The 144,179-nt window shown below is 33.9% G+C and overlaps 3 protein-coding genes across 10 annotated transcripts; 1 reads left to right on the top strand and 2 right to left on the bottom strand.

The window, feature by feature from the left end:
- Window positions 1-26,815: 26,815 nt before the first annotated feature.
- On the bottom strand, window positions 26,816-64,992 carry LOC124357846 (TBC domain-containing protein kinase-like protein). 2 transcript variants are annotated; one of them, XM_046809922.1, is made up of 16 exons: window positions 64,938-64,992; window positions 57,439-57,676; window positions 54,549-54,798; window positions 53,380-53,614; window positions 52,529-52,680; window positions 52,265-52,411; window positions 50,988-51,137; window positions 49,843-49,960; window positions 41,761-41,922; window positions 40,755-40,932; window positions 38,782-38,988; window positions 33,480-33,641; window positions 32,102-32,223; window positions 31,331-31,467; window positions 29,050-29,233; window positions 26,816-27,250 (listed from the first exon to the last, which is right to left on the bottom strand). In XM_046809922.1, the coding sequence occupies exons 2-16, from the start codon at window positions 57,632-57,634 to the stop codon at window positions 27,146-27,148; spliced, it is 2,505 nt and encodes an 834-aa protein (XP_046665878.1). In that variant the 5' UTR covers window positions 57,635-57,676; window positions 64,938-64,992; the 3' UTR covers window positions 26,816-27,145. The 2 variants fall into 2 exon arrangements, with proteins under 2 accessions (XP_046665878.1, XP_046665877.1); XM_046809921.1 differs by having other exon boundaries at window positions 64,926-64,988.
- Window positions 64,993-70,433: 5,441 nt separating this feature from the next.
- Window positions 70,434-122,078, bottom strand: LOC124357843 (protein mesh). Of its 2 annotated transcripts, XM_046809917.1 has the most exons (22): window positions 121,708-122,077; window positions 114,856-115,124; window positions 113,172-113,359; window positions 110,553-110,730; window positions 108,673-108,810; window positions 105,956-106,124; window positions 104,611-104,722; window positions 103,198-103,352; window positions 100,977-101,170; window positions 99,160-99,314; window positions 95,458-95,739; window positions 92,802-92,934; window positions 91,229-91,376; window positions 89,909-90,097; window positions 86,990-87,127; window positions 85,970-86,106; window positions 83,679-83,835; window positions 81,674-81,839; window positions 79,941-80,092; window positions 78,554-78,736; window positions 72,808-72,955; window positions 70,434-70,954 (listed from the first exon to the last, which is right to left on the bottom strand). In XM_046809917.1, exons 1-22 carry the CDS (start codon window positions 122,021-122,023, stop codon window positions 70,870-70,872), a joined length of 3,792 nt encoding a protein of 1,263 aa, XP_046665873.1. In that variant the 5' UTR covers window positions 122,024-122,077; the 3' UTR covers window positions 70,434-70,869. The 2 variants fall into 2 exon arrangements, with proteins under 2 accessions (XP_046665873.1, XP_046665872.1); XM_046809916.1 differs by lacking the exons at window positions 70,434-70,954; window positions 72,808-72,955 and adding an exon at window positions 75,998-77,588 and having other exon boundaries at window positions 121,708-122,078.
- On the top strand, window positions 122,008-142,026 carry LOC124357845 (metallothionein 20-III-like). Of its 6 annotated transcripts, none has more exons than XR_006921992.1 (3): window positions 122,008-122,066; window positions 138,191-138,246; window positions 141,281-141,757. XR_006921992.1 is itself a non-coding variant. In XM_046809919.1 (3 exons), exons 1-3 carry the CDS (start codon window positions 130,402-130,404, stop codon window positions 141,388-141,390), a joined length of 180 nt encoding a protein of 59 aa, XP_046665875.1. In that variant the 5' UTR covers window positions 129,247-130,401; the 3' UTR covers window positions 141,391-141,757. The 6 variants fall into 6 exon arrangements, 2 of the variants coding, with proteins under 2 accessions (XP_046665875.1, XP_046665874.1); XR_006921991.1 differs by lacking the exon at window positions 122,008-122,066 and adding an exon at window positions 128,567-128,621; XR_006921990.1 differs by lacking the exon at window positions 122,008-122,066 and adding an exon at window positions 128,773-129,134.
- The last annotated feature ends 2,153 nt before the right edge of the window (window positions 142,027-144,179 follow it).

Raw genomic sequence — 144,179 nt, 5'->3', positions numbered from 1 at the left:
TGTTTCCAGTAGCCTCCTAGAGTTACAAAATTTGGTAAATAACTCAATGGAAGAATCGCGAAACTGGTTTAGAGTTAACGGTTATCTATTAAACAAAAATAAAACTGAAAATATATTTTTTCTTTAAGGCCGTATGATGAAGAACTAGTGGAAATGGAAACAGTTACTAGTACTAAGTTTTTAGGTGTAAGTGTTGATCATCAGCTTACATGTAGTACTCATATAGACTATATCAAAACTAGGCTATCTAGAGTTGTATACTTGTTAGGACGATTGAAAAATTGTGTAACATCTGAATATATTAGAATGGCTTACTTTGCTTTCTTCCAATCAATAATTAAGTATTGCTTACTTGTGTCGGGCAACTCTTCAAGAATTATAGAAATTTTAAAATTGCAAAAAAAGTCGTTAGAATAATTGACGGTTCAACTCCATCTGATCACTGTAAGCCTATTTTTAAAAGATTAGAAATAAATACAGTAATTAACCTTTACAGATTTGAACTGGCTGTCTATTCCTTAAAAAAAAAAACTACCTGGCATGGTCCTAAATGAAAATATACACTCATACAATACCCGCAATAAAGATAAAAATTAGTTTTCAGCACTGTCGTTTAAGTAAGTTTTAAAAAGTCATGTTGTAGTGTGTAAGAAAATCTATACTAAATAAGTTTCCGCAACAGGTAATCCTAAAAAAATTTTAATTACTGGCTTTAAAAAAATCCCTTCTATAGTTTTAATGAATTCCTAGAGCTTTCTGGCACAACTTTTTAATGTAATTTTTGTCCTGTTATTGTTACCCTTCGATTTTAACCATATGTTTATATTTTGTTATTATATATGTTATTGTAAATAGTTTGTTGATTATTTAATAGTTTATTAACAAATGATCCAACTGGAATTCATCATTTGTAATTTGTAACTGGTTCAGTATATTTTAAGTTAGCTCAAACTATAATTTGTTTCTAAAAATTGTAAAAAAGAGTAGTATTTCGGCTTATTAATGTCTATGCATGTACAATGTCTACGACAATAAAAGAATTTGATTTGATTTGAATGAAACATCCCAAAATGATCGTTCCCACTTAAATCCGACTGCACTGATATAGGATTGAACAAAAGTGGCATTGCAAAAGGCAAGTCAAATAAATTTGAATTCCGAAATAGTGTAGATAATGTAGTATGAGTACCATAATTTTATTTGAACAAAGTTGTTGTTACTTATGATGTTAGAAATCTGTCTTCCTCTGTGGACGTTCAAGTTATTATCGCCCTTAAAAATATTACCCCAGACGAGGATTGATAATGCTAACTCCACAATAATAATTATGAATGTCCTTTATAGTTGTTCCAATTAGTTTCTTTCTAGACCCTCAATAGGGTATGTATAACAAATGCTAAACCACCATATCCATCATCATTGTCTTGATAACCATAATCTTAGTTTGATCACTCATATTGCTCGTTGTATCATGTACATCTGGTGTATGACTGCTTGTACCCACTGATTATACTGGATTTTGAACACAGCATCACTTCGCAAATCTGTAGTGTATTGGGTTCTCTAATTTGTTTTTGCAATTCACCATCATTTTCAGGGTCGCAGTGAGGATATTGTGCGAGGGCAATGAAATACAGTTGTCTGCTATTAGTGATTATAGTTTTGACATCGTGAGTCTTAGTCTTAACGTACATAATGATTTCTGTTTCGACGCTTCTTTGTGTTTTAGTGTTTTTAATGGCGGATCGCATGTAACAACTTCCTCTTCATGGTCAACAGCATACAAAGTATTAAATATGTTTTCTGAATAAAAGTTGCCTGTCTCTAGGTTTGTCATGTAAATGTTCCTATTTCTTCGTCCAATTTAGCGTCGTATGCGATTTAGTGAACGTGTTGTGCAAGAAGTGTTGGTGAAGTACACGTAAGTTAGGTCATAGCAAAAACTCGTTATACCTCTCTTAATCGCATTACACTATAAAGACTGAAAATGTGCGCTGCTCATCTCTTAGTCCAGCTGGTCGAATTAATTACAACAATTATGTTGTATTTTCTTAGAATAATAGATTCTTTCTTGGTTCACACCTGGGGTTTCGCAGAGAAAGGAAGTGTGTTTATTTTGAGTGGTTTCTATAACCTTACGTGCACTATTTACATATTTAGTTATTGTTTTGTTTTAAATAATATTTCCTTTATTGTTTCCGATATTTTTCAACTGAATTGGGGTCGTAATACCTATGATACTAACGAGTAATGAATTGTAAGGAGATGAATGAGAAATTCTTTCCTAATTTGACGACATCTTTGACATGAAAATACTAAATGGACGTGATATGGTGTTTAAGGCAGCGCTTACTCAATCCAAATATGACACAATTTGATTTTTCTACCGAAAACGTCCGTTACATTTGTGAACGCTTCATCACAACTTCAGACAGCAAGTAGTAATGTCAGTTTAGGTACAGGAAACCATCCAGACAATGCCATTGACGCTGTGATAAAACATAAAGATTGTAACAAAGAAAGAATTTACAAACATAGATTGTATGATGCGAACAATCGTGGGCCGTACCGTAGTTAACATAGTTAGAAAGGATCAAGGTAGATATAAATTAGGTTGAAATTGCATTTCAAGGAATTTCATTACCTAAAGAGATTAAATTAAACTATGTGGTTTTACCAGTAAAACAGTATATCTATCTTGTTTTGATCTGTTTGACAGGAGTGAGGTGCTAAAAACCCAGAATTGTAAAGAAGGGGCGAGCTGTCTACGTTGTAAGGTCAAACATGATGATAGATCATGTCCTGAATATATGAGACAGAAGAACACCATGGAAAGAATATCAGATACGAATGACAGCTACATAACTGTGAGTAAGTGCTAATCCAAATCATACAATGGCATTACTCTAAACGGAAACCCCAGCTAGTCGGCAGACGCTAAATTGGACGAAGAAATAGTAACAGTTACATGACAAACCTAGAGACAGGCAACTTTTATTCAGATATCATATTTATTACTGTGCATGCTGTTGACCATGAAGAGGAAGTTGTTACAAGCGATCCGCCTTTAAAAACACTAAAACACAAAGAAGCGTCGAAAGAGAAAACATTATGTACGTTAAGACAAAGACTCACGATGTCAAAAGTATAATCACAGATAGCAGACCATTGTATTTCGTTGCCCTCGCAAAATATCTTCACTGCGGCCCTGAAAATGATGGTGATGAATTGCAAAAACAAATTAGAGATCGGAATACACTACAGATTTGCTAATTGATGCTGTGTTCAAAATCCAGTATAATCAGTGGGTACAAGCAGTCGTACACCAGATGTACATGATACAACGAGCAATATGAGTGATCAAACTAAGATTATGGTTATCAAGACAATGATGATGGATATTGTAGTTTAAGCATTTGTTATACATACCCTATTGAGGGTTTGAAAGAAACAAATTGGAACAATTATAAAAGACTTATTCATAATTATTATTGTGGAGTTAGCATTATCAATCCTCGTCTGGGGTAATATTTTTAAGGGCGATAATAACTTGAACGTCAACAGAGTGAAGACAGATTTCTAACATCATAAGTAACAACATCTTTGTTCAAATAAATCATGGTGCTCACACTACAGTATTTACACTATTTCGAAATTCAAATTTACTTGATCTGGCTTTCGCAATGCCACTTTTTTTTAATACTATATCATCTTGGAAAGTGCAGTCGGATTTAAGTGGGAACAATCATTTTGGGAAGTTCCATTGACGATATCCATACAATATATGGGCATAGTTATGCAATAGGGATCCAACCCACAACCTATTGAATATTTATATTTTATTCCCATGTGATAAATTAAATTCATACTTTTGTTTTGCAAAAATGATCCAACCCATACAAGTCCTAAAAACATTATAAATCTCATAATGAACCAACCCACACAACGGATTCTCTACATTTTAGTTATACTACAAACATCCAATCAACTGGATCCATATTGCTCAACAAAATTAAACTATGCTCTAGTGGATCTAATCATATTGGAAGCGGGATGGATCCATTTTGCAAAGCAAAGCTTCCGGAATAACAGTGCATTGTATTGTTACCTGCCAGGTGGTTTTATTATTGTGGAGTGCAAGTACTATTCCTGTGATACAATTTAACAGTTTCTTAAACCATAATGTATGGTAATTATTCATCCAGAGGTTACGTGTAACCTAGAAAATATACGTGTAATTTATGCGACTCATTGAAAGCCAGAATTGATAGTTAGAAAAAACTAGATGTGAGATCCCAATTGATGGAAAAGAGAGATGAACACGTGTGCACAAGAAATGAGCCGGGAGGCCTTGAAGTTATACAACAAGCAAACACAAGAGATTATATAGAATCTTTCACTTTTGATTTGCTGAAAATTTATCTCTGCCCAAAATTCTGAGTATTGTTGTATATTATAGGAGACAGCTTCTGCCTACAACCTTGGAATTTATTCTGCTAAAGCTAACCAAGGATACGGTTTTGTGTGGCAATCTGACAAAGTCTTTTTTGTTAAAGCTATATTCTCTTTTGATTATTCCTGAAGTTCCTCTCTGTATTCTAGAATGGTAGAAGTTTTACAATCAAGAACAGCGTTACAGTACTCTTCTTTACGCTGATGATACGTCATTTGTAGATGTTTCCAGTAGCCTCCTAGAGTTACAAAATTTGGTAAATAACTCAATGGAAGAATCGCGAAACTGGTTTAGAGTTAACGGTTATCTATTAAACAAAAATAAAACTGAAAATATATTTTTTCTTTAAGGCCGTATGATGAAGAACTAGTGGAAATGGAAACAGTTACTAGTACTAAGTTTTTAGGTGTAAGTGTTGATCATCAGCTTACATGTAGTACTCATATAGACTATATCAAAACTAGGCTATCTAGAGTTGTATACTTGTTAGGACGATTGAAAAATTGTGTAACATCTGAATATATTAGAATGGCTTACTTTGCTTTCTTCCAATCAATAATTAAGTATTGCTTACTTGTGTCGGGCAACTCTTCAAGAATTATAGAAATTTTAAAATTGCAAAAAAGTCGTTAGAATAATTGACGGTTCAACTCCATCTGATCACTGTAAGCCTATTTTTAAAAGATTAGAAATAAATACAGTAATTAACCTTTACAGATTTGAACTGGCTGTCTATTCCTTAAAAAAAAAAACTACCTGGCATGGTCCTAAATGAAAATATACACTCATACAATACCCGCAATAAAGATAAAATTAGTTTTCAGCACTGTCGTTTAAGTAAGTTTTAAAAAGTCATGTTGTAGTGTGTAAGAAAATCTATACTAAATAAGTTTCCGCAACAGGTAATCCTAAAAAAATTTTAATTACTGGCTTTAAAAAAATCCCTTCTATAGTTTTAATGAATTCCTAGAGCTTTCTGGCACAACTTTTTAATGTAATTTTTGTCCTGTTATTGTTACCCTTCGATTTTAACCATATGTTTATATTTTGTTATTATATATGTTATTGTAAATAGTTTGTTGATTATTTAATAGTTTATTAACAAATGATCCAACTGGAATTCATCATTTGTAATTTGTAACTGGTTCAGTATATTTTAAGTTAGCTCAAACTATAATTTGTTTCTAAAAATTGTAACAAAGAGTAGTATTTCGGCTTATTAATGTCTATGCATGTACAATGTCTACGACAATAAAAGAATTTGATTTGATTTGAATGAAACATCCCAAAATGATCGTTCCCACTTAAATCCGACTGCACTGATATAGGATTGAACAAAAGTGGCATTGCAAAAGGCAAGTCAAATAAATTTGAATTCCGAAATAGTGTAGATAATGTAGTATGAGTACCATAATTTATTTGAACAAAGTTGTTGTTACTTATGATGTTAGAAATCTGTCTTCCTCTGTGGACGTTCAAGTTATTATCGCCCTTAAAAATATTACCCCAGACGAGGATTGATAATGCTAACTCCACAATAATAATTATGAATGTCCTTTATAGTTGTTCCAATTAGTTTCTTTCTAGACCCTCAATAGGGTATGTATAACAAATGCTAAACCACCATATCCATCATCATTGTCTTGATAACCATAATCTTAGTTTGATCACTCATATTGCTCGTTGTATCATGTACATCTGGTGTATGACTGCTTGTACCCACTGATTATACTGGATTTTGAACACAGCATCACTTCGCAAATCTGTAGTGTATTGGGTTCTCTAATTTGTTTTTGCAATTCACCATCATTTTCAGGGTCGCAGTGAGGATATTGTGCGAGGGCAATGAAATACAGTTGTCTGCTATTAGTGATTATAGTTTTGACATCGTGAGTCTTAGTCTTAACGTACATAATGATTTCTGTTTCGACGCTTCTTTGTGTTTTAGTGTTTTTAATGGCGGATCGCATGTAACAACTTCCTCTTCATGGTCAACAGCATGCAAAGTATTAAATATGTTTTCTGAATAAAAGTTGCCTGTCTCTAGGTTTTCATGTAAATGTTCCTATTTCTTCGTCCAATTTAGCGTCGTATGCGATTTAGTGAACGTGTTGTGCAAGAAGTGTTGGTGAAGTACACGTAAGTTAGGTCATAGCAAAAAACTCGTTATACCTCTCTTAATCGCATTACACTATAAAGACTGAAAATGTGCGCTGCTCATCTCTTAGTCCAGCTGGTCGAATTAATTACAACAATTATGTTGTATTTTCTTAGAATAATAGATTCTTTCTTGGTTCACACCTGGGGTTTCGCAGAGAAAGGAAGTGTGTTTATTTTGAGTGGTTTCTATAACCTTACGTGCACTATTTACATATTTAGTTATTGTTTTGTTTTAAATAATATTTCCTTTATTGTTTCCGATATTTTTCAACTGAATTGGGGTCGTAATACCTATGATACTAACGAGTAATGAATTGTAAGGAGATGAATGAGAAATTCTTTCCTAATTTGACGACATCTTTGACATGAAAATACTAAATGGACGTGATATGGTGTTTAAGGCAGCGCTTACTCAATCCAAATATGACACAATTTGATTTTTCTACCGAAAACGTCCGTTACATTTGTGAACGCTTCATCACAACTTCAGACAGCAAGTAGTAATGTCAGTTTAGGTACAGGAAACCATCCAGACAATGCCATTGACGCTGTGATAAAACATAAAGATTGTAACAAAGAAAGAATTTACAAACATAGATTGTATGATGCGAACAATCGTGGGCCGTACCGTAGTTAACATAGTTAGAAAGGATCAAGGTAGATATAAATTAGGTTGAAATTGCATTTCAAGGAATTTCATTACCTAAAGAGATTAAATTAAACTATGTGGTTTTACCAGTAAAACAGTATATCTATCTTGTTTTGATCTGTTTGACAGGAGTGAGGTGCTAAAAACCCAGAATTGTAAAGAAGGGGCGAGCTGTCTACGTTGTAAGGTCAAACATGATGATAGATCATGTCCTGAATATATGAGACAGAAGAACACCATGGAAAGAATATCAGATACGAATGACAGCTACATAACTGTGAGTAAGTGCTAATCCAAATCATACAATGGCATTACTCTAAACGGAAACTCCAGCTAGTCGGCAGACGCTAAATTGGACGAAGAAATAGTAACAGTTACATGACAAACCTAGAGACAGGCAACTTTTATTCAGATATCATATTTATTACTGTGCATGCTGTTGACCATGAAGAGGAAGTTGTTACAAGCGATCCGCCTTTAAAAACACTAAAACACAAAGAAGCGTCGAAAGAGAAAACATTATGTACGTTAAGACAAAGACTCACGATGTCAAAAGTATAATCACAGATAGCAGACCATTGTATTTCGTTGCCCTCGCAAAATATCTTCACTGCGACCCTGAAAATGATGGTGATGAATTGCAAAAACAAATTAGAGATCAGAATACACTACAGATTTGCTAAGTGATGCTGTGTTCAAAATCCAGTATAATCAGTGGGTACAAGCAGTCGTACACCAGATGTACATGATACAACGAGCAATATGAGTGATCAAACTAAGATTATGGTTATCAAGACAATGATGATGGATATTGTAGTTTAAGCATTTGTTATACATACCCTATTGAGGGTTTGAAAGAAACAAATTGGAACAATTATAAAAGACTTATTCATAATTATTATTGTGGAGTTAGCATTATCAATCCTCGTCTGGGGTAATATTTTTAAGGGCGATAATAACTTGAACGTCAACAGAGTGAAGACAGATTTCTAACATCATAAGTAACAACATCTTTGTTCAAATAAATCATGGTGCTCACACTACAGTATTTACACTATTTCGAAATTCAAATTTACTTGATCTGGCTTTCGCAATGCCACTTTTTTTTAATACTATATCATCTTGGAAAGTGCAGTCGGATTTAAGTGGGAACAATCATTTTGGGAAGTTCCATTGACGATATCCATACAATATATGGGCATAGTTATGCAATAGGGATCCAACCCACAACCTATTGAATATTTATATTTTATTCCCATGTGATAAATTAAATTCATACTTTTGTTTTGCAAAAATGATCCAACCCATACAAGTCCTAAAAACATTATAAATCTCATAATGAACCAACCCACACAACGGATTCTCTACATTTTAGTTATACTACAAACATCCAATCAACTGGATCCATATTGCTCAACAAAATTAAACTATGCTCTAGTGGATCTAATCATATTGGAAGCGGGATGGATCCATTTTGCAAAGCAAAGCTTCCGGAATAACAGTGCATTGTGTTGTTACCTGCCAGGTGGTTTTATTATTGTGGAGTGCAAGTACTATTCCTGTGATACAATTTAACAGTTTCTTAAACCATAATGTATGGTAATTATTCATCCAGAGGTTACGTGTAACCTAGAAAATATACGTGTAATTTATGCGACTTATTGAAAGCCAGAATTGATAGTTAGAAAAAACTAGATGTGAGATCCCAATTGATAGAAAAGAGATGAACACATGTGTGCACAAGAAATGAGCCGGGAGGCCTTGAAGTTATACAACAAGCAAACACAAGAGATTATATAGAATCTTTCACTTTTGATTTGCTGAAGATTTTATCTCTGCCCAAATATTCTGAGTATTGTTGTATATTATAGGAGACAGCTTCTGCCTACAACCTTGGAATTTATTCTGCTAAAGCTAACCAAGGATACGGTTTTGTGTGGCAATCTGACAAAGTCTTTTTTGTTAAAGCTATATTCTCTTTTGATTATTCCTGAAGTTCCTCTCTGTATTCTAGAATGGTAGAAGTTTTACAATCAAGAACAACGTAAGAACATAATAAACTCAAGAATCTTAGAAACAGGAAACTTTACTAATTTGCCTTTCAAATTACTGTGACACCCTTTATGAGAATCGCCAAAATATGTAGTCCCGAATGTCAATATCGAAACTAAAATCGTGGAGCGGTTTCTTGGCAATCCTGATCTCAGTAAGTTTAAAGCTGATCATCGCCGTTTAAGACAAGACGGATGCGAGTTGCAATAAGGTGACGTGTATATAATTTATGACTTACATACCGTAAAATACCCCCACAAGAATACCAAATATGAGGTTTTTAATATGTACTTAAAGTAACACTTGTTGTTTGTGTGAGGATGGCAGCATTTTAAAATTACACAACTTAATATCTCAAATATAATTTTCATCCTATGTAAAAATTACAACAATAACTATTTGTTGCAAATATTATCATGAAAATAATAACACTAAATTTGTTTTGAATCAGTTAAGATATAAAACAATTACATCAATTTTAGTTTTTGGTTTTTGCATGATTAACAGCTGTTTTCTAGTAAAAAATCTAAAATTATTAATTATTTCCTTAATAATAGTATTTCTTTTTATTACTATAAAAGATTGTTTAATTATACGGATACTACGGGTTCTAATAATTTTTTTTTTTTTTATTTAGCGTTGATTGGCGTTCAGTGGCACTATTTGTTCCATTACAATAGTAATTATTTAAAAGGTCGCTAGTACACCAATGGGGAGTATGCTGATATGCGTTTAGCAAACTGGGCTGCTTAGAAAAACCAATGCTGAAGAATCGAGTATTAACATGGAGCGGTTTCTTGGCAGTGAAGTGGTTTCTGTGCATTCCTGATCGCAAAGTCTTTTTTGTTAAAGCTATATTCTTTGTTAAGTGGTTGCTTGGCAGTGAAGTGGTCTCTTGGCATTCCTGATCGCAAAACGTCTGAAGCTGTTCATCTCCGTTTAAGACAGACAGTTAACGAATGTAGCCATTATTAAAGAAAGGCCCGTTGAGCTAAAGAAAAAAAATAGAAGAAGATATTATGCAAATTGTGGAGGGAAGTTCGGGGACAAACGTATTGAAATTTCGAATGGACTAAATGTAATCAGTTCATTTCAAACAGAGGTGTACGAAACTAGATCCTGATGTACTATAATTGCTCCGACAGGTGTAAGGACGATGTAACAGCATCAAGGGATGAATAAACCTATGAATATGAAGACCGTAAAATTCTTTACACCTCCAAACTGAAGGAGACGTGAATTTCTTAGCTTATTTCTTCCTCATGGAAACCATTAGCTGTGCACTTCCAAATTTTTTACAGTATCGTTCAAATGAGGACTACGGATTTGCATTTTTATTTTACACAAAAGCAATAAGTGTTGCATTAAGTACTTAATAAAAACCTCATATTTGGTATTCGCGTGGGGGTATTTCACTTTATGTAAGCCATACATTACATACACGTCTCCTTAGTAAATACTCTATGAAACCGCTCCATGTTAATACTCGTTTCTTCAGCAATGGTTTTTCTAAGCAGCCCAGTTTGCTAAACGCATATCAGCATAGCCCTCATTGGTGTACTAGCGACCTTTTAAATAATTACTACTGTAATGGAATAAATGGTTCGAGTAAACGCCAATTAACGCCAAATTAAAAAAGGAATTCGCTTTGTTAGTGTCTGTTTGTCCATAGGTGGTTCGTGAAACGCTGATGGGCGCAACCCATAAGCGCAAAATGTGGGGTGACCTCGGTCCTCCATAGGCCACATTCTCAGCTTCCCGATGGGGATGCTGCTCCGGGCTGTTGCTAGAACCCTGTCCAGTACCACTTTGGTAGATGGATACGAGTAAATTGAAGTCTCTGAATGGCCCCATATACTATCAACTACTCGGGTTCTCTTACGCGGCCGAAAGTGGTTACACTCAGTGCACGTGCTGTGCAAGAAGTGTTGGTGCGGTACACGTTAAGTTAGGTCATAGCAAAAACTCGTTATATCGCTCTCAATCGTGTTACACTATCAAAACTGGAACTGTACACTGCTCATCTCTTAGCCCAGCTGGTCGAATTAGTTACAACAATAATGTTTGTATTTTCTTATTATTCCAAATAGATCCTTTCTTGATTCACACCTGGATTTTCGCAGAGAAAGGAAGTGTGTTTATTTTGAGTGGTTTCTATAACCTTATATGCACTGTTTAGATATTTAGTTGTTTTGTTTTAAATAATATTTCATTTATTGTTTCCAATATTTCTCAAATGAATTGGAGTCGCAAAACCTATGGTATTTAAGAGTAATGAATTGTAAGGAGATGAATTAGAAATTCTTTCCTAATTTGACGACATCTTTGACATTAAAATACTAAATGGGCGTGTTATGGTGTTCAGGCAGCGATTAATCAACCCAAATATGACACAATTTGTTTGTTCTACCGCAAACGTCCGTTACATTTGTAAACGCTTCATCAAAACTTCAGACACCAAGTGGTAAAGTCAGTTTAGGTACAGGAAATCATCCATACGCAGTATAGGTACATTTACGATGTTGTACAAAATAAAGATAGGAACAAAGAAAGAATTTATAAAAAGAGTATGATGCAAATGTTGGTAAAATTATAGATATTCATCATGATAAAATTAATTTCAATACAAAAATGAAAACATGCTGATAGTAGAGTGCAAAATGGTTACGGCAGCATAATACAGCTAAATACAGTATATTTATTCCTGCGACCGTGTAGAGGTAATATAAGTAGTAAATAATGAACTCTATGTTGAAAATGACTAAATTTTACAGTGTGCCGAAAGTTCTATTCCAAGCAATGAGGTTTTTACACTTACAAAGGAGACATCTCATGACATAAAAAATGCATATTAGGTTGAAATTACATTTCAAGGAATTTCATTACCTTAAGAGATTATAGTCCAAGAGTCAAAATGTGAATTGGATGATGTCTGTTGGAAATGAGAAATAAAGTCTGCAGACTATGGTGTACGACAATAAAGATTTTCTGGAGCATATACTTTTCAGTGATGAATCAACATTACACCTCATTTGGCATGCAAACTCTCACAATGTGCGAATCTGAGGCTCAGAAACGTCTCACAAGATGGTAAAACTGCAGTGAAAAACCTCTAAATTTAATATTTTGTGTCCCATATCTAGTCGGAAAGTTTGTGAGCCTGTATTTGTTAGAACTGTAAGTAGTATTTCTTATCTTGATGCTCTAGAACTATGGATATTTCCTCAATTGGAAGAAGATGAACCACAGAATTTCATTTGGTGGCATGATGGCGCACCGACTCACTGGCTCAACCATAACTCAGTATGCGATGGGTTCAAGGTCACTGTACCAGACCACTGAACTGGCCGCAAGGGGCCTACTGACAATTTGTTTCGCATGGCCTCCACGTTCACCCTACCCAACACCATGTGATTCTACCTTTGTGGATTCGTAAAGGATTGTGTGTAAGTGGCTCCAGTACCAGTAGACATACCAGACTTAAGGATCAGGATTGAAACAGCCGTTGCAACAATGATTCCAGGCATATATATATATTAACGACGGGTTCAAGGTCACTGTACCAGACCACTGAACTGGCCGCAAGGGGCCTACTGACAATTTGTTTCGCATGGCCTCCACATTCACCCTACCCAACACCATGTGATTCTACGTTTGTGGATTCATAAAGGATTGTGTGTAAGTGGCTCCAGTACCAGTAGACATACCAGACTTAAGGACCAGGATTGAAACAGCCGTTGCAACAATGATTCCAGGCATATATATATATTAACTTTGGGGTTAACTGGACTACTGACTTGATGTATGCGATGTGTCAAATAGAGCTCACGTTGAACACTTGTCAGCTTGTATGTATAACTATATGAGTTGCTCTTCAATTTTATTTATTGATCATACCTTTAGGTATTATAAAATAAATATTACAAAACGTTAAAACTCCGATATTTATTTATAAACATCCGGTACTAACATAGAAATTTAATTGTTGATTCAAAACATCAAGGAGAGCAATTAGAATCTGTGGCTTGAATTGGCAAATAATGACAATACAGACTTCATGTTGATATCGGAAGTATAAACATAACTTCTTTGCAGACAAAGTAGTAAGAACGTGTTTTGTATACTTCGATGGATCAAGAAGTGATATAGAAACGCAAAGATCGGAATACTGAGAAAGGAAGCACACAGACTCTGTTTACAGGTGGACAATATTGGGGTACAAATATGTGAAAGACGTACAAATGTGATTGATATATTCCATAAATTAAGGCCATCTGGAAAGTCTTGGATAAAAAGGTCGATCATCTTAAAAACAAGTATATGGGGAATGTGTTTGTATCAGACAGTTTTATCTGACGGAACAACCTTAATTGAACCGACGCGAATTTTTTAACAGTGAATTGGACAATATCCGATGTAAGTTTTAACTGTAACCTAACCAAGAAACTAACAAGGCTAGACATTAAATTTTATTTTGTTGTTGTTGTTACACATATTTTATTGTTCCGGTTATTTGTTGAAGTTATTTTTTTTAATGTCCTTCACCATTGCAAAAACAAAGACTTGAAAGCCTTGTATTCTCTTGGACAATGTCAATTATAGGCAGCACAGAATTTAAAAAAAAATGAGAATTTCCTTAGCGTTGTCTCGGGGAAAGCTGCGGTGCATCAATAAAACCAGATTCAAACACGACAAGAGTGACTGTCTGCAACAGAAAACACAGCGGCCTACATCCAGTCACTATGCGGTCGCTGTTATCTCCGCAAATCAACCCTCGTACTGCGACCACCAACGCTGCTTTACCATTGTATGTTCCCTTCACATCCCCCACACTCGCTCCACCGCCTGCCTGCTCCACTCCCGCCCCCACTACTCCATCTGGCCCTTCATCAACACTTGAAGATCCTGAAGACATTCACACACCCAGGAAAAAGCCTGAAAGCCTGGAAGAAGAATATCAGAAGCACCTGAATCACACTATTGAATCTGACACTAGGCTGCTACAATTCACTAACCAAATTTTTCCATACGCAAAGTGTGGACGAATCAGGCCATTTTTAGAACTTTAGGGGAACATAGCTTTGCTAGGTAGCGCAAGGCTTATATGCCTGCAGAAATACTAGCACACATATTGTCGACGTGATCATCCCAGGTCAATCCTATGTCAAGAAACAATCCTAGAAACTTTGTGGAGTATGTTTCCTCTAAAAGGACATCGTCTACAAATACAGCTGGCCTTTCTTTCTAAGGCAGAAATATATAACATTCAATTTGGACTGGTTTGTTTCCAAGTTCATTTGAGCAAAGTATTGAATGCATGAATTGAGTTCTATGAACGTTGTGACTTCCAGTTCTTGCAACGTTTTGCTTTGCAATTGATAAATTTTTCACTTGAATCTGGAACTTCTCCATCGCTTCTAAAGACACCCAGCCATTCCAATTTTCAAAAAGGACGATCCTTGTATTGCAAGCAACTATCGTCCTATTTCAATTCTGCCCGTGTTCAGCAAAATGTTTAAAAGGATTTTCTATTAAAGGAGTTTGGAAAACAAGTTAGTTCTGAACCAATAGCAATTTGGATTCAGAAAAAAAATAAAATAAAATAAAAAAACAGATCCACAATCATTGTCCAATAACCTTGTGGACAATGTTTTAGATGGATTGGAGAGACGAAAATATGTGCTTAGCATATTTCATGACCTATCCAAAGAATTTGATTGTGTGCATTATAAGACACTGTTACACCAGTTAGTGAGATGTGGCGTTCGGGGACTTCCACAGTTATGGCGTGCCTCTTACCTAAATGGGTAGATCAGACAGTGGAGATTTCGAAAGTCGTTTCAAACAAAGTTAAAGTGCCTCATGGTGTCCCTCAGGGATCTATCCCTGGGCCTATTTTATTCCTGATCCATGTCAGTAGATTGAATTCTGTGATCCAGCATTGAAAACTTGTTCAATGTGCTGACGACACGACTCTCTGTTTTAAAAGCAAAACATTGCAAGAACTGGAAGTCACAACGTTCATAGAACTCAATTCATGCATTCAATACTTTGCTCAAGTGAACTTGGAAACAAACCAGTCCAAATTGAATGTTATATATTTCTGCCTTAGACAGAAAGGCCAGCTGTATTTGTAGACGATGTCCTTTTAGAGGAAACATACTCCACAAAGTTTCTAGGATTGTTTCTTGACATAGGATTGACCTGGGATGATCACGTTTACAATATGTGTGCTAGAATTTCTGCAGGCATATAAGCCTTGCGCTACCTAGCAAAGCTATGTTCCCCTAAAGTTCTAAAAATGGCCTGATTCGTCCACACTTTGCGTATGGAGTGAGACTTTGGGGAGGCTGTGTCAAAAAAAATTTGAGCGAGTCTTAAGACTCCAAAAAAAAGGCTGTCAGAATAATTGGAAAGTTAAATTAGAGAGAGTCCTGCTGGGAATCCTTTAGGGAGCTTGAATTTCTGACATTGCCCTGCCTGTACATATTTGACGTAATCATTTATTGCAGATCAAAATGCACTTTGGTCCGTGGTGAGGACATTCACCAATATAAGACAAGAGGCAGGGACAACTATCGAGCCCAACATCACAGACTGATGCTTACGCAGCATCTGCCACAACAAGTTTATGTCAGATCGATCAATAAGCTCCCGGAAGGTATAAAGAACTACAACAATAAAAACCAATTCAAAACTCGTATAAAACGCCTATTGGTGTCTAGTGCGTTCTACTCTGTCGATGAGTTCATGATGAGCCGCTGGGATTTATGAGACGCTTAGGATGTGTGGAAGTGTAAGTTTAGATGCGTCTGTGAATTAATTACTATTTAAAAAATTATTTACTGACATATGCAATGCAATGCAAAATTGTAAAAATGCAATAAAATATTATTTGTTGGATGCCCGAAGAGGCATTTGGAAAGTAAAGGTACTGGGAATCATCTCAGGACGAAGAAGAACATGAATACTGAAGATCAGACGAAGTACACTTGGAAGATTGTGTGTCAACCAGGCAGGGTTTTGGAAACAACTGAGAAGAATCTATTGTGCAGATGCAAATTCAAGGTAATAAAGGTACTTAAGGAGCTTTCTAGATATAGTATTAGACATAGCTTTCATAGTTGAAGATGCTAAATTTGAACTATTTACAAAACAAAATCATTTATGAATAATAATTCTTCGGCGTGTTAAAACCGGTGTACTTTTGAAGAAAACAGGAGTACAAATCAGCAGTCAGTAAAATTTGTTACAAATACATCCTAATGGAGGTGACTTAGCATGTAAAGAACCAATTAGGTTGGCTATTGCTGATAAGACAGGATCTGAAAAGATACGCGAAATCAATATTGCTATATTTATAATGAATGACAGTGAAACTACTGAAGCATTATTACTTCAATGATGTCTGCTAACGGGAACGTCACAATGCAACAGTAAAAATATCTTTGAGTTTGGTACTCTAAACTGAAAAGGAAACTGAATTTGCGACGTTTGTTTTTTTGTCACTTTATCATAAAAAAAGGATGCAAGATCCTTGTTAAATTTGAAATCTGGGCATATTGCTATACGTGTAAGGCAAATTTATACCTTAGCAAATCGTGCTTCAAATGTATGGCAGAAAAACTTATGGTAAAAAAAACAAAATAATACAGTTAGAAAAATTCATTGGAAAACACAAACTGTTCGGAATGATGAAGGACCTACAACAACATACAGGCTGTGACAGTAACTAAAATACCGTACTAATGAAGTTAATAATATACGAGGGGTACCCAAAAAGTAACATACGTTTTTTAAATAAAAAATTAACCAACTGAAATAGAACCATTTTATTATATACATTTAAAAGCTAAACTCCTAGGCTATTTTTCAACGTAATCCCTGTTCAAATTGAGACATTTATCATAACGTGACACAAGTTTCGATTCGTTTTGTAAAAAAATGCCGCCTGAGATCTTAACCACTGATTAACGCCAGCGTGAATTTCTGCGTTACTATCGAAGCACTTTGTTGCGAGCCAGAGCTCGCTGGAAAGAGGTTGTAGTCGCTTGGTGTCAGATCTGGTCATCTTATACAATCGGTTATCGATGGCCTGGACAGGCGGGAACATGTGGTAAGCATATTTCTTGACCTGTCAAAAACTTTTGACTTCGTGCATCACGAGACACTGCTGATCCAGTTAGAATAACATGGCATTCGTGGTCTGTCGTTTGTATGGCTCTCGTCTTATCTCAAAGTCAGAGATCAGAGCGTTCAGATTGGGAATGTCATATCAGAAAAGTTTGATATGCCTTACGGTGTCCGTCAGAGATCAATCCTTGGGCCAATTTTGTTTTTGATATATGTAAACAATTTAAATTCGTCGATCCAAAATGGACGAATGGTTACGTACTGCGATGATACGACTCTCTGTATTTAATTAAAAACTTTTCACGATTTGGAAATTGATTGTTTTATAGAGCTGAATTCTTGCATTCAAAATCTTTCCGAAACTAATCTGTAGACAAACGAATCAAAATCAAAAGTTATGAAGTTCACTATAAACCGTCAGGAAAATTCAACAGAACCTTGTGTATTTATGGAAGATGTTGTGCTCAAAGTTACATACAATGTATAGTCGAATAGATATAACTTCCTTATCGGCGTGGTGGGGCGTTCTGACGTTGGAGTGAGAGGGAGAACTGCCTGGTTGGCTACCTGACCAATAGGAACGAGGAGCGTCTGACGCGGTTGCCATAGCAACAGGCACTGTTGCCACATCGGCAAAGGCATATTGGCAAAAGCGGTAGGCTTATTTTACTGCACGCTGGTACATCTGGAGGGGTTTGTTCCTAATTATTGCTTGTTATTTGCTTCAAAGCAAACCACAGACTACCATGAAGAAATGAACCATGACACTTTTTCAAAATGGTTCAGAGAATCACTTCTACCTAACCTTTCTGCTCCATCGGTTATTGTTATGGACAACGCCCCATACCACTCCAAGATTTTAGATAAGGCCCCAACGCAACGTAACAAAAAAGCGGAAATTCGGGCGTGGCTTCGCAAGCATAACATACAATTTGCAGAAGATTTTACAAAAGCCGAGTTGTTAGAAATATGTGAAATGAATAAACCACCGGTCCCCAAGTATATTATAGATGAGATGGCTAGAGCCCAAGGACATAACATTGTCAGACTGCCACCTTACCATTGCCATTTCAATGCAATAGAGATGGTTTGGACACAAGTTAAGGGACACGTTGCTCGGAACAATAAAACATTTAACATGACTGAAGTTAGCAGGTTAACCGAAGAAGGACTTCAAGAAGTTACAACCGTAGAATGGACGGATATCGTAAAGCACACAAAAAATCTATTTTAGAAGCGTGGGCACAAGAAGGTCTCATTGAAACAGCAGTAGAGGAAATGATAATTCATGTGAATGGAGATGACAGTGACAGTGAAACTAGTGACCTTGAAGATTTTGCTGACGAATATAGAGTGCAAACTGACCAAGGAACACAGGAAATATACGTCAACAGAATGTATGCTGACGGTGTTTGAAGTATTTTTACAGCCCCCGCAATATATTCGTGCTGTGAATGCAATATTAGGTTTTCAGAGTACCCAAATTATTTGTCCTTCACGTTATCCGAATTATTTAGTAGTTGTAGATTATTATATAGTATAATGGTAAGATATTAATATCGCACATATTTGTGTTAAGTTAGAGAAATTTCGTTTCTGATTACTAGTGTAAACAATCAAAAGACAACACACACTGACGCGTTGTTTGTTGGTAAGTACGATGGCGCGCACCGTCTGATGTTCTCTTCTTAGTGTTCGGTAAGAAAGTGACCGCTCACGGCAATGCCCGCACCAACGCGGCAACACCGCGGCATCAGTCTCCCCACTACTCGCTGCCCCTCCACACGCTTCCAATACGGAAGTTACATCTATTCAACTATAAATATCGTCAAACCGCAATAAAGATTATTATGATTCTCAAGGCTATAAGATGGATGATCATACACTTCCCAATCAAAACCATCCCAGACTTGTTATGCACTTGGCTTTATGGGGACGTACATTGTCGCGGATAAACGAAATGTTTGAGCTCAATTTTCCCCTATGCTTGTTTCTTATCGCTCGCCGTAGCTTCTGTAATGTAGCTCCTGCGTTGATAGTTGATCCTCGTTCAAGGAAATCAACCAGAATCACACCTTAGCATCCCAAAAACAGTTGCCATGATCTGTCTCACTGACAGAGTTTGGAAACATTTTCTTGGAGAATGTGTGCCCCCATTCCATAGACTGCATTTTTGTTTCACAATTCACATCCTTCACTCATGTTTCATCACCAGTAACGATACGATCGAGAAGTTCGTTACCATGTTTGTCGCATTCGTCAAGGAGAGTTAACGATGCAGGAAGACTTTGTTTTTTGTGATCTTGGGAAAGGATTTTGGGAACCCACTTAGCACAAAATGTGTAGTATACAAGCTTCCCTACAACAATTTCATGAAGTAAATTTCGTAAAACTTGTGGGAAAATGTTCCGAGAGTTCAGTCATTGTAAAACGGCGATTTCACGAACATTGTCATTGATTTTCAACATCAAATCTTCAGTCACTAGGCTCTGCCGACCACTATCGTCATGAACATTGGTGCGGCAATTCTTAAAGTCGATACACCACTGCCTTACTCTTCTTTCACTCACTATTCCATTTCCATAAACTTCTTACAGTTAGCGATAGATTTCAATTGGTTTATGGTTTTTTGCCAACAAAAACCTATTACTATCACTGAACGCACTTCAAAGTGGCAGGATTTTATTTTGCAGCACACATTTTAATTAGTCACAGTGGGAAAAGTAAAAGAGATACAAATCTCATGCGACTACAGCTAAAAAAATATGGAGAATGAAACAGCACTTATGGCAAATCAAAGGTATAGTTAAACAAGTAGCATAAACTATATGAAATCTAACACTTGAAAGAGCGTCCGTTTCCCTTATCGCTGATCCGCAGGTGCTCTTCCTAAAGGATTAAACTTCTACAAGATGAGGATAGGAATGGAAATCATCAGATCCAAACCAAATAAAACAGGCTGTAGATTCTTATCAACATGTGATATATTTATGAAATTTTACTGGACCATAGCAAAGGAATATGGCAGGATCTGTACAGGAAGGAAGCATGTGGTATGTGGTAGTAGATTTATATTGTACTCAATTTTTAACTTGATACTCCTAAAGGGAACACGTACTTTAGACAACACGTGTTCAATATACTAAGAAAAGTTCATTCGATGGCAATTCAGATATTTATTCACATGATCCTGAAGAGAAATATAGAAGATGAAGGCTTGGGTAGAGATATGAGTGCCTCCAATAAATTTTAACATAGGGGTTAGCCACTTCTATGTTACAGTTATATGAAAAGTAGTTCCAGTTCAGAAGAGGAAAATCTAGGGTAGATTTTAGCGTCTAGGCTTTTTGGTGTTGTGAAGACTTTCAAATTTCCAAAAGTAAAGCAAATACCATTCTTTTTCAGAATTTACATTTCTGGCGAGAGGGTGGGATGTTGAACATGTTTGAAAATCCGAATGTTGGTAAATTTCAATTCATTGGTTGTAAACTGAATTGATTTTCTGAATAAAAAACTATCTTTACAAAACATAAAGTACATGTTCAAACGGAGTAATAAGTCCACAAGCACAACTGAACGAATCTGTTTTATATATTTTTTCAATATTTTCCAAGATTGAAGCGAGGAGTTATTCATTAAAAAGGTAGGAGTTGAAGCATTATCACGGGCACTCTATAAAAGGGATCATTGAGGACGTATTGATTTTGGATGCCTTGGATGATTTTGGATGCACCAGCATGGAGGGGGACAAAGTTGTTGGGTTTGAGACACCCAGTCAAACAAGTTTTGAACCTAAATTTAGGAAATTGAATCTTATCAGTACAAGAATGGAACTTCTCTAAAAATATGCAATAGAGAAATTTAATTATTGATTCAAAATCATCAATGGGAATGAATAGAATTTTTACCATAATGTTGTGAGTAATGACGAAAGTCTTCATGTTGAGATTGGAAGTACAAACTTAACATCCTTGTAGACTAACTGGTAGTAGCAGTATAGGAAAGTGTTTTGAATACTTCAACAGAACAAGAAGATATAAAGAAATTCTTAGGGCAGGATACTGTGAAATTAAGCACACAAGAACTATATACCCTGATGATGCTTACAGGTGAACAGAATGGGGTACAAATATGTGCATGACATAAAAGTAATATTTAATAAAGAGTATCCATTATTTAAGAACATCTAATAATTCTTGGATACAAAGCTTGATTGTATTCAAAATGGGGATATAGAGAGTCTGTTCTATAAGAGAACCCGAAAAGAAATTTGGAAAGTAAAGGTTAAGACTGCGGATCCTCTTAGGGCAAAGGACATGAATAATGGAGGTTACAAAAAATATGGAAAAAGAAACAGCACTTATTGAAACGGCATATCAAAGGTTCCATGACTAAAAGAAACAATCAAAGAAGTAGCATAACCTTGACGATCCAACATATGGAAAACTACGTGACATCCAAGAAAAGGACCATTTTAATCGTTAGACCAGGTAGACATGAGAAAGATATTAGAAATAGCTTCCATAGTGGAAAACACAGAATGAGAACTATATTTTGGTTAAGGACCATCTTAAATTGAAGGAGAAGGAATTCTTTGGGTTGTTGTAGATTTGAAGAATAAGGGAGCAAAATTAAAACTAATACGTATATTTAAGTTAAATAAGCTATAAATATGTCTTTAAAGAGGTGCTTGGTAAGACTTGGTAGACTTAAATAGAAAAATGTAATTATTGACAATAATGTAGGAATTTGGGGTGTTCTAAATGATCTTGAGGCATGTAGAACTTGGAGATCTATTTCAGCAGTTCGACACCATTGTTTGGGTCTAATGAGCTGTTTTTGAAAATTTAAGGTATCTTCCATCATCTTGTCTTCTTTGTTGGAGCTTCCAATTATGACATCAATGTAAATATTGTTCTTTAGTACATCTATTGCTCATCTTCAGCAAGTCGGTGCAGAATTTTTATGATTAGGTACTAACAATATGTGCCCCAAATATTACCCTGGTTAGCTAATAAGTGAACATTTTTGCAGATTCATTACCGCATCAAAAGAGTTGCTGGTCATTGGAAACACGATTTTCAATGAGTGCCGATGCCGAGTGGTCTAAGATGTTGGACTTTGAATCTGAGTTCAAGACAGTGCAGATCCTGTCTGTTACCGTTGCACTTTCTATCAATACCATCGACCTTGTACAATATCGACTCTTTCCTCCTTATTCAGTTTGATAAGCTCCTTGCGCAAGTATGTGGTCCATTAGGTTGGGCAGAATGAAGCTTAAAAGGGGATCGACCCCTTCTTTAAAAGAAAAAAAAACTCATATGTATTATTTGTTTTACAACAGGCATGGAAAATATTTTTAAGACTCTAAACTGAAGCAAAATTAAAAGCAGATTCTATTAGCAAAATAAAAAAAAATAAAATTAAAAGCAAATTCTATTCTTTCTAGTTTTCGAGAATAGAATTTTACGTAAAATTTATGGGCCATCATATGAACAAGGGGTATGGAGAAGAAAACATAATAGAGAAATCAGGGACCTCTACAATAGTACGGATGTAATAGGAGAAATAAAGTGCAGAAGACTCCGTTGGGCAGGCCATGTTTTGAGAAGAGAAGAGAAATGCAAACTGAACAGGGTAATGTACGGTAACCCAGAAGGAAGACAACCCCGTGGGAGACCGAAAGTGAGATGGTGGAACCAGGTGAAGGCTGATATGGAGAAGGTGGGTGCTTCAGAGGAAGATGCGGAGGACCGTTCAAGATGGAGGAGCTTTGTTGGTGCGGCTAAATATCACCTCCGATATAAATGGCCCTGGGAGTAAGAGAGTAAGTAAGTAAACTGAAGCAAAATATTAAAGATATTTTGAAGTTGCTAAGGTCCAGAGATGGGTGTGTCATCCTAAGCTAGTTTTACAGCTAGCATCGAAGTTTGGTTACAGAGCTCTTCTCATTTAGTCCATCATTATGCATCAAGTATGAGAATGAGAATCATCTTTACTCATAATCTTAAGATTACAAATGGTGTCAGATTTAGAATTAGTACAATTTGAAGTAGTTTAAGGAGAAAGAGATACAGTATTTAAATGGCCCTCTGCAGGTATTCTTTAAGCGAGTAGAAAGGATGATTCCAAAGCCACTTTAGCAGTCCTCAGATGTTTTCCAGGCTTGAGTCGCAGCTCTAGTGGGAGGAGGTTGTGGATTTTCTTTCCCATGCTTTTTTTCATACATTTGAAGGTGATTTGGGAGATTGTAAAGTCCAGCATGTATTGTGTGGCATTGTTTGATATCTCCATTTTTGGGGGAGTTCTGCGCTGTCCACATATAGCACCACTTCTTGGATGTAAAGAGCAACAACTGTGAGAATTTCCAAGCTCTTGAATGCTTCTTTAGAAGGTTTATTACGGACATTCCACTCCACACAGCAAGTTTGTAACTCAGGTGACCTTCAAACAGAGAGAAGTATATGGTTTTGGATGTATCAGTGCTGCTCAGTAATTTGATTTGCTTGATGATGTACAAGCCTGTATTGTTTTTTTCAAATCTTCTCTGCCTTCAAATGCCTTACTTAGGTCGAGTAAGATGGTTGTAGTCAGATTCCTTTCTTCCAAGCTGTTTTCAGATGTCATAGTTTCGACCAATGCAATCATCGCTGTAGTGGTTAATTTATCCTTTGTGAAGCAATGCTGGTTGTCTGTAAGCAGGTTGTTTTTGGTATAATTATTTATAGCACTATTTATTCACAGTCTTGAAATGGTTGAGAAAAGCGAAATAGGTATGTAATTGCCAACTGTAGTGGTGTCTCCTTTCTTTTAGATAGACTTTGGACACCTTCATGTCTGACGGTAATGTAGAATTCTTGATGGTAAGTTTACTTCTCTAAATAATTTATTAAATATGGCTGTAAGAGGTGTGCCCAATACATCTGCACAGAACCTTGACATTTTGGATGTTTTTTCATCTGTGTCGGCTGAGGTTTTGGGTTTTAAACTGGAAATTATTGCCTTCACTTCATTTATGTCAGTGTCAGGGATAGTGATTAGGTTAGTTTGTGGGTGCAAATTTGTTATGCTGAGTTCCTTTCACTGTTAGGAATTTGCTGTAGTATATCTTCGGCTACGTTCACAAAGTATATGTTAAGGTGATTGGCTTCTTCTTGCGGGTTGCTTGTTATAATGTCATTTATGTTTAGTATGAGTTCTTTGGGTTTAGCTGTCATATTTCTTGCATTATTCATTACCTCCAATACAGCTTTGGACTTGTTTTCAACTCCACTTATGTAATCGTGAGATGCTCGCTGCCTTTTGGGCTGCTTCCACTCTGTTATTGTGGTTGCCTTTCAGTTCATACTGTTCTTCTGCTGTTATAAAAGTTGTTCTAAGTCTGTAGGCTTTCTCATCTGTAAAATACCTTGGCTATGTTTTAACTTGGGGTCGTCTGTTTTTCCGCGAACAAGCTGAATTCAAAGCTAGTTGGAAAGATATACTGCTGCGTTGGAAGCTTATGTGTATCTAGCAGCTATGAAGTGGCAGCGATGCAGCAGATTTGTAGAAACTTTTAATTTTTATTCATATGAAGTTATTTGGTATTGTTTGGGTTTATTGTCTTGAGTATTGATTGCAAAGTGAATTTTCTTAAGTGATTTCTGCCTTGATTTGCTTGAAATGAAATTTACTCTGAGAGTTGAGTGTCCACCATCTTGGTTGTGTGGTAGAGAAAATCAATACCACAGAATAGTAATATATTTAAACATATAATTTGTATTTAAATATTTTACAAGTTTTTATATGTACATTACCTTTTATACTTGGAATTATAGATCAATTATTAATTATACATGCAAATCCTTCATTGTATTCATAAATAACAAAATATACTCTAAAACTATAGCCTATTTGTTACATTTGTTTTAATTTTAAACAATTATATTACCAACAAAATAACATGCTGTTTTATTTCTAGTTAACTTATAACCTAAAATTGAATACTGTATGCTTGTTAACTTAACTGGTTATCCAATCAGTGTATTGTTCAGCAACTGAACTAACAAGTAAGATTTTTCTTTAAAATAAATCAAAATTGTATAATCCACATACAAAATAAATAAAATATCAGAGGAGGTAATTATAGTCAAAATTACCAGAAAGACAATTTTCTAGTGAAATTGAAATATAGAAAATATCAAGTGTAATTAATATTGTTGAATTTTACATGGTCATTACATAAATATTTAAATTGCTCATGTAAAATTCATGCAGTACACTGCAGCCTGCAGAGGCCATAAATAGTTCTGTTATTACCAGACATCCCACATCAAAGAACATTTGGCTGCCACTTATTAAGTACCAAAACTATATTCAGTAACAAATCAAGTCTCCACTTAATGGAAAAAATTATGACTGATGTTTTGCATACTTTGAAATGGCTCAATTTGATAATGAAATCCAAATAAATTAAGAACCTAAACCAAATGTTGGCAGGTTTACAAATATTGAAAGAACGTACACATGATATTACGTCTATGATCTATATTATCTTCAGTCTTCCAATGATGAAACTAAAGTAATATTAATTCTTGTGAATAATTTGAAATATAAATGCCCCACTGGCAATATACAACAGTATTCATTGTTAATAACAATTCATTCAAATTGGAATGCTTCCAATCATAATCACATGAATAATCCAGATACATCTCCTGCATGATGGGAGTACACAGATCATTTGTTCTAAATTCAGCCTTGCCACCGAATAAACAACACGATTGCATTATTTTATACCAATGTGCCAACACGATGAAAGTTGGTTGATCACGAGTAAGTAGTTCAGTTGATCTCATAGTAAAAATGCTGAAGACAGATAACAAAATTTGAGGAACCTACATTGAACTATAGCAGCTTGCATGATTTTATACCAATGTGCCAACACGATGAGAGTTTGTTGATCACGAGTAAGTAGTTCAGTTGATCTCATAGTAACCATGATGCAGACAGATAACAAAATTTTGAGGAACCCACATTGAACTATAGCAACTTGCATGATTTTATACCCATGTGCCAACACGATAGCAGCTTTGTTGATCACGAGTAAGTAGTTCAGTTGATCTCATAGTAACCATGATGCAGACAGATAACAAATTTTGAGGAACCCACATTGAAATATATAGCATCTTGTATGATTTTATACCAATGTGCTTAAACGATGAGAGCTCATTGACCAAAGAATAACCAGTTCTTTTGATCACAAGTAACCATGATGCATACAGATTACAAAATTTGAGGAATCCACATTGATCTATAGCAACTTGCATGATTTTATACCAATGTGACAACACGATGAGAGCTTCATTGATCAAGAATAACCAGTTCTTTTGATCTCATAGTAATCATGATGCAGACAGATGACATAATTTGAGTAATCCACACTGATCTATAGCAGCTTGCATGATTTTATACCAATGTGCCAATATGATGAGAGTTTGGTTGATCACGAGTAAGTAGTTCAGTTTATCTCATAGTAACCATGATGGAGACAGATGACAAACTTTGAGGAATCCACACTGAATTATAGCACCTCCATGATTTTATAAGCATCTGTGTTGGAAGTAAGCAGTTTAGTTGATCTGAGGGTGGCCAATATGCTCTGCAGACAAAACAATCGGGGAGAACCTCTTTGTACTACACCATCTTGCACAATGTGACTACTGCATGATGGGAGTAAGCAGTTCCGTTGACCTAAGGGCAGCCATGCCACCGTGCAGACAGCACACTCTGGGGAATCCGCACTGAACTAGCAGTTTGCAGAACTGAAACATAAGAGCAGACAGCGTTTGTTAAAGTTGCACACAGATGTTGGACCTAACCACTACAATTATAATACTAACTTTACAGTTTGATATGAACTTCAATTTCATAAAATCAATTTCTTTTTATTTTGTCTATTCTTTTGTATGGCCAGTAGAATTCAGTTCTTTGTCACTAAGCCGTTGCTTTGAATAAGACTCAATGTATATGCATCAATTAGTTCCCTCAGCAGGATTCTGTAATTGTTTACAACTGTTTGGATGAGGAATGCTGTGAACATACGAGTATACCTCTCTGCACTAGGCTCTGGTTTCCCCTGGATTCACAATTGTTACGGTATCTTACGATTACATTTTTTCACTATTTTTCTAATATACAGGGTGCGGCAAAAAGATCTGATGTATTTAAAATTAAAAAAACACAAAAATTAAAAGTGATAAAAAGTATTTTATTGGTTATTACATAAGGGCGTTGATAAACATTTATGGAAATAACATCAGTACAACTTATTTCACACATTTAAGACCTGAAGATAACGTCCTTCAAATTATGTCCTTCTTTGGCCAAGCATTCTTCAAGTCTTGCACAGAAGCTGTCGAACACCTTCTCTAACATTGCAGGAGGCAGGTTTGCAATTTCTTGGCTTATGGCTTCTTTTAGTTCGACCAGTGTGCGGGGTTTGTTTTTGTATACTCTTGCGAAAGTTCTGTTTATTGACATAACCATTCAGATGAAATTGTGCCTCGTCGCTCATCATGACAATTTTGTCATCAGTCGCCAAATCAATCATTGTTTCTGCAAAAGCTTGCCGATGTGCATAGTCAGTAGGCTTCAACTGCTGGGCGATAGCCATCTTGTATGGGTGGAAATGCAGATCAAAACGCAATATTCGTCGTACCGCGCGGTCAGACATGCCTAAAGCAGCAGCTTGTTTACGGGCCGGCCGCCGAGGACTGGCTTCCACCGCTTCTCTCACTCGATCGATATTCTCTGGTGTCCGGGCTGACTTTGGACGTCCAGTCGACTTACGTTTTAAGGCTGAACCGGTAGCTCTGAAGTTACTTACCCATAACATAATCGTGTTACGAGTTGGGACTCTTCCTCTGGGACCAACATTAAAACATTTACGGAACTACCGCTGAACAGCAACGCAGGAATCGCCACTTTTAAAAAACGCCTCGAGAAACGAACAAACGATGCTCAGCCGATCACTGCTCCATGGCTACTGAAAATTTCCACATGTAGGCTCCCGAACGCGCTTATCCCCCCCACCCCCCACCACTTACTCGATCTACAGTACGGTGGCGAAAACCGTCAGATCATTTTGCCGCACCCTGTATATTAGAAAATAATTTAGAGTCACTTCAGGGTGTCATGTAGTTTATATTTTTACTGCTGCGCTATTCAGTGTATGATTGAAGTTCTCAACCAGTAAAGTTAGAACTATAAAGTGGAATAATGATGCGAACACTGAAGACAGTTTATGTAAACAAATTCCTGTGTTTACTGAATATTTTCATACATCCTTCGAGCTATCCTTAAACTAGATTATCAGCAAAACTGACTTAAACTACGAAACCTACTGAGAAAATAAGATAAAACGTGTCTTACCGAACACAAACATATCAAATAGGGCATTTTATAACCGAAATCAAAAATTAAAATTCAATAATCTGACAAACTCAGTGTCTCGCAAAAATGTGTACATGTAAATAAACAGGACCAACATCACAAACAAACTGTAATTTACATGGGCAGGGTTACAAGACATAATACTGTAACTCCTTGGTGTGACACGAACCTTGGCAGAGTCTACCATGCTGTCACCTCCCCCCACCACGATGATCCTGCCCTTGTTGCCAAACAGAATGCTCAACTCAGGACTCTCTGGGATGGCTGTTCCCACCGCCTCCGTGCTGTCTGCCTCCAGATCCACCCCTGACACCGGGATGTTCACACTTCCAGGGATAGCCTCCTCACAGTAGCTACTCGGTGTTCAGGAAATATAGCTACTAAGTTCTTCGATAGGAAATAAAAAAATAAGATCAAAATGGGAGGGTACCAAAAGGGTTAAGAATATGAAAAGATATTTTTTTTCTAAGGTTATATATATATTTTTTAGCTTGACACAGTTAAAACCAACCATCAGACATGTAAATAATGTTAAATCAGCGTAAGCTGACTAAGATACAGACCCTTAAAATGGCTACTTTCAGGTTCTTTATTGAGGTGTCTGAAGAAGATATAAAAATTATTTACATATCTGATGGTCAGTTTTAAGTGTACCAAGTTAGAAAATAATATAATCTAAGAAACATTATAATTTGATATTTGTAACCATTTGATACCCTTCCATTACCACTTCACCAAAACTAGTGTGGCTGAGAAAACCAGTTTATGTATGTGCTTATAAAATGCAAATTAGTTTTTGGTCTCTAATTTGTTAATTGAATTTTGAAAAAAATGGTTATTTAGATAGTTAGAGGCAAACAGATTTCAATTCAATTCATTAACGAAATTGAGTAAAACAGAAGGGTTGAGAAGATAACCTGTTTTTCATAGACTCTAGACATTGTGTGAATCAATTCTTTAATAAAGCTTAACATTTTGTTTCAATTCTCATCTCCATGTTTTCAGCACTAAAAACAATCACTCAACACTGTTGTTGATACCGTGTTTTCTAAAATAATTTCTGGAAGATAAATATATTAATTCTTATTATCAATTACAACGAGCTTATTTTAATCTATTTTTTTCCACAACCCATTTAATTTTAAAAGAATTCTCATTGGTCTCTATTGATATCCGATTAAATTAACAGAAGATCCGTAAAAATACTCCAAAAGATAACAACTTGTTTGGTGCCTAAGAGGTAGGGTTGAAAATAATTAAAAAATATATTTTTACCTTGGGTGCAAATGAACCCAAAATATAGTTCTATAAACAAATTGAAGTTCCTATTAATAGTCAAAGTGTATATCATCTCTTATTAATCCACAAGATACAAATTGTTGTTTGTCTCACTTATTTGATATATTTCCATCTATTTTTTCCATTTACATATAAGTATTTGTTAATATTAACATGGAATTGTTTCAAAAACATGCACAAAACTTCTCTTCATACAAAAATATATTACTCGCCTCCACAGTATTATGATTTTCATAGGGAACTAAAAAAGACAGATTTTAATTTTGGTACTTGAAGTATTCAAGCAGACAGGATGTGCTTATTGTTTGCTGACCTGATCACTCATCATTTAAAAAATTTCATTTCTGTCTATCCATCTGTCTGCCTATCTTAAAAACAAACTGACCTATAGACTGAAATATGGAGCTTCATTTGAATATGAGGGCCACGGGGTTCAATGACAGTACAAGTTACTCCTTAGGATTTATTTGGCTGAGCGTTAGCGAATATTTTTATATTGGTCTTATGGATAACCATGATGGCAATGAAAAAATAGCAGAGTAATGATTTTTAAACAAACTCTTTTTTTGTTTTTTTTATCTCATTTAAGCCTCAGCATCAGCTATGCCGGCCTCAAAGTGCACTGGTTTTTATTTTCAAAGTACAAACTACATGATTGGACCTCCCCGAGATTTAAACCCGTGATCTCTTGGTTTAGAGAGCTGAGACTATAACCATTAGTCAACGGAGGAGGACGTAAACAAACGTATTACACCTGTGACCTGTGATTCAAACCTGTGACATATTAACAAAAACAAACAAATACACCATCATTTTATAGTGACTTGGTTTGTAGACTTTCATTATTTACATAATGATATGAAACCCAATATAATTAAAAACTCTGAATTTATCATATTATCAGGTATGTCACACAAAATTTCATATGTACTTTTGCATGAAACTTCACTTCTCTAAAAATGAGTTCTATTATGTGTAATCTTTGTGTTACTTCGTTTTTGTGTGATTGTATACCTGTCTGCAGAACGTCTCGAGGATGAAATGAGCTATAGATTTTTAATTTTTCATACAATCTTAACAAAGTCTGTTATGATCAGTGGTGTACTTCTTCCTTATTTATACATGAAGTCCACAATATAAAAAAAGGATACTCTTCACGTTCGCGGATGTCAACAATGAAGACTTTGGGCCGAGAGAACTTGGTGTTGAGGAGTTCCACAAGGTCGGCTCCGCTGATGCGGGGCGAGAGTTCAGTCTGTAGCTCAGCCAGAGATATACCACTCAGCTCCTAGAAAAGCGCAAAAGTAAGTGTAGCTAGTCATCAAACCAGTTGTTTACAAATAAAAGTATCACTACTACACTAAACAAAGCTTGCATTAACTGTACAAGTTTTTTTAGTAACTTTGTGGTGCCATGTGATTATTTCAGTGTTCTGATTTTGTTAGTCATTGAAGACGAGTCAAAGGCATGCCCGACTAATGTGCATGCACAAAGGCTTGCTGATGGTACATGAGATAAATAGGTTAAAGTTCTTACTGTCTGGTTATGGAGGAATGGGAACCACTCTAGCAGTCACAAAGGATTATTACAAATCTAAATTATGTTAAATTAACTGATTGCTGTATGAGGGGAGTGGATGTATAAGGGAAATGTTACACAGTAATGTGATTTAGAAGGTAATAAAAAAGACTGGGCATATTTCAAAACACCATAGTTCTTAACTCAGCCTATTGTAAGATAAACTGACTTTTTAATTCCTTAATTACTTCTTAATTTGTGAAGTGCCTGATGATGGAATCTTTTATTCAGAAAGGCCTTGCACAAAATAAAAAATTATATTGGAAAATGTGGAATTCGTTTATACTAGTGATAGTACAATAAACCTTTTTTTCCAATGCTCCAAGATTCTACATCCTTCTTACCAGTTCAGGATTGAGAACAGGTTTGGCAACACTGGGTAACTCGTGTTCCCGGAAGGTAACACTGCGCGGTGTGCTGCAGTAAAGTTCTATACAGTCAGCGACACATCGTTCTATGTCCACTTCTGCAACACACAAAACCATAGTAAACCAACACCTGTTGTAAGTAAAATTGAGTAAGTATTAAACAGTTTTTAACTGTTTAAATTTTACTATGGGAAGTACAATATTTTGATTTTGAACTTTGCTATAACACTAGCTTTGCTTGTGATAAAGACTCAAAATTCAAAAAAGTCTGCTGGAGAATTGGGTTAAGAGATTTGGTGGTTAAAACAAGGGAGAAGAAAGGGCGAGAATTTGGAAGTTAGGACTTCTTTATAAATATTAAGAAGCTCTCTTGATTTTGTGACACATTGATAGGACAGAACCCATATTTTTATAACTGGGAGTTATTTAAATTCCTAAAGAAGTCACACTGATCAACGTTGTAATTCACTAGAATGGTCAACTTTGTTGGTTCCAAAATGACATATAGCAACTTTTATTTTTAATTTTGGGCCTCCATATTGCTGATGGTTAATCACTCAATTTTAGACTATTTGATGAGGTGCAGTATTTGATCTCTAGTTGGTTAGTAATACTTTCTGAAGCACAGATGTGGTTTCCTTCAATTTTATAAGATTTTTGAGCATTTGAACTGAATACCCAATAAAGTTCTTTCTCAGTGTTTCAGTACATAACATCCATAAACAAATGAGAAGCATGAAACAGATAAGTTAAATATATTTAACCCATTTCACACCACTCATGAAATATCTTATCATGCAATAACTGGGCCTAGGGGCTCAGTGTCAAACTCAGGTCGAATAAGCTCCTAATTGTACCTCCTATTAGTTCTAATAATGTCTTGTAGACTGCGTATGTGTCATTATTTGTCTACTGAATGTTTTTAATAATCAACCTTATTTAGTTTTCTCAAATGCATTTGTATTCTAGAGATCGCATTATAGATGTAGAAGCTGAAGAATCAGCTGAATTTACTTTCCGTTATGAAGTACTGCAGATCTATTTTTTTTTCAGCTGTTTTCAAAACAGCAACTAGTTTTGCATTTTACAGCATCAATTGCCTATATTATTATAAAAATGGAAAATTTACGATCGTCCCAATTGAATCAATACTTATTAGATTGCTTGTGAGTGTGATATGAAATAATATTAATTATATATCTTTTTTAAGTATATAAATTAAATTAAATATGTCCACCTTATTTTTATACGAAAATCCAGTTCAACTTAAAAGTAAGCATTACTGTTCCGCTGCCAATGCGTAACTTAATTTGAGCCTTCTGGGACACCCATTAATAAATTTTTAATATTTAACCTGGGAGATCTGAGAATAGGAGGATGCACTCATTGAAGCCAGAAGAGAGCAGAGTATCCCGCAGCTGCTGCAGGATTGCCAACCCCACGTAGAGGGGAAACGAGGCGTCCCCCAGTAATAGTTTGTCCCACAGATGGAAAATCTTGTGTAGAGGGAATACGTCTGAGAACAGGAGAAAAATAAATACTGTAATAAAACTAGTAACAAATAATCCACTACGTAGGTTTATAATAATTAAAAACAATACTTTATTCATACTTCGTTTGATAAAGTTCATCAAATATAATAGCTGAAAACTCCTTATTACTCAGCTTAAATAAGCAGTTCAGTTACTTCCAATAATAATGCTTGATTTAATTGAGTTATTGGCATAGAAACTTCTTTATGTAGAGGAAGATGCTCCTTCACCAAAGAAAACCAGTCAGATACCAGAGCTTGAGGAGGTGAAATCAAAATTAAAAGAACACGAAACGCAAGAACGTGACCTGGAAACGTCATTGACTTTAGCTGCAGAGGCTGGAAATGCTCTGTTGCTGGAAAATTACCAACTTAAGCAAGACTACCAGAACATACAATCCCATAACTCTATCCTAAAAGCAAACCTGGCTAGTATGGAAGCTAAATTGGAAGATCTGCTAGCTAATGAGGAAAAATATATCAATAAAATCGAGGCTCTCCAGGTAAAACTGCAGGACACTCTTCTACAACTGGAAAAAAGTAAACTGCAACAAGTAGAACTACAAAACATCTTTGAAGAACACGATCAAACTCAAGGCCACCTTATTTTACAGTACTCAGAAAAGATAAGCATTTTGGAGAAATCCCTTTTAAAACTGAACGATGAAAAACATCATCTACAAGAAATAGCTAATGAGACCCCAACACCAAAATGCTATGACACTTCGGAAACTCAAACATTCGATGGAATATCTTACTACTACTTTGACCACACCACTCCTCTTGGAAGTAGCACAGCTAAGAAAGAGGCAAGAAGAAATGGAGCACACAGTAAGGGAACTAGCTGATAAGCTCAAAAACAATCCCAACCCGGAAAAGCATAAGATTAAAATGGTCCTTGCCCTGTCTGCAGTAAAAACAAATAAAGACAAGCAAAAACCAAAGAGCCAATCTTATACTAGCATTAAAAAACCTAAACATTTTGGTAAAAAAAGAAAATTTGTTTAATGTTTCCCACAGGTAGCAAAAAGTAAACCAAGACCATTGACAGAGGATCTCTAACACTTGACAACTGGATTGACTGGGGGAATTAGTGAAACCCCGAAAGAAAAACTGTCTACAACAACGCTGACAGAGGAATCCAGCCATCCGACACTGACAGAGGAATCCAGCCATCCGACACTGACAGAGGATTTCCAGCCATCCGACACTGACAGAGGATTCCAGCCATCCGACAACTTCTCAGGCAATTGGATTAACTGGGGGAATCAGCCAAACCCCCGACAGAAAAACTGATTGAAACACCGCCAGAGAAAACTAGCCCCATTACTGGTTCTTATTTAAAAGTGAAGAGGTGCCCACCAGTGACATCCCAAAAGCTAGGAGAAAATGAAACTTATGAACAGTTTTTCGTTAGAAATATCTACAGCCATCAAACCAAACATCCCTCTCTTTTTTTTAGACAACACTCACACCAAGAAGAAAATAAACCAGACCAGGCACAATCCCCGAATTTTTCTGAACTCCAACCTACTAAAAAAAATAGTACAAAACGACTTTCATAATTTACCATCAAAATGTAAGAGGACTATCTAAGAAAGTAGATAGGCTTAACCACATTTTAAAATACTGATAACCCAACCATTTTAATAATAACTGAACATGGATTAAATACTAACAACCTGTTACTAACAAAATTTGATGGTTATTCATTGGTTACAAAGTTTTGTCGGGAAGATCACAAATTAGGTGGAGTGGCCATTTACATCAAAGATACAGCAAACATTGAGGCAGAAGAGATTAACATATCAGAACACTGTCTAGAAACTTGTATGTGAAGCTGCATTAGCAAAATTTATTATTATTAAATCACACACAATATATTGTGCTTGGAATCTACACCGACCACCAGGAGGGCAAGCAAGATTGGCAATGAACACCATCTCTTCTGTTCTCTCATCCATTCAAGCTGAAAATAAATCCCTAGTCTTAATGGGTGATGTTAACTTTGACAGACTTACTGAAAATACTGACAACACACTGTTTGAAGAGGATTTACTGACTTACGGAATCCGACGTCTTCCACTGCCGGCAACTCGAATAACTCACAACTCAAGATCATCCATTGACTGTATATGTACAAACCTATCAGAGGATAAAGTAAGCTTTTCAATTACTGAAACAGGAATATCTGACCATTTTAGGACAATCATGTAGCTTCCATCTAGGATTAAAACGTACTCATGAAAATAGAAGCTCATTCAAAAGAATCTACAGTAGGAGAACCTTGAAAAACTTGAAAGCTACACTTGCATTAGAAAACTGGGATTCCGTTCACAATGCCCTTGATGCAGAAGAAGCCTTCAAATCATTTTCAAACCATAATGGCTAGAACACTGGATCATGCTTGCCCAAAGAAAAGAACTAGAACAAAAACGTAAATTCTAAGCTTTAAGATCTACTATGATGAAGAAGTTATGATGATGAAAGATGACTTCCTTAGAGCACACTATAAGTATGAAATGACGGGGAATGAAAGCGACAGGATAACAATGATTTCAAAAAAAAGAAAGCGTAATGACATTTAAACTTAGAACCCTTAAACGCAACAGTGCTGCTGAACATATAGCTCAATCAAACAACAAGTCCAAAGCTCTTTGGGAGATTATCAATTCAGAAAAACAAAACAAACTATCATGCAGTTCTTTATCGAGTTTAGAAATAGATGGCAAGATAGAAAACAATCCATATCTTATAGCCGAACATCTAAACCTCTACTTCTCACAGATTGCAGACACAACACTTGAAAAATCCTGTAACGAGATTCAAAACAATAACATACTCCCCCTAACTGGAAATGCCTTCACCTTATATCAAAGGTGAACCACTAAATCTAACTCCTACTGAATCCAGTGAAGTACTAAGAGTTATTCAGTCACTGAAATTCAAACTCTCTTGTGGTGTTGATGAAATTCCATCGAAAGTAGTAAAACACTGTGCAGCCCCACTTGTAAGCATAATAAATAAATCATTTAATCTTGGCCAATTTCCATCTGGTTTGAAACTCTCCAAAATTTTACCCTAAACACAAAAAAGGCTCCACAACCAAAGCAGAAAACTATCGCCCAATTTCACTGATCTCCACCTTTTCAAAGATCATAGAGAAGATTGCACTTTCAAGAATGCTGGTCCACCTTGAACACTATGACCTAATAACAAAAAGTCAGCACGGCTTCCTCAGAGGAAAATCTACAATCAGTGCCATCACAAGCCTTACTGAATACGTCATCGACCAACTTGAAGACAATAATTATGTATCAGCAGTCCTATTAGACTACAGTAAGGCTTTTGACTGCTTGGGGCATGAGCTGATTCTTAAGAAACTGTCCCGCACTAGGAATTCAAGGCAGAGCAAATGACTGGGTGGCTAGCTATCTCGAGGGACGCAAGCATATTGTTGAAGTAAAGAAAACTGCAAATGGACAAAGCTGTACTTACAGATCCAAAACAGCTCCAGTGAATAGAGGAGTCCCACAGGGCTCAGTATTGGGTCCATTTTTGTTTGTACTTTTTACTAATGATTTTTCACATTATATCAACACTGACAATGTAAAAAACTATTATGTATGCAGATGATACAACCCTTCTTATAAAAAATGACTCCAAACTGGCCTGCATGCAGACATTGTCCACATCAACAAACAAAACTCTGCAGTACTGCCTGAAAAATGACCTGGCAATTAACCCAACAAAGACCACCCAAATTAATTTTTAGCAGAAGACAAGATCAAGTGCCTAACGTCCAAAACATCACAATAGAAAAACAATCAAAACTATTAGGCATAGTGATTGATGGTGATCTTACCTGGACTGATCATATTAACAGTTTGACCAAAAAGCTTGGGATCTGGAATCTACGCAGTAAGAAGAATTAAGTGAATAGGAGGACTGCAAGCGGCAAAGACAACTTACCATGCTGTTTTTGAATCCCATATAAGGTATGGTATATCAGTATGGGGAGGAACATCTGCCCATAATCTTAGCAAGATCTTATTCCTCCAAAAAAAGGCAATAAGGACACTGGCAGATCTGGGACCACTTGAAAGCTGCAGAGAAGCTTTTAAGACTTTAAAACTCATGACTGTCATAGCACTGTACATCTACTCTGTAGTTGTCCAGACAGTTGAAATGGAGTTACCAAGAGCTAAGGATACTCACTCCCACAACACCCGGAGAGCAACTGACTACCTCCTTCCTGGACACCATACTACACGGTACAGCAGGAAACCATCCTACATGGGAAGAAAAATCTTCAACACCCTACCTCTCAACCTGAAAAATCTTGGAGGGAATGAGATGAAGAAAAAGCCTTCAAGACTGGCTCATGGAAAGACCCTTTTACACCATGACAGAATTTTTTGACTCTGTAAACAGTACATTGTAAAGCAAGAGACCTGGATTTTAATTGATTGTAAATTTTGACGCCATTACACTTCTTTATGCTAAATAAAGAATTTTTGACTATTGACTATTGACTATTGACTATTGACTATTTATGAATATAAATTATAAATCATCAGTACAGATAATCGTGTTGTTGACAATTTTTTAGCATTGAAACCTTAAAGGTTTATAAAGTGAAACATTTAGGTATTTGAGACAAGTTCCTATTTATAATAAAATTTTCAACTTTATACCTGTAATAAAAGAACCTGACATGCGCGGTACGCAGCGTGCCCTCTTAAAGTGTACGAGAAGAGGTTTTGAGCCAACAAGATGGCTTGCTTTCTTTTATTTCATTGGCGTCTGTAACCTTAAGAAGATTATAGGTTTCTTCACACACAAAAATTTAAACATTTTTAATTTTAAGAAACTACAACAAAATTTTAATGTGTCTTGGCTATTTAAATTTGGCATGTTGAGGTACTGACTGGCACTCAGACAATCACATAAGCATGTTGAGGTATTGAGTGGCAATCAGACAATCACATAAGCATGTTGAGATACTGACTGGCACTCAGACAATCAGATAAGCATGTTAAGATTATTGCAGTATGCCCGGTTTGCCAGTATCTCAAAAACTTTCAAAGTGACCCCTGTATCTGTCAAACTAATAAATACTCACGGGAGAACATGGTGAGGAACCATGGTATGGCGAACAGCTCTGGTATAAAGTTGATTTCCTGGAGATGGCTGGAGAGCACTGGATCATGGAATGTAATTAGCTGAGAAAACTTGAGCAGGTACTCCCGTATAACTGCAGAGTTGTCCTTCAGGAAGAAGTTGTTAAGATATTTGGGAATGAATGCCGACAGACAGGCATAAGCTCTTGCTGCAATGAAGAATATCAGATTTAAGTAAGGCCATAATTATGACTTAATAAAGTGTGTTCCACTTATTGGATTACCAATTAATCACCAGTGTACCATTTTAATATAAAAGTTGATGCATACAAACTGTATAACATTATACATTATACATTACAGTTATAAAAATGTATAACAGAAGGTGATAACTGGACATATCAAAGGAAACTTAAATAATTTGGGCTACCTTTCGAATGGATATCTTGTGAGTCAAATATTAAATTAACAAGTTGACTGTAATAGACACACTAATGCAATAGCCTTTGTAGAACTAGGTCATTCAGTATAGACACGCAGTGAAGTGTCCATTCTTTATTGAATACTACAAAACAATCTTAAACAGTTTCTTAATTAAATGCTTTAATTAGACATATTTCAGCCACATATAATGCAGAAGTCGTTCTTTTTTATAGAACAATTTACAGGTAAATGAAGGTGTACAGAAGTCTATAAAGTTGTCTTACTACTGGTAGCTCGAATCCTACCTAACTTATCACAATCTCCTGTATCTTTAAATATCATCACACCATAGTTAATGTTAGTATAATCAGAAAAGTTACTAACAAAAGACAAATTGTTTTTCTCATTGCCATTTTATAAATCTCATTTATATGATAACAGAAAAATTCCAACTACTTTGGTCTACTTGTTGAAACTGAAAATACATCAAGAACTATAACAGTATGAGTACGATTAATCAATGCTCATTTTATATAAAAAATAAACTTGATAAACCACATCATAAACGAATACAGTTGGAGTTGGAGATACATTACAAAAGTAAACCCTTGTAACATTTACCACAAAAAATCTTATAAAAAATATCAGCTGTTAATAACAGAAAATCGGTCACCAACACACAGATCAAAATCAAGATTGTAGATATTGATATTTTAGTTTACAGTTCTCTTCATTATTATGTTACATTACGGGAAAAAAAGATAATGTTGTATTATTAGTGACACATTTTAGTACAAAATGGATGACAAGTTAATTCGACATGAGCTGAAGATACAAATTTTACGTTTAGCTCCATTTCACCTTCCACCCAGTGCAATGTCTGAAGTCTTAACTGTGGCAGACTCAACTCCTGAAATCTAGAACCAACATCCGTCTGAAGAGATCCAAAACAGTCGGCAACAAAGAAGCTCAAAACAAACTCTTAACATCGTTTTGACATCATTAGTACCTAGACTACAAATATATGTAATCCAGATATTGTGGTGTTCTCATTGTTTAATCAGGTGCACAATTTGAGTCTGTTTTGAATCCCTTCATATGGATGTTGTTTTCAGATTCCAGGAGTCAAGTCTGTTACAGCAGATTAGACGTTGCTCTGAGTGGAAGGTGATTGAATGGAGCTGAAAGTAACATTCATATTGAATCAACCCTTCCCTCCATTGCTCTATGTTATGTGAGCAGCTAAAGAGTAAAGAGATAAATTGCAAAAAAGATTGTTTATGCCATCAAGCTACGACTATTTGTTCAACATCACACTATGGCATCACATCATTTGTTAAGATGTGACATGTCATTTTTAAACCTTTCAATAAAGATTGAGACATTAAAAGATGTCTGAACATTCAAAATTTATTAGATGGTGGTGACAACAATGGTAAGTACATTATTTCAAATATCCTACTACAATTTTTATACCTAAACAAAAGTCTCAAACCACATAGAATTACATCATATATGACCTACAAAAATTAAATTTATTTAAAAACTATACCTTCATTATTAAAGTTGAGGTAGAGAAAAGGTGCACATAGTGAGTCAAGACCTTGCCAGTATACGTACTGGGGATGGGAGACCACCCACGCCTTCAAAACGCGTTTGAGCTTGCGGTGTCCCTCACGGGACGAGAGCAGCTCATTGTACTGGTGGCAGCGAGGAATGTCTACTTCTATCTGGAATAATACCAGGTCAATATTCAATTATAAATTATACAATACAATTTTCATAAACTACAATATACGTTTGACTAACCTAAACTAAGGCAGTTCAGGCTTTATGTAACTAATCTGGTACGTATAAAAACCAAGCAAGAATCAAGAAGTTTATTTCAACATGATACTCACAATTATACACCAATAAATAATATAGTGAACAGGTTGCCCGTCAATGTATATACAATATTAATCCAATGTATTAATCCTTAATGAGCCAAATACATGAAACACTTAATTTAGAAAATAGCACCAAGAGGAGCCTACAATGTGCAAAGAAGCAAATTTACAAAACAAATTTTACAGAACCAAAAATAAAAATAACCAAAATAATGTAAAAGCTTAAGCCTGGTGTATCCTTCATGTCTTTTACAGGGATGGCCACTAATTCATTGTCTGCTACAGTCATCATTATCTACCAATGTACGCTTGTCTTGTGTAAGACTAGTTTTCATCACATTGGTAATTTTACTTCATCAATGAGTATTTAGAATATAATTGGCATTAATCAGTAATTTATTTAGTTTTAATCTGAATACTTTAAAATATGGTCTTTTATATTCTTCAAAATTGGCTATTCTTAGTTGGTCTCCACTCCTCTTCACTTTTTCATTGCATTCTGAAGCTGCTTCGCTTTTTGAGGTCTAATCATAGCTCTGGATCAGTAATTTTTCTTTGGACCAGTTCATTCTAGCAATAATTTGTCTTTTAGCTTAACAAAAACAATACTCTTACCATTATCCATCCAACAATACATTACATTTTGAAAGTAACACAGGGACAACACACCTGTCTATCAGTGGCAGTGACAGTTTCTTTGTCGATGGCAGTGTACTGTGAGTCTATGTCTCCAACCACTCCCAGCAGCACGGCCCACAACTCTCCCCTGTACAATGGTGGGACGTCCTTATGGGCCTCCTTCAATATGGCTGCCTTCTTGTACGGGTATCCCTGTAGCATTATTAAACATTTTGTATACTTTAAAATCAATTACTGAAAATAGTTTTAATCTTGAATCAAGTAGTTTTATCAAAATTTTAGAAATTAATTTTGATAATAATCTTTCATGGGGACCTCAAATTGATTTTCTGTCCTCTAAATCATCTATAATTAGTTTTTTAAGACGTCTTATCTTGCTGCATAAGTGAAAATTATGTTCTGATTGCATATTTTAGCTACTTTCAGTCAATTGTGAGATATGGATTAATACTGTAAGGAAATAGTGCTAGAGTTCAGGAAATACTGTTGCTTCAAAAGAAAGCTGTTAGAATTTTTGGTAAAGCTGAATATCTCTATCATTGTAAACCTGTTTTCATTAACCAAGAAATTCTTACAATATTTAATTTATATTTGTTTAATTTGTCTGTTTACATTACATTTTAAATAATAAGGACTTAATAAACCATACACAAACACATAATTACAACACAAGAAACAGTAATAACATTTTAATTGACTATTGTCGACTGAGTAAATCTTCGAATAGTCATGTTGTAGTTGGCTTAAAAGTGCATAACAAATTAAAACATCTGATTGAAAAATACCTTCTTAATTAAAATGTATAAAAGTAAACTTTATAAATGGCTGTTACAAAACCCTTTCTATAATATTGATGATTTTTTCTATTAACAAAATAAAAGTAAAATAATGACTTTTAATTATTGTTTCAAGATAAATTCATGATATAATCAGTGTTATCCTCAACTGGACAATTAATGTATTATAATATAATACACATAATATTTTTGTATTATACTTATTCAATATTATATAGAGACATTGCTATTTAGTCTGTAGCTGAATTAGACTTTGTCAATGCATGTAACATGTTTTACGAGAAATAAACAAATTTATTATTATTAAATAGATGATAATAATATTATATTTAATTGATGATAACAAGGAATAAGGAGTGAGTGACAGTATCATAGTGAATGTGACAGTTAATTTCTATTATTTCAGTTTAATCAAAGTTATAGTATAGTTAAAAGTGGACTAAAAGTTTGGTATAAACTCTTCGCAGGGTGAAAGATTTATTTAAATATAAACTATGTAAAATTTACAATAAGATATAATATGCTACTCACTCTTCTAGGAGATAAAACCACATGGTTGTAAGCAAATTGTTAATAGTGAACTAAAGAGTTTTGGGACAGTCCACAGTTTAACCATTTACAGTAACACTCACTATTTTAATTGGAATTGCTATTGAATGATTGAAAAGTACTTTGTGAAGAACAAATAATAATAATATTTAATAATCAAATGGTTACTGGCAGGAAGTGGCCTACTGACAAGACTCCAGTAGTAACAGGCAATTTGTGAGCGGAGTATAATAGATTGCATTATCAGTCAGCTGTACCTGTTTACCTAATCTGTCTGCAGGTAGATCTAGCAGACAATAACAGCTCAAGGTCAACTACTATTATCACTATCTTTAACTGACTGCTGTACCCACCAATATCTCTGATTCATTGATTTATTTGGTGTAATATGTAGAGGCAGAATATGGCTAAACAGTTTATCATGCTTTACTGGTGTTTCTCTAAATAACTGTGTTTTTTGTGACACCTGCCTGTAAATCTGAAATCTGAAATTTATCTATTCACTAAAATGGTGGTAAAAATACAAATGACTTAAAAGAAGGGGATTTTGTGTTTGCTGCTGTCCGTGGTTATCCTCCTTGGCCAGCTCAAATAGATAAAATTGAACACAAAAACAATAAATATAGATATTTTCGTGTAATTTTTTTTTTTGGAATGAACGAAACTTCATAATGCAATCAAACTAACATTTATCTGTATAAGGAATTTAATACACCTGGATTAAATATTTGATTAAAAATAAATATGGAGTCCAGAGAGAAAATAATGCCAAATTCAACCTGGCTTTGGATCAAATTCGCAAAGCCCAAAACTGTAATAGACAAACTACCCCGAAAAAAACACAAACCAAAACAAGTGGAAGCAAAAAAAAGTCTTTGTCTACACCTAAGACTCCACAAACACCTCAAATTTTTAACAACGCCACAATGGAAACCAGAAAACCTTTTGAAAGCCATTAAAAAAATGAAATATTCTGACAGCCTTGATTTTTACGATATGTCAAATAACTTATTAAAAAAAATAGCTTTAACCCTTTGCATGCCAGCCCATTTTCCAAAAGTACTACCCAGAAACGCCAAGGGCATTTTCAGCAGTTTTGCAAGCTTTCACTAAATGTATCATAACTTATTTATTTTTTAACAGATATTGATGATTTTTTTACCATTATTTTGCTTATGAAATGCCCTTGTTCTGTTGGTAAATTTTAGTTGCATAAATGTAATTTAAACTTATAAAAAAGTTAAAAATTAAGAAAAAAAATTTAAAATTTCCAAAAAACATTTTTTTTAGCACAAATAAGTGGTTAAAAAAAAATATATATATTCTGATTTCCTGTTATATCCTAGTAAACTATATCTAACCCTTAACCTAATTCCAAAATTTCAAAAGCCTACCTTATATAGAAGTCCAGTTATGATTTTTTTCACTAAACGTGACACGGGCACAGTTTTTGTAATTTGCATGGACGTTGTATGTAATGTTACACTATATTCACAAATCAATATTTGAGACTATACAAATCGGTACTTTGGGATTATACCAACCACACCAGTATGAAGAACACAAAAATATAAATTTATAGATATATTATAAACAAACATTGTAGAACGAAAAAACAACTTTTTAATTACAAAATTACAAACTTACAAAGGTTATCAATTGTTAATGAGGTCAGATTCGCTTAATCTTTTTTCAATGAACTTAGAACGTTATAAAACGATGTATTTGAGTAACAGAACTAACATTCCATCAATCAACAAGCATTTCCAGGTATTGTGATCGGTATTGTGGTCGCTGTTATCTTATCTTTCTCGAGAATCCCGATTACGGCAGGCCGCGCGGCATCACATGATTATTTAAGTTTTTTGCACGGTACATAATTGCCTTTCCATTACAATTCAATTTATATTTCTGATCAGCCCCTCTAGAATTATATTTACTGATAGATACTATATCGAGGGATGTTTTTCTTTCGTTGACATCAGCGCGAGCTTCGGAAGCACCTTCGGCCGGAGGCACTCGCATTTTGGGTGGCGGAGTTTGATCAAGAATAATAACAAGTTTTGCGTGTTTTTTTTTCAATAAAGAGTTTAGTTTTTGTTTGGTAATGTTTGTTTTTGTTGAATTTTTGTGTTTGGAGAAATGTAGGTTTAAAATACGAAAGTACAACAACGCGAACGGGCGGCGAGACTCTGCAATCACGTTATATACTACACCGCTCGACTTTGACCTCTGATGGGGAGGGGTTTGCGATAAGACAATTCCTGTTTTATACTGACGAAATATTGTTCTACGCTAATCTAGTAATCAGTAGAAGCTAAATGTCAACTGTCTGAGGATGGGGAGGGGTTTGCGATAAGACAATTCCTGTTTTATATCGACGAATTATTGTTCTACGCTAATCTATTAATCAGTTGAAGCTAAATGTCAAATAACGATTCATGTCTGGGTGTGGTCTGTATAATCCCAAAGTACAAATGAATCTAATAAAAGGGGCATAGTAAAAATGCCCTAACATCAAAAGTAATGAGAGAATTACAAACGTAAACAACGCATAGCAACACGAACGTAACCTCAATCTCGACAAAACAATTCAACAGCTGCGAAGCTCAAATACGACCAAACAAACAGTCCATAAAGGATTAACTACTTTGTGGTTGCAAAGCAACTAATCGACTATCGATTAGTCAAAATTTCACGGCAATAAGATGAACTATAAGAAAATTACAGGCGAAAAACGTGACGTACCTATATTACGGCCGTTGGCGATTTTCAGTTGAGTAGCCGACGGCCGTAATACCGGTACGTTGGCATCCAAAGGGTTAAGTTTGGTAAATCCTCTTGCAACCTGTATCAACCAATTACTAAAAGTGGGGGTGTTTCCTAGACAACTTAAAGATTCCAGAATTTACCCAATATATAAAAAGGGTCCGAAGGATGAGCCTGGGAGCTATTTTCCCATTTCTGTTGTTCCAGTCCTATCAAAACTGATTGAAATGCTGGTCTACGAACAGATTGTTGATTTTTTGAAGAGCAATTATCTTTTAAATGCATCTCAGTTCGGTTTTAGAAAAACAAAATCTACTGTTGATGCAATAGATGGTTTGATTAGACAAATTAATCAGGTATTTGAAAATGAGGCTTTTGCTCAGGTCACCTTCTGTGACCTGAGCAAAGCCTTTGATTGTGTTAACCACTGTGATCTTATCACAAAATTAAATTATTACGGGTTTTCAGATCCTACATTAAAATTTTTCAAGTCTTATTTACATGATTGACAACAGATAGTTACCATCAATGGGGTAAGGTCCAAGGACATTACAGTAAAATATGGTGTCCCACAGGGCTCTGTCCATGGACCACTTCTATTTTCAATCAGTATAAATGAGATCTACCTTTCTCAGTGATAGCTAAAACAATACTTTACGCTGATGGTACAACTTTTATTAACATTGCAAATAACATTGGAGAACTCTCAAAATTTTCAGATGAAACCTTAATAGGTGCTTCCCAGTGGTTTCGATCTAATGGATTTCTTTTAAATGAAGAAAAGACACAAAATATCATTTTTAGCTTGAAACCGTATTTGGCCCCTCTTGATAACAGTTTTAGCTCCAATGTAAAACTTTTAGGAATGTATATAGATAACCAACTAAACTGGAACCAACATACAGAATATATAAGCAAGAGGCTTTCTAGAGTTATTTACCTGTTAGGTCGCCTTAAGAGTGCTGTTCCTAAAAACTATGTGAGGACTGCCTAATTTGCGTATTTCCAAGCAGTTTTTCAAAATGGTTTAATATTTTGGGGCAACTGCTCAGGAACTGAAGACATCTTAATTCTTCAAAAAAAGCTATTAGAGTAATGACTAATTCTCAACCGCTGGAACATTGTAAACCACTTTTTATTCTGTTAGAGATTCAAACGGTTATCAGTCTATATATATATATATATATATATATATATATGATTTAATTAACTATATTCTAAAAAATCCAAAATTTTAAAAATTTAACAACGAAATTCATTCATACAATACAAGAACTAAAAACAATGCTGTAATGGGTTATCACCGCCTCAGTAAAACCTTAAATAGTCACATGGTGGCATCGCTGAAAATCTATAATTTTTTAGAACCTCTGGTAAATAAGTATCCACATAAAACCTTCACTAAGCTTTTTTATAGTTGGCTTTTGAAACACCCTTTCTATAGTTTAGACGAGTTTTTAGAATTAAAAAAACATTACATTTTAGATATATAATAATTTTTATATGTAAATTTTGACAGTTGTTTATTTACTGTTTAATTTATATATCTAGGCCTAGTTTATTTTAAATTAACCTTCACTGACTGATTTATGTTACTAAAGCACTGTTTTTTTCCTTTTTTTAATGTTAGTTTAAGTTTAAATTATTTTGATAAAATTGTTTTATTTTGACCATGCCCTAGGCTGCAATATGACATTGACAATGATTGTAAGAATTTGAACGACAAATAAAGATTTATTTATTTATTTAAGAATACACTAATTAATTTCTCCTCTTCACAATTCAATTTTTAGGTTACTAGTATCAGGGCAGTGATCATTAAGTAACTTTATAAGATCTTGACTCTGTGAGTCTTAGTAGAGATGGAAAAATAGAAAAAAATCTATTTAAATTCAAATTTTATATATTTATATATCAGTGCAACTAAGAGTGGTGATGGGTAGAAGCCGAATCCTGAAGCCACAAAATCTTCAATAAAGATTCAAATACGAGACTCGATCAACGGAATTCAACATTCAAATCTGCGGAGATCATGAATTATCGGCTGATTGACAGTACACAAATTACTGATCGCTGAAACGTGTTATTGCCATACTTCGAATTTTTTTAATCATAAATATTATATAACTCAATTAAATAGTTATCGTACTTTTATAAATGATATTTTGCTTGCAGTTATTATTTTCTATATTTATGTTTTTTCAGTACCGTGAGCTTCTATGTATGTTCGCGGACAACTGATCAACATTAAGCAAATTACCGATTGGAAGAGTGTAATTTTGTTGCACTTTGTGTCTAAAAATCTATAAAATAGGTAACTCAAAAAAAAAATTATTGTACTTTTGTAAATATTATTTTGCTTGCAGTTAGGTACACAACCTTCCAATTTGGTAACGGTAGGCCTGTTCTGCTTACCCAAAAATAAACATGGATATTTGACCTCTATACTAAAAACAACCCAAATTTTAAAAGAATATGAAGAACATAAAGACTAATAACAAACATTTATAAGTAGTGCTTTCACACCTGAAAAAAAGACTACTGTAGACATTACATACAACAGTAACTCAAAACAAGAGATGAATGATTTGTAATACTCTAAATTCAATAAAATCAGATCCTACTGTAGGCAATAGAAACACAGTGTAAGAAAACTTATGTAGTCACATAAAAAGTAAACTTATTGAGGGAGCTGGTGTGGCAGTTGTGTGAATGGGAAACATTAACAACAAGATACTACTATTCATGGAAGTATTTGTACTAAAAAACAACAGCCTTCATATGGTGTGAAAAAATATTGCCCCTGTTAATATTAGAACATGCCCCTATAACACTGTTATCTACCTTACCAAGATTGTAGGTGTACAAAATCTTAATGTCAATTCCAAAAAGGTTTTTGAATTTGAATATTAGTAAGTAATTAGCAATTTTTGTACCTTGGTAGTTACAAATTGAAAATAGCTCTAGGTATAATAGTATTTTATCTCATGGTACTGGAAGTGATATATTTGCACCATGATAATATGCACCATTTATGAGTAACAAACATATTTCCTTTAAAATGGTTATTTTGATAACCAACAAAGTAGGAAAGATGGGTCCAAAATGGCAAGCCTCTCCCCCACCCCCTACCATGTTATGTGTAGATTTACTGACTTGCCAGTACATTCCAACAACACAGTCAATTGTGAATTGATCACGTGTTTATGCACTCCTACTTCTCTCTCAATCTCTCTTTGTCTCCACCTTTGTATCATTTTATACGTGTTTTGCCTCCTAGATTGATATTCGACTATGAAAATAAATAAGTTTACACACCTTCATAACAATGTAAACTTACGTTGCAGCTATTCAGATAGTGTTATCAAAAGCTACAGATATTCACTCCAATAAAACCCTAGAGAGCAGTTGACTACTTACGTCTTGTATACCATATAACTCGATATAGTATAAAAGTGTCTAATATTAGAAACAAATATTTATAACACCCTATTAGATGTTTTTTTTTTATCTTTGAAAGAGAGAACTCAAGAGGCACATTTACGTCTGATTTGTGGAGAGATCCATCCACAATTTCAGGTGTACCATGAAAGAGTACTTCAACTTGGTCATCACTCTGTGAAGCAAGAAACTGAAAATTGTATTTAAACCTAACTTTGAAACCATTATTCTTCTTTATATTGTAAATCACGAACTTTTGACATCAACTTTATTCCTACTTTTGCGTCATTGAGGACCATAAGAAACACATTGAATCTTCTCTTCAACCTGTAGCTTCTTTCTATCCACTCACTGTTAGTTCACTGGCTCTTTATTCATCAAAGATAAAAACTAAACCAATTTTATTACCCATTTCTTCAATTTTTAGTTCAGATTAAAAAGATTAAAACCAAACCACAGAGCTGGCACCCGATATACACTACATTTAATATTTTGCAATATAAACAGAATGCGGATTTGACATAATGCTATCTAAATATAGAGGAAAATTACACACCTTCAAGAGGCGATCGCACAGGACCACTCTTCGGAACTGATACTCTGTGTCTCGCTCTCGGATGACTAAAGGAAGTGAGGCTGCATCACTCTGCTCTTCCACACCCAAGATAGCAGATCTACAAATAACGTGGACACTTAGAGGCAGACAATCAATTATCTGTGTGCCACTGACAGTCTGACTGTAAGTAGTAGTGTGTCAGCGTTATGTGACTTGCATACCACAGATGTGACCAAATTGAGGTCTACTTAATCTTTGATTTTCACAGGAAATTGTGTACGATCCCTTGGTTACAAAAACCAAATTACGTTTCCTTCAATCCCTTCTTCATTAATGACCCAAAATCTTTATTCTACATACACCATTGCCTCTTCTCCACATTCAAGAATTCTATGGTCAAATATCTCCAATGTTAAAAGTATGCTTCATATAGCTCTTTACCTACGATAATTTGAAGCTTAACTGTAGACAAAATCTAACTTATACTCTATCTACTTCTGCATATATTTCTTTTTCTGCCTCATCTTCCAACGTGGCTCGTCCTTCCATAGTTATCCAACATGGCTCTATTCCACATTCTAACTTTGTCCTCCTTATTCAACTCTGACAAAAGATAAAACCTCTAAAGGGTCACAAAACAACCAGTTTTCATACTCTAGTGCTAAAAATACTTACAAATCATTATTTGTAGTAGACAGACTATGTACCATACTAATAATGCATACTATCTATCTAGACTACTACTAAAATTGCTCAAGTTAATCTACATCAATGTAGAAAAATTCAAGTTTTCTTAGTACTGCTTTAGAATGGCTGAGTCTACAAAGATTAGTAATTTTTATATCTAAAGAAATTTACCCATATTGCTCTTTACAGAACAAGTAACTTTGACAGATTATTCTCTTTTAACATGCAAATAAAATTCGTTTAGTAACAAGAGGAGGGAATGACTACTATGTGAATTTTGTTTAAAGTGGTCACAGTGCTTATAAAGATAACAAATTCATCAACACGTTCTCATACAATTTTTACTGAAACTTCCCAACTAATAACACTGAAAAAATACAGCGGATGTTGAAAGAGGTACAAACACAGGTCAAGATAAAGTACAGCTGTTCAACATGCTACCACAAGACAGGACTCACTTGGTCTCTGTGAGTGGATAGAACACAGTGAGAGGCAGATGGGAGAGTCTCTGAACCAGAGTGTCCAGGGGCAACGGTACCACCCTCAGGTCCAGTAGGGTTGCCTGGTCTCGGCTCTGTCCAAACGCAGTACCTTCCAGTAGTACAAGACTGAAACAGAAAAGTTTATCTTTTAACACGGTCTGTCATTTTGGTGCTTTGGTATTATCCACAGACCACTATTTTTGCAAGTGTTTTCTTACAGGGGACCTAAAGCATAATTATTAGACTAGAATATCATTTAAGAATAATAAATACATTATAAAGATCGGTTCTTGTGTTCTGCCTTAAATGAAGCAATGTCGGTGAGAAGCAATGTCTCTGTCCCTATCTACTACTTGTTATTTTGCAGTATAAGTAGGTTACAATTAGGTTATCATAAATATGTTACTAGTAGTACCAAAGTTAAAGATAACCTTTATGAGTGCTCATGTAATCTGAGCTTAAATTTAGGTACTATCTCGAAGGATTTTTTTTTCACCACAAGTACAAACTTTTCCAATGTCAGATCACGTTGGACAATCTGGCAAATTAGATCTGAGGTTCGGAAAGTACCAATTGGATAAGCCTCTGACTATCAGTGTGGGCTTCTGTGGCGCCTTTTATAATACGTACGTATGAACCTACTTATATAGCGTAATAAAAAATAGTAGACAGGGACAGAGTGTAATTTTCATAGTAAGTCTACATTAAGTCTGTTCTTTCTAATAATGTACATTTTTTAAGTACCCTAATTTTTTGTAAAATAGCATAAATTTAGTATTTTTCAACTATTTATCGAAGGCAAAAAAAATTAAGTTTAGATTATTAATCAAACTTATTGAATAAGAAGTTATAACAGCTGACAGTTACAAAGGCAAACACAATTTTCACACTTTTTATGAACAATTTATAAAAAACTATAAGACTCTCTATCATTTTCAATTTAAAATCTTTCAGCTGACTTCCACAAGACAAACGTGTTTAACTTAGTTGTGAAACCATTCAATTTTAAATTGATGTTATTTGATAACCATGACATTTCTCTATATGAAAATCTTTTTATGTTCGTATTTATCATCACAGATAGATTAAATAGTTCTCAAATCAAATCAAATTATTTCTTACAAATGACATTTGTACTCAATATTTTATTTCCATTCATATGCCACAAGAACACAACAGGATTTCCAATATAAATTGTCTGCATTGACATTTCTTTTCAAGATATTTCCTTGGAGTAAGCAAACTAAGCTTACTTTGGTAATGAAAGTATAGGAGGTTTAGAGCGCACCAGACCCTGTTTCTTCAGTTCCGCTTGCAGGTCGCCCCCTGCCAGCCGCCACAGGTAGTACAGCTCCTGCAGAGGCCTCTCACTTAGCAGATTGTTCCTCCAATTCTTCACTCTGCAACATTCCGCTGAAGATGAACAATGATACAAAATTAGTCTTCTATTGTTCATTTTTATGAAAAAACCCATAGTAAATTGAGTTTTTGCAGAAACAACGCAAAGAGAGATCAACCTTTGATCGATGATAGTGGAGGGCGACAGAACTTCAGGCTCAAACTCCTGAGAGAAAACTTCGTGTTTGAGGAGCTGAGCTGGGGTGGGCCTTAAGCTTGGACTAGTCTGAAGGCAGGAGTTGATAAAATCTTTTACACTCTCTGGCAGAGACTGAAATAAAAGAAAAGTCAATTAGACTTATAATATTGATCAGAACAAATGTAACCATTTGAGAACACCAATAAAATACAGCAAACCAATTCATTAAAGGAGCTTTACTTCATTACAACTAACTATTTTGGTAGACAACCAACAAAAAATGTCAAATAATTTTAAATTCGTGTTGTTTGTCTACCAGAACAGCAAAACAATGTATTGAGAACAGTATAGAAATCAGTCAATAATATATTAATCCAATATTTTTTTTTTATTGTATCAAAAATATTAGTGGTACTATACTTGGTACATTTACGAGAAAATAAAATGAAAACAAGTTTTAAGCTTAAAGCTAGTGAACATTCTAGGTATTCAAGAATTAAATTTAATCCAAATCATTTAAAGTTTGTGGAAACTGTAACTTTGTTATTGTTGCGGTTCCGTACTCATTCCAGTTATGGAGCACAACGACAAGACAGTTCCAGCTGCATTGATTTAAATAGGAGATGAAGTTATGTACATGTTTACACAATCACCGAGTGAATACTCTGAACACAACCGGCCACTAGCTATGGCTTGGGAAGCTCAGAGGACTGAGCTGGGATTTCATTTGAGCTACGATAGATTAGTAAGGGCCACATTTAGTGACCTTGAAGTGCAAAGGGTTGAAAAAGTTAATCTTAACTATATTTTACAGTAAAATGGGAAAGTTACCTCAAAAACAGCCAGTTTATCTGCCTCCCTAGCCAATCTCTCCAGAGTAGTAGTGTCACAGTGGAGAAGGGACAATATTTTGCGTAGAATCTGGCCCAGCTTGAGGTTGGCCCACAGTTTCTGGCCCAGCAGAAGTTCAGTCAAGATCATGCCAAGGGACCAGACGTCCACTTTTATACTGGACTGTCCTCTCCCTTGCAACAGGAACACTTCTGGAGCCATGTACTTGGGTGACCTGTTGGGAACATCATCTATGTCAGTGGACAGTCACAACTATGACCAAGTGGCCACACAATCATCATGATCTCATGCCCAGAGAACAGATATCCATTTGGAAATTGGACATCTCTCACACCTCCGCAGCAAAAACATTCCTACAATAAGTACTTTTGGATGACCTGTTATGGACATCATCCTTGTCAGTGTACTAAGATTCACACTTGTTTGTCAACTTAGACATGATCATGCTCAGAGCTCACCTTAACACTGAAATTTTATTGTCCATATTACTAGAATCACTTGTATGGCCAAGGAAATATCTAACTCTCTTATCTTTTACATGTGTTGAAAATGTTGTCAATTTAAGTGGACTTAATTAACGTTCTTACATACCTTAAATAGTTAAAGGTAGTACACTGATAACATTTGTCCTGTCTTTGAATATGTATAAATAAACATTATTTTGTTAGATATTCAAAACCATCTTATAAATTCACTCAGAAGAAAACATAAGTACTTGAAAGTATTTTTGGTCCATTATCACATCAAAAAATAGTAAATTTCCAATTTAATTATCAAGTGAAATACCTTAATATTGCTTGAATATGAAATAAGCCATATACCAGCAATAAATAATAAAAGATCAATTATATTAATGAATATGTATTCTACTAATCCATGTTTTCTCTCATTCAGTTAAAGAAGTCCAAAATTCAAATTTCTCTGCATGTCAATGTTGGACTAGTCTTCTGTTACTTTCCTTTACACATTATTTTATTAATCTTCTATAAAACTGTTTTAGAATTAGAACAATTGTGCATGAATATTTTTTAAAGTTAATCACTCATACCAGTTTTTTTTAATCCAATATTTTTAGAGGAGAAACCACTGTAAAGTAATGATAAGAAAGGGTAGATTAAATGATTTTCTAGCCTGACAAAGTATCGTACCCGATTGGAAACAAGACATCAGCACCGCCACCAGTCATGTAATACAGGCCGTAGTTGAAGAGCTGAGCCTTTCCATCATCTGCGATCAGGATATTGTCCGGGGATAGACTGCGGTGGACCAGACCTCGGCTGTTGAGGTAGCTGAGACCCTCCAGAACCTCACGGGCCAACCTCATCACCTGACCCAGTGATTTGACTGAAGCCTGAGGTAGCATTCTCCCATGGTACTCAGACACCACTATGGATCTCTCTGCAGAAGAACATTCAACCCTTAAACCATCTGATTTACACTTTATTATAAAAGACTACTCCTAACACAGTCAGAACAAAAGGCATATTTCATGAGCACCTGGTACCTTCAACAATCAGATTAAAGGTATGTTAATATTTTGCATTCCACTATTGACTTGTACACAATTTTAGTGCTCATTAGCATAACTAAGATAATGAAGTCATAAGAGTTACAACGTTTACTATGTTGTTAAATTTGGTAATCTTTCTCATACTGCGACGAGTCGCCAGTGAATCATAAAAATGCATTATTTCAGAGTTATATATATATAGTTCACTGGTGGTTCATAAAAATGCATTATTTCAGCGTGATATAATTCATTGGTGGCTCATAAAAATGCATTATTTCAGAGTGATAGCTCACTGGTAACTCATGAAGATGCTGGACTTTGCCGTCTGTATTTTAGTGTAGGTCAGCGCTAGAGTACTCTCATCGAAATTGGCACAACTATCTGATTAAGTTCTGTTTGGGAGTACGGTGTTTATGTTGTCATATGTTGTCCGTGACTCATGCTACCAACTGTTTATATTTAATTACACCAATTTTGGGTACTTTGGTATTATTTAAAGGCCACTATTTTTGGAAGATTTTCTTACCAGACTTTACCAATGGGCTGGACCAATTCAGCTTATTCTTTTGGTAAAGTATTCATTGAAATCCGAGAAAGAATAGAAAAGTTACCTGGAATGTTTTGGAATTCACAAAAAAATTGCAGTATTTATGTTTCATAATGCAAATTTAACTGACACTAAACCGCTGTTAGCAGCTAAAGTTCGACAAATAGGCTAAAACATCTGTTGTTAACATTTAAATTTTATAAAATATTAAGTATGCAGTTCTTGATCAATAGTGTGATGCAGATAGAAAATAAAAAATTAATACCTAAATTTTACTCCAGATTGTGTCAGTGACAAATAAACACATATAATCCATTGTAAATACTATTTAACAGAGTAATTAAACAAAGCTGTGAATGTTTTCAAATCAGGTAGTCCAAACTGATGGGTTTCCTTGACACTGTTATAGCATTAAAATGTGGGTTATATAAAAACAAAGAAATTTAACATGTTTCAAAGATTCATTCTTTCCCAGAACTACAGTCCAAAAACAACAAAACTGTTTAATCACAAAACCTTATAAACGATAATTTTTGAATGTTGCATAAATTTAATAAGGATTTCTTCTTATAACAGAAGTAGATAGGAGGTATATATGTAAGATTTCCACCTGGGCTGTAATAGGCTTCACAGTTGTATGTATATATGTATATTTTCTTCATTAGAACAACAAGGCTCAACTATATCACTGGAAATATTTTAGACTGAAGTAGATTACAAGAACAAGAAAAAGAAGTTTTTGACTGGAGTAAATTTCCGAGAGCTATAAAGGTATACAGTTCTTTTTATTGTGTAATAAAGCAAACTAAACTGTGGCACTGTAAGTGAATCTAAACGGCCAGAAGTAGGCACCTTGTAACCGAAGTAGGCTTCCCAGTCCTACCAGTGTGTATATTTTTTCTTCATTCCTTCAACAACAAAGCAAACTGTACTATGGTACTGGAAATATCCCAGACTGGAAGTCAGTATATGACAAGGGCTAGAAGTAAACACTTCTTGACCAAAGTAAGATTCCGAAATCCGTGTATTTGCATTTTCTTGATCAGGGTAACAAAGCAGATTCAGTTTTGGCATTGGAAATATAATTATTTTGAACCCGATATACTCCTACACGTAAAAGACAAAATATAAGAGTCAGGTTAAACTCTGATTCACTTAACTATGAACATTTAAATAACAAAATCTAACAGACGATGTTACAAACAAGGACTACAATTTGAAAATTGAGTGGATAACAGATAGTGATTAATAAAAATCTTGAATTTACCTCACAGAAACTTTAATACAGAAGGTTGGATTTCATGAAATCTAGATTTTTATTAATAAGCTTATCAATTATCAATAAATACTAGTCTGCTACTTTCAATAATATGGACAATAATGTTGTACTTGTGAGGTGGCCATTTACAAGTACTATTACACATGTTTCTAGTTATTAAATAAAATGAGATAAGATCTTAAGTTAAATCTAATGTTTAAGTTAATATTCTTAACACTTAACCCTTCGTACGCTGTAAGCGGAATATTCCGCCGAGTAAATCTAACTTAAAATGTTCTAAGCGGAATAGATTGTGGAATCCCCTGACAACGCAATATATTTACGTTAGTTCTACAAATTGCCGCCAGAATGTTTGAGAGTGAATATTTGGTGTTCTAATATGACGCAGTATGAAGCGTGACTCATCAAAACAACTGAGACCAATCACAACGGAAGCTTTTGTTTGCTTTATATACTGCCGTGTATATTTACATGTATGTGTACTCATATGTAAATAAAATAAAAGCAATACAAAACCTATCATGTGTTTTCATCAGTTGCAAGACCAATAAACCTAAAAAAATATAACTTTGAAAAAATTAAAAATTATTATTTTTTTTATTGAGCATTAGAGCAACTTTATACAACTTGCTTTCAGCGTACGAAGGGTTAAAACAACTTTTTACTTATCTAAACATTTTCTCATCAAAGAAATAACCGTACCATGTTTTCCTCGGATGACATCCAAATACGAGCACAAATTCGGATGTGTCAGGGTCTTGAGGTACTGGGATCGGCCAAGGATGGTTATGGAGTTCGGTGTCAAGGGGAGACCGTTGCTGCCGCACAACTCTCCCGAGTGTCGCATGGCAAAGAACGTCGACCCCACAAACTGGGGTGCGACCTGAGTTTCACTCATTGTCTGATTATAGAAACTTCATACTTGGGCAGTCTTTAAAACCTGAAAAACAATGGCAAACTTATGTTTCATTGGTGTCATGTGGGTTTGAAAACACCATTTACTATAACCAAGGTCAATAACATTACTATAACATTAAAAATAATATATTTTTCTTTAGTTCACTCACATCTTGCTTATGGGATAAGCATATATGGAGCAACAAAAAAGGGAAATTTAGATAGAATTTTAATACAACAAAAGAAATCATTAAGAATTATGTGCAAATTAAAAAGAGAAGACTCAGTCAAACATCTTTTTTGCTAATCTAAAAATATTAACTGTATATGGGCTCTATATTTTAGAAACTATGACTTACGTAAAACAGAACTTTGACCCGATTTTATCTGTAAATAATCATATTCACAACACTCGATTAAATAGACAGGTTGAAACACATCATTTAGATTTTTTTAAGAAAAAAACTAAATATATGGGAACAAAGTTTTTGTATATGCTACCAAGGCATATTTTACTGGAAAATAATTTATGCAAATTCAAATCTAAACCAAAAGATTATTTAATAAATTTATCTCTTTATTCGCTAGATGAATATTTTCTCAGCTAGAATTAAGCAATTCTGACCTAACTGTTGTAAGGAATCTAGGAGGGGGCCATTCTATGTTTGGTATAACATAATATATTTTAATATAAATAAAATCTATATTAAAGTCCTATCTAGTATTAAGTCTTGACCATTTGTAATTTGATGCTATTTATTGTACCTTTGTACATAATATGAATAAAGAATGTTTGAATCTTGAATCTTGAAGAATATTGGGCCTAGATATTATTGCTCGAATGATAAGAATGTAGCCATGATTCACATAGCCATCCTCATCATCAAGCTGATACAAGGAAGTGAGTATAACAAAACAAAGGTACGACCACCTTGAGGTTAAGACTTTCCCAAATACACTGTTAATACAATGCAATGTTACACAGACTAGCCTTTAAGTGTCATGTTTCATATTGAGTTAATCTCACTATTACGAGAAGTCGTGTCTCACAATGACGGCCACTGGGGCCTGTCAAGAGCCGTTAGCAATACGAGATTCTAACGGGTTTTTATCAGTGTCTTTGTACTCAATTAATGAATATTTACAATTAGTATACTTTTAGTGTTATTATTTTAATATTGTTATTGTTCCATAGGATATTGTTTTATATTCTTATATGACGCTATTAGATGTATCAATTGTATAATATGATATAAAGTGGAACAGCTACAATAATATGTCACAATAAACAATGATATCTGATCATTAGTCAATTATTTATAGTAACAATCACCACAGAAATTATATAAAACAACAATAATAAAATATAACATAAGAGCTAAAAGTAAAGTAACAAATATTAAATAAGCAGCAACAAATAAACTTTTAATTATATGATAAAAAATACAACCCTTTAGGTGACATTTTCAAACTTGTCATCTAACCATACAAAACAAACCTCTCTACAAAATGGTATTCAATTCACAATAAATATTTCTGCATGTACTGATGCCGTCAAACTACATTCATTTGTGAGGTAATAGTTCATTTTGTTCCAACTAAAACAGTAGCTTACATGATTATTAATATATTCACTAAACTAAATTTAGATTGTTCTAAAAGTCTTCTCAATGAGTGTGTTTTTTGTAACGCTGTGTTTGTTTTGACTGCAACGAATCACTATTGATTTCCACCTTTAATTCTAGTTTTCATCTCCTCACTACTTTTACTTACAAACTGGACACTTCGGATTTAAAAGAGCAAGATCATTATCTTGTAGCTATTTGAAACTTTGTTAAATCTTTCAAATAAAAATACATTTCGACAAAAAAAAGGGGGCCTTTTCAACGTCATTGTTCTTGTCGATGTCATTACTCACTACGCAAATGATATTATTATTTTGTAAATAAAACCGATAGCAATTATTAATTATGAATATCTATAGGTCAAATGTTTTTTTATATCGATAGTTTAGATATGTCTAAACAATAGTTGTTGAATGGCATTGTGGCCACTTATAATACTGCAGCTGACCTTGACTGACTGACAATGCGTGTCATTGGCCATAACTGAACCTCGATCTTGATAATTATCTTAAAGTGAAGAAAAACACATTCTACAATATTTACAGTAAATTCATCTAACTATTACAGATGCAGCATGCTCTAAATAGGTAGTGACCATTTAATCTGAAAGTACCGAAATCTTTCCAGCAATAGGCTTTGCTAACACTAGATCAATTAATGAAAGTTATGGTTATGTTTTATCATGGCTGTAGAAAATTACAGTTGAATTTGTTTGCATTATTTTCAAATTTGTTTTATTCCACACTGGTAGGATTTATGTTGCCAAATAGTAGGTGGCTACAATATAATAAGTGGCCACCAAACACAATTGGATGTTGATTATCAATTTTAAATATCCATATTATTGAATACGACATTGGACCTAAAGATGTTTATATTTTATCATTCCGAGCTTTATTTAGACAGATGACGTTATTACCAGCTGTTGCTAGTGACGTCATTATCAGCTGATACTATTGACATCATTGCCAGCAGTTATTATTTTGTTTATATTGAAGAAAGCTAGTGACAACAACAAGATGGCTATGAATGAATATGCAAGTATTGGCTCAAAATGTTTTCATTAGTACTGAACAGTGTTTTAAATGTTGAAGATGGAGCTTGTATTGGCAACTATCTTGCAACCATTTAAAACACTTAATTACATTTAAAACACACAAACCAATACTTAAAACATTTATTTTATGTGTCTGATGAACTTTGCTATCAAAAGGCCTCACAGAAATAAGTTTTTAAGTATTGGTTTGTGTTTTAAATGGTTGCAAGAAAAGCTCCTTTAAATCCGTGGTGTGTCCAGTTTGTAATGACGAGATAAAAACCAGGATTATAGGTGAGAATCAGATAGCGTTTTTACTGCAAGAAAAGCCAGAACAAACATGATGTGGTTAAAAAACGCACTAGAGAAGATTTGTTTTAACCATTCAAATTTTGGTAATATTATTATAATAAAAATCATGTACTATTTTAGTTGGAAACAAACAACTCATGACTTTTTGGTAAATTCTAGTTTATAATTACATGCAAAAATAAAATTTCAGACTGGCTCTCTTATTGTAGAGAGATATGTTTTGTTTGGTTGGATGACAAATTTGAAAAAGAGGAATTATTGGGTGGCAAAGGAATGGTAGTTGAAATTGGCAAAGCAAAGGTTAGAAAAAGAAAATATAATCACGGAAGACTGGGTAAAAGGTACATGGATAATAAGGCATGATGGAAATAAACGTTGACGTAGACATTTCTAAAAGGGAGAGAAGAGGTAGTAGATTCCACTTAGAGATATGCCCAGAAAATAAACATAATGCCGAATCACTAATCCGATTAATTGTGAAACATGTTAAACGTAGTACAACAATTGTTACTGACTTATGGAAAGCTCATTTTGGACTAAAAACCCAAGGTTATGATCATTTTACTGTTAACCACAGTACAAACTTCATAGATCCGTTGACTTCTGCAAACACACAAACAATTGAATCAAATTGGAGACCCACTAAGAAATCTTTAAAAACTGGTCCCAGAAGTGAGTGCATTGCTGATCATCGTGCAGAATTTATGTATAGACGTGGAATGATGATTATTGGAGGTGATCCATTCGAGCATTTTGTAAATGCTATAAAACACGTATATCCTGTTAAGTAATAGTTAGTACTACGTGGTTCAAGAGTTCTTTGAATACAGTTCAGTTTTTTTCATACTATTTGAAAACCAAATTAATTTATTTTACATATAAAAATATGGTTTCTTCATATTAAGATTTTTAAGCCTAAAACTTCATTCAATTTGACATCATCGTTCCAAAATTTTATTCAAAGTAAAAACGTGTTTTTTAGTAAATTCCAAATTACAATCATGAGTTTCGATTGAACCACTGACATTATTTATCCTTAAATACAATATTTAAGGTAAGTAAATGTTAGGGTAGGGTCCAATAAGCGGACCCGGTTTTTTATATCGAAATTGGCAAACGATATTACTTAATCATAACCATTGATATAATCAATCGATACTGATTAATTATTTTTAACAATTAACTTAAATAATCTATATCAACAGCTGTAAACACTTTCAAATAACATACAATTAAGGTAATATTTTAAATTTCACATAAGTAACATTGTGTATTAAAAATGGCTGTCAATCTTAGGAAGCTTCACGAAATTGCTTCAAAAGACGATAAAACATGTTTTTTATGGCTTCAGACATGTTGGGTTAGTACCTAAGAATCCATTATGTGATATTTGTGGAAAGGTAACAAATGTAACTGTCAGAGGAGCTAACATGGTCGTCTTCAGATGCAAAAAAGAAGGTAAAGGTGGACACAACTTTAGTAAAAACGCACTGAAGAATAGTTTTTTTGAAGGGTCAAAGTTCGGACTGCGCAATATTGTGACATTAATGTACTTCTTTTCCAGAAATCAGACAAATTACGATTTTTTTAATTCTTGAGTGTAGTTCTGATTTACACAGTCCATCTAGAAGTACGATATCTGACTGGCTGTCGTTTTGCAGGGAAGTGTGTTTTGTTTGGATAGATGATAAGTTTGTTTTAATAGGGAAGAAAAGCTTGGAGGTCCTGGAGTGGTGGTGGAAATTGATGAGTACGTAAAATTGGTAAACGTAAAAATAACAAAGGGAGGTTGGTAGAAGGAACCTGGATTCTAGGTTTAATAGAAACTATACCAGAAGGACAAAAACGTGGGGGTAGATATAGGATAGAGATTTGTCCTGACAAACAAAAGAGATGTAAAAAACTCTCATTCCTCTCGTACTAAAACATGTGCAGTCTGGAACAACCATAGTTACAGATATGTGGAAAGCATATTTTGGATTAAGTGATTGTGGTTTTGTCCATTTTGCTGTGAACCATAGTGAAAACTTTTTTTTAAACCCAGCAACTGGTGCCAACACTCAAGACAGTTGAAAGTTCGTGGAGAGCCGTAAAACGTAGTCTAAGAAGTAGTGGTATCCCAGCCGACCTTCTCGCAGATCACCTCTGTGAATATTTATATAGAAGAGAGGTACGGTTTTCTGAAGAGGAACGCAATCAACCATTTCTTAAAAGCTGTAAAAAATTGCTACCCAAGCGAAGACATGTAGATAGTTCGACAAATTTCCGTTTCCTATTCTAATTATTTTTTTGTTCTAATTTATTTTCTATTCCCAATGTTTGTTATCGTTTCTTAATTATTTATGGTTTTGCTGTTTGATTGTTCTCGTTCTGTTTCATTTAGTTAAAGTTATGAGTTTCCCTGATTTTGGTTATGTTCATTTATTATTTTTTACATCATTAAATTCACATTTTAATTTAAAACATATGATTGTTATTACTTTTATATTGATTGATAGTCTATGAGTCAATATGCGAATATTAGGTATCGATGATTATATTATTCGATATAAAAAACCGGGTCCGCTTATCGTACCCTACCCAAATGTTATTGTTTAGTTGTAATTATATATTATATTTTAATTTGTAAAGTATATACAGTATTTTAAACTGCAGATTATATTATTATTTATACATTAATGTCTAAGATTGAAAACTAGCAAAACCATACTGTTCTTTGAAATATCTATTAACGTCATTTGGTCGGACATCTTTCTTTTTAATCCTTTGGATGGTCATGAAAATCGATGATTCAAATCATTCAATATTTCATCATCCGATTGTGTTGGTGGCTGCTTATTATACTGCAGCCTAGTAGCCTAGGTGATTAAATGAATAATTTACATTTGTTTACAATGTCAAATTGTGATTCCCTGCTCACAGGCATGTCAGTAGGCTCATGCTCAGATACCGGTACTCTACATTTTTATCTTTTAGTGGTAGGTACTGCCTTGAGGGATGTTTTTCGGGGTAGGGTACGATAAGCGGACCCGGTTTTTTATATCGAAATTGACAACCGATATTAGATATTACTTAATCATAACCATCGATATAATCAATCTATACTGATTTCATTATTTTGAACAATTAACTTAAATAATCTATATCAACAGCTGTAAACACTTTCAAATAATACACGTAAAGTAATATTTCAATTTTAGATAAGTAACATTTTTTATTATTAAAAATGGCACTCAATTTTAGAAAACTACACGAAGTTGCTTTGAAAGATAAGACATGTGTTTCGTGGCTTCAACATGTTGGACTCGTACTGAAAACCCCATTATGTGAAATTTGTGGGAAGGAAACATCTGTAACTGTGAGAGGAGCAATTAGTATGGTCGTCTTCAGATTTCCTAACTTTGGTTATAATAATTTGTTCGATCACTGTAAATATTAAATTCATATTTTAATTTAAAACATATGATTGCTATTGAGGACTATATATACTTTTATATCGATTAATAGTCTAGGATTTGAGATGCGTATATAAGGTATCGATGATTACATTCTTCGATATAAATAACCGGGTCCGCTTATCGTACCCTACCCGTTTTTCGCTCGTTGCCATCAGCTTGGGGTAGTACCAGTATGAACCCAATTGCCGGATATAAAATTGTACTCTAAGAAGGTTGTTGTAATAAACAATACTGTAGTTATTACAAGCCAAACCCTCCCTTAATTTACAATTTTTGTACTATTATATATCCAAGGAAGGTTGAACAGCTTTTCAGAAACATTAAGTACAATGCTAATCCACGTCCACAAGATCCTCAAAATGTACATACAGAACAGGGAAATGCTGCTTTGTATTATAAAAGTAGTTCCACTTCTAATGTTATAGAACTGTTAATTGTTAATTTCACAGCCTTAAACCTTTTACTGTTTTGTTCAGAAGGAATATTGCAATAGGTTAATAGGTAAGTAATTTGCCAATCTGGCCAATAATTTCAATTTTACTGTTTTGTTATATGGTTAATTCAACAGATGAAACTAAAAGCAAGCATAGGCCTATGTGAGAAAATAACACTTAAGTAAAAATATTTGTAGAATAAATCATTGCTTTATCATTTATTCGCCACACAATCAATAGAAAAACAGACAGAAAAGGATTGGTGCTGTACTAGGCCTATGGCCATTCTACCAACACCTCCGATATTTAACCATTAGCTGTATTCAAGTAGTAATTGAAATAATTGTACAACTGAGTTTATTGATAAGTAAAAAGTGTAAGGTTTAATAATTAGTTAGTAATATAAGTTAACATAATCATCACATACACCAACACTGACCAGTACCGGACCCCGGACCTCGGACAGTTTACGTTTAAGTTAACTGTTAACATGACAGCGCCAACACCGACAACGAAATATGCGAACACGCCCCCACGAAATAAAGTCAAAACATACGATGAGCTCTTTATCACATCAAATATGTTAGAAGTATAATGCGAAATTATTTGAAACTTATTATTCCAAGAAGAGCTTAGATCACTACAGTAACTCGAATTAATGTTATTAGTTTGCATAACTTGGGCTTGGAGAGATCACGGTATTTATTGGTATTTTATGAATAATTTCTACTTTCACACACACACACACACACACACACACACACACACACACACACACACACACACACACACACACACACACACACACACACACACACACACACACACACACACACACACACATATATATATATATATCCCGGGAGGGATCCTAGGGGAGGGACAAATATTGCGTTTATTAACTTGTTTCATATGCCAAACCATCTAACTCGAGTTATATGAATAGTCAAAGCTGATGTTTACTACAGCTACCTTGATGTTTACGCCAGGTTTAAAATGTTTACATCTGGATGCAAAAGATAATAGTTTGTTTTAAGATGTTCTTAATTTACATCGTTAGTAAAATTAAAAGGATCTATAATTTTTTTCAAGGATCTAGGAATAATTATGAATTTTATACTAGTTTTTAAAATTCCTAGGCTTAGAAAATAGTGACTATAATAAAGGCGATAAGTTGATCGTTGGTACAGAAATATTAATGTTCAGAATTAGTCATATAATAGAGAAGTTTGCTGTTTTGTTTATAGTTCTACACTTCCAACCTTGGTGAAGTAAAGATCACAATTGAAAAGCCAAAAGGAAAAACGGGTTTCAAACATTGGCCATCGTATTATGTTATGAGGTTAAACACGTAACCTTCATACGTACAAGAATTTATACACAGGGTAAATACAAATCAATGTATATAAAAGTTGCACGTCCGGATATATATATATATATATATATATATATATATATATATATATATATATATATATATATATATATATATATATATATATATACGGACGTGCAACTTTTTCTGTACGCAGTCTCTTGTTTTTGTTGAGTACACCATACATTGATTTATGCTTCATTTAACCCGTGTATTATTATTTTTACACCTCAAGATGAGAGTAGATTCCAATCCTAAATAGATTGGATAGATAAGACGTTAAATTATCGGTAAGGTCATCATCATCTTTCAATATAGATGAAGCATTATGTTGGAATCGCTCTTTAATTTTTCTCTTGGTAATACTTGCACCCCCTACAGTTTTATATACGATGTCCTCCCAAATTAATACAAAACTGGTGTACACATTAAAACAAGGGACATTAATTTGCACTTCTAGTCTGAAGGATTTCTATAATTTTCACTTTAACTCGATTGAAATTATTGCATGTCATAATCAATTTCCTTTAAATATTTCAAGTTCGTTTTCAGTACTTTATACATCTACTACACACACTAGTAGTGGTATCATGTTTTTGTTGAATAATCTGGTAACTGTAACAACAGGGAGATTAATACCGAGTAGCTCTTTCTTTTCAAATTTCGCTTAGAGAGAAGGAAACGCTTTTTACAACTGTTTCAAGTTTTCGCCATGTGATTATAATCCAATTTGAGATTAGAATCCCCATAAAACTTAGATTCCTAAAGTCGGAAATCTTAAATGTTTTAAACATTTACTTATAAATCTGTGCCATTTACAATGGTTTCAAACTCAGAGTTCTAAATACTTAATAGTCGTTTGATAATAAATTACTTAAATCTTGATATGAAATTAACAAATGTATATTTATTTTTGGACTTTTACTACAAATATGTTCATAATATATTTTTTAATTATCTTTTTATTGGCTGCACAGGTGCGGTATGGAAAATATGAAAGACTCTTTTGTTTACTTGTATGTACTAGAGTTGTAATCCATTTTAATCTTCAATTGACCTCATTTTTATGAATTAAATTTAACATTGTAATTATTATTTACTAGGAATACACCCATTCTTCCCGTAACAGGCTTTGTGAAGTTAAACAATTTGCTCCTGGCGGTTATTTTTGTTATGAGTGTGGATGATCATTTCTGATTCGAACGAGTTATATTTCCGATGCCATTGTTAACCCTTTGCGATCGCGAAGCCACAGATGTGGCCACATCTATCTCTCGTTGGAACTAGGCGTGGTCATAAATCAAGTACCTGACCGACCTGAGGCAGAAAACATGGCCACAGTGTGGCTAGGCAATATGAGAGGCCAATCATATGAATCTATTACCACCCTTAAGTTTGGCTTATTGCCCCAATCAAGAAAATATAAATACATACAGGCTAAAAAAGCCTACTTCGATCTAAAAGCGTTGTCATTGATTTGGTTGTCCACTTTTATGCTAGACCTCTCCGCATATACCGTATATAAAATGGTCCGTGGTTGTATGGATATTCCAGAAAAACCCCTCATTCGATACTTCCGGTATCATATGGCGTCAATTTAAATTTATTTATTAAGTACTGTATTATATACATATATATATAAAACTAATAATTTGTGCTATAATAAAATAATAATTGTGAAAACTAAGCAATCGCTGCCTAATGACACTGTTTTATACGCGTATCTCACTCCAAATAATTGATTTTCATCTGGAACAGGCAGCACCAAAATAAACCAACGGCGATTGGTGCTCATCAGTCTCTCTTCCGTTGCAACAAACAAGCATCGTCAGTTGTTATCATAAACAAATACATGTAAGTTTTATTTTCATTTATAATTATGTTTTGTAGAAACAGAGTAAATCAAACAGACAGTAGTAGCTATTGCTACAGATGGGCCAAGGTATCTGCGCGCGCAGGCCGGCCGACCATGTGAGGGGTGGTCGGTGGGGGGGGGGAGGGGCGTCTTTTCCAAGAACATTAGGCTTTCCCTTAGAGCCCATCCTTCGGTATTTTTGTGACACGAAAGGCAAGAACTAGAATATTCAGTTGTCTCGTAATTATATTTAAATAAAAGGTGTTCCGATAGTTCAGCTCTTTTAAATTAATCACAGAACGACAGCACGTAGGTGAGGTCAATGTTTTGTGGATGGCTAGTAGAGCCTCGACCGCGCGCTCTGATCTGTTGGCCCATTAGTACAACATAGCGGGAACAATTAATTGGTGATCAGTAGCGATATGGCAACATCGCTTATATGTTACTGGACTACTTTGGTGCGAGTTGTTCTAACGCAATATCGTTTATTTCCATAATAATAACAAATAATAGTGAAGTGGACAAAAATTAAACTTGTATGTTTCATCCACCACTTTAAAAACAAGCACACATCGTTTGAATCAGTATATAATACTCGTCTCATATATGAATAAATTTGCATGTAAAAAGTACTGTAATTGTTTTATGTAGAAATTTAATTAATTGCAGGCTTACCAATAAATTGTTATACACAATAATTTTTGATATACGAAAAGTCGACCATTCATTCATAAAATTATACTCAATGGACTTTTAAGGATTAGGCTATATCTAAAAGCACCTGATCCCTGGAACATTCAGCTTTTGGAACTTCTCAGACTCAAAGAACTCTTGAACTTAAAAAGTTTCCAGCTAATAACAGTTCTAACCACTGAGAGGTATCAGCATATGGTTACATCCTACTTTTACAAACTCTGGTATTTGGCAAGTTCCTACTTCTACACGATAAAATAATACCTTTATCATAGAAGAACTATGTGCAAAATGTATTTTTATGTGTTTCACAAAGCGTTTATGACAATTAATTTGTATAACATTTTATAGATTTACGAGATATCTATGATAGTATTATGGAAAATAGTTTGGTCTGAACAGTATGCCCCCAAAACTCTTGGTTATAGTCCCTTCTGTACAACGTACATATCAGATTTGATTTAAATCTATGCATTTTATAAGTCGTACAGGTTGTTATGTAAATTGTTTATGAATCTTAAATTCGTCCCTTTTACTCAAAATACATTGCCCATGCTATTTTAGTTGAGTTTATGGATCCCCTTTTCCGAACAGGCTCTTGAACTACTCTCAGTTAATAGGTGCTCCATAGAATGTCCTATGACTAGTTTTGTTTAAATTAATGCTTTCATAAAGTATATAAGGAGTTTAGTGGAAATAATTTTTGGGTCTGGAGCTCTAACCCCTTGGCTCAAAGGTGGTTGAAAAACAGAAAATGAGTCAACTGCTGGCCACTGTCGTTATACCTTATGCGGTTCTTGTTACCATTCAGTGATGATAGGCCTATCCGTTATAAATGTGTTTGTTTATTCTTATTGTTTCATGTTCGTGTGCGTGTATTTTAATGACAAAGCCACCTGGCAGACTAACCTGTTCTTTGACACAAGCCTGAAAACGAAAACAATGTTTTAACGTCGAAACACATGTAACCACGTTACAGTATTTGGAATGTATGACATGTAAATGTATTAAAATACCATATACATTTTGGAAAACCATCCTGACTGTTATTCCAGATCATATTTATGTTAAGTATGGATAAAATTCATTCAACCACAAGGTCTTGAGACAGGCCCGTACGCATAACCTACTTGTAAGTGCAGGCAATGGTGAAGTACAACCTGTTTGGCAGAAAGCATAACCAGAGTACAACACATCAGGCCAGTGCGCATGGGGGGGGGGTTTTGGGGGTTCAAACCCCCCCCCCTTGAAGATTGGGATATATCATATTGTTTCCATATATCAGTTTAATTGTGCTCTATTGCGCCGTCAGTTTACGCGCATGCGCGCGCAAATATTTCCAATCGTTTGATTGCGCGCGCTTTCCGCCTGATTTGTGTTATATACTGTTTAAAAATTGGAGCTCCGACGCGCTACACAATTGGTCGCGCGGGACCAAAAACGGAGCGCGCATGCGCGGACCAGAGCGATAGAGCGACGGAGCGTGCGTTTTCCCTACGTATTAATTTTTAATCTATTAAGTTACTTATTTAAGTTTCTTCTTTTTTATTTCATAAAATAAGTATAGAACCCCCCCCTAAATAAAATTCTGCGCACGGCCCTGCAACACATTGTGTGAAAATTACACACTATGTTCCACTACTGATATGTATTAACTAGTGGCGTAACTAGGAATGGCTTTGAGGGGGACGAATCTGATTAAAGGGCACACCATACCGAGGGTAAGGAAAAAAAATCTAAATAATTTAGATAGGCATTATTCAAAATAAAACATGTAACTGCTGTATTCCAAACAAGTTAGATTGTTGTTATAAATTATTTTTTTTTAATTTTTGTTTGGGCTTAGGGGGAGGTGTTCTATCTCCCTCATCCCCACTTAGTTACACCACTGCATTGAACCATGTCATGATTCCAAATGACACAAGGCGGAAGGACCGTAATAGCAACATTGTACCATTGTGAACCCACCTTTATTGTATAACTGTAGCAATCTAAATAAGTGAAAAAACATCTAAAAAATGAAACATTTTATTGACACACCAAAGAAGTCACATAAATAATTGTAAATCTAGTTTACATGAACACGTCATTATACATACATTGTATATGGTTATAAATACTATACATTGAAACTTATACAATTTTTTACTATATTTTTTAAACTCTTTCATTCTCTACAAAACATTTAACATGACACTAACTTAATTAAAAAAGTATAACATAAATACTAATGTATACAAAACAGTATAAATATTTACAAAATTATTTCTATTGTACTTTCCACTTATGTTGGGATGAACACACTGTCTCATCTTTTAGATGAAAATTAGCTTAAATTGTAGATACGTAAAAATTCAAATAAATGCAATCTTAAATGTAGTTATGCCGTCTTTTAGTTGCATTGGAATCGAGTTGTAACAAAGAGCACTCTTTGTCCTAGAATTGCCGTCAGTGTATTTCTGTATCTGGTGAAGTTAGTTCTCGTATTTCCTCGTTGTTTCTCCCTCCTCTTGAAAGTTCTACTGGTCTTGTTCTGCACAGATTGTCATAAATAGATTTTAAATACAAGAACAATGTGTTTTTTTAAATTGCTAAAAAAGCCAATGTTCTGTATTATAAAAAATACGGTTTTATCAATATAACCAGGCAGGTATAAAAAAGTATCACCTCTCCTATTAATGTTGGAACAGAAATATACTATTTATATTTATACTGGAGGGATTGTTATGAAATTAAAAATCGTGGTTTTTGTGGTATATGAGAACTATGAACTCATTACTAAATGGAAGACTAAGTTATGGACTAAGTTAAAATGATAAGGTCCATAACCATAACGGGTATTTGAGATAATATGTAAATCCCCAAAGGCCCTTCTAAAAGAAGAATGATGCAGTAATTCAGAGGTCACTATCTCAATCTGGTACAAAATGGTGGTTTGTCAAAGTTTTAATTTTAAAAAATATACTATAAATCAATACTTTTACCAACAAACTATTTGATTGGGGGAGAACTGTAGGTAAAATAATATCGAAGTCAAGTTTAAACAAGTTTAATGAAGTATCAAAAATAATATTATCAAGTACTACAAAGGTTTGGCGCTGCTGAAGTTCTCATTCATCCCAAAAACCATGATAGTCTTATAACAATCCCAAGAATGGATATTGGGTGATATATATTTTGTTCAAAAGTTAATAGGAGACTTTAGGGACACCTGGTATAACGAATTAGGGTTTGTCAGAGGCTACAGTTTTATCAAGATACCATTTTTACTCAAGAATAAGTTCAGTCTTGTACACTTAATTGAAGTTATATTGATATGGTTCTTCCAATCAATTAAGAAATCACTTAGTTAATAGGTAGTAAATAAGTAGTTAGCCATATGGCTACTTTGATTTAGAAATAAATGTAAAGTTACCATGGGAATTTCACTTAATCGAAAAGACCTGCACCGGAGTGAGCTAAAAACTATGTGAAAGATCAATAGTTGTGTGCTAATAATAAAAGAAACACAAATATTTTATTTTTAAAGTGTTAAGTGGTAAAATGCATCAGGGCTGTAGAGGAAGAAGAATACATTTACCCTGAAGCTAGATCCCTTGTTTGGAAAATTTGTGGAATGTATTTTGTTAAGAAATTGTGTCGTGAAACCTATTTGTGTCATCAGAAAAATGTCAAATTCTTGACTCCTTAACCTCTTAAAATATCCTGTACACTACACTAACACGAAAAATAAATTTGAAATATAGAATATGCTATGCTGATTTTTTTTTATTTTTTAAGAGCTGTATCTTGAGAGTAAAGGCTTGTATGTGTCATGTCAACATCCAAATAATTGTTCACTTTTGCTTTATATAGGACTTAAAACAAAATCTTATCAAATAGAAATATTTCTAAAAATGATAATAATTTTTATAATTAACAGAACTTTTATATATAGACTTATTATTTATTTGTTTAAATGACATATTTTTAATGACCACCATACACAAACCATTATTCATTTGTGCCAGTTGTAATCTATCTATAAGTTGAAAACAAAGTATTTTAATACATGAAAGCAGTGCTCAATTTCTATAACTAGTGGTGGAGGAACTGTCTGGGCTCTGGACGGTATGGAATACCCTTTAGAAGAAAGGGAAGTACGAGGTTTCTCCGGATTTTGAAAATATTAGGTTTAAAAACAAAGGTATTTCTGAGGTGCATAAAGTTCTCCACGCATAATCAAAAATGCTTATTTTTTCAGAGAAAGGTACCAGAGTGCTGTTTCGGTGTGTCCTACTTCAAACTGAGCATTGCTCAGGAATATTATTGTATAAAATTTAAAAAATAAAGGATCTTGTTTAATAAAGAAAAAAGTTAAAGCTTTATGAAATATTCATTAAGTACCTTGTAGCCATGACGTTGACTGTCTGCTTCTGGCGGTGGATGAAGTAGCGGTGAGCACAACAGATCAGAGCCAACAACAGCCCTCCGATCACGATGATGATCAACGTCCACGTGAGGAACAGTGACCTCATCGAGTACTCCTCTTCTCCTGTTGGTTCAGACATCAACAAATCACCAATCAGTTTAATTGTTCGGCCATGTCGGACAGGTGATTATTTAAAAAATGAAGGAGTCCTTACATCAGTGCAGTATGTACTGATTGACATATAGGAAGATGGCCTTTCGACTGCAAAGTAAATTTATTTGTTTAACTTCTTGAGAGAGGGGTAAAATAACATGTAATGATGGATTTTTGCATGTCAATGAAGAAAATACATGCTGGCTTGTGTTATCCTGGAGGACGGTTGGAAGCAATTGCTCATGATAACTTAACCAAGACAGTGGCGTACATCAGGTGGAACTGACACTGGATGGTTAAGAAGTATAAAATAACCTCCAAAAATAGGAGTTCAAGAAATTTCTCCAAGGAAAGTATTGATCTTTAAGACCTCATACATGTGTTCTAGCTTACAACAAACTGCTGGGTGCTATTTTAACGTTTGTCTTTCAAAATTTTGGGGGAGGCTTGAGCCCCCTCCCTCTCCCCCCTTATATACGCCCTTGAACCAAGATGGGTTCAAGGCGTACTAGCTTGCCAAGTTGAAGAGCAATAAACCTTGAAAAAGACACTAAGAAAGAGAGAAAACATACTCGTTCAACCCATCCTACTTGGTTTTTAACACAATTCAGCTGATGTCCAATAATGTTGCATCTGTACATCTATTAGGTTGCCTTAACATCCAGGAAACATTGGTTTTGCGGTCCAGATTATTCAGCTGGAGAGCTAACATGATTATCACATGCAAAAACAGATTTAAATTTGAACCAGAGATTACTTAACCCACCAGATATAACCTCTTTTGAAGTTACAGATTTTGCATTATATACATGAACAACATGTCAAATTACCATCATTTAAATATTCCGGTCCATAACACATTTAAAAATTGTTCTTTTAAATTAAAATCGATTGAACGAACTCAAAATTCTCAAATTTTAATTGTGCTAGCAATGTTTCAACACAGTGTGAGGGGATAACTTAGATGATAGTAATGTCATTGGTCACATATGTTTAAGAACTAAACAAAACTCCTAGGACATAATCTAAAAGTCAAAACAACTTTTTATTTTTTAAGAACATTACTAAAAATTAAATTTAAATTAGAGATCTCCAAAGTAATGAGGTTTGATAAGGTTAGGTAGTACAGAATTTATTTTGCCTTACAAAAAATCACTTCCACTCCTAACTTGCCCATCTTGCAGAATCTGCCTCCGGCCAAAACTCGATTACGGTGCCGTAAACCACCCCAACCTACAACTTTGCAGTTTTTTTACCAAAATACAACTGATCTCTTATGGGATTTGTTCGAAGGATGGAACAAGATTCTGAATTCCGATCCAATGACCAGATTGGGAGGTACCAACTTTCTCAGAAGGAATGGATCTTTGTGATCTGATTTGAACTGGATGGAATGCATGAAAATCCAGATGCTGAATGAATCTCAATCCATCACATGACTTTGGAATAGTTCTCAGACAATAAAGCACATTGTTCATGATTGTTCTGTGTGCTCTTTTCCAGGAAGTTTAACCGGGCTTCATACAGCTTGGAGGAATCTTGGCTGGATTGCCTTAAAATCATGTAATAAAAAGGGTTGTTCTTAAAATTTTCTCAAAATTTTATTTTTCACACTTAATAATTTCTACACAATTGATTCATCACCAAAATTTTATAATGTTTTACTGTGAACTCCCTTAGAGTGGATTTGAACAACTGTGTGTTAACTGTTGAATAAGGAAGGGGCATTTATTTATTTTTGTGATGATATTTGCAACAGTCCTTCTCTGTGGAGTAATAAATAGGGTAATGGCTCTTCAATCTAGAAATCAAAAGTTCAATCAGTTACGTACAGATTATTACAAAACATGTCAAGCATTATGGTTATGACTGGTTATAGGAAATGTGATTTTTTTTATAACATGTGCTGAAAATAGTCCTTCCTATTCCTAAATTTCCTTATCAGTAAAAGATAATTAAGGGGGTAGGTTCAGAAATAGTTAGTAGTGTGTTTTTATCACTGATTTCACTTGTTTTTGACTCTATTCATTGTATATCAATGTAGTAAATTGTCAAATTCCTTATTACATGAATTTCAAGTACAGTAATGTGTTAAATAAAATAATAATGTACAGGTTATACACCTGTACATATATTGAATATAAAATTATTTGTTGACTTCTTGGTTCATTAGAAAGAAGTGAATTTTGTGAAAACCGAAATATTATTAATTTTTTCCCATAGAATTTATATTTACTCAATACCTTAAAAACGGTTTGAGGAACAAACAAATTATTTTGTTATAACGAAAATTTGAGGAAATGTTATAAACATTCCAGAACACCTTTCTTTATTTTCCATATCTGTAAATAATGGAGTTGTTTTTTAAAGCTTGAATGACTGCCACAATAGAAAGAAATGGTGTACCAAGCTGGCCAGTGAACTTAGACAAGATATTGATAAGATAAATTTTTGTACCAAATTTCATTGTTTCCACGAGCTGCGTTATGTAGCAGATATATATATTTACTTAGCAATATATATATATATATATATATATATATATATATATATATATATATTAATATATATATATATCAACAGATCAGATAAGATATATATATATATATATATAAGAGATATATATATATATATATATAAAACCTTTTGAACGGGAGTAGATTTGGGCTTTTGGGGTTATGTTCAGTGAAGTTATACAGAAAGTTTTGATAAGTAATGCCATGGGGTTAGTAGGTTAATTTTGTATACATCTACACAAAATTCACAATCTTGTCTTGTTGTTTTCCTTGGGACACATTTTAAAATTTGTCAAACTTTCTGCTTTAAATGCCCATAAATCCTCATAAAGTAATTAAAAAAAAAGTAAATGATTTTTTCTGTATTGAGGGACATTAAAAATAACAAAACCTCAAGAGCTAACTGTACTAAAAAGGCCATGAATTTAGTATTTTTGTTAAAGTAGGTAATGACAAAATTAGAAATTTTGGGGTTGTAAAAATAAAACAAAAGATCCATTGTGGAATGAAAAATTTTATTTTAATTAGCAAAATACAAACATGCTAACAATAGACAAGAAAAATTTTCCATTCCACAAGGATGAACTGGAATATAAAAACTTTGAGGTCTGCTCATCAAACTAGATTGAACAATTCAGGAATTTGGAATATTTTCAAATTTTCAGGAAAGCCAAACGCCATTGTGGAATAGAAAATTTTAAATTGTCTTTACAGGACATACAACGGGTTTTTATTACAAAACCAATATCTATTCTAATTCAACTAAACTTGACTAACAATAGAAACAAAAATATAAACTATATATTAAACAATAACAATGTGTTCAAACAATAATTCAAATGTAACATTTAAACATGTTAAAATATCAATACTGTGGGATGCAGGCAGTGTCTCAGGTACATAATGAGAAAACAGAATTTTTTTAGTTCAAATGTGAATACCGTATGTCTTTTTCGAATATTGTAAAAAACATTTAACCACACTTGCTTTAATGTTAGTTAATAATGTAATTTATAAAGAGTGTACTAATAATGAACATAAAACAGTAAATAACATAAATGTATATTAAAAATAGTTTTCTTAAAAAATACTTTTAAAATATAAGAAAATCAATATTATTTAAAATAAAAATATTTAAATTATAACATTTAAAATGAGATAACGCTTTAAAAACTATAAACATGAGGTTAAAATTAATTACAAATCCTGTAAAGTAGAATTATATAGTTAAATAGCAGTAGAAATGCTGTTTTTATTGACTCTAACTCCGTTAACAGAGGCACTAGCATTACTTGAAATGGGAGAAGGAGTTTTAGCAGATGATGTAGTACTGGATTGGGAGGGGTTTCTGGTGGGTGTGGGGATCAGAGGTGGTGGGAGACGCCTGGTGGGGGACTGCGGTGGGGGTACTGAAGGTGGAGGTGGAGGGTTGGCGAAAGTGAGGCTTCTGACGGGAGGGAAATCTTTTGGTATCTGGGAGGGACTTGGAGGGAGGGTTTTTGGGAGTTCTGGGGGGCTTGGGGTCCTGAGGATGGGTGCTGGGGTATTGGCAGGCTTGATGATGGGAGCATATTGTGGGACTCGGGGTTCTGTAGGGGTCTCTTTGTCTCTCCCACTCAAAGGAGAAGAGAGTGAACTATTTGATTTACTTTTGAACACATCATCATCATCAAAGTCCCAAATTTTATCTTCAAAATCTACGTTTGGCTTTCCAGGGAGGGGTTCGTTGGTGTAATAAACACCGTCTAGGGCATGATCGGGGTCCTCTTTAGGTCTGACGGGGGGAGCAGTGGCCATCAGATTGGTGGCTTGTGTCCGCCGTGGTGGGTTAGAGACCCCAAGACCACTATCGGCATCTACAAGGGTTGCGGCAGACCTAAGGGGAGTGCTTTCTGCCTTGGATACTGAGGGCCGCCGGGGCTTGTCGAGGGAGTTCAGATACCGCCAAGATGCAGCTGAACCATCACCACGCCATTTACGCACGAGGACGTTCAGGCAACAACACAGCGCGATTAACAATGGTAACAGAATCAGCAGGATTATAGCTGCAGTCTTTAGTATGTTTCGTATGTCGTACTCCACCATCCCTATACATAAAACACAGGTTTATTATGAGCTCATATTTTAATTATTTTACTGAAAACTAAAATAAAGCCTAAGTTACAGAATTTATTTGTTCTTTTGCTAAAGATGCTCAATTACGTGTTTTATATTCATATTCAGACATTTCACTTGAGTATGAAAGGTGTAGGAGTGTAGAATATTAATTAACAATACCATGCACTGAAATAAATTGACCTTTGCAAGAAATATGTTCAGTAGGCCTGTAAAGTAAAATAATTAATGTTAAATCATTGGCAATTGAAATAAGAAGCTATAAAAACTGGGTGGTGACATATTATGGTTAGCTAAATGTACAAGTATAAATATATTTAACTTGGTAATAACTTCAAATAAATGTTAAATATGGCTGCAAAATAATTCTTTTCAACAGAATATTATTCATAGTACTATATAATATTAATTATTTATGAAAAATCAATCTGAAAAAGCTGCATGCATAGCTATTGTTTGTATGCCATTAGCTTAATAAAATGAGCATAAAGAACAAAATCCAAAGTCAAAGGAAGATAAAAGTTGTACAAGACATCTTGGTTTTTGAGTTATACAGAACTAATCGTCTAAAAAGTTGTAATGTTGTGTATACATTTAAAATGCTAAATATTGGTTTTGTTTGGATTTTTAAAGATTTTTAACAGAGTAGCAGATAGAAGACTTAAACCAAATCTAACAGAAGCAAAAATGTTGATATAAACATTTAGGTTATAAAACATACAATCAAAACTCTTGAAAGATTTCAACAACCAAGAATATCTCACAATCGTTCATCCCTGCTGCTATGTATAGCATCTGAATGCTTTACTATTAACCTTCCTGGGTAACTAATGACTCATGAGCATTACTGAATGGCCATTACGTGTAATTCAAGTCATGCTCCTTAGAAGATTGCAAGACATTTCAGACAAGGAAAATTGATGAATGTCATACTCACGTAGGCACTCTGTGTAGCCGTAGACAGGCACATCCCACTGCCCTTGTGCTGTACAGGTGCGTCTCTGGTCTCCCACCAACACAAAATCCTGGTTACACTCGAAGGTCACCTTGGTGCCAGGAGTGAAGAAGAAGTTACTCTTCCTACCGAACCTAGGGGTCTCCAGGATTCCACACGTTATCACTGAAAGCAGAGTTGAATCAGGTGATAAAGGAGCAAAAAAAAACTCTTTGTAGTATTGTATTATTTTACACATCAATCATGCTCCTGAAGATGATAGGAATAAATCTGTTTATAAAAAAAATACATTTAATTATTTTCATTTATTGTCTGCAGTTTTAGTTTTATAGAAAGTAAACAGTACCGTAAAAAAAGGTTAAATCGGACATGTAAAAATAATATTAGTGCCATAAGCAAATTCTTTTACTGTAATAGATGCAATCCTTGAGATTTTTCAACAGTTTTAAAATGAGAAAACCTCTTATTAACTATTACTGAAGTTTGTTTTTGATGATGGAAGGATTGAACAGCAGAATACATATGACAGTTGTAGGTGATTGGTCAGCGAATGCAGACCTATTATGTCCTGTATTCTGTAGTTCAGTTTTAATAATCAGTGTTGTGTTTTGTTTTTATTAAGTGTATGTTTTAGAGTTAGTGAAGTTAACACAAAACATGGTGGTTGTAATTCCTGACTTATGCGTGTCACAACGCTCTGGTATGATTTGTTTATTTTAACCTAGATTGTAATGATGTGCTAGGTTAGTTATTCAGCTGAAGAAGAGATCAGATTGCAGCACTCGAAATGTAGTGTTACAGATTGTATTGTATCACTGAACAGTGGCAAATGCCCAGAAACCTCCTGTTTCCTTCACAACCATTACTGGTTTTTTTTTTTTTTATTTGAGTTATCTTTAATTGTCTAAATTATGAGATACAGTTATAATTTTTAAACAAATTGAGGGAGAATGTATGTTATACTCATATAATTAACTTCTCTATCTGCTACGGAAGAAATTTTTTTTAATAGAGTCAGAATATTCTCTATTTTGTCATTAAACAATTTAATTGTTCATCCCTTAGAGAATAAAAATACTTATATTGCAAAAAATGTACCTTTCTTCTATAAGAGTATTATCATTTTATTTTCTTGGATACAACTACAATATGTACCATGTGCACCCCTTGAGACAATCTCCATCTATGAAATCACTAAAAGAGTTTTTAAAACTCATTAAATATCAATAACACCTTGGTTCTGATTGTGGAAAATGTGTTAAGATTCATATTTTAGTAATTTTACTGAGAAGTGCTATTATATCAGCTGCTCTCTTAAGTTTCACTCTATTGTACTTATCATATCAAGCAAACATCAACAAGGACTGACCTCTCTGCTTGACCTGGGAGCGGATCTGGAGGAAGTTGGACTGATAGATGAGGGTGTAGAAAGCCAAGTCTCGGTTGAGAGACAGGAAGTAATCGTACTGGCACTGGAACGAATCTCCACAGAGGTCCTTGGCTTTTTGTGCATCAGCAGCTCTGCAAAGTACAAGCATAAGACTCAGAGTTCCATGAACACTTTGAGCATAAGGGCTTTCAGAGCTTTTACATTCTCTGCACATTAGTAATGAGTACCATCCTTACAAACTTCATCCTTGGATTTTTTCAATATCAAAAACCTTTCAACTTTGGTAATTAATGTAGATGTAACTAAAAAGATAAACTTTTATTTTAAACTTTGTTTAGGTTCAAACACAACTTGTTTTTTTTTTTACATAGTAAGAGAGCAATAATTTTGAAACAATTAATCACATTTGAGGCAGAGATTACAATGCTGATTTGGTAAATTTTGTTTCTCTTTTCATTTGACAATCAACCACAATCAGCAATTCCTTTAATCATCCACCTCCACCCAGGTTTCTCTTCCCAAATGGTAGCAACCCCAGAGGCTCACACCAACAATCATGAATGGACTGTGTAGTACTCTGTGTCTCACACATCAGGATAGAAGTCATGTATTTTGGTAATAATAGAATTTTATATTAAATAAGTCACGTATTAAAATAAGAGCAATCAAATAAAGTCCTTAAAGGTCACTTGGTATAATTCAGATGTTGATGCAAACTGACAGGAATATGGATATCTCTATAGAAAAATGGTTTTAGCTGTTTTTCACAAATTTTTTGAGTTGGACAGGTTTTTCAGGTGCTGAGGCAGTACGTTATAGAACGCAGTGTATTATAGAACCTTCTCAAGAAGTTTATATATTTGGATCAGGTAGGCCATGTTAACTTTGCGGCCGGTATTTTACTAACGATTAAAGGCATTTTCTGCAAAAAGATGGGGGTTATTTTTAAAGAAAGTTAAAACTTTAAGTATGTAGATACTTGGAAGAAAGAGGAAATTCAATTGTTGAAAAAAGTTTACAGTGAGCACGATGACCAGATCCTGAAATAGTGTAAACAATCCTCTTTTGGAGTCTAAATACCGTACTCTTAAAATTTCACTAGAAGATCCCTAAATCCAATAGCATATTTGAACCTTCTATACACATAAGCATAATCAATTTGAAGGATAATTTTATTTACCAACTACAGGCATTACTACTCGAAAAGTGTGTCTTGGTTTGGAAAATCTTACCATCAGATTGTATCTAGGCTACAATTAGAGATAATTTTCAGTTATATAAACCCAAGAAAGTGTCCAGCAAAAATGTGGGGGGCACCAGGCAACTTGATATTTTCCCGTAGTGGACAGAGAGTGAGGCCCCATTTTGTTCCTTAGAAAGTTGTTGGCCCGTTTTTTTTTGAGAACGATCTTTCAGCAGTACATGACAGTAATACTGAATTATTTAAATAATAATAATCTTTTACTAAAAAAGGTAATTGAAAATTGGGGGGTCAAAACCCCTTGGACCCCCTCGCTGGCTACGTCCTCGTTGATATAACCTGATACTGGGGAATGGATGGATGTGGGTGACTGTTCCTAATCACTGAGGAACTAACAGAATTCCTGTATTCTTGCCCTAGTTCCCATAATATAACATAATTTGACAAGCATTCCCACAGCTAAGATCCAAACTTCCACAGAAAAAAATCTGACAAGTTACTAGAAACTCACCTGGGGTCGTAGTTCTGGTTCTGGGTGTTGGTCGTGTACATTTGGGTGAGAACGGAGTTCATATCCGGCACGAAGGAGGGGTCGGCATAGTAGCTGGCAGTGCGAGTGTACTCGTGGATAAACAGTGAACTGCCGACGGTATTCACCTCTTTGTCCTCCAACCTCCCTTCAATGACAAAGTATTTATCATTATTACCGCTCCTTTAATTGAATTATGGTAGAATCACATTTCATAGCTACTCAGCACTGTAAATACATAATCATAACACAAGAAATAATTATGTCCTGGATTTACTACCTGCTAGACTTACAAAAACAAACAACAACATAATATTTTGCATGAAAAGATTATTCAACAAATTGCCACAATCTACTCACACTGTTACTGTTAATAAATTCAAAAATTGCTTGAAAAAATGGTTAAAAGAACAAGTATTCTACAAGCTATCTAGCTACAAATCATGGCAAATAAAAAAATCTTTTACTAATTTTGAATTGGAGGCTAAATCAGATTAGATATATATAGATGTATGTCTTTTTATAAATGTTGTATGTGATGTATATAGGCTATTAATTGTTTTAAATTTTGTTAGTTTATTGTTTAAATGTTCTTAACTGTAGTCTAATTATTTATTTGTTAATGTATGTCTTTTAATCTGTTCATAATTTACGTTCTTTTGCTATTATAAATGTTATAACAATTGATCATGTCTGTATGTATATATTATATAAACTGTTGTACAACATTTATTTAATTTTACCTGTTTTTATTGTTTTTAATTTTGTGGTGTAAATGTTGTTAACTCTGTCTACCTATTTATTTGTGAATGTATGAGTCTTTTTAATCTGTTATGTTCTTGCCATCATAAATTTTGCAACATTTAATTATACACTATTTATAATTATATTCTATATTTATTTTAATTTTTACTTAAATATAGTAGTAAAAAATACATACACACACACACACACACACACACACACACATAGAGACAACAGAACAGAATGCAACACGTGATGAAAAGGTAAAATTGTGTTATATTGCTATTGACGAAATCTATTGCAACACTATATATTTAATGATGAATAAAATCTTGATGAATCTTGAATTACTTGATTAATTTTTGGTAGCAACAAATCATAAATACTTCAAAATATGCTACAAGTTCATAAAATGGTACAAGGCTTACTTTTGACTTATGGCAGAAACTGGAGTGGTGTGCATTAAATTTCATACTCTGTTTATGTTATAAGTTATCATGTTATGTTATAACATACCATAATGTATTAACTGAATAATTGTTATTGAAATAATTTTCCTAGTGAATCATATTTTCTTTATTCACATTTTTTGATTTCTCAATCATTATTGTAAGAATAAAATATTTTGTATTTTATACATATTCAAAAGAGAAAATTATTACAATATAGGATGTTTTTGAAATAAGTATAGATTCTGTAATTTTTATCTATTTATGTTTACAGAATCTATATTTAAACAATTACAGAAAATCAGATAAAACACTGTTTATTCACTAACGCAAAATAACTTTGGGAAGATACCTTCTTCATTAATAGTCATTCGAAACCTCTCTTTGAAATTCTCCATAACTTTCACTTTGTTGGTGTCATTTAGATCATCTTGCGTACACGTTAAGTCATCCAAAATCATATGTACATATTCTGATTGATCTGTAATCTGTGATCACTGATCACAGATCTGTTCATAATGTACCACATTGCTGAAATAGCTATTGTATAGTTAAGAAAAGAGTGTCAAAAAATTCCCCACAGTGAAAACACGATGTTCAACTTTTAACTGCGCCATCTCTGAGTAAACTGGTTATTATGACCCCCTACATGATGGCCAATGACCATCACTTACCCTTTTCCTGCACCTCTACCACAGTTCAAATCTGATCATACTTTTTGTGCCACCCAGTTGACAGATACAATGGTGTAATTAACGTAAAATTTAGAGCTACTCCGATCAGTAGGTACATACAGGAGTTAGCAAACTGGTAGACGGACTGGAAAGAGTTGAGGGGCTGTTTGTTGGTAAAGCCAGGCCCCCAGGTCACTGGGTACGACATATTGTTGGAGTCCGTTAGATCATCTGCTGCATTGAAGTCCCACACTCCAAACAATCCAGATGTCTGTCCCTGAGAAAATACAAGGATTATTAGTTCCTCAACTCAATGGAAAAAGCATTTACGTAGACGTATTACTGAGGTAAATAACTGAAGTCAGTCAAGAGAATTGGTAGTATTATAACTTACCATCAGATAGTACTATAAAAATTTGTTCTAGTGAGATCTCTGTCTTTTTTATATTTCTGAAAACTAATCTCTTTTGTGCACCATTATTAAATGTACACAATCATTTTTTTCACTTTTGAAGAGCTTTAACTAATCCATGGCTTTTCTGAATTTTAGACATTACAATAAAATAATGAGAATAAAAATATAACTGACACAATAATTTTTTTCCCTTCTAGGGTTTTGCCTAATCCAGGAATGTCTTTAAACACATAGTTGCATCAATTATATATTGAAGAACAAGAATACTCTTTCCTCTTAAGACAAGAAGCTGAGGAAACTCCTCTCGCAGTTAGTCCTAAAAGGATCTTTGCACTTACTTTCGGAGTGATAAGATTTTAAGGACGGTTAAAATTGGTGATAGGAGTGCCTCCTGTTGAGGAGGAATAGCGAGCTCTTTATCTCGGTCATGTAACCTTGGAAGGCTAGCTCTGTTCAAGACTCCTTCATTTAAAGGTAATAGGAGGAGGTACCCCCTCGTGTTTACCACTACTACTTACTAGCAACAGCCTTTACCACTAAGAGAGATCCACCCACTCCAACTGGGAGATCCATCTGTTCTTGGAACCTTCAATGAAAGATTCACCTTATCCTTGACTGTTATGGACAAGGGTAAATGACTGAAAACCCCAGCCGTATTTCTTCCCAGTAAAATCATTCTCCACCTTAATGTTGGTAGGGGAAATCAGGTGGTATTAGCAGTTGTTGGATATTTTTCTTGTTTATTCTACTTAAATTAAAATGTTGAGTATTTATTTCATTATAAACACTAACATTTTTTTTATCACTTCTGGCTGGTTTATACCTTCCAGTTGAACCTACCAGTGGGCACAGCAAAAACCGATGTGTCACTTAAATTTGGGCAACCTTATGAATGTCCAGGAGCGGTACATCACTAACCGCAAATGTACCTCGAGATTCTGGGGTGCAAGAGTAATTCGATAGGTCTAGTCTACTGCGGGAGATGACTGTTGGAGTTTGGTGGGGTTCATTCCCTAACTATCAGAGGTTCTAGCCTCAATAAGGGTATGCCAACCCCTGCCTGCTTTGACTAGAGAGGCTGGTTCAGTGCTGGCCTCCCCTTCTTCTGGGGGGACATGACTTTGAGATTAGTGCCCTAATTCTTCCTTATGGATTCTCAATAGGAGGTGGCCCCTACCTCCTAACCTTACCCATCCTGAATATCCTGTCACTCCGGAAGCAGCACTAAGGTTCTTACAGGACTAAGTGCAAGTTATAAGCTTCATGTCCTAAGAGAACAAGAAATTTATTTTTTAACATTAAAAAGTAGATACCAATGGCTTATTAGTACGTTATGGGTATAATGTACATAATAAAATGTGTAAAAACCAAAATGTATTTTTATGTTCCAAAACTATTTCTTTTGATTAGTTTTTGTAAGGTATTAGCATAGTTCTGTTGGAAAAATATTTATTCTCTAAATTTTTTACCTTTTTTATTTTGAGCTATAAATGATTCATACCAGCAAGGACGTACCCAGCGAGGAGGTCCAAGGGGTCAGGACCCCCCAAATTTTTATTTTTTCCATTTTTTTTTGTAAATGATTATTATTATTTAAATAATTCAGTATTACTGACATGTACTACTGAAAGATAATTCTCAACAAAGAAACGAGTCAAGAACTTTTTAAGGAACAAAATGGGGTCTTACTCTCTGTCCAATACGGAAAAATAACAGTTGTCTGAACCTCCCAAATTTTTTTCCTGGCTACGTTCTTCCATATTAGAAAGGTATAATATAAAATTATTTCTGCCATAGTGTTCCTATAGTGGCCCATACAGTTGCACGTAAACTATAAATGGCCTACATTGGTGTGAACTAGTTAAAAATATGTGTATTTAATTTATTTGTAGTAAATAAATACATTTGTGCATTTGAATTGCTTTGTTGAGGCTGAGCAATTTTAAACTACAAAAATTGGTAACTTATAAATAGCTTGCAGTGAGAAGGGACTCACAATGAAGGTCCAAGGCAGGTACACTCTTGCAGCCATGTAGCCCTTGTTCTCCACCACCTCCACACCAGCTCCAGACTGGAACATGATCACTATCTGGGACTGGTTCAGGATGTAGGACGGCTGGTAGATGGTCACACCTGCATAAAAAATACTTTGATTCGTTCTCTTGTCTCGCCTAATTTCTGACTTTAAATTAAACATCTTTTCAATTCTTCTGATTCTATTAATAAGAGACCTTTGAGGTATTTGGACAAATATATTTATACTTTACTTTGCAGATTAATAATACATTCTAAAGCTCATTAAAATGACCCAATCATTTTAAGTGTCAACACAAAACTAAAACAAATTGAAAGGTTTTGAGTATGAAATTTAGTAATGGAAATGTTGTATATACCTATTATATAAAAATAAATGGTAATATTATATTATTAAAAATTGAAACTATCTGTATTAGTTTCTACTATTTGAAACTAATGAATAATTCAGGCTCACTTGTCTGTAAATTATCCTTTTGCCATTTCAATAAATATTTTTACAATATAAAATTCAATATTTGTTAGGGTTAAAATTATCTTAACAGTTCTAGTTCTTTTTTTATTACAACATTTATTTCTTATTTATTTATTTATTTCAATTATATATACAATAGCCAAAGATGCAATATCCTCATAGCTATTTTGAAATTTTATGAAACTAAAAAAAATACAATACATTTCAGTACAAAGGAATAGAATGCTTTAAATAAGAATATTATGCTATGCAAAAATTGATAAATTAAAATAATGCTCTATACAAGTTCAGACACTTGGTATACTTAACTATACAAAAGAATTATACAGAGATATTAGTGACATGCACTCTGGGTATCCACTGAGTTAGCCAGATATGAAGTGATAACATCAGTTTTTTTTGTACTGGAAATATAAACTGGCCAAAAATGAACTGTACTGGGTGATCTATGAATACTTGTACCAAATCTACCCTGCTGATTCTTTTCTTACATGTAGAGGAGGTTACCTGGGAAGTGTTGCACCCTGAGAGACGGACGGTCGAAGTAGACCCTGCGCTTGTCCGCGAACACATCTAACCGATAGCGCCACTGCGCGATAGTGGGCCTCAGTCGCACTTCGATCACTGCTGAGGTGTTGTCCCGTGCTGCACAGAGTAGACCAGACTTAGACAATTGTGAGACAACAAGCCAAAGGTATAACTAAAAAGAAGGTTTTGGAGAAAAAATATAAAATGTCATGAAGAAACTTCATGATTAAATTATTATCTTAATAATTAAAGGCATTTATAAAAGATCAAAGGACATTTCATACATGTCTAATCAATATAATTTACTACTAATTTGAGTATTGAGCAAACATAAGGGAGGATTTAAGTCCCCCCCCCTGCCCCCGAAATTTTGTAAGACATACATTGAAAATTGCACCTAGTAGTTTGTTTTAAGTTTCTGGTAAACACATTTATGAGGCCTTAAAGCTCAGAAATCTCCAGTAGAAATATTCGTGAGCCTTTATTTTTAGAAGGAATTTTATACTTCCTAAACCACCCAGAATTAAACCCCTTGAAATAATTTCCTATATACGCCACTGAATTGAGGACCCAATAAGGGCACATCACACATAAAATAAAAACCATTAAAATTGTCACAAAGCAAAGTGCAAGACGTGTAGAATTCAGTTTTTTAACTAAAACCTAATAGCACCCACACAATAAAAATTAGCACCACGTTATGTTGACGAATCATAAAAAATCATAATGTAACATTCAGGCATATGTCAAAAGGTCTGCCTCTGAATTAAGATTACGTTTCTATGTTTTGGGCACTCTAATTGTTCGTGAAGGTAACTTCTGTGATTACGATTTTACGTTCCTCTACTATACAAAGCAAACTAAAAAAAATATTAATAATATTTATGAATCTAAGGAAGATTATTAGTTGTGAAAACAAATCTGTTGTGAACTCTAAAATTGAAATTTTCACACTGCCCCTCTCCAAAGTCCTCTTCTGTCCCAAACTTCAAGCACACTCTCCCACTTTAATGGAGGAATGAAGGATGGATATAACTAGATTTCTATAACCTCTATTTATGTATCTTCAAAATATTGAAATACCTCTCCCACACAGTAGAATACACTTTTACTTTGATCTAAAGGTTTCTACTGCCATCTATTTCTATCTTTTCAAATGTGGCCTTCTCTCTTACACTCAAATCACAAAGTTGTCACTATTTTCTTCATTGTTAGAACATGTAGATAAACTAGCATTAGATTAGAAGGTGGGTAACCAAAATGTTAAGTCAAAAGTACTGGAACCATTAAGGAGTTGACAATGTTGTTTCATCATCTAAATTATCCAGCTTAGACTATGTGAAAAAAATTCTTAGTAATTAAATTTTAAAACTTTTTCAGTTTTAAAGAGTTGCTGCCAATTTGTGAAAGAACGAATTTTTGATACTAAAACCTGTGAATGAGTAACTGCACAAGAAAATCTTCATAAACCAAACAAATCCTGTTTTAAAAAAAAAAACAGTAGCAGTCGTGGGACTGCCGATAGAAGTGAAAACGGAACTATTAAGTTGAGAGTAATTAACAATACGTTATAGTAGCAGTACATCTGTAATTGTAAATGTGACGCGTTTTTAATTTTCCAATTTTAAAATCCACGAAAAAATATTATCAAATAACTAGAAATCTATTTTACCACGCTAGTAAGATAAATCTTATACCGTAATAATACTCATTTCATGATGAAGAGGTTAAATATTAAAAACATAATTAAAATGAATAATGCTAAATTTTAAATACAAATATTCGTACAAATATTAAAAATGTTTAAAAATATATTCGTTGTTTTCATTATTCATTTATCTGTATAAAAATATGTTGTAAATGCTCAATATTAATAGTTAGTTAAACATAGAATACAAGTGAGTAAACACCGAGTGAACAACAGTGAGTTGAACACCGTTGTAAATAATACAGTTATTGCTACGGATAAAGTATATAATTGCAATAACAATTAAACCCACAATATTTTTAAAACTAATAAATTAGTTAAATTAACTTGGTTCTTTCGTAAAGGTATTTTTATTGCACAATAAACTAATTTATTGAGTTAATACGGTATCAGTGAGCCAATGCGCCAACTACAGTTCCGGCAGAAACGTTCACTCATCACTTCATACGCTACTACAGGCTAAACTAAACTTCCAATAAAAAAATGATAAATTACAAAAAAAAATATTCATCTATTTTCACACAACTTTCTCGCTGACAAATTTTGTCTGACCAAAAAATTAAAAAAATCCTCGCTTACTACTTTTTTCTTGTCATTGTAAACGCTATGTAAAATGTAAACAATAATCAAAATTATTTCGAAATTTTTTTAATATTTAAAAATGTAACCAATAGATTGCCAATATTAAGAGCTTTAATTTGACGCATCTTACAGAATTGTACGACATTGGCTTCACTTTTAAATCGCGAGAGGAAGCCGTAAAGGTCACTGATTTTCGCAGTCTGTTTTCATACTCCGCCGGGACAGTTTTAACACAGCGAGACTGACTTTTTCATGCAGGTTAGTAGTCCGCGGCCAAGTCTACGGTTAAAAAACACAGTGAGACTGACTTTTTCATGCAGGTTAGTATCATTAGCATGTCGGTGACGCGAACCGAGGATTTTACCCTCTACCAAAACGCTCAACGCGCCTAAAGAAGTTTTCACTTCAATAAAAAATGTATGAGTTTCTCTCTTCCAATTCATTACTTAAGTAGCGATAGAATTAACAAAACAACATGTGGCTAGATGTGTGCAGATGTCTATCAAAAAACTTATAAAGCACACTGAGATACATGACTTCTGATTACTTGAATGACTGGAATGCTAAGTTTTATTGTATAGTAAAGTAAGCAATCATCTTGTAGTTACCTGCTACAGAAGTGAGTTGAGTGGCGTTGACAGAGCCGTAGAAGTTGTTGGGTAGTTGCTCGAACCTCCCCTGGACATCGAACTTGGCCTTGGAAGAGTTGACGTGCACCAACACATATTCACCCTTTCCGTTAAATGTGTACTCAAGCTCGTCAAATGTGATGATGTGAGGGTCACCGAATACAGTTGCTAGAAAATGAAATGATTTTTAAAAATTTCAGCAATGTTAAATTAAAACTTAAGAGACATTTCACTCTTTATCTACTACTGTGGGGGCTAAAACTTTATGTAGAATTTGAAGGAACTATTGAGGTTTGAAATGATTGTCAGTCATGCATGGTCCAAAGAGCATTCTATTTCTATACTGTAGATGATAAACTGTTATAATTAAAAAATGTAACAAAATATATATTCCTTCCCATCACTAATTTTTTAGTGGTTTATTCTTCTATTGTGATACAAATCATAGAATAATACAGATTATTTAATAATTCGCTGTAGAGAAATTACTGAGTTTTACTCTGTAACATCATTGTTAAATTTCAAACACTTTTGCCCCTTTATTTTTAGTCATAGAATTATGGGTGATGTCTCATTAAACAGGTGTAACCAATACATGTAAGAATATGTTTAAGTTTTTCTTGTAAAGTGTATTTAGTATTTAAGAAAATTATTAAAATTTGTATGAATAGTGATAATATCTTTAAAATAAGAAGTCTTCCCATATTCTCCGATCCAAAATAAGGTCGTCTATGTTAAAAATGTAATAAATGAAAGCAGGAATGGATACAGTATAGAGTTTGGAGAGGGGTCACTACCGGGGTTTCTAGGAGGTATAAAATACCTCCATGGAATCATGAGAAATGGGGTCGGTTGTCCCTTCCCTGGAAAATGTAAAAAAATGGATATCTAAAAAGAAATATTTATGCACTTTTGGAGTATAGTATTAACTTTCTTACAAAACACAAACTATTAACTATATAGTGTGTGGAAAATATTTGGGAATGAGTCATGACCACTTGTCCCATGACCTCTCTCCCTCCATAAATCTATCACTGAATAAAAAGGAACATTGTGTGAACAAAGAATTTTTAGTAGAACAATAATTAAGCAGTGACAATAATTAGGACCTCGAATATTGTTCTTTTTACAATTACAGATAAACATTCTGTCAATCAGCTGATAAAAATTCATTTTCAAAGAAAATAAATAAGGAAAATAATGCAGTTTGTCCATTTATACATTTCTAAACGTTAAAAGAACGTATCAATTGTGCATGATCTGCCATCACAGAAGGTGGAGGTAACACAGGATACTAACCAACATACGGAGGTTGATAGGCCACACAGTCCTGGGAGGGCCGACGCTCGAAACGGTAAGTCTCACACCCCACGGCCTGCTCCTCTTGCCATAGACAACAGAAGTAGAACGGACTCATGTCATGGAACCACTGGGACAGTGTCGGTACCTAAAAGAAACAAAATTTAGCTGTAGATTGAATCTAAACACCTTTTTTTCCTTTAATTAGCTCAGTCAAAATCATCAACTTTGAATATGTAAGTAATATTTAATGCTAATTTATCGCTACATACAAAAGATGTGCTGTAGTCTGGATTGTTGAAATTGACCAGAGTTGAATTTCAAAGTTTGGTTCTCAGATAAAACAAAGCCTTTGTCACCTGCGACTCAGAGGTGAAAGCCAATAGTCACTGAGTTATTGAGTGGAAAGTTATATGTGAGAGGGAAGTTTATTGTGAAAGGAAACCCCCAAAATACTTCTGCCTTTCCGTGCATTAACAATGGTACCTGTACTGGTTATTATTTAACTTTTTTAGAACTCGGAATAAATTATTTATGTAATATTTGAACCTGTTTAGCAAGGACGTAGCCAATGAGGGGATCCAAGGGGTCCTGACCCCCCGAAATTTTTAATTTGTTCAAAAACTTTTTTAGTAACAGATTATTATTATTTAAATAATTCAGTATTTCTGACATTTACTGTTGAAAGATCGTTCTCAACAAAAAAAATGGATCAAGATCTGTTTAAGGAACAAAATGGAGCCTTACTCTCTGTCCACTAAGGGAAAATATCAGTTGTCTGGACACCCCCATATTTTTTCCTGGCTACATTCTTGCATTTTAGTCCTATGGCTCCTGGCCTATTATCATACCAAAAGTGCTGAGCAATTTTATGGGAAAATGTAAAGTTTTGGCAAGAAATTTTCCAATTTATTATTTAAGGTCATATTTTGTTACTAATATCTTGTTTTTAATATTCAAAGGATAGAATACTATATGTTTTTACATTTAAGTACATTTGTATATGTATACCAATTTGTTTATGTAAAACAATTTTTTACTTTTACTTTATCTGTATTTGTACACATAAAATTTGAGTATATAGTCATATACTATGTTTTTTCTCATTTCATCCTAAAGGTCAGAGAAAACAGCACAGATTTCATATATTAACATAAAAATTATTATAAAACAATGAGTATTGATAACTTATAAACATTATCGCCCATACAAATATTATTATCCTGGTTCTTATTTCACTTGAAAGAAATATAAACGGTCTATCACAAGCAATCAAACAAACAAATATTGTTACTTTTAGGTTTTTGGAATAAATTAATATCATTTGCAGCCAGTATTATTAATAATATTTGATGATATGTATCAAATATACAGCACCTGCAATACAGACACTAGTACTTTTCGATGTGAATACTGCAGCACTAAAAGGGTTAAATAGGTATAAAAAAATATTTAAACTGAGTGCAAAAGAATACAATTTTCAGTTAGTGAGTAAATATTTTTTAAATTTAAAAAATATTGAATTTATTAGATCAGCTGTAATGAATTATAAGAGTGTATGAGTATTGCAAACCTTGTTGGCCTCGTTCCAAGGCAGGTAACCGAGGTTGTGGGAGCGGCGAGGTCTCGAGCCCCACTGCTGGTCATATGACAACATCAGGTAGTGGTTCTTGTCGTAGCAACACTGCTGTTCAGACCCTTCCAGGCTGTTCATACAATTGGATTAAAATATCGTAATCAAATTTAATTTCTACAGGTAAAAAAAAAAAACAATATTATTATGGTATTGAATTTATTATTTTTCTCTTCTATGAAAATATTGAGTTAAGCTCCATTTCCCCCTTCCCCTTCCACCTTCCCCTCCCCCCACCACCTTTCCCTTAGAGGGTGTAAAATCTGACACTGGTAAAAGATTGATTCCTGGAATCTGGAGTCTGAAGAGATCCATTCAAAACAGTCTCTTTGCGTCAACAACAGACACACCTAGGCTACAAAGGAGTTCAGTCTGATTACCCACCAATTGTGCAGTGTAATCTAGATGAAGAAGTTTTCTCATTGTCTCATCAGGTGAACAATATTCTCATTGAATAAACATGCCCCCATATAGCTAGTTTCTCTTCTATTTCTAAGACCAAATAAGTATGTCTTTAACTAACTTCTATGTTCCAGTAATGCCTAACCGTGGTTAATTGTAGAGTGCCTTGTGGACTAGGTCCTTTAATACAACATTATACCTAGATGGTAAACTATAGTTATTTTATCAAAATTGAAGTTTTTAATATTGAACTCTTTGGTGTGCTAGTTTCAGCACTGGGTTTTCATGCTTTGGTGTTATTATGGTTTAAATAATCGTTTAAACTCTTAAAAGCTATTGTTATAGTCATTATTTAATTATAAATGCCTTGAAAAACATAAAATAAGACAAATTGAATGGTTAAAAAAATAATAAGTAAAAGTGTTTTGTGTCTGATACATGATACAAGAATACACTAATTGTGTCAACTTCCACCAAAGTCAACCACCATTAATTTAAGGTGGGCCTTCCCGCCAGCATTACCAGACAAGTGACTCTCATAAGTGTATACCAGATAGCAAAAATCCATAACCTAGCTCGGAATCGAACCCACAATTTCCGGGCCAATTCCCTCGTCCGAGGGTAGCACCTTAGACCACTCAGACATCCTGAATTAGTATTTTGAATGTGTAGTAGCTCACTTACGAGTTTGCTACCCTATTTTTCCTCCTGTGCTTCCGTCAAGGATTTTGGTATGTATCATCATCATGTGGCAGAAAAATTCTATCAGAAATCAGAAATTTATTGTCACGTAACACTACATAATTGTAGTAGATAAGATCCACAATGAACAGGTGATTCATCAATATAATTTAAAATATACTTATATATACCTAAAAAAATATGTATATAAATAAAATTAATAATTCATTGATAAATAATCGTTATTAATCACACAAACAGTGATCATATAATGATACATATATAAACACACGTGAAACATTAAATTTTAATGGTACAGGTACAGGTTATAACTTTATTCATATTAAAATAAATAAAGCTAGATGTAGCTATTCTTATCCTAAAATAAAATAATTTATAAAATATAAAACACATTTAAAAATAACGAGTGATAAAATAAAATACAGTGGAATTAATATTAATATAATTAATATTAATTATATAATTATAATTATATTATAATAAATATAATAAAATTATATAATTAATATAATTAATACACATTAAAAAGTTTTGAATTGGTTTTGAAATTTATTCAATGAAGGTTGCATCAATTAGAAAATCATTTTCTGAATAATATTCTTTCTCTTTTAAGATATTATTTAATTTTATAGGGAACTTTTCTAGAGGCAAGAGGATATAGTCTAAGAGCCCGCGACGCCCAGGCATTCGTTATTTCATAAAAGCTGACAACTTGTCAGTATACGAGTACTATACAGGTATAAACGTACCTCGAGTATGGAGCCTGGGTCGCGGTGGCTTCGACAGGTAACAGGTAGTAAAGGTGAGTGAAATCACAGTTTAAATTCGTAATAGTGTAAAGCTCAGTTTTTATACATTTCAACATTAAACAACGATAGAAAGCTGCATGTGCGATGCCGGACACTTAGTATAGTTCCAACCCCCTGCCAGGCACCCCTAAAGCACAATTAATAAAAATAGTACTTTCGTCATATTATAAAACCTGAAATTTATATATGTTATTAGGGGAACTATAAAAAGATGTTTTCTCAGTTCCCAGACACTTTCTATGGTTCCTTCATGCAGCCAGGCACCTCAAAAGTTACTCTAGGTGCGAGCGCGAGAGATATACATACAAGCGGGTGCGAGTGAGATAGTACGTAATGTCTACGGCGATCTTTTACTGCGCATCAGCTGTCTTATGCTCCGAACGTTTGTTTGAATACATAGTAGTGTGAACGGTTATGCGTATAATAAGTGTATTATTATTTAAGAAATTTATTGTTTTTAAAATCGTGGTGCATTTGTGAAAAAGTACTATCATGTACTTACTGCCTGGGCGTCGCGGGCTCTTGCTCTAATAGAGATATTGGAATTTTATAGTATGCCAATTGGTTAATTACTTCTATGGAAGGCGTACAATCTTACCTAAATTTGTTGAAAAATGCAAATAAAATAATATTTTGAAAGATAAATAATTCTTTTATTAGCAAAATGAGTATAGATAGGTTACCTGGGAGATCCAGTCTTGACACAGTGTATAGCTCCTTTGTTGTACAGACATTTGGGGTTCCGGTCAATATCACAGTCGAAGTCTGGCATAAACCTGCCTTTGTCCACCAAGGCCTGATTCAGTGTACAAGGACACTGTGAGATCTCTGACGCAAAATTCTTGAGGTAACGGTCGTCCATGAGCCACTTGTCGCACATGGCACTGGGCCAGTTTTTACCGTACTGGTTACTCCACTGGGGTGCAAAGTACCAGCCTAGGGGTATCGGTCTGCTCCATAACACTCTGCAATCATAAAGTTTTGTTGATATCATACTTTATTCCATGCCAGAGAGCTCCCTACTTAAAATTATCAAATTGAAGAGTAACACCAAAGTTTCAACACATTCTGCACTTTCGTCGGAAGTTGGTGAAAGCTGAGGTAGGTAGAATTGTGTTGTCTATGTGCATTACTATTTTTATATCCTTGTTGATTGCTATGAAATTTTCTTAAATTAATTTACTTTTTTTATATGTCTGAAATGTTAGGAAAATAAATGCAAAATCGTTTACAATTTGTCTGATTGGCACAAATGAAATTTACTAGAATAAATAAAAATTCAAAGTCATTACGTTCTATTAAAAAGAATGAATTGGATTTAATTTTTATAGAAACTGCCCAAAGTCGGTTAAAAAATATTTGGTGCTGAGCATACGGTGGTTCAAAAGTCACAGAACTCTACAGAGGGTGGCCAAATTATTAGACTAGAACTAGTTTTCGGGGAAAATTATTTTATTAAATAGTTTTTAAATATCTGTGTACATCAAATTGTATAACTAATATTTTGTGTGTATACCCTTGTTCTTTATCAACATTTCAAATCTCTTTGGCATGCTCTGGACCAATTTTGTACAGTTCTCTTTGATTTCTTCAATGTGGTACCACACTTTAATTAATTAAAAATTCACAAGCCCTTGACGTGTGGTCACCTTCTTCTTTAGCATTCTTTTCTTGACAATTGACCACAAATTATCAATTGGATTCATGTCAGGGCTGTTACCTGGTCAAGGAAGCACACTGATGTCTGATTCACTGAGCAATCTTGTTACTGTCTTGGCTTTATGGCATGGATCACCAGCATTCTTAAAAATAAACTCCCCATTTGGAAACCAATCTTGAGTCTGTGGAATTAGTCTCCTTTGCAGCACATAGATATTTTATGACTTACTTTTTCCAAATACTCTGTTGTCCAATGGTCTAAGCCTTTAGCCCACTCTAATCGCTTCTTTGCCATGGTAGACGTGATCTTTCGCTTTTTCCTTGGTCTGCGAGCGTTGAGTCCTTCTGTGTTTAACAATCTTCTCACACTTCTAGGTGAAATATTGGCTCCATACTCGTTTATCTGGTTAGCCATTTGTTTGTGGTAAGTCTCCTGTTTGTTTTAACAATATTCTTTAGTTTCCTGACCAATCTATCATTCCTTTTGGGCTTGCGGCCACATTTTCCAACTCGATGCGTCTGATTACTTAGGTTTTGGTCACAGGTTCACTTGATCCTACTTACTGATCTTTTAGAAATAGTTCAGTTTGTGAATAACATCTTTCTTTCAAAAGAATCTTTACTGAAGCTTTTTTCTTATGAGAAAAAAACACAATTTTTTCCCATGACCGTTAAAATGTGGCCTCACTCTTGAAGTATTCTTAAAATATTAAAAGTCAAAAAAACACACAACTTTTGACGGTTTTACAACCAGAATCCACTACTAACACTGTTACCAGCTCATATTACAAGGAAATCCCACTAAAAACAAGAATAACCAATATTAGATACATACAGAAGTTGAGTTTATGTTCAGTTAAAATTGCCTAAAAATCGTCAGCTGATTTAAGTGCTACCAACTGGATATGACATTAACATCAATGCCTCAAATAGAAATATAAAGTTCTAATATAATGTAACTAATGCAAATATATGAAAAATAACAATATATTCCAGGATTATAAAGCATAGTTACGAGATAACTTAAAATGTCGTAAATTTGAATGTCTAGTCTAATAATTTGGCCACCCTCTGTAGACATAAACAGTAATTAAAAATAACTGCATGGTTATCTAATTAACAACTGAACTGTAATCAATAAATTGTTAGTATCATATTTAGTCTCACGTATAAGCATCGAGAATGAACAACTTAAATCGTGAGTGTAGGGGCACTGGCATTTTTGTGCTCAGGCAAAGATAAATACACAAAAAACCAGAAATTTGCATTGCTGGAAGCTTACTTTGTACATAAAAGTTATAAACGTTGTGCTCAAAAGTTTCAATTGACGTTTCCTAATGTTCCTGTACAAGGCAGACAAGTTCTGTATGATTTAGCTCACTGTTTTCGTAAGACAGAAAGTGTTCGTTACAGACTAGATGTGCACGCCCATCAGTCTTGAGTTCAAGTTAACCTGCACCAATCTCTGAAGAAGTCACTCTGCCGGTTGTACCAGCAGTTAGAATTATCATACGTTTCGTTTCATAGGGCTACTAAGCGTTTAAAGCTTTGTCCTTACAAAATATAGGCATTCCAGGAGTTAAAACTAACAGACCCAGCAAGAATTGGACATTACTTTCTTCACAGATAATGCGTGATTCCACTTAAACGGATACATTAACAGCCAGAGTAGCCAAATTTGATATTCAGAATACCCACATGATTTTTACAAATCCTCACTCCACTTAAAAAGTTACACTGAGGTTAACAACAGTTAGACATAAAATTATTGCAACAATATTTTTTTAATCTACTGTTAACTCAAATGTCTATTCAGAAATTTAATTATTCATTAGCTTGTCGCTTCACTGAAAGATGATGTGTTGGACAAAGTGATATGACTTTTCAAACGATAAGAAATGCTTCAAAATTTCTTTGGAGAAAGTATAATTTTAAGAAGACTTTGACACCCACAATCACTAGATCTGTCTCATTGTGATTATTTTTATTGGGGTATTTGAAGGGAAAGCCTTAACCAAACAATCCCAGAAACCTGCAAATCTTGCAAAATAACATAAAAAGGACCACTGCAGATTCTCCCCCACAATGTTCAAGAAGGTGTATACCACAAGAACGTAGCCAGGAAAAAAATGTTGGGGTCCAGACAACTGATATTTTCCTGTAGTGAACAGAGAGTAAGGCCCCATTTTGTTCCTTAAAAAGTTATTGACTCGTTTCTTTGTTGAGAACGATCTTTCAGCAGTACATATCAGTAATATTTAATTACTGAAATATTAATAATCGTTTACTAAAAAAGCGATTAAAGAAATTGAAAATTTGGGGGGGTCCGGACCCCTAGGACTCCCTCACTGGCTACGTCCTTGGTATACCAGTTTGTGTAACGAGTAAATTTTTGCATACAGATAAGCAGTGGTTATTTTGAGCACCTCCCTGAATAATAAAGTTTTGTTTACGCCCTATAGAAGTAGGTTAAAAGAAACTACATTTCTTTAATTGCAAAATATTGTGTTTCATATTTTTTCATAATCATTTGGGAGTCGCTGACTTATGAATCACTCTTTACCACAGTTGAAATAGTTGCCTATTTTTATTTTGGAAAAAGTGGACATTTATTATACATTTAATTTAGTTTTATTATTTTGCCATCATATTCAGTGAAACATATTCAATTAAAGAAAATAATCTCTCAAAAAAGGTAGCAAAAGACAGCTGCTGTGTGCACTCACGGTGTAAGAACAGGCATCCCGTTGGTGTTCTGGGAGCTATCTGTGATCAGTTGTATCTTGATGAACCCAAACCTCATGTCACTTGTCAGGTAGTTGTTCCTGTTCTTGTAGTTGCTTGGTATGATGATGTACTGGCCAGAGTTTGCAATATTTCCCTACAACACAGACATGTTTTAAAAAATTGGAAATGTACAACATCTATGATAAAATAACAGGATTTTGATATTTGCCATCGGTATAGGTTATAAAAGGTATAACACAACGTTTCGAGGATTGGAATCTATCATCTTCGTCAGGTGGAGGAGGTATTAGTACATAGAAAAATATAGAACAGAAAGAAGATAAGAGGGGAAAGAAAATGGTTCAAATATACCCTATAGCTGCTTGGAGCTTAGTCCAGGCGTTGTCACTGCAGAGATCTTTTTAGGTTTCCTTAAAGAATTAATCCTTAAAAGATTATACCAATTAGACAAACCTCAACCAACAAAATTCGTACAGACACTACGACACTAAGGTGTAGGACCAAAACATATGGCCGGAAGCGGCTTCCCTTTACCCTCTCCTCCCCCTGACCATCACCTTCCTGACCCATTGTTTCAGATGATACGATGCGGTGCCAAAGAAAGAGCTGATATCGATTTTCATGTTAGTGTCCCACTTTTATCCGTGCTGGTGTGATGTGTGATTGTGTTTCTCGTACTCGTGACTTGTGCTCGTGACTTGCATTCTCTGTTCTCTATTTTTGTATGTATCAACACCTCCCCCACGTGACAAAGAGGATAGATTGCAATCCTCGAAACATTGTGTTATACCTTTTGTAACCATAACAAAGATAAATGTCCAAAATCCTGTTATTCTGTCAAACCTCTTTCATCATCAATAAAAAACTTTAAACAAAGAATGTACGACAATATTTTTCTTACTTCAAGGACGTCTATCATAATTAATTTGATGGACTTACTGTTATTATTTTAACAATATGAAAGTAGAGTACAAGAATAGTACACTGGATTATTGACTTTTCTTAAGACATCTCTATAATCCAGAATAGTACAGACACACGTTTTAGTTAGTGTGAAGTACAAATATTTTAATATATTAATTGGTTGAGTTGAAATAAATAGATGCTCCTTATCATATTTCCACTAATATTGTTTCCTAAAATTTTTATCTTATCTTTTTGACATCTAGAATGATGTCACATTATCTACTAGAATCACTAGCATAGTGACGTGTTATGTTCTAGGACAACTAGCGTAATATTGTGTTATCATCTAGAATCACAAGTAACTTATAATATTGTGTTATCTGCTAGGATAACTCAGTATAATATTGTGTTATCTTCTAGGATCACAAATATAATATATTGTGTTATTTTCTAAAATCGCTAGTATAATATAGCATCATCTATATTCATCTAGAATTAGTAGCACAATACTGTGTTATAACCACTACCATAATATTGCATTATCTTATATTAATTAGTGTAATATTATTTTATCTTCTAAAATCACTTATAATATTATGTTATCTTCTAGAATCACTAGTATAATATTTCATTATCTTCTAGAATCATTAGGGTGATACTGTTTTATCATTTAGAATTGGAAACATAATACTGTGTTATATTCTATAACTACTACCATAATATTGTACTATCTTCTAGTCACTAGTATAATATTATGTTATCTTCTAGAATTACCAGTATAATATTATGTTATCTTCTAGAATTACCAGTATAATATTATGTTATCTTCTAGAATTACCAGTATAATATTTTGTTATCTTCTGGAACCATAAGGACAATGTCAAGTTACCTCTAGAGTGTCAATCATGGTGAGTTCTGGTCGGATGGTAGTCTCCCGGTAGCCCCATAGTGTGATGTTGACATAGCTGTTGGCATTCAAGGTCAAGTTCTTCCAGTCCCAACGCATGCTGATGGTGTCAGGGTAAGGTTGATGGATGGCATCAGTGTCGAAGAACACATACTGCGTCGCTGTCGCAGGAGTCTCTGAAAGAATACTTCATTTTTATTTAATTCTAAATTTGTTTAATTGTAAATAAGAAAGGAAACTGTACATTTCCTCATTAAAGAGTGAGTGGGAATAAAAATGTGTAAAAGAATATTTTAGATTTGTGCTTAAAATAAATAACAAAGAGATCAAATTTCTACCCAGTTAACTTTGTTCATATTAACAGTTATAAAAACTGGTATCTCAAAAGGCCTGGAGGAGGGGAGGGAATTCATCTTAGGAATTAGAGATTAGATAAGAGCATCTCCATGTTACTCTTAGATGAATTCATAAAAAGCTCTCAAATGAAAAATCATTAAATTGATTTCAATTTTTCAGATTATAGCCTAAAAAATTAAGTTAAGAATTTTAAATGCCTGATTTCCTACTTATTGAGAAAGAAGTCAGTAATCACTACATCAGTTTCAAAGCTCTTACACTTAAATTCTTTTTACATGAGACATGTTTAAAAAAATCTAGTAATTTTTTAAGCACTAACTCCCGTTAATGTTTCTATGTTTCTTTTTATTTTGTAATAGTGATGTCTATTTTGTAACATGTACATAGACAATTTAATATTTAATTCTGACTCTATCAAATATTTAATAATATAACCGAAATGCGCAAAAATTATTGTTGAATTCGACTTTTCTTAACTAAACCAAATGTTTTAATGGAAAAGACATTTTTCATATACTTTCACATTAAATTTATTAAAAATTATAATTCTTTTTTAATTTATTAGTTTTTGGTCTTTACAGTTAGTTTTAAATTTTATTCTATTTTATCATATGTTTATTCTATTTTACACATATGTTTTTTTCTGTAAACAATGTCAAACTGATGATGCCTTAACCGGCGAAAGCGCTTTTTTAATAAATTTAATGTGGAAGTGTATGAAAAATGTCTTTTCCATTAAAAACTACTCACTTCCACCAAGGATACAAAGCAGAAAATAAACCAAATGTTATTGATACAAAATTCCATCATTTAGTGAAAGTGTGCTAAAACTGTTTTGAAAAATTTACCTACATATGTTTGAAGACATTATTTTAGATAAACTATCAAAGACAAAGCACAATTTCTTTTCATGGAATCGGATTGTTGTTGCTGTAAATTAAGGCTATCAATTTAATTTAACTTAATTTTCACTTTATGGCCTACATTGGACTATGTTAGTCAATTTATGATTCAAGTCTTTCTTCTTTCTTTCAGCTAATTATTTCTTCATCCTTTATGAGCGAGTTCTTTCCTCGTCTCGAATCACTCTTCGTATTTTCTGTTTGTTTCTATTTAACTGTAATTTAAAATGTTTATCTTTCAATATTTTAAATTTGCCTGTCTTGTGTTTTAAATGTTCTATTGTAATTTGTAACTCTCCAATGTCTTTCTTTATTTTAATGATCCATACAATTTTGCTCTTACTATTTCAGTCCTACTAATTTTCTGTTAATTCTATTTTCTGGTGCTCTTAACAAGTGTCCAAAGAACATTTGTTTCTTTTTCATTGTATTTTAATTTGTTCTATATTTTTTATGCCGGTGTATCGGTTAAAATTACCTATGAATTATAAATAATATAATAAGACACGGTGTAGAACATTTGATATATTTAATTTGTTGTAATAAGAAGAAAAGTCTGTTTAGACTCTACAATGTGTGGGTATTATATGACTTCTAATAATATATATGTCCTTGTCTTTCTTATGTATTTAACTAGATGGTTAACATTCGTTTCGTGTTATTGTATGAAATGAGTTGTCTGCTTTATGTAATGTAAATAAAGTGCGTTATGTTCAATTTTGAAACTAATAGTACAAAATTAAAAGGCGTTATTTACAAGTTTAACTACAGCAAGGGTATTTTTTTAAAGCTCTGGTTTAAAAAATACAAAAGGCTGTTCAAGTCTGCATTCGATGAATTATTAGATTAAAATTCGTAGATTATATCACAACCCCTTATTCTATTAACATGGGTAAAAATGGTAGTACTGGATCTCGTATTGTAAAAGAAGAAAGAGGACTCACCAACAAAGAACTTGCCCTTCCAGTTGTAGGCACCGCCATCTATGGATATATCAAGGAGGATGTAGCCCTCAGCCATGACGAAGGGCATCACACACACAGCCCTGTTGGGAAAGAGAGTAGCGTCCACGTAACCATCCACTCCCTCAGTGTCAAACCTTTACAGAAAGAGATGAGGATAAAGGATCAATATGGATATCCTACTGTTGATTCAGTCTGAGGTATTCCATAGGTACAATACACATCAATAGGTCAAGGCAAAGGTCAAAATGAGAAAAAGGTCAAATCAGTGAAAATCCTAAGGGACTGTTAGTACTAGGAAGTAATTAATTGGTAGGTTCTACATCCTTCCCCATAAACCTTGATTAGGAAGAGAAATGGACAGTCAAAATGATTCCTTAAACTAAGGATGAGGTTGAGAAAAGTAATATATTTTTTAAAGTTGAAACAAGAAAATAAGGACGTAGAAGATAATTGTTCTCATAGTTCATTTTATTCGAATCGTCAACAATTTAAGGCTTTGGATTTGACTTAGAGATAACACAGGTTCAAATCCTGTGTGTGATCGATTATAGCACATCTTATCAATGCCTTCAACTTTGTACTGCATCAACTGTTCCTACTTATTCTGTTTTATAAGATCCCCACACAGGTCAGTGGCCCATGAGGACGGACAGAATAAGGCTTTAAAGGATTGACCTCTCCTTATTTTTTCAAGAAAAGCTCTTGACAGAAAGGTTAACCAATAAACAAAAATAAGTTGAAAGATAACCACCAAAACTCTTTTAAATTGAATGGATAACTAAGTTATAGCCAGAAAACATCTATTATCATTATCCTGATATATTAATTTAGTGGTATTTCAACAGCAAATTTGTGTTTTTATTTGACAGTATTCTTATTGTTTTACTTGACACTATTCTTGTATATGATGTCCATTTCACGAATATAAAGACTTTTTGAATCTTGAATTTTGAATCCTATTACTGATGAATTTCAGAGTAGGGAATAGAAAAGTGTTGCAGAGCATCTAACTAATGTAAGATCAGGTATTGTTGCATAGGAAAACAAATAAAATCATAGCATTGATTGAAAGTGTTTACAATAACAATAAAGACTTTCAACTTTGGGTGGGTTGGAAGATGGGATTTTCTATTAAATAATGAGGTTGAGAGGGCCATTTGGTTAGATGATGCACTGGTGGGAAAGCTCCATCTAAGGAAAAGGAACAAAATAGTTTTGTTTGTCAGTTGGGTGTGGAGAGTGTTTTGGGAAAGAATGGGATTTTCAAGATTTTGAACCAAAATTTGAATTTTGGAGGTTGACCATTGTTTGAATTTCAGAGATGGCCTTTTCTTCGACTTTTCTTTCCTATCTAAAAATTCTTGTAAATAAAGTAGATATGAAAGAACAGACCTGCACTTGATCTTCATGCCTGGGAGGAAGCAAGGACCGGTGATGTTGATTGCAGTGCCACCCAACATGTTAGCACTCTCCGGAGCAAATACCAGGTTGAGGTTGGCTCCAGCTGCATACATCAATAAGTCAAATGATAAATAACATACAAATTTCAAAGATCTTTCTTTCAACAGATAAACTTATTTGTTCATCTATTCCTATGACAAGCTTTTCTATGTATGTTTCCACATAACTCTAGAGAGTGCTGAGCCAATTTTGATATTTTTTAACTTCACAGGAATCTACACTTAAAGTAGCTATGGTGGGAAGGGTTGAATCAATGTAAATGTAGAGTTCAGCTCCAGTTCACCTACCCCCTCTTAGTGCAACGTTTGACTAGATTACACTAAATTTTGTAGCATTGGTGTCTCTGATGTCGATATTATGTAAAGAGTTCATTTTAATCATCTTTGTCACTGACTTTTTTTTTAATCTCTTCTGACGAACACAACTCCAGATCCCAGGAGTCAAGTATGTGAAAGCATCAAATTTCAGACGATGTACTAAGAGGAAGTAGGGTTAAACGCAACATTCACACTCACAGTTGTACTCCAAATTCCGGACACCTAGGTGAAATAGGGGTTAAAAAAAATATTCTGTGCTATTTGCACTGTTTATCTGTTTACCCTCTTTTTGTTGATATCTAAAAAGAGGCATGGTTTGAATAATACTTTTCATGACCAGCAAAACCAAAACAGTTTTACAGAAGCTTCAGATCTAGAGTGAAGCCATGATACGTAAACACAGGGAGATATAGATACACCAGTTGCTATTTAAATAATGAATTTGTAACAATATATGAAACATTATTTAGGCTTAACAACTTCAGAGAAGACTGAACAAATTGTAAGTAATGTGAATGTGTTGAAGTTAATACAAACCTATTTGTAAATGACATAGGGGAAATACCTGTGCATTTTATTTGTCCTATTTTACCATATAGTTTTTTATTTGATAATAGAAGATAATTTGAAATTGTGGTTTTCAATGAAATTTCCCTACATTGAAAGAAAAGAAAACATTGTAAGAAAATATGCTACTCAGAGGGTTTTGATTTGATTCACAAATGATATTTTGTAAAAAGCAATGCCATTATAATCATAACTTCGATTCAAAAATAGGACTTTCTGATCATGAACTGGTTTTAAGAAATGGTATGACTATGTGTGTGAACTCCCAAGAGCATTTATACAGTTTCCCAGATGAAGTTTGGATCATTTTTGAACATTGTATTTGTTCTACATCCATACATCACATGTAACCTGTAAACACTCGTGCTGAAACTACTGAGGAAGAGACTAACCAATATCCTTGTTGCAGCTGCCAGGCAGGATGTTCTCGTCAATGCGGAAGATATGTCGTCCGGTCATATTGTTGCCCCAGCCTCGACTGACCAGGTCTCGAACTGCAGTGGTCTGTGAGAATGGTTTGTACTCGTAGCTGCGAGTGCCATTGCCTGCGTTGAAACCCACCTGCATACACACAAGCCATTAGATCAAAAACAATTTTTCAAGAACTTTTTTCTTTCTTATCAAAGCAAGGATTTGAAAATCATAACATTATTATTGATTTGTTCTTTGAACACTACAAATTTGCAGTGTTCTTAATAATGGTGTCTTCTTTTCAAAAGAACCACCCTCCAGAGTTGTTTTAATGGCTAGGAATCAACAAATTGATTAGACCCTGTGTTGCTATGAAATCTAATGGCTTTTCTGAGAAGTCAATATCTGAAGATAAGTGAATTAAGAGCCAGCTCTAGTGAGTCAACCTTGAGTTTTATCCCATAAGAGCAAAGACAAACTTTTAAAAATTTTACACCCGTATTTTTATTAGTTATAAAGTTATGGAAGCTCTTTTATTTTAAAGATATTATTAATATACAAGAGGTTATTTTGTAATGTTTGTTATTTTTAATATCCAAGCAATAAAATATATAAAGTGTGATATTTATTTTCTGAAAAACCAATACAAAAGTAAAAAAATTTGGATGCATATTTATTATATCTAATGAGATATCTAAATAATTCTATGATTGAAGATAAGTGCATAGCAGTGTTTGAGGTTTATTAGCATTGTTTTTACAAGATTAAAATCAAGATAGCCACTATTTATCCTGTTCCATCAAAACATTAATACCAGAATTCACCAAAGGTTTTGTGCTCCAAGTGTTTTATTACTGTTAGAAAGTAGTGTTTTATTCCAACATGGATAAATACTTTTGAAACTGAGTACAAAAATAAATGGGGTCAAGCAAGGACAAACAAAACCAGTGAGAGAGCTGTGTGAGAGAGAGAGATAACTCCATAGTTGAGATAACCAGCTCTTAACTTATCAGTCTTATCTCTTGTATGTATTGGAAGGTAGAGCAATGACTCAGCTCTGTGGTGCTATTTTTCTACATGACACCACTTACAAAGAGCCTGTCTCTTACCTGTAGTAGAGCCAAACACAAAACTCGCTTTCAAACATGGTTTAAAAAATAGTTTTCCTCTATTTAATAATAATAATCTTTGTTTGCCATAAAAATGTACAACATTATTGACAAAATCATGGTATACAGCTTATTAATACAGCCAAGTCATTAAGTACAAAAATTACAAAAATTAAAATAGATGCAATATAATAGATACAAATAGATAGATACGTTTTTTATGCATCAACATCATTGTTAATAATTAAAAATCCATATTTTTAGAGCTGAAAAATGTATTTAAATTGTAAAATGGATTCTCCAACAACCAGGAACAGAACATATTTAAAAAAATATCAAATAAGCAATCTTTTTCTCCAAAAATTTACAAACTCTTAAAGACATAACAATATGACTTTTTAAAGTTTTATTTAAATGAAAGAGTCCAATTTTAGCATTGTTTCTATTACGAGTATTGTGTTCATGTATGTTCATGTTCCTCTATTGTCCATAGGCCACAGGAATTTCAAAATAAAGGTTTTTGAAAATGTGTGCTATTAAAATTTATTATTTAGAACAAATTTCCTACCACTTCACAAGCTGAGGAGATCACAATATTCTCATATATTGTTCACAATGTTCTATTTTATTCATTCAATAAAACACAGTGTTTATTAAATGATACTCAATTACAAAACTTATGTACGCATTTTAAAATATATCCAGAAGGATGTGTCTATTTTTTTAACATGATGTAAGATTTCTCAATAAATAAATACAACAGTAAAATGAATTAAGGTTTACAATTAATCTTATGGGGCCAAACAGGAGGTTGTTTCAGAACAGACTATTCTTAAGTAAACTCAACACACTGAAACTAAAATATTGAGAAATAAATATTAAAATGAAAAATATTCCATAGGCTAAAATGGCACTTTTATACAAAACTAGTATTAAATTTGAAGTTGTCTAAGATCAAAATAATTATGTTCTATAAGTTTGAGTATTTTATAAGAGTGTTGGACTTTGCTTTCCCCATAACTCTATTTGTAGTAACTGCTGCCATTAAACATTAATAATTATATAACCCATTCTTGCACACAGCAGAACGAAGTTTTCATTAGTAAGTGTAGGTATTACGATTTTTTCTGCATGCCATCATTCAGAGATACAAGAAATCAGTAACTTGAGATCTGCAGACTAGTGGATAACCAGCCTAACAGGAAATGATCCACCTAAGGAAGAGGTTAGATTGTATTACTCGTTAAATGGTAATGTCCGAAAGAATCCTGTAACCATCACATCCATCCATTATCAAAAATAAAGAATATGTTTATCACCTCTGGATGAAATCAGATACAACTTCAGTTAACTCGCAAGCGTGTATTTTCTATTGGTTTCTCCTCACATGGTACATTTAAGCAGCAAGACAGCTTTCTCGTGATCAGCATATTGGAATGGGATAGAAACTTGTTTTTTTTATATTACAATTAATTAGTTAGTTATCTATCTAGAATACTATACGAGTAAAATGAACTTTATTTCGAATGTCAAGGCATTATCTTCTATCATTGAAACAAGTTTATTGGATAGTAGCGAGTGATACTCACAAAAGCAGGAGTACCACCCTCCCCACCGGTGGTGTCTCCACCTGCTTCAGTGTGGGTGGTCCACTGGATGTCTCTGTAGTTGAACATGACGTAGCCGAACACCTCGTCAGTTACCACCACCATTTGGAAAGTATTTGTCTGGAAAAATAATCACAATTTTCCTTGAAAAAAAAAGGATGTAAGTATAACTATTCAGAGTAACCTACTTAGATCCAAACTGTGATCTCTGTTAGGCCTGACACTGTGAAAAAAATTAATGAAACAATAAACAAGTGGAAAAAGACTACATATAATAATTTAATTTATAATAAGTCAATCTAATAAAATGTATACTGTACTCTAAACAAAAATATGTACCAAATATTTAAGTAGCTGAAATAAATAAAATTGTAAAATTTTACTACAGTATAGTGAGAATATATATTTGACAATTTTTAAGTATTTCACTTAGTGGTTAGAATGAAACTTTCTAGTGTAAATACATCCTTTCAGAAGAGTACTAGCAAGGTATTCTACCTTGACTAAAGTAGTTACAGAATTAATAAAATTTAATTTTTATTCAGTACAGGTTGCAACATTTTCCAATCAAATGTCTAATAATACACTTACATCAAAATGTTTACACTACTAAATTGTATAAATTTTAAAATTGTTACTTAATTGAAAATCTTTATTTGTGGTGTGAGCATACATAACGCTAATGATTTAAAATACTATTTTCTTTAACTCGTTGTTGCCACTTACTGAATTTACTATTTACTTTCTATTCGCTGAAGTTCTGAAATAGCTGGGTTATAAGTGTATTGAGGTGCGAAATTATTCCCAAATATAAAAGCAAATTAAATATAAAACATAAAATTATCAAAAAACTGAATAATAGTAATTAACAGAATAATTATGATATGAAAATTAAAATAGGTAGTTATTACAGAATTTACAGAACAAGCTAATGAGTGCAAATGTGTCCTTGACTTTTACATGCATTATTTAATGACAATCCAGACCACACATAATTAGGTAATACTCCATAAATATACCAGACCTAAGAGTAGGATGGACTCTTCCAAAGAGATAAAGTTGAAACACACTTGTTTACACTTGTATAGCTTATTTATTTAAGCTACCGCACAAATACTATTAATATGAACTATATACATTGAGTGATTATAAAGTAAATAACTTCCATACTGTGGTGTAACTAAAGGAGGGTTGAGGGGTATAGAATCCCGAAAGGCAATACGATTCAGAAAATTTCAAGAACATAGCCAGGAAAGAATTTTGGAGGGGTCCAGACAACTGATATTTTCCTGTAGTGGACAGAGAGTAAGACTCCATTTTGTTCCTTACAAAGTTCTTACGTGATTTTCACAACTATACAACATCTATACAACCAGTTTCCTTGTTTAGAATGATATTTTAGCAATAAATGTCAGTAATACTGAATTATTTACATAATAATAATAATCGTTTACTAAAAAAAGTAATTGAAAATTTGTGAAGGGGGTCCAGGCCACTTGGACTCGCTGGGTACGTCCTTGAAAAATACCTATACTCGTATAACAGCAATGCAACTTGTTCGAAATACAGCAGTAAAACGTTTTACTTTAATTAGGCCTGTATAATTTATTTAAATTTAGATTTATTCAAATTTATTCCATACCACCCAGTGTGGTACTCTTTAATCAGATTTAACCCTTCCCCAAAGTCAAGTATTAGTTGTGCCACTGCTGTATATATTTGTACATTATATGTTGTTTAAAAATATATAAAATTTTGTATAGTTTGTTTGATATTGATTTTTTAACTATTACAAGATTTAAATTACAGAGTGTAATCTTCTCCTCTACGTTGAACCATTAGGATATTTCTTGATAACTCACTCTGTACAGGGAGTTATCGATTCCGCCAGCGAAAGAGACATTCTTCCAAGTGATGATGGCCATGTGTTTGGGGCTGAAGTCCTGGGCTCCCACTACCCCCTGGCGTATATCCCACTTGACACGTTCACGCATCTCAATGCCATACCAGTCCTGACGCGCCTGCAAGTCACGCTCCATCCTGTCGCAACATGTTCAGGTTTCCCATTTACCAAAAGATGTAATCGTTTATTCAAAATAAATAAATTTGACTAATTATACAGCTCTACAATAACAATTCTGTTTTGGTTCATAAATGTATACAGGATGTAATTAAGTCCTGATACACCTGGATATACTTCCAGACGGATTGATATATTGATGAACAATCTTCACCATGTATATTAAAATACTTTTGTGAACTTTTTGGAAGGTAAAAATATTTCCCCCTTTTTCAAAGGAGAGAAGAGGGGGGTAACTTTAAATTTCAACCCCTATCTTGTAACATGTAATTTGAAAGGTAAATTCAAAAGAAACACAATGACATGAACAAAACATCTTGACGATGATCCTAGCAAAAGTTATGGGCAAATAATCCCTTACTTTGTAATGCCATCTAGAAAAAGACACCTCTTACCAAAACTATGCACACCAGAAACATTAGATATGTACTATATAAAGGGATGAGCTGGGCCTCTCAAAGTCTTATTAAAAGATATCACGCATGCATTGTGTTGATATGCGCAAGACATTGACATTGTCCCTACAGATAACTTTTTTGCGTTATTTGCCTATAACTTTTGCTAGGAACGGCATAGAGGTGTTTTCTTGGTATCACTGTGTTTCTATTGAATATACCTTTAATACAACATGATCACAAGATAGGGGTTGCAATTTGAAAATTTAAAGTTAATCCCCTCTATCTCCCTTTGAAAAGAGGGGTGACAATTATTTTAGCATCAAAAAAATCCAAAAAAGTAATTTAATAAGTATGGTGAAGATTATACATTGATATCTCAATCAGTTTGGAATATATCCTGGAATATCAGGTGTAATAATTAATTTACACCCTGTATATTAATTATTAATGTGCATTTTTTAGATAATGAGACACACCTCCAGATGTGACTAATGCTGTCTCATCTCAAACAACAGAAACAAGATTAAAGTGCAAGGGATTAACTATTATTTCTCAGATCTGTGAGTAACCAAAAACAACTAAAAGTCATTTTAGTTCAGAGTACTAAATACATGCTCAATATTTTTTGCACTTTCTTTTAATTTTTTTGTAAATGTGGATAAGAGAAGTTTTTTATATGAGTATGGAGTATTATTATAAAATTTCAAAACCTAGATAAAGAGGTTTAGTTTCAATTTTTTTAAGTATATGTGCCGGATATTGAAACAAGATATAATTTCTTATGTGATATCTATGATTAAATTTGTATTTTTCAAATTGATCAGGAATCTTATGTACATTGTCCCTACAGATAACTTTTTTGCGTTATTTGCCCATAACTTTTGCTAGGAACGGCATAGAGGTGTTTTCTTGGTATCACTGTGTTTCTATTGAATATACCTTTAATACAACATGATCACAAGATAGGGGTTGCAATTTGAAAATTTAAAGTTAATCTCCTCTATCTCCCTTTGAAAAGGGGGTTGACAATTATTTTAGCATCAAAAAAATCCAATAAAGTAATTTAATAAGTATGGTGAAGATTATACATTGATATCTCAATCCGTTTGGAGTATATCAGGTGTAAAAATTAATTTACACCCTGTATATTAATTATTAATGTGCATTTTTTTTAGATAATGAGACGCACCTCCATATGTGACTAATGCTGTCTCATCTCAAACAACAGAAACAAGATTAAAGTGCAAGGGATTATCTATTATTTCTCAGATCTGTGAGTAACCAAAAACAACTAAAAGTCATTTGAGTACTAAATACATGCTCAATATTTTTTGTACTTTCTTTTAATTTTTTTGTAAATGTTGATAAGAGAATTTTTATATTTCTATGGAGTATTATTATATAATTTCAAAACCTAGATAAAGAGGTCTAGTTTCAATTTTTTTTTAGTTTATGTGCCGGATATTGAAACAAGTTACAATTTCTTATGTGATATCTATGATTAAATTTGTATTTTTCAAATTGATCAGGATTCTTATGTACTAATTAATTTAAGCATTTCAAATACACACATATATATATATATATATATATATATATATATATATATATATATATATATATATATATATATATATATATATATATATACATGGCAAAGTAAGGATGTTAAAATTTTTTTAATAACGGAGTACATGTTGTTCTTGAGTTCCAATGAACTAATGTTCTAATAATTGATTTTTGACTAATAAAAAGTTTTTCCATATCTGAGCAATTACCCCACAAAGCATACCTGGTTGAATTAAGTTTCTTATTTAATATATTGATATGGTCAGAAAAATTGAATTTAGTGTCTAAATGTATGCCTAAAAAATTTTACTACTTAAGTGTATTATTAATAAACCCTTTACTGGAGGATGGAGTTGATTGGAGGTTGACGTAGGAAAAGTACAGTTGAAACATCATCCTAAAATATATTCAGAACCACCAGAAAGTAAGCCTACCTGAAGTAGACCCCAGGCTGCCGTTGATCTACATCTGTAGGTCGTATCGATCCAATCCTGCACTTGCTGTAGAATATGCCGACAAAGGCTGGGTCATTCTTCTTGGGCCAGTCAGCCACTGGGAAGCTCAGTGGATAGGTGAAGTGTTCTGGGGGGTCGCTGAACTCTATGTCTCCATGCATGGATATCTGAAAAGAAACAAGTGAAATATATCCAGTCCTCCACAAATTGTGTTGTGTATTCAACAGGCTCCTTGATGATCCGCCTTTAAAAATTAAACTTAAATAAGTGCTGTGCCAAATGGCTGAGTACTTAATTATGTTGTGGTAATTACTGTATTCTATGGTTAAGTGACAATAGTTGTTCTGAAAAATTGACGTATTAGAGAAACGCTACCAAATAAAGGCATTTTAGTTGATTTATTGAAAGGGATAAATCAGCAAGCAGCTACCAATGGATTTTCATGCTTTCTTCCTTTGGTGAAGGAACATGAACGTACACTGTCATGTGAGGGAGTTGAAACATTTTAGTAAGTACTTGTATATTTGAGGGGTTTTTGTTCATTAGTACAATCATAAGCACAGGTCGTTCAACCAATGTTTACTCTTTAAATGGACACCAACTTAATGTAGAACGTAGGCTACACTGTCATGTGAGGGAATTGAAACATTTTAGTAAGTACTTGTATATTTGAGGGTTTTGTTTTGGTTCATTAGTACAATCATAAGCACAGGTCATTCAACCAATGTTTACTCTTTAAATGGACACCAACTTAATGTAGGCTACTAAAGCACCAAGCTTGTCTTAACAGCTGTTTTTCTAGGCTATTTTTTATGATTTGCATACAACAATGTATTATAAAAACGTTTGAAGAAGTAAGGTTATGGTACATATTATTTAACTTAAAATTCCAGACAATATGTGACAATTATTAAATTTTCACAAGAATTACACTACCAACATCACATTCATCCTCCAACAATCTTAGAAAATATAACGACTATTACAATGAGTCGTACAGATGAAATGGTTAAATCTTTGATTATGAATGGAAAGTTGAAGGTTAAATCCAACTGCCAGTTATTGATGACAAACCCATTTTTAATAAAAGTAGACTACTTATTCCTTCAAATTTTGATCTATATATTTCTTAATGTAGTGCCTTATTATAAACTTTATTAATGTTATAATGACGGTTTTTTTATCAGCTATTATGTTGCAATGCAAAAACAAATACAGTAAATGCTTTTATGTCATTGTGTAACTCATCATATCTCACTAAAAGATGTTTTTATGCCACACTACGATTATGCAATAAATAATAAATTACTCATATTTAAATTACAAAGTTTTCCTCCATAACAAAAGTTTATTGGAAGGAAAGTACAATGTGTACCATGTGACAAACATTTTAAATTCTAGACTATTTATAAGTTAAGCTGTATACTTGATACTTTGTTTTATTCTCCACAAAAGTTGTAATTAATGAACAAGCACAAGATACTAGTGTGCACTGCAATACACAATTTTATGTTTGAATCTACTTATAACTGAATTATTGTATAAATAATGTATTGCACAAACTAAGAAATATAATAAAATTAAATTTGTTTACTGTTGCTGATATTTGAATTGGCCTTTACTATGTGACAGTCATAGACCTCAATTTGACTGAAGAACTCACCCTCGTGTAGTTATATCGAAATCCAAAGAACGGCAGTTGGAAGTTGAGGTTTTTGTGGAGTTGCGGGGAAGAGGCATGGATGTCCTTCTGGTAGTCGCCGATGCCACTGTCACCACCCTGGTCGTAGAAGGGGTAGAAGGTGTTAGCCCTGATAGCTGCTAGTCGCTCGGGCTTCAAGATGTAAGGGTAGGGAGCGGACTGGAGGTCCTGGGGGATGGGTGTGTTGGGCCCTAGCCTTGCGGGAGGTCCCAGCCGATATGACGTCAAATCTGAGGAGAATCATCAAGGCATGAACAACAAATATGCAGTTTCAATCAGTCCAGAGTACGAATATGGTATTGAATAAGATGAGAATACATTACACCTTCTTGGAAATGAAATGAAATGAAAAATACCTTTATTGAATACAATGTAAAACATACTCAATTGGCGAGGTTAGGACTATTAATTCCTCTCTTACACCTAACCATAAACTAATAAACTATAATATTAGTGTAAAACAAGAGCCACAATATAGTTTAAATTACTTTTTTACATTAAAAAATTAGAATATATATTTATATAAATTAATAAAATGAAATGAAGGTTCTCTATGAAACTAAAGGTAAATAAATAGAATAAAACTTACAAGGAAATTAACAGACATTCACCCATTACCATTCATACAAAGCCATCGTCCCATATCCTATGCCACGATATCGTCAACCCGATGAGGCCCGAAACAGATGGTCCTTAAGCACCCCCCGAAACCGCTCACGACTACAAATACCTCTGATATGATCCGGGAGATTATTCCAGAGTCTACAAGCAGATACTGTGAATGATTTTCTGTAAATAGAGGATCTATGAACAGGAATAGATAACAGAGAGGCTCCACGTCGAATATTCCAATTGCTTGTTTCAGATATGAAAGAAAAGCGTTCAGACAGATAAGAAAGGGAATAATCGTTATACAAAATAGAATGTTTACATGTTAAGAATGTGGAACTGTCGGAGTAGATTCAACTTTAACAGATGTAACTGATTGATGAAGGGTGTTATATAGTCATATCGTCTAAGGTTGAAGATAAAGCGAACACAATAATTTTGAGCACGTTGTAATCTGTCCGAAAGCTCAACCGTCATGTCATTTATAACTTCGCTACAGTAATTGAAATGGCAGAAAACTTCACTTTCAAATTAAAGGGTAAATAAATAGCAAATATTGCTTAATACTATGAATACCAGCAAATAATAACATAAAGTCAATAGAAAAATATGTGCTCCAATATTATTTTCTCAAGAGGTTGCAGTGGGTTGTTCCCCGGAAGCATTTTTAGCACTGTCCTGGACTTTGTTAAGTCTTTCAACACCCTGTGGAGGAATATCTAGTGTAATTCCTTAATAGTGAATAGCCAGCACAAGTTCACGAAAACCTGGATTTTGGCCTCAATGTTAGTCTTTTGGTTTAAATAAGTCCTCAGGGATGCACCTATTTCACCATTGAAGAACAAAGAAGAGCTCAATACATTCTGAACAAGGACGTAGCCAGCGAGGGGGTCCAAGGGGTCCGAAACCCCTCCTTCCAAAGTTTCAATGTTTTCAATTACTTTTTTTAGTAAACGATTATTATTATTATTATTACTGACATGTACTGCTGAAAGATTTTTCTCAATAAAGAAACGTGTCAAGAACGTTTTAAGGAACAAAATGGAGCCTTATTCTCTGTCCACTACGGGAAAATAACAGTTTTATGGACCACCCCCCCCCCCAAATATTGTTCCCGGCTACGTTCTTGATTCTGAATACAAATACACTGTCAGAGTCCCATTGTCTTAGAACATAGGTAGTGGATACGAAACCCCAAATGACGTCAAAATCCTCAGTATATTTTTTGGCCCATAATAAACAACTACAAACAAATTCTTGATTACCACTTTTTGAGTTTTTAACACTACTAACATCTGGACAGTATTGAATATGCACTACTAATGTTGAAAATATGGTGGTCAGAAAGGTGGAAAGTATGAACTTATCAAAGAGTTATTTTTACAAAAAAAGTCGTGTTCCCCACGCTTGTTGAAGAATTCAATCTCAAGCCATAGTAAAAAAATAGATTAAGCAATATTTATCTCACATTTGTAGAATTGCAATCCACTGTTTGTTGATATTCGTTAATGACAACTTTTATTTGCCGATTTCTCTATAATGCAATAGAATTTAAATTTCCAACACAATCGTTTTAAGAGAAATTACTTAAATCATTAGTCAAAGGTCGTTGACCTCCACGTGAGTCGACCCTGTGGTTTCTCAAATAGAGAAGCATATACTTATCTTTAGGATACGGCTAAGATTATTGTGATGAAAGAAATTTTATGTCAATAAATTTGTTGTGAAGATGACAAGACTGCTTGCTTAATGGGTAATATAATATTTTACGATTAAGTTGACCTTGAATCAAGGCTGCTTATTTTTATCATTGCTTGGTTCTGTTACTTCTTTGTCTGATTATACAGTATTTTATCTCTGAAATAACGCAAAATGTCGGAGAAAACTGTTACTCTATTTAATTTACAGTTTGCGCTATACATGAAAAACGTTAAGTTATAATCTGTAGTCGTACATCTGGATTTAAAATTACAACCTTCTAAAGATAACACTTCCGTGTAACACGCATTTGTTAGTCACAATGACAAATTTAGTTAGTCACTAAAATTGCGACAAGTTGTAACATTTCTATAGTCTAAGATTAGTCTCCGTCGATATTCAGAGAAAGTACGTTGGCAGCAATGAGTGATTCAGATCAATGTTGGCAAACCACTTGACACTCCCGTTGCGTAGCAGATAAGCATTATCTGCATCACTCACGATAACGCTAAACTTCACCTGTCGTACAGTACCGAGTTTCCACCTCGTTTTGTGGTAATAATATTTAATAACAAAACTTCAATAATATTGTTAGTACATTTTTTGTATTGCTACAGAAAAAATACATTACATTTTGTACACTACTACACTAAACAGATTTTTTAAATATAATATGCTCTTAGATCACAAATATTTTATGTAATATGTGATAATTGATAGACGAACAAGTTGATTTGTTACTCATTACTCACGAAATAAAACTGCTCCATTCAAATCCATACACGTAAATGACGAAACAGCGGAAAAAGGGGTTAAGGAAGATTGTGAGAGGAAAACGTGCGTAATTTATTTATATGTGTAGTATTGGTGGAAGTTTGAGTACCTGTACGGCAATTAACGCGTAAAGAGGGGTGGTTGATAAATCACATATTAAGGTGGCACAATCGAGTTTGGACTGGGATAAGGTTTTTATTTTACTTTCATAGTTATTTAAGATAACTTCCCCGAAAACAGAAAAATTAAAACATGCTTTTTTATTACTCATTGACAAATAATTACAATCATTCAAAGTAGGAAATTTCAATAATTTTGCTATCAAGCTGAAATAAAAACTGCTGGCAAAATGTTCTCCTGGTAAAAAAAAGACATTAGTTTACTTTACTTTGCTTTACTTTGGTACAACTTCCTATCTCAAATCGAAACGAGATTCCGCATCACCGTCGAACCAACAAATACTAAACTATCGGGAGTGCTTCTCTATTTTAGGATTTCAAGTTATTAATAAATAACAAATGTTTAAAACAATATCTAAGTGTTTATTGAGGTCTTAAAACTAAAACTTGTAATTTTATATCTCAGTCATCAGTTAAAATATTTATATAGCCTTTTTTAGAGGATGCTAATAATTGTCTCATACTTTTTTTTTGGGGGGGGGGCATTGCCTCCCCGGATGCTGCCCTGGGTGCACAACTTATGTACATCATCCAGCACATCATCGGACGAGCGTTAGCGTGGCCTATTACTTGAGACCAGGAAAAATGTCAATTCTGTCTCTTTTTCTACATGCCAGTCCACACAGTATATCGAGAACGAACTCATCCGCTAATGAGCTCATAAGCTTTAATTAAGCTTATGTGGTTAAAGCTTGATTAAGCTTATATTGCTTTGGTGAGGTGAGTTAGTTCAGGGTGCTTAGTTCAGTAGTGAGTTCAGTACTGCTGTACGCAGCACCTATATGGCAAAGAGCGCTTGAGTACAAGAAATACAAAGAAGAACTGAAAAGAGCTCAAAGGAGAATGGCTTTGCGCGTCTGCAGCACCTATCATACAGTTTCTACGGAAGCAGTTTTGGTTCTGGCGGGGACACTTCCAATAGATCTGCAGGCTAAGGCAAGAACCGAAACATACCGGGAAGGAAGTTTTAGGACAGAAGAATACATGGCCAAATGGCAAATGGAATGGAAGCAGGACACAGGGAAAGCTGAATGGACCAAACGCCTAATTCCCGACCTTAGAGCATGGGTCGATAGAGAACATGGAGAATGCAACTACTACCTCACGCAAGCTTTGAGCGGACACGGTTGCTTTAAATCGTACCTAAAGAGGTTTCACTTGGCAGATGATGAGTTGTGTGACTACTGCTCTGAGATTGACACACCGGAGCATACACTTTTTGCTTGCCAGAGATGGACTGCAGAAAAAAGGGAGGTAGAGGGAGTGATACATAGTGTGCTGATACATTAGTGCCTCTAATGTTAGACTATAAAGAAACATGGGAGGAGGTTAACAACTACATAAGAAAAATAATGCAAGGAAAAAGAGAAATATAGTATGACGAGATGCCCGGTTGATACAGAGGAGTAGAAGAAACAGTCCCTTCATTTTGAAGCAATACCAACAAGGTGATCCCAGAGTGAAGCGGAGAAAGAGGGTTTTTTAGTGAGTAAGAATCTCACACTACCACCTACTACGAGCTAGGTGGTGCCTATGTAAGGGTTTTCCCCCATCTCGAAAGAAAAAAAGCTTATATAGCATTAAGCTTTATTTTAATATCTATGCAACATCTAACTCGATGATTGTCCATGTTATTCCATGGTATTTGCCTGAGTGTTAGTGAACATTTTTACATTCGTCTTATAAGTAAGCGTGATGGTAACTAAAAAATCGCAGAATAAATGAATGTGTAAACGAACTGAGTACAATCATATGATATTTTAACATGTGACAGGTAAAAATGCAGCTGAGTAGCCCATTCAAGCTATAGACTTGAAATTTTGCATGCAACCCGAGAAAAGTCTGTTATATGACACGTGGTGTACCTTACTCGTAATCAGACACACCTGTATGGGCGTTACGAAATATACGGCGATGATAACATATAGAAGGCACTTAGTTTGTTTATTTAAATCCTTTTTCCACCTTTACAACGTCCTTTTCCACCATTACAAGTATACCACCACACGAGTGTAATATAATATAAAAGAGGTCGACTCCACCCATACCATTCGAGATTATGGATTTAGGTAGGCTTCCCAAACTCCTCCTGGATTCATCACTGGTTTTTATTGTCTCTCTATAACTTCTTACTTATTCTCGTATAGTGAAACAAAAATAGCAATCTCTATATAAACCACCCATCTTGGATAAATAGCAATCAACAAACATTGTGGTTTAAGTAGGTTAAGAGTTTGCTCTATAGTAGGCCACTATATCTCTGTAGGCTTTCGTAAGTTTACTGGATGTCGTAAAAAGATATCATATCACTCAGAGAGCCTCTGCCTGTATGAAAACGAAAGTGGAATCCTTTCGGATTTGTTGTTTTGCAATGCCCACTGAAATTTCAAGATCCTCCCCTATTCTTAGCTCTTGACTGAGTAAAAATGTTCAAATGTTGTTTAAGTTATAATTACAAAAGAGTCCCTCAAAAGAACGAGGTTTCGTTGTTGAGATGGTGTGAGTGTAATGGAAACTTGGTATTTAAAAGTTTTGTTATTCCGTCCATACTACCCTCGGCCCTATTTTGGAAACAAAACTAACAATTTTGAAATGTATAAAAACTTCTCAGTTCTTGTTCTTACAAACATTGTTTGGACAATTTAATTGACTCATATGTTGATTTAGAGAAAAGGGCGTAAAACGATTATGCTAATTGATTAAAATGTAGTAAATATGGAAAAAAACAGATTATTGTTAAAGAAAGAAACTTTATATACTCTCCAATATGTCCCAGGTTGCCATAGTTTACAGTTGTTGTAAAACGTATGGAAAAATAAAGCCTACATGTCAGTTCCCGTAGTCTGTAGACCATTATTTAATAAGGCATATCATTAAATAGGACTTTATAGTCCTAACTTCACCTCTAATAAAGACATTTTTCATTTCATTTGCAAGAATCAGTCGATCTAGGATAGTAATACACTACACCGAACTCACACTCATTCTATATACAATTAATCGTATACAAAGGGTTTATGAAATTGCTTAGACTAAAATAGGGGTACACGGGACCACGTGTCGTGCAATAGGCTTAGCTAATGGTAGAACGAGAAAGATTGCAGTAAAGGAAATAGGCAATCATTGAAGTCGGGTATACCTGTGCAGAAATGAGTTAATGCCAAATTTTAAGTCAATTACCAAATTCGTTCTCGAGATAAAAAGAGAACCACCCTCCTGAGTTATAGGCTTCGCTTACGCTCAGCCAAATCCCATGGAAGGACATCTACCATAGTCGAATTCTTTTTTGCCTATTTATAAAAGAAGTTTTAAGCAACATTTCAAGGCTGTAGCTCAATTCGTTCTCGAGTTATCCTGCAGAAAGACACGCAGGAGCAAAATGTTATTCCCTGAGTAATAGGGTTAGCTGTAAGTCAGCAATAAATGCATGTTTAAAATAGCTATGGTTTTACATAGTAGAAGGTATATAGATAAAAAGGCACAGCGACCATGGTTAGTAAAAGTGCTGTAGTTTGAATACAAGTCTAAATACGGATGGTGGGGATGAACTTACCCCATGTAGGAACTTCGTTTCCGGGGTTGCTTCTGTCATACCACCCAGTGGCCAAATTCGAGAACCCTGGCCTCGCGATCCTCTTCGGCGCCCAGTTCCAGGAGTACTTGCCCAGCTGGACGCTCCCGGGAGTCTTCCCGACCGTTTCCACATCGTCCTTCTGAGCGTCCCTTAGGGCGTCCCGGGGCGTCAGCAAGGGCGGAAGCACTATCTTCTGGAACACCTCCACATCGTCTAGCTCTGTCTTTTTCGTAACGTCGGCTCGTGCAGAGTTCGCCAGACACAACACAACCAGAATCGCCACCACAGTACACATCGTTGGTGCGGCACCTGTTCCACACCTGCCGTCAACTGACTGGGTGAGTCCACACCTTCACTGATAACACTGATAACTCCTCTCACATCCTCGTGACGTCAGAGTTACTCACTCACTCGACACTGAGTAATAGAGCTGCTGTGAAATGCGAGACGTCTTCTCATGAGTCGTTCTGTAGTTTATAGTGTAATATCCTGTCCCGACTTTAATGCATACTAGACTTTGTTATGAATTTGCCCACTTGTGCCACTATTAGCTAGACTGCATAAATTGTACTTTTCTAGCGCTTATGTTGTATAGTAATTATTTTATTTATTTTTGCACTAGCATATATAAAAAAAGAAATCTATTGGGTTTGTACTTATATACTCTCCACCATCCATATACTCAGATTACAAACATATTACTTCAAATTTGGTTGGAGAGGGGGTATTCTATGTATTGGTATGCATAGCTTCTTCTTCTTCTGTGTTAGGAGTTTCAAATTATACGATTAATTGAAATTTGTAGCCCAAGAGGAGTGGCCATTATTACGAGTATTATTTTTATGAATCTGAAATTCGATGCTTAACTACGACTAAAAATAATAATAATAACTAACTTATATATTTTAAAACAAAAAAGCCACTTATCTTCTTCAAGTTATCAACAAATCATTTTACCGTTTTTGTGGTTCCATCAGAAAATTAAAACTTTTACACGAGCCCGCATTGGCAGGGCAGATTTTTATTTAACGGTAATTTTTCAATACGAGAAGTACGAGTTTTTACATAGGAATGATGGAATAGAGGTGTATTTTTTGTGCCTTACGCAATATTTTACCTTGTATTTTTAAGTGCAATTATTATTTCTGGGAATTCAGTATAAAGTAAAAGCACATATAACAAATATAACCAGTAGAAGTAATAATACAAAGGTATCATAAGATACGTCGTTGCATAACCTATTCAAAACTTTCAAATAAACACTTCACAATTTCATGTAGCCTGTGAACAAGGAAAGAGCCACACCAAGAGTCGCATTTCAAATTTCGCTGGGGCTGCGTACAAAATTTCAAGTTTATAGCTACATGTTTTACCTCGACACATGTCGAAATGTCATAATTAGGTTAAGGACTGTTATAAAACCAATGTAAAAACAATTACCAACGCTCAGCCAAATTCTATGGAGCCATATGCACCATCATCGAACTCAATATTGCCTATATATATATATATATATATATATATATATATATATATATATATATATATATATATATATAGAGAGAGAGAGAGAGAGAGAGAGAGAGAGAGAGAGAGAGAGAGAGAGAGAGAGAGAGAGAGAGAATTCATGCAAAATTTCAAGTCTATAGAGACATATAGATACACAGACTCATAGAAATTACATATTTCAAATAACCTTTGCTAACGCTCAGCCAATACAAATTTTCAGTCACTTTATTTGGATAGGTTTCAGAATGACAATAAAACTTTTGCTAAAGTTTGAATTTACTTATATTTTGTATTGTATTGAAAAATGGAAGTCATGAAATGGAATGGTAAAGACCTATTTCAAGGATTATAATATTATAAAAATGAAGAAAATTACAACCGTTCTCAAACTGAACATTTTTGTATATGTCATCATAGTCTACTTTAGAGTACAGAATATAAAAATAGAGTTGAAAGTCCAAGACAAAAGTCGATTAGAAACTTTCAGTACAAAGCACAGTCGCATTAATGAGAGAGAGCTCATTACTTTGACGCTTGAATTTATAGAATCCTGGTGTACATGACCATTCGCTTGACCTAACATTTCTTTCGCTGCTCGTGCTTAATCATCTGGAAGCTTTGAAAACCCAGTTTTGGACTACATTCCAAATGAGGATGTTTCTTGTTCACATTGGATTTTATATTCATTGAATTAGAAGATTGTGGAAAAGCAAAACTCGGTGCTGTGCTACATGATAAACTTGTAGAGTTGTCAACAGAACAATAAACAAATCTTTATAGCTAGATATAAAAACGAGTACTGTATTCGGTATGGTGTCTCAAGCCCTAAAACTACTGATTGCATTTGCAACATCATATTTTTGTGAATCTTGGGTTACAAGAATGGTAACGATTATAACCAAAACAAGAAACAGGTTATCATTGGAAAGCGATATAATTATGTGCATAATAAATATTAAACCAGACATTTTAAAGATTATCAAGTCTAGACAAGACATTAGTAGGCCCATCGAACTTTTGAGAAAACTAATGATTATTGGTTAAATGTTAATGTTGAATAAGAATTTCCTTTACTTAGTTATTGTAAAATCAAAGTTATATATTTTTACAATATTTGAACGTGTTTTTAATTGTGTTCATTGTGAAGAATGAACATCTCAGATTGAAAGTAGCCTTTTATGGAATTTGGAGTGGGCTATTTTTAACAATTCTTACAACCCTAACAAACTGACATAATTGTTATTTTTATTGCTAAGTACGGTAGGAATATGTTAGTTTATTTGGGGGAGGTATTGTAAATAGGTATGTGTATAGGTATATTGGACTCTTGAAAAATATTTAAAATACTGTACTACTCTTCCAAAATACTGTAGGTCAAATTCACCATCAACATTCAATGCTTCTGTAGGGAACTTTAATCTATGATGTAAACTGAGTTTCGAACAAAATTGCACAAAATATGTAAGTAAAGTGAGGATAATTTAAAACTTTAGCGTGTTTCAGTTATAAACTTAATATCAATTGTTAACTTTCAACAGTAATGATTGCTGTTGATAAAATGTATGACTTTCAGAAAATAACTGTATATGTTTCCATCGAAAGGATGCGGAACATATAATTCTCTTCTACATTATGAAATATTTTCAATTTTGTTTTTCTCGTTTACTCCTGTTGTCAAGATTTAGAGGTTAGTTTTACGTTTTCCCACCAGACGAACAGCTAAGTAACTTTGCCTTTTAGCCACCAGGTGGTCGGAAATAGTTCGTGCTGTATCTGATAGGAGCGCTATCGTCATTGACTCTTCAAAATATTTAATTTCATATTCATATTTAATATTTAATTCACTATTCATAGTATATAATTTCATTGTTTTTCGTCCTGTGTACCATGAAATGCAACTTATAAAAAAACAGTAGCAGTCGTGGGACTGCCGATAGAAGTGAAAACGGAACTATTAAGTTGAGAGTAATTAACAATACGTTATAGTAGCAGTACATCTGTAATTGTAAATGTGACGCGTTTTTAATTTTCCAATTTTAAAGTCCACGAAAAAATATTATCAAATAACTAGAAATCTATTTTACCACGCTAGTAAGATAAATCTTATACCGTAATAATACTCATTTCATGATGAAGAGGTTAAATATTAAAAACATAATTAAAAATGAATAATGCTAAATTTTAAATACAAATATTCGTACAAATATTAAAAATATTTAAAAATATATTCGTTGTTTTCACTATTCATTTATCTGTATAAAAATATTAATATGTTTCATACTCACTTTTGAACTTCCCACGTGGTCAATTTAACTTTACTTATGTATTCTACACTCTAATACTTAATGTACAACGCGTCACATTTACAATTACAGATGTACTGCTACTATAACGTATTGTTGACGTGACTCACAAAATTATACTTATCCAAAAAGAGTCCAACGCGCACATAATACAGTCAGAAATAGTCGATGTATTAGTGAAAGTTTTATAATAAACATCGGTGATTCTGAGACCAGCGATAGTGAAGAGGATATGTGGAGGAACTCGCCGCTCCATTGTAAAAAAGTACTGTAAGTATTAAAGAATATTATTTTAATGAAAAAAAGTTCAATGCAATCATTATACTTGTTGTAATTGCTCAATATTAATAGTTAGTTAAACATAGAATACAAGTGAGTAAACACCGAGTGAACAACAGTGAGTTGAACACCGTTGTAAATAATACAGTTATTGCTACGGATAAAGTATATAATTGCAATAACAATTAAACCCACAATATTTTTAAAACTAATAAATTAGTTAAATTAACTTGGTTCTTTCGTAAAGGTATTTTTATTGCACAATAAACTAATTTATTGAGTTAATACGGTATCAGTGAGCCAATGCGCCAACTACAGTTCCGGCAGAAACGTTCACTCATCACTTCATACGCTACTACAGGCTAAACTAAACTTCCAATAAAAAAATGATAAATTACAAAAAAAATATTCATCTATTTTCACACAACTTTCTCGCTGACAAATTTTGTCTGACCAAAAAATAAAAAAAATCCTCGCTTACTACTTTTTTCTTGTCATTGTAAACGCTATGTAAAATGTAAACAATAATCAAAATTATTTCGAAATTTTTTTAATATTTAAAAATGTAACCAATAGATTGCCAATATTAAGAGCTTTAATTTGACGCATCTTACAGAATTGTACGACATTGGCTTCACTTTTAAATCGCGAGAGGAAGCCGTAAAGGTGACTGATTTTCGCAGTCTGTTTTCATACTCCGCCGGGACAGTTTTAACACAGCGAGACTGACTTTTTCATGCAGGTTAGTAGTCCGCGGCCAAGTCTACGGTTAAAAAACACAGCGAGACTGACTTTTTCATGCAGGTTAGTATCATTAGCATGTCGGTGACGCGAACCGAGGATTTTACCCTCTACCAAAACGCTCAACGCGCCTAAAGAAGTTTTCACTTCAAAAAACCATCGTTAGTAAGTATTATCTGTACAATAAAATAAATATTAATTGTTCAAACTAAGTGAAATACAATAATTTTCAACAAGGTCGTTTATAATAAATTCAGATTAAAAAATTGTCTTCTATGTCTAGAAGATCATAAAGCACTACGAGAACCGAAGAATGTTAAACTGGCTGGCGAATTTTAGCTCACAGGTTCGACTCGGTGGTTCGTTCAATCAGGAGTCGGCTCATCAGATGACCCGACTCGTTTCATCACGTGATCTGACGAATCTCAGATCTTTTTGTGACTGGATCAGTGAGCCGGTTCGCTCATGAATCTGACTTGACTAAACCTGCTTAGTCGTTTACTACTGCGACCAGTCAGAGCAGATTTACCGATCCTTCTCGCTAGAGTGTGTAACAAGTCATCATGTGAAAGACTGAACAATAAATTTCAGTTAGATGTATATAATGTTGAGCTACTTTTTCCTATGGATAAGGATGTGTACATGAACTTAATAGTAATATTATAAATTTTGACAATTTTTGAAAATAAAATTATCTGATTAAAAGGAAATAACAAATGTATTCAAGTGGCGGGAAATAGTCGACGAAACGTTGTGTGAGCGGGTCTTATGAATCACTGGTCCCGGTCATTCGTTCACCTGACTGAACAGTTCGAACTGAACGGTCATGACCGAGCGACACATAACATTAAATTATTATAGTGACGGAATAATAGAAACTAATCGATCATTTCAAACCTCTCGATGATTCGCTTTAAAAACAATCGAAACATTTGGAATGATACTTTTAGTTCTTCGTAAGAATATATTTGCTCGAAATAGTCGAACATGGAATGGTTGGTTCTCTGCTGTTTCGAAATAACCTGAGTACTGTTTTGAATCAAATTTATATCACTAATATTTTGAAATATTGTTACAGTAACAATTCCTTATTGATTAGGTTGAAAATTAAGTTATTAAAACATATCTGTAAAAACTAAATCAGTGAGGTTACAGGCTAAAAACTAGAAAACTTACAAAAATCCCCTTTAGGCTAAAACGCAGTAATGAACCTAAAAGTCTTAGGACATACCTAGTGTAGGTATTCCTCAGAGATTTCAGCGTCTAGTATAAATAACACTTTGGGTAGCCTACTTTGGTAATGGTATTATTTTTGGAAGAATTTTTTTTACTGGGGACATAAAAAACTACATTACTATAAAGAACAGACATTATTTAACTTATTGTGAAAATTACATGTCATTATACGATCGGTAGTTGTATTCTACCTCCCTGAAGGAAGAGATGTCGATAATAAATAAAAACTAGCAAATATAATATTAATCGAAGTAAAATATTTGTCATTATTACTGACTGCCTCGCTGTATTTATCAGTATTAGCAACACATCAAGTTAATGTGTTTGCTTTCAAGGTTTGGAACGGTGGAATTCTTAATGTTTTCCCCTACAATTATTTATCATAGACTTATTGTGTATAGACTTGTTTTTAGTAAAACTGTTAAGTTTACTTTGAACACCTATACTGACAATATAGGTGGATGAGTGGATTTAGAATTTAAATTGATATTTGGGAATGTAAGCATTCACAAAGTTTAATATTTATGGAACTGTGGATGCACGAAAACAACTGCACATTGTAGTCTTTGTGTTTAAAACTCAATATCGGAACATAGTATTATATTGAACAGGAACGAAATCAGATGGAAACTGAAATAAGTAGGAACTGTCGGAACGGAACGCGTGGAACTGGAACTGCCTCACGGAACTAGTTCCGAGCCTGGAACGTTCCGGTCGGAACTTAGGCTCCCAATCTAAACTTTCTTAGTCTATATCGCGTAATAACAAGAGAGACCTTCGGATAACACAGAAAAACAGCCGAAGTACCCAGCAGACATTATGCAGGTTTATAACTTATGCATTAATGTCGGTAGCAATATGGATATAAAACTTCTAGTATTTACCTACGTACCGTAGTTAAAGTTCTTTATTTGAATAAAACACACAAATGTACAATACAACTAATGTGTATGATAAGATTATTCTCTTAAAATCAAAGTGAATGAAACTTCTATTTCTATACTGATAACATTATACTAACTAAAAACTATAAAACACAATAACAAGTAATACAACAGAAATGAAACACTGCATTTGACTTATTGTATATAGTAAGTTACGTAAAATAGCATGAACCCATGCTCATCTTTAGTAAACGATCTTTGTTACATAAAAAAACTATATTAGTAATAGTTAAACTTTGTATAGTATTTATTACTACATTATACAATGTGAATGTTTATGTATCATTCAGGCACTGGACTTAATTAGTGTCCAACACGTGTTCTTTAGTATTGTTGCTCATTTTTGTCTTCATTACAAATAAGGATTTCGACGCTTTCGTTTGACACAAAACATGTAAGTATTTTAATTTTGTTATGTATTTTAAATCTGCACTAGATGACGAATGTAGCCCTACTAAATTTGAACTGGTTTATTTAAATAGAAGTATTAATTATAATAGTTGTTCAGCGTAAACAGTTTGGTTTTCAAAGATCGATTATTGATCTTGTTCATAGGCCTATTGGGAAAATGTTTTATAGGCAAAGTTTTGTATTAAGCTTTTATAAATACAAAACATAAAACATGAAAAACGTAATTCTGTTACATGTTCACACTTTAAATGTTCTTATTACGTTCGATTACGTATGAAAATGTATTAGTATACCGTATTTGTACTTATAAAATGAAGATAATTTAGTGCAATTAGACTGACTACACGATTGTAACGATAATTAATACATTGTAAGAGTTCAGGGGCGAATAAAGAGGGTGGTCAGTGGGGAATGTGCGCCCCCCTTCACCATATTATTCAAAGATTTAAAATTTTACAACTGTAGAACACTAAAATATTTATTCCTAAGGATATATTATGGAACGTAAATTTCATAATTGTGTTCTATTATACAATATATACCATTAAATTACATGCAAGCCTCTACATAGAGGTAGTAGTACAGTAAATTATGGGAGTTGTCATGTTAGATGACCAATGTTATCATGACTAGAAATGTAGCGCATCTTCTTCAATGTAAAATTAAGTGAAGGAAAATTAAATTAAATAACATTGCATAAAATTGATTACAATTTGACCGACTCATTGTTGGTTTAAATATACAATACTGTAACGTATAATTCGCTACACTAAAATAGGAGCCAAATTAATAGGGATAAGGTGTTGCCACAGTTTGCTATTTAAAGCTGACCATTCTTCATGGGCCTACTAATAGAAATTTGTAACTTAGCTTTAAGATATAAAAATATACAATTTAAAGGTAAACTTTGTAATTATCCGAAGGCAACTATATTTGGAACGGTTTCTCTTACTGGTGACCTAAAAACGACATTATTAGAAAGAACAGACTGTACGTGATCTGATTTCGGAAATGGTGGACGAACTGGGACGTGATCTTGGCGCCACTCCGCACTTCTGGCGGTAAAAGAAAAACAAGCCTCGTGATAGTATTCAAGTTCAGATCACGTTCGAGCACTTTTATATTCATAACACGTACGTGTTTTTAGTGTAATAATAAATAGTAGATGGGGACAGAGTGGTCTACAGTACTTCCCGCCGACATCTCTTTTTTTCAGGACGGAGTAAACAAGAACCGATCGTCATAGTAATATGCAACTTTTACAGTAAGTTAAACAAAGAATGTTATTTCTAATAATGCAGTTTTTGTAGGTTTTCTCTCGGTAACCAAAACTGTTAAAAAATTGCCTTCGGAAAATATCAAAGTACCGGTACGAGTATTATGGAACAGGTTTATTGGGTCACTTTACTTTTATATTATTGTTAAGACCAAACTCATTAGTAAATTAGGTATTACTAGGTATAGACAAAATATTTGGCTGAAATTGATAACTTTCAGCTATATTGTTGGCTGATACTGTTTTTCGTTTAGGTGTATAATTGGTTTTACGTGTAAATCTCTAAACTAAACATGCCATAAATTGATAACAAAATCATCATTTCGTATTTTTAACTCTTTGATACCTTATCATTTCAATCATCGCCATAACTATGGCGATGATTGAAGTTTAATAGCCATGAACTATGGCTATTAAACTTAGAAATGTAATTAAACTGAGATTTACCTGAGAAAGAAAACCGCAATGGCGTAATAGTGATGAAACACCGACAACTTGCTTTGGATCACTGTGAAATACTGGTTCACTGACACACATTGGATATATAGCCTACCATATGCATATATACACAGTGGACATCACTCTGGTGCACTGAATGACTTGACAAGTGACACAAACACTGAACACTGCGTATCGTGGGCCTGCAGTTGAACGGATTGTTATATTAATTGTAACATTGTTATTTTCGCTAATAATTTATTGTTACTCGTTATCTATTTATAGATTATATTGTTGGCTATTTGTGTTGTATCATAATGTTAATCACTGTTATTTAAAGCTTTGAGGGCACAGTTTAAGAAGTAAATGAGTTATTCTGACATTGTTACTTACTGTATATGTTAAATATTTATTGTAAATCGTTAATTAGTGGTTAACATTGTTATTTTCTCTGATAATTTATTGTTACTCGTTACCTATTTATAGATTATATTGCTGGCTATTTGAATTATATCATAATGTTAATTACTGTTATTTAAAGCTTTGAGGGCACAGTTTTAGAAGTAAATAAGTTATTCTGACATTGTTACTTTCTGTATATGTTAAATATTTATTGTAAATCGTTAATTAGTGGTTAACATTTTTATTTTCTCCGATAATTTATTGTTACTCGGTACCTATTTATAGATTATATTGTTGGCTATTTGAATTATATCATAATGTTAATTACTGTTATTTAAAGCTTTGAGGGCACAGTTTTAGAAGTAAATAAGTTATTCTGACATTGTTACTTTCTGTATATGTTAAATATTTATTGTAAATCGTTAATTAGTGGTTAACATTGTTATTTTCTCTGATAATTTATTGTTACTCGTTACCTATTTATAGATTATATTGTTGGCTATTTGAATTATATCATAGTGTTAATCACTGATATTTAAAGCTTTGAGAGCACAGTTTTGGAAGTAAATAAGTTATTCTGACATTGTTATTTATATGTTAAATATTTATTGTAAATCGTTAATTAGTGGTTAACATTGTTATTTTCTCTGATAATTTATTGTTACTCGTTATCTATTTATAGATTATATTGTTGGCTATTTGAATTATATCATAGTGTTAATCACTGATATTTAAAGCTTTGAGAGCACAGTTTTGGAAGTAAATAAGTTATTCTGACATTGTTATTTATATGTTAAATATTTATTGTAAATCGTTAATTAGTGGTTAACATTGTTATTTTCTCTGATAATTTATTGTTACTCGTTATCTATTTATAGATTATATTGTTGGCTATTTGAATTATATCATAGTGTTAATCACTGATGTTTAAAGCTTTGAGAGCACAGTTTTGAAAGTAAATAAATTATTCTGACATTGTTATTTATATGTTAAATATTTATTGTAAATCGGTAAATATTGTATTTGGTGGTTTATCTGTATTTTATGCTTGGTGTTAGATTTTGTTGTACCGTTGATACTCTAGCTTTAAAAATAAATTGATTACATGTTAGTTTTCATATTTTTATTAGTTTTTTAAGAATGTTATTTATGGTTTCTGTTTCTCTCTCCGTTGTTAGTGGCGATGAATGGCTATAAACCTCACAGGGAGCACCACAGCACGGTGTTGCGCACACACATATTTAACCTAATTGGACAATTTAAACACACTAGCATTGACACACACTATAACTAACGCACACAAACACCGACACCGTGAACACTACAAGGGGAGCACACACACAGTACCGCGCGCCGGAGTTCCCGTACCTCCTCAGTCATGTTAAAGCGAGTAGCGGATTGAGTACCGCACTGTCCACTCTAGAAACATATTGGAATTTGACTGAGGGCAGGTTTTATTTGCTTATTTGTTTAGAGATAAGGAGATTTGGGAATTCCGGTAGCCGGCGTTGTCAGATTTCCTGATGACAGGGTTGCCATTCGTCGTTGCTGAGGGAAGAATTAATTAGGATTTTTAGGGACTCAAATATGCGTTTGATTTTAACTATTACTATTAAGTATTATTTAAAAAAATTATACTGTTTCGATCAAATTTACCACACATACCAAGATATCTAAGCTAGTGCCTGCCCTAAACCGCCGAATTTGAGTTTATAGTTTAGTAAATTAAAAGAAAGTTAAAAGTTGAATATTTGTATCAATGTGTTCTATTTACTTTTTCAAGTGGTCCTCACCGACAAGTTTTGTAGAACTTGGTGAGGCCAAGACTATGTAAAACAACTGTTTATAAATAAAATAAATAAATAAATAAATAAATAAATAAATAAAACTAACTTGGCTGAAGATCCAAATAGTCCTTCTTCTAATTTGAAAAAAATATTGTATGCTTATACAATTCTAATTTGATTTCGGATTCTGGACTATAAAAGCTGAGAAGTATGGCTAAATCACTGACTGATTCAATATCTCTCTTAGGCCCGCCTCCACTTGCGATTTGTTGTCGCGCGATTGTTTAGTCGCAAAAATAGAACCTATTGTTTTAAATGCAGGCGCATCCACATGCGACAGAAATGCGACTGCGATTTAAAAAACGCAACTGGACCTATTTTGACCGCGACGCGACTGTCGCGGAAATAAAATGAGTCACACGGACAGGCATCGACATGCATCCACTGGGCGATTATTTAGTCGCATTTTTTGACTGAGTACTGTCGAGCGGTGGCTGTTTGTTAAACTAAATAAATATGTCTGACAGTGAAACCTCTACTAGTAAATTAGTATTATCAGTCATTGATACTGATTTGCTAATTAGTGAAGTAGAAAAGAGACCGGCTCTTTATAATAAACAATTAAAAGAGTACAGTGACCGAAATATAAAAGAAAAACTGTGGACTGAAGTGTGTGGTAAAGTGATAGAAAACTGGAATGACCTTAACATCAAAAGAAAAGAAACATAAAGGTGAGTGATTTAAATATGATAGCATTAATTGGCTAAAAATACCACCTACAGGATATCTAAAAAATTGTAGCCTACACTAACTTATAATTTATATCTTATCGGATTCATTGCAGTTCTATATGTTCCCGATTTAATCAATTTATTTTCCGTCTTTGATATTGTATTATCTTATAAATCTATTATATTATCGTCTATTAAAATATTGTATGGCTTTTTTAATTTATTCCCAACAGTTTTTGTTTTATTTTTTATTATTATTTTCACAAGAAACATTTTTTTCAATATTTCATTTTAATAGGGTCTACCTAATAGGTTTCTGTAAATAAAACATCGTTCATCAGTTTTATTAGCAATTTATTTAAACCAAAATGTAGTTTTGGCTAACAAGATATGGTTGTATAAATGATTAATAATGAAATTATTAAACTTTAGTTACTCTTAACATGTATTAAACAATTTTTTTAAACAGAGGTTTTTCTTCTGTAAATCACTTCCATGTATTATTATGCCAACTTCTTTCTTATTGATTTAAACATGGTCGTATTGCCAAGGTAATGAGCCTTGAGGTGAAATGAAGTAATCTGCCAAGTAGTCTCTTGCTTCGATACCTGAAGAGGTACCCCGTACACCGACTTGTTGTATACATACCAGCGGACACTCATAGCATTCATCTTCAACTCGAATACCATCTTTTCTTCTTACAAAGTTGTTTGAGAACGCAGGATGATTTAATAATGTCATCCGCTAAGTTCGTTTGGACATTCAATGGCCGATGGAAAATTCGCCATTTGTTGGCTAAAATACCAAACGTGCATTCCACCATTCTTCGAGCACGGCACATTCTGTAGTTGTATACTCTTTGTTTCATGGATAAATTCTTCCTGGATAAGGCCTCACTATATTTCTTGATGTAGCAAATGCTTCATCTCCAACTATAACAAATGGCATAGGTTTTCCATTTTCGTCATTAGGAAGAGTTTTGAGCTTGAGGATGTTCAGTTTGCCATCAATCAACTTTGCACCTAGTGCGGAGTTTTTCAGAATATTTGAATCACTGTTACTAACCGTAAGATCCTACATCGATTGCTGTAAAACAATAGTCTGCGTCTACTACAGCAAGTAACACAATCGAAAAGTAATTTTTATAATTGTAAAAAAGAGATCCAGAGTGATTTGGCTTCTGAATTCTTATATGTTTTGCCGTCAATGGCACCAATGCAATTTGGGAAGTTCGTTCGCAAGTAAAATTGTTTTGCTATCTCCTTCCAATCTTCCTCTGATTTGGTAGGCATGTGTATTGGTTGTTGTAAACATGTCCACAATTTTTGAGCAAGTATCTTTAATGATGTGACCAATTGTGCTGGCACCCAATAAATATTCAAAGTGTAAACGAAATGAAGCTGTTCCCAGTGGCAAGGTACCTGAAAATAATAAATTCTGAAAATAAGGAGGTACTATATCAAAAGTGTTATGATGAAGTATGGCATAGGTTTTACATTTGAAATCAATAAAATATAATTTTTAATTATTCTAGGGGGGTTAATACTAAATTTGTATTCCAGGTACAGACGTTCAAAAAAAGTGGAAGAATTTAAAGGACTGCTTTTTGAGGGAAATTGCAGCACAACGAAAAACCACATCAGGGCCAAGGAGCAACAAAAAGAAGAAAGTATATCCATTTTGATGCGTTGCTGTTTTTGGTTCCCTTTGTAAAAGGAAGAGAAACTATTAGTAATATCTCCCTCAATGAAACGGATGGATATGAACCAGAGCAACCACATGATACATCTGATGACATTCAAGAAGGTAATTCTAAACTGCAAGATGCTCACTTGGCATTAATGCACAGACCGAGCGTGAAAGGCGTAAAAAATAGTAAGAAACAAAATGCAAACTCATATGAGACATCTTTATTGAACATTTTGAAAGCAAGACAAAGTGACGAGGGTAAATGAAGATAAACACTTCGCTTTAATGTTGGTTCCAATGTTAGGAAAATTAAATGAAGAGCAAAAGCATTATGGCTAAGATAGAAAATTTTAAACGTCATGAGGCAAGCTCGAAACATTAATCCACGCCCCTGGTTACATCAGCTCTTCCCAACATACACAACAGCCACAGCATAGCCATTCTGCTTACGGACATAATTCTAACCAACCTGTGTATCCACAAAATACTGGGCCAATGCAGAATTTTTTACAACGATTTTGCAGGAAGTGTTTTGTCATCACCCTCTGCAAGTGGAAGTGATCTTTTTTGATTTAATCGTAAACTCTTTTAATGGGTAAACTACTAACCCTTAGTTATTCCTATAACATTTGATTTTTATTAATTTGTACTTGTGTTTTTTTTAAAATGTTTTGATTTAATAAAGGTTTTTTAATAGATAAACAAATAAGATAATTTTGATTTTCTGTAATTATTACTCACCTCAAAGTCACTGATAGACGTTCTTCTGGTGGTATAGACAATCTCCATTTTGTGTTTTATATGTAATTGATGGACCAATTATTCTCAAAAGTTCATCAAAACTATTTTCGTCATTCGGTAATACTGAAAGAATTTTATAGGATGTTCACTCAAATCTTCAAATAACTTGTGAAACTGCCCTTTTTAGTAATCGCTGACTTGTTATTGGGGTGAACCCAGTAATTATGTTTTCGCCGTTTACGTCTAGCACGAAGTAAAAGCGCGATCACAACACTTGCTTCGATGTCATCCATGATCAAAATCTACAACGATTCTGTCGCAAGTGGATGCACCTCAATTAAGTTTTTGCGACTGCGACAAAACAATCGCGCGACAAACAAATCGCAAGTGGAGGCCGGGCCTTACTGACACAAATTATTCATTGATTCAAGGAAAGTGAAGTTAAAAATATAAAAAGATCTTGGGTGTTGAAAATTATGAACATTCAAACTAGACTTAATTTAAACAAATTTTCGGTAGGGATGGAGATGAAAAGTTTTCTCGCGAAAATGTTTCCCAAAGTAAATAGTAGTAGACCAAATCTTAGTGACTTCGTAAACTAAACTGGCAGTGCATATTTAGTTTTAGAATAGGAAAACATATTTAAAGTGTTCTTCAAACAGTAAACGTGTTGAGAGCACAGTGTTAAAATATTTAATATTTTAGAGTTATGGTCTAGAAAAATATGGAATTATAAATTTGTTGTGCCAAACAAGGCTTGGGTATGTGACTTACAAATTCAAAATATATGGTATAATTAAATTCGCTTTTTGTGTTGGACTGTTTGTGCTTTGATATTATCTAAACTACTCAACGTATTTTGATACGGTTTTCACTTTCGGCTTCTTTATGAACTAGGTCAGATTCCTAGGTATGATATATCAATATTTTAATCATATAAACTGGAAAAAAAGTTTGTATAATGTGAAAATTGACATTTTTGAAAGCTTTCATTGTTAATACGGCCTAAACCTTACGATTCACGTATAACAAAATGTATTACGGAATTGAACATTTCAAAAAGGTTTACAAAAATTCTGCGGTGGCATGTATCTATTTCCAAAGAATAACCTACAATAACCATCTTAGTTTACATTTTTATTAGTAGTCATAGTTAAGGTCAAGGTTGCGCGACTTATGACCAAAGAGCAGTAAATATTTTGATTCTTTAAAAACATTTATTCAAAGATGCAAACATACTACTCTGTATTAGATCATGAGGTATTTAATTTTCCTACAGAATTCCTGAATTCCTTGCAGCCCTCTGGAATACCTCCGCTTAAATCAGTGTTGAAAGTACGATGTCCCGACATCTTACTACTTAACCTAATCATACTCAAGCTTTATCTCGCGTGCCTGGTGGTTAATTATAAATTTGTTAAAAAAAAAATTATAATCTGAGAATTATCATTCGATATTATTAACCATTTCGATGCCTCCTTCTCATTTATCCTCATCTAACATGGCGCGGTAGATAGATTCCTCTTATTGAGGAAATTCCTTTCGATTCACGAGGAATTAAGTTGTATGCTTGTATAACATATACTGCCTTTAGAGTTCTACCTAGAAAGTTCTTCTGAACACAAAACAACAACAAATAACATTATTGTATGTACAAGATTTTGGAAAATACAATGTTACTAAATCACTTAATTCTCAAAAGTCTGCTTACGGGACTCTAGATTTAGGTTATGAAATAGTCGTTACATTGCAAAACTACAGTATAAATACACAGAGACTCCATAAATAGACGATTTAAATAGTGGACAAGATAGGCACGAGTGCTGGTGATCACCCAGATAAGATCTATTAACTTATCGCGAGAGACAGACTGTACAGATAATACAAGTACAGTTAGTACCACACAGAGACAGCAGACTGGAGGTCAAACCAATCTGAGCAGTTAACCGCTATAATTGTTGTTGTTGTGTTCCAGTACCACTCGACTGTCATCTGTAGCCATGCCTGGACCTTGCTGTGGATCTGGAGGCAGTGAGTATTTACAGATTATTCATTAAGTGTACGGTACTTTTATAACTCTATATTATTACCAAAGTAACAAATATACACCCTTTTTAAAACCTTCGACATAAAATGTTGTATATTTTAGTATCTCAAACGATAGATTTATTTTAAACATGACTGTTCCTAATCGTGTTTTTTTTCAAATAACTGCACACAAATAACTGTTTTTGTGTTGAAGTTTCTTAAAAACGGGTGTAATAATTTTAAATAACTTCAAAAACACCTTGCTACTTGCCCAATAATATCAAAGACCTTACAGTTATAAAATAATTTGATACAAAAAATATCAGAAGAAAATATTTTTTGACATATTCTGAAACTAGATTAAAGTTAAATATTATAACATATTAACACATACATTCCAGAAGCTCTTTTCTTATTGGAATTCTTATAAATTTGAAAATAAACACTCCAATAATACAATCTTTATTCTTGTGAGGCCTTTCGTGTTCAAAAAACGTACACATTATCAGACCTACATAACTGAATATTAGTGGTTACAATGATAATGTAAACAATTTTGTACTTAATTAAAACATATGTCATTAAAAATACAAGAAGATAATATTCTATAACAGGAAAATATGTCTATAGATATGTATAATAAAGTTAATATTAAATTAGATCAAATAAAGTAAGTGAATTTTGAAAAGGTCCAAGTTCAAAATTTACTAGATTATTATTATTATTATTTCCTGATGTACAATATTATCTCCTTGTTTTTTTTATGAAATATGTTTTTATTTAAGTACAAAATTGTTTATAATATTATCGTAACCACTTTTTTATTCAGTCATGTGGTTCTGATGATGTGTTCCTTGAACTCGAAAGGCTTCACAGAAACAAATTGTGCATTATTGGAGTGTTTGTTTTCAAATTAATAACACATGCTAAATATTGTAGGACGAGTAATATAAAGCTGTAAATCCAAGTAGGTTTCTATAAACATGATACTCTGTCAATGTACCATTAATACTTATAAATCCATTTAATGAATGTCTGCACAAATAGTGTTTTTTTAACACCTCAGGTGTGTTAGACTGTTTTCTATAGTAAGTGTAAACATCATAATTATATGTTTTCTCATGCTGTTGGGAGTGTAAAACAATTCTTTATAACTAACTAGCTGTTTCCCGCGGCTTCGCACGCGTCTCTTAAGCTTTGCCCGTATATTTCTTTGCCTTCAAATAGTGTTTGGATATTTTAATATACGTAACTACTGTGTTGTAATTGCAGTTTATAATGTGCAGGCGCTTTGATAACTTTTATATCTTGCAGTACAGCCTGGTGGTTAGTTACATCAATGGGCATTGCGTATAAACCTTCTACATAGAAAAATACAAATTTTCATAGTGATCGGTCCAATAGTTTCTGAGTCTATAAAGGACAAACACACAAACATTCATTTTTATATATTATGATTGCAGAAACAGTTTAAACAAAATTTGTCGTTTCTCTTAAGCTTACTCTATGCTTTAAAACTATAAGTGTAAAGAAATTTATATATAAATATATTTTTTGTCGCATTATATATGTTTACAAAGAACAGCTGATTAAAAATTTGAAAAGACTCTTTCACTTAATAACATATGTTTGCTGCAATGCATTTCTTACGGGTATTTCTGTAACCAGTGGGGCGGAATCCTGAATCGGGAAAGGGATAATAAGTATCCTATAACCTTCTACAGATCAAGACGAACAAATTAAAAAAAAAAATAGGCGAATCCGTCCAGCCGTTTGTGAGTGATGCTGTTACACACGAACAGTTTCATTTTTATATATTAGATTAAATATTTAAAACGTGTTACTAATTGCTTATATTGCAGCGATTAGTGTTACAAATAAAACTACAGTTCAAGTACGACAAATATAGACTTAAATAATGCAGGACAAATTAATGTACCGTGATATTTTAGTTTTAAGGCTTGATAAATTTTTATCATCAGCCAGGTGATAATGGATGATTTCCGCTAGTTTGATGTGTTTACAATAACGTCTTTAGGTGTTTGAGTTTGGCAAAGGTGTACTCTCTGTCTGGAAAGATAGAGAGGGGGGGGGGTTATTATTGCTGGCGATGTTGGTTGGTAGACAGAATGCTTACTTGAGGTTGGTGGAGTGGCATCTCAGCCAGAAAACGACAAAGTAGGTTTATTAACAGTGCTGATTTCAGTTTTGTACGTTTTGATATAGGTCTACGTTCAGTGTGGTGAAATAGAGAAGACAGCAGGCAAAGTTGGTATACATAAAATGCCGCCTTCAGGTTTCTAGATTTGGTAAAGCTTTAATTTCAGACTGACAAATTAGAGGTTACCAGATTTAGGGGTTTCTAAGTACTCTATTCTTGTTTTGTACACGAGTATACGGTATTGTGCTATCTTGTGGTGGCCGTTATCCTGACAAGGAGGCAAAGTTTCCTTTAAATTAATCGAAAATCTGGATTTGCGTTAGTGCCAAATTGCCTTTGGACAAGTGGCAAAGTTTATTTTTCAATGCCTCCATCAGAATTGTAGATTTTGTAAACCATTATCTTCCGTCTGTCAAGAGAGCGATTAATTTGCCTAAGTTAGTATTTGTACATTGGTAACATGAGAAATTAAATGAAAATCTTTGTTGTAGACGCGAAATTATGATTTCAAGTCCTCTGTTCCACAAACCTCTTCCTCCTCCTCCTCTCCCTTGAGATGATGAAGTTCAGCCAGGCAAAGGGGTAGGAATGACGGATTGGTCCACGTACAGCCCTTTCCTTAGGGCTGGTTTTGAGGTTTTGGTGTACCATATCACTCGATCTCCAACATAGTGTGAAAGGGATAACCTTTAGTTCATGTAATCCTTGAGGTTGGTCAAGTTTTCAGTTTCTGGATTTCAGCCAAGCAGGGGGTTATCGACTAATGTAGTGTTACACATCGCTGCCACCTCATTGACTTAGCATTCAATGTTCTAGCAGTCGTGTTCCCACATTGGTAACTTGTGCAATGCTGATGTACTGACCGCAATGTTGCAGAATGCCAAGGATCCGCGTGTAACTGCGGTGCTGCCTGCAACTGTGGCCGCACTCAATGTTCTAGCAGTCGTGTTCCCACATTGGTAACTTGTGCAATGCTGATGTACTGACCGCAATGTTGCAGAATGCCAAGGATCCGCGTGTAACTGCGGTGCTGCCTGCAACTGTGGCCGCACTCAATGTTCTAGCAGTCGTGTTCCCACATTGGTAACTTGTACAATGCTGATGTACTGACCGCAATGTTGCAGAATGCCAAGGATCCGCGTGTAACTGCGGTGCTGCCTGCAACTGAGGCCGCACTCAATGTTCTAGCAGTCGTGTTCCCACATTGGTAACTTGTGCAATGCTGATGTACTGACCGCAATGTTGCAGAATGCCAAGGATCCGCGTGTAACTGCGGTGCTGCCTGCAACTGAGGCCGCACTCAATGTTCTAGCAGTCGTGTTCCCACATTGGTAACTTGTACAATGCTGATGTACTGACCGCAATGTTGCAGAATGCCAAGGATCCGCGTGTAACTGCGGTGCTGCCTGCAACTGTGGGTCTGACTGCCCCTGCTCTGCCAGCAAACCTCACACCCAGGACTCCCAATCCAATGTCGGAGATAAGAAGTGATGCATCCCCGACATCAAAAATTTTTCTCACCAGAATGGATTTAATTTGCTATTGGAATCACTAAACTATGTAGATGTTAAATTATTTTAAAGTTTTTCTTCAATAAAGCACAATTTTTAGTAAATAAAAAATGGTGTATTTGTTTAACAAAATTATTTATTTGGGATTTTCCTAATGTTAGGTTTATTCAGTTTTTTACAATAGTTTTGGATTTTATTAAGTCCAGAGTTATGCTTTGTAGAATATGTTATCCATTATTTACAGTACCACGAATCTGTTATTAAAGAATCAGATTTCTACTTCCCAAATGCTGTAATGACAATGTAACAGATAGTACCAGGTATAAATTCCCTGTTTTGTAAATATAAACAATGCAAAATTAACAATACATATTTTAAGCGGGAAAATATTTCCAATAAGTAAACATTAAATAATTTTTTAACCTGTTTATCTCTTCTTGCAAGCAGACTTGGCTGCACAGGTTTCTGTCAAAGTTTTCTTCAAACTGTTACGCAGGTGTTAGCGTGGATTTGAACAGAATTGAAACTTGAAGGCTCAAAACACTGTTTAATAATCGGAGCAGAGATGTCCGTTATAAAGCAGATAAAGGGTTCTAAAGAACTTGTTCACATTGTTAATTAAACCTTTTAGAAGGCATTTAGTTAACTTAAAGCAATGTTTCTTATTTCGAAACAATAGTACTTAAGCTAAGTATAATGTTTTAAAAACGTACAAATTTTTATTGTTCCATTTTATACTATAAAATGACTAAAATATTTTTATGAACATTTTACTGCTATTCTTATATTTTTGTTTGATATTAGTTGAAATTGATAAAATTAATACAGTTATAATAAAATATTGGAAAAAATTTAGGGATAAAACAAAACAGGTTTACTCAATGATAACACGTTTTTAAAATTCTGCATGGAACATTAATGTTCCAATCCATAACATCCCACAAAACAATGCCAATTTCATTATTAGTCACTTATGTCTTGAAATTCTGAGCTTCTGTAACTGTTGTACCATAAATGTAAGTTCATACTGAGAGACGAGTTCAAAAATGTTGCAATCCTGCTTATTCAGAGATGGGCTTTAAATTTGAACTTTCGTGTCCAAAGGATAACAGGATTTCGGACATTTGCCATTGTTAGAGGTTATAAAAGGTATAGCACAACGTTTCGAGAATTGGAATCTATCCTCTTCGTCAGGTGAGGAAGGTATTAATACATACAAAAATAACGAACAGAAATAAGTAAAGAAGGGTTCAAAAGCTGCTTATAGTTAAAGTTAAACCTGAATTAGCCAACTGTATGAAACCCCATTTCTTGGATGACAGTAGAGAATTTGTCTTTTTACCTTATCTGATGCCGATGTAACTATAATTAAGTGTATGATGGTTGGTATTAAGTATGTGAAGCAAAAAATATGTAATATCGGTGTAAATATAAAAAATCGGTGACATAGAAGCTCAAAGTGAACTCTTTACATCGTTTGACGATATAATTTAAGAGTGTCAAGCTGAGACAACCGTGACCTGTGACACATTTTTGTTTGTAATATTATTAACACTTTCAATTCCCTCCCATTTCGTCCCGTTCCAAAACTAACGCTGCTGACGACTAATTTCTTAGAGGAAATTCCCCTATTGATTTCACGAAAAACTAGATTGTGGATTAATGCAGGGCAAATTAGGTCAAAGCTCCTACACTATAAAATAGATAGGCTATCATAGGATAATCAAAATGTTACTATTTGAATGCTGAATTTAGCTTCACTTTACCTTTATTTTCTTGCAGCGTCTGGTATCTGACGCTGTCTCAGACGACTCCTGGAATGTGGAGTCATGTTCGTCTGAAGAGGTCCAAACAAAGCAGGCAACAAAGAAGCTCAAAATGAAGTCTTATATCGTTTTGACACCAGAGACACCTAGACTGCAACAATATAGTGTAATATAGGTGAAGAGGTAATCTCATTAGGTAAACCATTGATGATGAATTAATGAGATGAGTCAATTCTTCGTCACCCATCTTTTTTGGATCTCTTCAGACGAACATGACTCCACATTCCAGGAGTCAAGTCTGGACAGCGTCAAATACCAGACGCTGCAAGAAAAGGAAGATGAACTGGAGCTAAACTCAACATTCAAATTGAATCAACCCTTCCTACCATAGCTACGTCATGTGCAGACGGTTACATTATGACTTTTGGATCAAATATGTTTAGAACATTTTACATAATCGGCGTCCATTACTTTTCAACGATGTACAATGTATGCATT

This window comes from Homalodisca vitripennis, chromosome 3, assembly GCF_021130785.1.
Source record: "Homalodisca vitripennis isolate AUS2020 chromosome 3, UT_GWSS_2.1, whole genome shotgun sequence".
NCBI lineage: Eukaryota > Metazoa > Arthropoda > Insecta > Hemiptera > Cicadellidae > Homalodisca > Homalodisca vitripennis.
Note: the sequence above shows the minus strand (reverse complement) of the source record. Positions and strands in the feature narration are given on the sequence as shown.

Coding starts and splice junctions, on each gene's coding strand:
- LOC124357845 (XM_046809918.1), top strand. Junction 138,247..141,776: donor TTGCTGTGGATCTGGAGGCA/GTGAGTATTTAC, acceptor GCAATGTTGCAG/AATGCCAAGGATCCGCGTGT.
- LOC124357846 (XM_046809922.1), bottom strand. CDS start 57,634: ATGAGTGAAACTCAGGTCGCACCCCAGTTTGTGGGGTCGACGTTCTTT. Junction 49,961..50,987: donor TATCCACTCACAGAGACCAA/GTGAGTCCTGTC, acceptor CGTTATTTGTAG/ATCTGCTATCTTGGGTGTGG. Junction 31,468..32,101: donor CTGTTCTCAATCCTGAACTG/GTAAGAAGGATG, acceptor GCGCTTTTCTAG/GAGCTGAGTGGTATATCTCT.
- LOC124357843 (XM_046809916.1), bottom strand. CDS start 122,023: ATGTGTACTGTGGTGGCGATTCTGGTTGTGTTGTGTCTGGCGAACTCT. Junction 91,377..92,801: donor CTTGGAACGAGGCCAACAAG/GTTTGCAATACT, acceptor TGTTTCTTTTAG/GTACCGACACTGTCCCAGTG. Junction 78,737..79,940: donor CTCCCAGGTCAAGCAGAGAG/GTCAGTCCTTGT, acceptor CTCTGCTTTCAG/TGATAACGTGTGGAATCCTG.